At 32.3% G+C, this 121,896-nt stretch overlaps 1 protein-coding gene across 1 annotated transcript; it reads left to right on the top strand.

The window, feature by feature from the left end:
* Positions 1–13,789: 13,789 nt before the first annotated feature.
* Positions 13,790–110,401, top strand: ENPP1 (ectonucleotide pyrophosphatase/phosphodiesterase 1). Its single transcript, XM_074309818.1, has 25 exons — positions 13,790–14,045; positions 45,529–45,601; positions 49,550–49,666; positions 52,197–52,322; positions 53,592–53,652; positions 58,237–58,334; positions 62,870–62,949; positions 67,156–67,275; positions 68,157–68,266; positions 72,406–72,471; positions 72,808–72,880; positions 75,778–75,886; positions 77,268–77,399; positions 77,872–77,903; positions 78,600–78,727; positions 80,213–80,282; positions 81,703–81,790; positions 84,109–84,275; positions 85,135–85,186; positions 88,297–88,451; positions 88,860–88,989; positions 90,594–90,674; positions 91,483–91,615; positions 103,354–103,513; positions 108,281–110,401. The coding sequence occupies exons 1-25, from the start codon at positions 13,845–13,847 to the stop codon at positions 108,449–108,451; spliced, it is 2,733 nt and encodes a 910-aa protein (XP_074165919.1). The 5' UTR covers positions 13,790–13,844; the 3' UTR covers positions 108,452–110,401.
* The last annotated feature ends 11,495 nt before the right edge of the window (positions 110,402–121,896 follow it).

The following is a 121,896-nucleotide window of genomic DNA, read 5'->3' as shown; positions in this document are numbered from 1 at the left end:
ATCAGAGTTTTGTTCCTTTCCAGAGTGGTTCTGGCCCTTAAGGTCTTGGCCTGGGGTGTTAGTCTGATATGATTTTGCATTGAAAAGGGGGGAGGCTCTAGAGACCCCTTTGGTTTCTTTCTCCTGTACTTGTGGAGTTGGAGCTATTTGGTGAAACATTCATTTTCTCCCTTCTTTGTTTTTATGTACCTGCTCTACTGTCTTGGTGAGTATGGGAGGGACTAGACAATGATAAGGAGCCATCCAGGAGCTATGGACAGGACCTTTTTCAAGGAAGCTTCATATTATCTGGAACATCCCCATGGGGGACTGCCTTTCAGAGACATGAGACAGAAGTTCAAGATTATTTTCTGTGGTATAAAATGACTTATTAAACACACACACACACACACACCATTGATTACATTTGAAAAACTTTAAATACCCTAATAGGTATGAATATGTTGTTTAATTATGGTGTCTGAATTGGGCTATTGTGGACTGAAGACATCTAGTGAATTAAGTGCATGTCAGGTTCCTGAGAGTTGACCTGAATCTTGACGCTTGACTCAGTCTTTCATTCTTCACAGCTCCTCCCAGGGATCTGAAGTCACAGAAGTTTCAGAGTCTCTTAGCTTGAAAGATGGTATCTGTAGAAAAGAAAGCCACATGGCTGAGCTGTGAGAGTGTTCAAATACCAGTTTTCTTGACTGAGAATTCCTGAAACCTCAGGCTTATGAAGGAATGTTCTGAAGATGGAACATTTGGCCTCAGTTTACTAATCCATGAGTGGAAGAAAACCTAGAATTTGTACTCTCTTGCTATCATGTATGATTTAGGTGGACTGGTTGATGGAAGATAATTTACTTTGTACCAATTCCAAGCTTATTTTCCTTTCATTATGGAGGTATATGTGGCATGTAGGATGTTCAGGAAGAATAAGCACCTCTGTGAGGGGTTGTCAAGCCCTTTTCAGGATTGTTCATTCATCTTTGGTGTTCACTTTTCACCCAAATCTCACCTGCAGCATGCACAGTGGCCACATCTCAGTAAAACCAAATCAGCCAATAGGCTAAGTCAGGCTGAGGGTAACCAGCAAGCTTCAGACTCATGGACGAGTTAGGGGGATGTCAACTCTAAAAATATGAAGGCTGTGCCTGGTGAATAGGAACTTGTTCCAATGCCAAGAAAGCGGCAGAAGCAGGTGCTATGGAGATCTTAGAGCTTGGTCAGATATCAAAGACTCCTAAGTTACCCACTGCACCCTGGGATTGCATTGCTAGTCATACTGACTTTTGTCTTTGCTACAGTACTTTAATGACTTTGGAAGAGAGAGTGAAGCTGATGACTTTTTGTGTAACTTTGCTTCACTTAAATCCAATTCATTGACAAGCCAAGGCAAAACTCATGATGATCACTGCTCTTTGAAAAGGTAAGATAAAGCTGGAGACCTATATATGTCCCTGATCTTCAAAGGGAAATAGTTCTTATTAGCCCTTTTTTCTCTTTTTTTTTTTTTCATTACTTATAGGCTCCAGTTAGTTATTTGTATTGCTTTCATTTTTTATAGGATGAAATAAAGGCTGTCCTTTATCAAATATACATTATTATCTTCAATGCTTTTGTATAAATGACACTGTTTTTATTTACTTTTGTTGAGACTTAGGAGCGAAATTCCAAAGTTCCAGGGGAAACTAAATGAAGGCAAAATTACCCATGGAGTGATATTTAGAACCTTTCGCTTTTTTCCTCTTAATACCTGACAAGATTGAACCTAAGCAACATTAACCCAGAACTTGTGGTGTTGTAATAGATTACACAGACTCAAAATGAAAAATAGTTACTATTCTCAGGTGAAGCTTACATTCTATTAGGGAGATACAATATTTGCACAGATAAATGTAAGTTGAAGAAAGAGAGAGAGAGATCTAATAGCTAGTGGGATCATGAAAGGTTTCTCAAAGGAAGAATCAATTGATATGAGTCTAGGAACATGTGCTGGATTTGGAGTAAAGAAGACATAGTGATTGGAATTGAACTATCTATTTGTCATCTTGTTGTAGTAACTTATAAAAGGACCAATAGGGTAGAGTAGAGCAAGAAAAGAGCAGGGTTGAGCAAGCTTTGGATCTGATACATGCCTTACTATATCAATACCAGCTCGATGAAATAATATAAACATTTTATTTTCAAACTTTTAAGTTTATTTTAAAAATAAAGCCATTTTCCCATGGTTGATTTTGTAATTTAGGGATTAATTTTGGTACCCTAAATATTTCTATAAATTGCCATAGCTATCATCCTACAGGAGAATGCTCCTTTGGCAAAGAACTATTGAGAAATATTTATTTGTCTTCTTGTTTTTCTGGTGGGACAGGGAACTTAAAATGTATACATGGATGTGCAATTCATAAACATCAGTAGCAATAGTAATTGCTTACTAATAGCAATAATTTATAATGTTTGAAAGTTGAGCTAGTGAAGCTTAAAACAGTAGTAAGTATTTTGGGCCACCCTGTATTTAGGAAAAAAAAATATTGTTCTGCATCTTCCTCCCCTTGAATATAGTGTATGTGTGTGTGTGTGTGTGTGTGTGTGTGTGTGTGTGTGTGTGTGTGTATGTGTGTATAGTTGCTTTTTTAATGGATATAATATAAAGAAAGCATCTGGCAATACTGACAATGGAACATAGAGAGGGAACATGGTTAGTATGTTGTTACCATAAAAGAAGCTTTCTTGGTGGGGTGATCTTTCCTATGACAAATATTTTTATAAAAGCTAAAATGAGTGAGCAGAGTGGATTGCAAACATCACTTTTTATATAATCCCCACCTCTTTAATCAAGGTTATCAATCAATGGGATATAGTCATGTGTGCGTCTTATCTTTGAGAGTATTTTCACTGGGCTTTCTCCTGAAGTAATAGAATAGATTAAGATCCTTAAAAATAGAAATTGTGTTATTTTTTGGTATATTTATCCCCTAATTCTTAGCTCTATGTCTAGTTGTTAAGTTGAGGGATACAAAAAATGATAATGCTATTCCATGGTATTACAGCATCCCCAGCCCAGCCTAAGCTCTTTGAATGGCTGTAGTGGTGGAATAGATCCAGAGTGTAGACCCCCTGAAAGTAAGTGTGGAGTCATTAGTGAGAGAACAGGATGAGTGTATTTATAGGGTCATTTAGGAAGTGTGAAGAGAAAGACAGAGAATTTCTTAGAATAAAGTGTTATTTGCTTATAAAGCATTTGTCATAAGTGGGAAATGTAAATCAGTGCTTAGTTTGAATAGGAATTAATTAGGTCATGGCTTCCCAAAATTCATTTTAGCCCTTTGAGTACAAAGAAAAAAAATTCTGAAGGAATTTGAATATAGAAATTGAGTACTAAGCCACATCATATTTTACCAAGAGCCCAGAGGGTGTTTACATATTGGGTCCCAGTGCTATTCCACACTCTAATTTTAATGCTTTAAGGGATTGTCAGAATGTTTCTCAATGAAGTCCTACTTATACTTATTTCATGGTGGTGTGCAAATAACCTTGGGGTCAAGAGGTTAGAAAGGCAAAAAATACAGTATAGGAGTACTTTTGGATATTTGTAGCTGAGATATATTAGAGTCTCTTTAAGAAAAGGGGAGACCTAGATGCCCTGGGAAGAAAGTACCAGCTTCTCTTCCATGGATTGATAGACTAGTGCCTGTAATATAGCAGTCACTTGATAATATTTAATGAATTAATGAATGAATTGATGAAGCTAATCAATAGGTATTTTCAGGTGAGAGAATATCCAATGAGTATCAGAGCGAAAAGAGAAGAGTAGTTGGCAATCCTTGTGAGTAGTACTGAGAAAACTATTTGGTGACTTTTTTATAACAGTAAAGTAGATGTTGTTTTCCCATGGCACATATTCAAGAAATAATAGAAAACTTTCCAAGACGTTAAAGCAGATAACTTCTTCCTGTTTCTAGTCATTATTGTAAACAAAAGATATTTTTGAGTATCACTGTCAAACATTATGAAATCTTGAGCAAGAAACTGAAGAGCCTAGGGGCACAGGTGATATTTTCCTCATTGCTTTCCATCAAAGGCAAGGGATGCAAAAGGGGGAACAATATCTGGGGAGAGAACAGATAATTTTTTCTTTAAAATTATATTCTTTCTAAATGCTATTTGAGCATTGTGAACATTATTTTTTTTTATTAATTTTTATAATTATAACATTTTCTTTGACAGTACATATGCATAGGTAAATTTTTTTTTTTTAACAACATTATCCCTTATACTCCCTTCTGTTCCGAGTTTTTCCCCTCCTTCCCTCCACCTCCTCCCCTAGATGGCAGGCATTCCCATACATATTAAATATCTTATAGTATATCCTAGGTTCAATATATATGTGCAGAACTGCAATTTATTGTTGTTGTTGTTGCAAAGGAAGGATTGTATTCGCAAGGTAAAAATAATCTGAGAAGAGAAACAAAACAAAACAAAACAAAACAAACAAAAAAAAACCAATGGAGAGAACAGATAATTAAGGGAATGGCAAAGATGGTGGTTGGAAAAAGATAGTTAATGTAAAATGTATGGGATTGCCTGTCATCTAGGGGAGGGAGTAGAGGGAGGGGAAAATCTGGAAAAATGAATACAAGGGATGATGTTATAAAAAATTACTCATGCATATATACTATCAAAAAAATTGTAATTATAAAATTAATAAAAAAAGGAAAAAGATAGTTAAGATATTGCATAAGAATGGCAATTGGATTTCTATACAACAAATTGAAAAATTGAAGAGTTGATCAAGAAGATGAAATCCATAAATGGATTTGGAACAGTTTAATTCCTTAAATTTTAATAATAATGTGTTTTGGAAAGGGATGAAGTGGATCTAATAAGGGAAATTAGTGACTGTGCTTAAAGTTTCACAGATATATAATAGAACTAGGATTTGAACCCATGCCACTAACTTGAAATCTATTATTCTTTCATTATACAATGTTGGAGAGATATAATAGTTGTTTTAAAGTCCCTGAAGCATGGTCGTTTAAAAAAGGGATTAGATTTATTCTATGTTGCTCCAAAAGAAAGGAGTAATTTTGAAGGGATATTGCTCAAAAACAATCATTTGTCATGACTATTACTTGATATGGTTCTGTAAATGCTAGGTATAGCAAAAATGTAAGAAAAAGAAATTGAGGGAATAAGCACAGAGAGCAAACATAATTGTTATTGTTTTTAGATAATATGATAGTTTACTTATAGAATCTTAGTGATTCACCTAGAAGTTTATTTAAATAATTACTGACTTCTTTTGATAAAGCAAGATAGAAAATAAATTTACAAAATTGCCAATTGTTCTGAATCTTACTAACAAAAACCAATGGGAAATACAAAACCAAATTTCATCTGAAGTAAAAATATATAAAATATGTGGGATCAACTCACTAAGACACACTTAAAATTTACATGAATACAATGACAAAACTTGTTACAGAATTAAAAGAAAGAAGACTTAAGTAATTCATTGTACATTATTGAGCCATACCGCCAAAATCAAAATGATTAAATTAATTTATAGATGTAAATGAAAATTACTATAGCTACATGTTCTGGACTAGGCCTGACTCAATCAAGCCAATTTCTTGGTAGTTTAATAGTTTAGGTTTATACTAGCATAAAATGAGGCACTCAGAAGTCATTCAACAGTTAACAAAAAGAGATTTACTTAGCTATTTAAAGAGAACAATTTTCAACAATGATAGGCATTGCATTTACTTCTAGTTAACTCATCTGAATGAAGCTCTCTTGCCTGAGTTATTCGTGATTTACTAGTCAAGCATCAAAATACCTCTGGAATTCCTTGTGCTTGCTTTCTCAGGTGATTAGTAGATCAAGCCAAGTGAAGAAGCAGTTATTAAGTGCTTACTAGAAGTTAGGTGCAGTGAAAAGTGTTGTAAATACATAATACAAACAAAATAGTCCTTTAAGGAACTTACATTTTAATGTAAGAATGCACATAAAAGGAAACTGACAAGAAGTGAGGATTGGGGAGAGAAATTATCTAAACAAGGATAAGGTGAAGAAGTCTGAAGTTGTGAGATGAGTGAGGGTCTGACCCAGGAACTTCCTCAAAATGGAGTTATTGCAAGGAACTAATCAATAGTAGGATAAGCCTTTAGGGGTGGAGGGATCTTTCTGCATGAGAAGATAGCTAAAGCATAGTGAAGTTCAGAATGTCAGAAAAAAAGTCTGGAGAGGAGTGAAAGAGTTTATATGTTTGATTAGATACTTTCTCTAAATGATCTTTCTGGGATATCAGGGTTATTTTCTTGATTTTTTAATTAATGTTGTCTAGCCCCTCCCTCCCCCCCTTTTTTTTTAATCATGATTTTCAGGTAGTTCAATACATTCTTAAATTATCTGTCCTGGATCTATTTTCCAGGTCAGTGGTAAAAATCTTGCAGAAAATATTTTTGATAAAGATCCTATACATCTAAGTTGTGTAGGGAATTGATCTGACCCAGGGACCTAGGATCTATGGTACACTTGAACTCATGAGGTTACATTAGAGATGTCCATTTGCTCTTCAATCACCTTGGCTCAGATGAAGAAAAACAAAGGAGAATTAAAGAATTATAGGATTTGAGAGTTTGAAAGAACTTCAAGACATCTAGTCCAACCCATACATGAAAGAATTATCATTATAACTTACTATAATGATCAAATAGCATATTCTTGAAGTTCTTCCAGAAAAAACTGAAGCCTCAGGATACTAGGGGGTAGGCATGGCTCTATTGGAATGGATAAAATAATTGATAGGAATATTTTCCATTAATATTAAGAGATAGGCAATCTTTGAGGACATCTCAGCCTTTATACTACTTTTTCTCTTAACATATTCAATACATTTTCTAAGACTTTCAGGAGTAGGGTCTAAAATGAGAACCGATGTCTGAAATGGATGCAATTAAGTCAGCTCTGTGATGTATCCAGTTATATTTGTTTTATGCAATTATCACATTTTACCTCAGGATTCTATTATGGTATTCTATAGTTTTTTGTTTTTGTTTTTGTTTTTGGTAATACTCTACTGGTAAATTTATTTTCTTTTATATTATTCCTGAAAAACTTTATATATATATATATATATATACATATATATATACCTGTTGATGGGTGAGAATAATTGATCATTGACATATTCAAGTTGGCTTTCATTTATGAAGCTTTTAAAAAAGCTTATAAAATATATAAATTATTAGTTTGTCTATAAATGCAAATATTAATCATAAACTGCTGTGGTATTTGTTATTTTAATGAAAAGGAAATCATCAAGTATCTCTGAAATTTTATGATTCATATTAAAATTGTGCACTCAGAAATATATATCTAGTTAAAACAAAAACCTTTCATATAATGAATTATTAATGTAAAATCAGGATCTGTGATGCTAAGATAGTTTAGGTACACTTAAGGTTTCTTCTTCAGTAGCTGACTGTTTATTTCTAGTATCAAATGCAAACTTTAAAGACAATATTTTATTTTTCCCCATTACATGTTAAAATATTATTTTTTCATTTGAACAAAAAGTTTTGAGTTCCAAATTCTATCCCTCCCTTTTCCCCCTTCCCTTCCTCCTCCCGGAGATAGTAAGCTATCCAATATAAATTATACATGTGCAATCATGTAAAACATTTCCATATCAATTATTTTGTACAAGAAGACTTGAAAAAAAGAAAGACAAAGGGAGAAAGAAAAAAAGAATAAAAGAAAGAAAAGAAAAAGAAAGGAAAGGAGAAAGGAAGGAAGGGATGGAAGAGGAAGAAAAAGAAAGATGAAAAGGGGAATTGGGGGGAGGTAGAAAGTATGTTTCAGTTTGTCTTCAGACAGTATAAATTTTTTCTGTAAGGGCAGATAGCAAATTTCATCACGATTTCTTTGGGACTATCTTGTTTGATATTTGTAGCCCTTTATAACTTGACTACAAACTACCTTTCCAGTCTTCCTGTGTCTTAGTCTAGTGACTTAGTCTAAATTCCAATCACACTAGCCTTCCTGCTTTCCCTCACACATGACATTCTTTTTCCAAATCTGTGCTTTGGCACAGCCTGCCTGGAATAAGTTCCCTTCTCTCTCTAGTTTCCCTAGAAGAAGAGAGTTTCTAGGAGAGTTTCTTTTCCCTAGAATTCCTAGTTTCCTTCAAATCTCAAGTCTAGTGTAACTTTCTCTATGAGGCTTTTCTGATCTTTGTCTTATACCCACTTATGTTACATCTCCCAAATTACCTTGTATTTTTCCTACTTCTCATATATTTATACATATATGCATACTCTCTCTTTTCAACTTCCTTCTTCCAACAGAATATGAACTTTTGAAAGACAGGGATTGTTTCATTTTTGTTTGTACTCTTAGTGGCTAGCATAGAATATAGTTCCATATTAGTTGCTTAATAAATGATTTTGAGCTCCCTGAATTGTATTTGGAAAAAATTGATTTATTTTGTAGCTATATCTGGTGCTACACTCTTATATTTGTTGCAAAACCTTGTTTTAACCTAGAAGCTCCTAGATAGGGTTACAAACTTTGTAAAGTAGTAGGTGTTTTATAAATATTTGTTAAATTAAATTGAATGAAAATATTAGCTAGATGAATTTCTTTAGATGGAAACAAAATAATAATTGAGAAGCAAAATATTGTTCAAGATAGGCATAGCATAGCACAAAATGGCAAGATGATATGGCTTGTTTTATGTAGTTTTAGCCTGATCATATGTCCATTTAAGTAAGGTTGATGGGACTGAGACAATGAGAAGGAAATCTCAGACAACTTCTGTGAGGACAACACTTGAGAGAAAGAGCATGATGAGGTCTGGATTGATAGAAGAGGCTCTGCTTAGGGAGCAAAGCAAGTAGGGAGTAAAGGATGAGTTATTGAATACAAAGAAGACTTGGTTCCTCAGATCCTAAGGCCTTTAGGGAAGTTATGAAAGCAGGGCAAAAGAGTGGATTAAGAAAGGGAAATTCTATATTGCCTGGGAAGTTCTGAGGCTTTGGGCAGGGAGAAAGAAAGGTTCCCAGGGAGTTTTACTGGGACAGAGCGTTCCTCATGGCTAAATAGGCTCATGTAAATTTTTATTCATTTATAGTAGAAAGGACACCAGTTCTGAAGTTAGAGGATATAGAGTTAAATGTTTTTTTTGACATTTACCACTAACATGGACAAGCCTTTCTACCTCTTTCAATCCTAGTGTTTGGATTAGATGAAGTCTGAGTTCTCATCCAGCTCTTGATATATTACTAAGCAATTGAGTAGAGTGATAGATGGAGCACTAGCCCTGAAGTCACGGAGACCTGAATTCAAACCAGTCTCAAACATCTATAATCCGTGGGACTGTTGGTAAGACACCTAATTTGTCTGCTTCATTTTCCTCTTTTGTCAAAAGGGGATAATAATAGCACTTATCTTCTAGGGTTGTTATGAGGATAGGATCAAATAAGATAAAATTTGTAAAATGCTTAGCATAGTGCCTGACATAAATAGATGCTATATCATGCTAGTTATTGTTAACTATTAGCCATATAACTGTGAAATACATTATCAAGAAAATGGGCAGAACTAGACATGTAAAAGAGTTACAAATGAAATTTTTCTTCCTCTATTCCTAGTTCTGCCAACTGACCCTGCCAGTGAAATTTAGAATAATAGATCTAGTGTTTAAATACTGGGTCTGAAATCAGGAAGATCTGATTTTAACTTTATTCCCAGAGATTCTCTAGATGTGTGGTCCTGAGCAAGTCATTTATCCTTTATTTTCCTTACTTTCTTCAATTGAAAGGGGGGATAATAATAGCACCTACCTCACAGGGCTGTTTTGTATTGCCTCATAATATATTGAGGCAATTAATGCCCAGGAACTGGAACAACATGTAAGTCATCTTAAGTGAGTTTGGTAAATTGAACTGATTTGAGCCCTGATCTGAGCTAAATTATTTGTTTTCTCCATTTTCTATTTCCCTTTCACTGTCAGCTATCCCTTGAACAGTCTTTCCTTTTGATCACATAACAGGTTATATTTAGTAATTAATAAGCCCCATTCTCAATCTCATAGTAGAAGAATGGATTATCACAAATCCTGGGGAGCCTCTGAAGATCTACGTAGAAGTTAGGAGAATTTACTTTTACATCTACTTTAACAATTGCAAATGCAGCATTGCCTCTCTTCTTTTGTTCTAGGGATCATATTATTGGGCCCTTAAGAGCTGGAAGAGAAAAAAAGATGAATATCTTTAAGAATCTTAGCAAAAACCAACCAGAAACCACAAACCCCCAAATTGTTTTGAGTATAAAGGATTTTTGATAATTTCATATTTAATGTTAAAAAAGAAAAAATCTAATTAACATCATCATTGTTATTATTATTATTTTTTACAGACACCCAGTTCATATTTTGCAGAGTCTTTTCTGAGAAATCCTTTCATGATGAAACCATCTTATGGTTCATTAACCATCTCTTTGGAATTAACAACTCTAATGTCAAATTTAAGCCATTAAACCACATATGTGGATCCCTATGGATTACACAATGACTTAGAACACCACAAATTAACATTATCTATATTTCACTGTATTTTTATTTATTTTGTTAAATACTTCCCAAGTACTTGGGAATGTTGTAGACTTGATCAAATTATGAGCTCCATGTTTGATCTTTCTGTTTAATAACATAGTTAATGAATACTGTCATCTTCCATTTTAAAGTTCAGACTGGCCTGTTATTTGTTTCCAGTTTCTACTACACTTTCCCATAATTACCATAGTTAAGAGATTTTAGATCTGGATAAAAAAACCAAAAATTATTTAAAAAATGAATGTGTTTTCCTTTTAAAAGTAGTAATTGAGTAACACCTCTATCTAGGAGCAGTGTAGCTTTTTTAACTCCTTCATCCTCCTTTTTGGCAACAACTCTGAGCTTGCAGCACATTCTTTTGCTTATCCTTAAGGATGACAAATATTTATCCTTCCAGGATTCATATGATTCCTAAATAACTCATAATGGAAATATATATATACATATAAATATATATATATAAATTTTGCCCAACTTGATTTTATATATATATATATATATATATATATATATAAAATCAAGTTGGGCAAAATTTAAAATGAGTCAAGATGATTTTCTTTTAGGTCCACAAAGTATTTTTTATTCTAGCCCTTTGGGAAGCCATTTCAGTTCAGCAAACCCTTATTAAAAATGCACTAAGTGCAAGGTATTGAACTAAGCTCTAGAGCAAGGTTTTTTATTTTAGGGTTTTTGATGATTTTTAAATTAGGTATCCTGGAGCTAGCTTTACCCACCTTTCCTTAAATTTTTAGTGTGAATGTTTATCCTGCAGAAATAGGTAATTCCAGGAAATGAAGGCTTAATTTATTGTTTTGTTGATTGTTAGATGTAAGAAAGTGTTAATAATGTAGATTAAATTTTTTTTCCCCTGAGGTAATTGGGGTTAAGTGACTTGCCCAGGGTCACACAGCTAAGACAGTGTGAAGTGTCTGAGATCTGACTTGAGCTCAGGTCCTCCTGACTTCAGAACTGTGCTATATTCATGGAGCCACCTAGCTGCCTCAATGTAGATTAAATTTAAAGGAATTTTTAAATACTTTTTTTTTTTTTTTCCATTTTCTGGGAGATCAGGTTAGTTAAACATTTACTACCATGCTCCTTTATAAATATTTCTTAAGCCAAATAGGAGTTCAATAGAAGGCTCAGGGAAAAAGTCATCATCAGATTGGAGATCTGGTAAGTGTACTCCAATAATAATAGTCATAGTTAACTTGTTTTGTGTAATAGACCTTTTGGGCAGTTTGGGGAAGCTTATGGACTCTTTCTCATCATTTTAATCCCAATTTGGGTTTCCTTGACAAAAATATTGGAGCACCTGACATTTCCTTTTCCAATTCATTTTTACAAATGAGAAATCCAAGCAAACAAGATTAAGTGACTTGCCAGGGTCACCCAAATAGTAAGTGTCCGAGACTAGATTTGCTCAAAAAGACTCATCTTTTTAACTTCAAATTGGGCACACTGCCCACAACACCACTTAGTTAGAAGTAATGAAAAAAAAAAGATTTACTTTTTTTCCCTTTCCATCCCAGTTCATGATCTGTGAACCTCACTCAGGTTAAGAACTCCTGTTCTATAGCTAAAATGCAGACAGAAACAAGCCATTCCTCACTTCTCTTTGCTGGACTAAGTGTATTCAAACAGAATCAGGATCACAGTTGTAGAGTTGGAGGAACTATTTATGGTATATTTTACCCTACATTTTACAGATGAGGAAACTTCAGACCAGAATGATGGTGACTTGCCCAAGATCACATGAGTAGTAGTAACAGTAATTTTTTTAAAAAAGGAAAAGATAAAAAGCTAACATCTCTATAGTACTTACTGTGTCAAGCTTTAGTAAATGAGATTTAAACTCAGGTATGATTCCACATTGAGTTCTCTTTTAGTAGTGTCATACTGCTTCCTCCCTCTGAACCCAAATACTCTGAATACATTAATTTTGTTAAAATAACATTAATTTGGGGCAGCTAGGTGGCGCAGTGGATAGAGCACCAGCCTTGAATTCAGGAGGACCGGAGTTCAAATTTGATCTCAGACACTTAACACTTCCTGGCTATGTGACCCTGGGCAAGTCACTTAACACCAGCCTCAAAAAAAAACAAAACTAAAATAACATTAATTTGTAGTCATCCAGTATGCAAAAGTGCTTTGTAAGGAGTAAAATACTATATAGATGCATATAAATTTATTTACATTTTAATATTACATTAATTTTGTTTGAGAATTTACAATGAAATTAATAAAGTTGTTGAAAAATCTGGACTGTTGGCAGGCATTGTTTTAAGGATGTACAGGTAAGTCTGAGTAAACATCACACCTGGTCTTTGTTACTGATGGGTCACTACCTGTAAAAGGTGCAGAGGCCAGAAGAAACCCCAAAACCTAGATTCTTCCAACCTCTTGAATCTCTGTTGCAAATATTTAGGATTCTTTTTTACCCCTTTTGTTAAAATATCAAGTGAACCAACTTGAGTCCCTGCTGGTCCAATATCAAAACGTCAACCACAGGAAGAGACATGTCACTTTAATATTTCCAGCAAATTAAGTTTAAAAGGATCAACCCATGAATCCACTAAACAAAACAACAAAACGGAGTCTGAATTTCCCAGTAGAGTAGTTCTTTTCTGCTCTTAATCCTTTGAGCCCATGATTTTAATGATGAAATCCAATGTTTTCTTCATCACAGCCTATTTAGGAGAGAGAAAAGAGCAAGGGGACCTTCTCCCTCCCACCCGTTCCAGTTTGACTATAAAGTCATACAGTAGAGTCCTAAGCTTGTTCTGTTCCCTTATAAACAGCATCCATCCATCCTCCTCTTTCTCCTCCTCTCGCACTATTTTGGGGCCACATGATCTCATGCTCTCTGCAGACCACACTATGCAATTCAGGCAATACTAAGGTACTGAGCAGGGCGATTCCTGCAAGTCTTCAGATGGTGCCCAGGGGTGGGGTGAGGGGAAAGGCTTTGGGGGAAGTTAAAGAGACATACACGTAAAACACCCAAAATAACCCAACAGCCAGAATGCCCGAAATCAGACAGGAAGCCAAATAATCCGGGGCGTTGGGCCGTTCTCCCCCTCACATTTTACATTATTGGCTAGGGGAAAAGAGCCAAGGGTCTGGGAGGAGGCTGGCTGAAGGAGGGGGGCGGAGTCCACGGGGCCAGGCCGCCCTCAGTGCTCTATTAAAGTCAGGCAGCCGGCAGAGTAGTCCGAGAAGCAGAAAGCCTGAGCCAACCATGGAGAGGGACGGCTTCCACCGGGGCACCAAGGAGAGCCGCGCAGGGACAGGCAAGGAGCAGGTCTACGGGGACACTGCCGGGGACCCTCAGGCTGTGAACATGCTGACTCCTCTGGACTTGGGTGACGATCAGCAGCCCGAGAAAGGCGCGCGGGCTCACAAAGCCAAGAATCCCAACACCTACAAAGTGCTCTCCCTGGTGAGTGAGGTCCGTTGGACCGTCCGGGTCCGCTCCAGGGGCCCGACCCAGTCTCTGGAGCAGGTGCCGCCTTTTCTCCGCCCCCGCCCGGGGTCTGTGCCAGGACCGCAGTGCTTGCTGGAAAGGGCTCTACCTTAGCCCTGCACAGACCTTGTGATCTGACCACCTGGCTCCGGGGCAGACTGTGGGGAAGCGGGCAGGCAATCTGACAGACTGCTGAGACTGACCGACTGACAAGATAGGCAGACAAACAATCACTGACAGATTGACAAGACATACAAACTGACTGAAAGACTGATATACTGACAAGACAGGTAGACAGAAAAACTGAGGTCAAACTAATTGAGAGACAGACTAGACAGACTGGAGAGACACCAGCTACAAGAATAGCTGTACTGTTGTCTCACTACAATTGGAGTACTGGAAACATGGAGGTTTACTTGTAATTATTATCGTTACCATGTTAATAATTACACAGAATAATCACATCATGTATCACCACTATTTACACATGCTTCTAACAATTTTAACAATATTCTTAAAAAAAATACTGGACCTGTGATTTTTTTACTGTAGAGAGCTCCACGTGAGGAAACTCTTGTCCAGATAGAGCAACAACAGCTTTTCAATTTACAGTTCTAGAGTTTCCTGGATCATTGAGAAATTGAGAGTCACACTGTTAGGATGGCAGTTTGATAGAGGTGGGCTAGTGGGAGGGAGGTGAGACTTGAAACTAGATCTTGATTATACCAAAGCCAGTTCTCTATCATGTTGACTTTCAGATAAGTAGAATATATTATACTTTGATGTAAATATAATATATTGTATAATCTTTCATGAATATGTTGATGTAAATCTTTCAAAGAGTTTAACTCTTTGATAAATATAATGACTATCCAACATCATTCATTGAATTTGAAATAGTCTTTGGACTTGTATAAATTTTTTTTTTTTAATGGCTGAGTTGTGAAGACTAAACAAAATGATAAAAAAGAAAATCATCACCTTGAAGTTAAATCTTCTTCAATAAGCCTAGAAAGGCTCAAATTTTCTAGGAAGTAAACAAAACAGGGAAGGTATTTGATGTCTTTAGTACTGAGTATGGTTTTGGTCTTTCTCTTGTTTTTACATCCTTTGGGTGAACAAGGGAACAGGGAGACTAGGTCCCTAGAGTTAAGATACCTGTCAGAGTTTTAAGTCATTGGAGTCATGAAGGCTTAAGAAAAGATTTTAAGATAGATTTTTGTAAATGTAATCATGATTTCAGAAAGTCCTATTGCTATATCTTATTGGTCATAGCATAGGAATTTTCATTTAATAGAAAAGTCAATATTCATACGTTATAGGAATCAATAATGTTATATTGATAGTTTTATGACTTCAATTGTATAAGCATTTATTTGGGGTATAAGACTTGTGTCCAACTTCTTGTGACTTCATTTGGGGTTTCCTTGGCAAAAATACTGAAGTAGTTTGCCATTTCCTTCTTCAACTCATTTTATAAATGAGGAAACTGAGGCAAACAGGGTTAAGTGACTCTGAAGTGTCTCAGAGTTTACTGACTTCTGAACTGGAGCTCAATCTATTGCATCACTTAGCTTCTCCTGTATTCACTTAATTCTAGACTATATTATTCTTCATTTTTTTCCAATAAGCTACTTTCCTTCTGCTTGTGCTACATCATAAATATATTAGGGAGGAAGCTTAGCATAGAGAAAAGAACACTGTCTTAAGTCAGAGGATCTCAGTTTAAATCTTGCTCTTGATGCTTCCTATTATTTGGCTTTGGAAAAGTCATTCAACCTCAATGAACTTCAGTTACTTCATCTGTAAAATTTATACTAATCAACCCTTGAAGTTCCCTTGACCTCTACAGCTGTGATCTTATGGGAGTTAAATGACAAAGTGCTATGTTAGCATTTACAGGAGAAAAATCAGAAAAAAGTTTTAAAGAGTCAGTGACAATTTAGTTAGGCTTTAAAAGATGGATAATTATTGTATTTCCCTGGAGGAGAGAAGGGAGGACATTGCAGACACATCAAGCAACTTAAGGTAATTCTTTGAAACATGAGAATCTATGGGTGGGGAAAGAGTAATAGTGGTCAGTTTAATTAGAATACAGAGAATATGGAATAGTGTTATGAAGAGGGAGAGAGATGGTGAAATGATGGGAGATGATGTTACATAAAGATAAATTGAAGAAACTATTAACATTTATTCTGTAAACTACCAGAGGTCAGGGACTGAGTTTTTTATTTGCATTTCTTGTTTTTTTGTTTTTTTGCTTTTTTGATTTGTCTTTGTATTTCCACTGCCATATATAGAGTAGACATTTAATGAATGCTTGTTATATTGAGTTGGAGAAACATCAGGCAGAAAAGGAATTTGATTTAATTCACTTGGAAGGAAAGGGCAGAAATAGTGGCAGTGGGTGACAGAAGCGGATTTAAGATTAATGTAAGGGAGGAGGGAGAAAGTCCTACAAATACCTTCTTAACAAGAGCCAGCATTGTTGACAGGAATATTCATATTGATGAGATCACAAATCTACTGAAGTGTACACAGATAGTATAATATAATTTACAATAATACAATACAAAATTATAGGGCAAAGAAGAAATAAAGGCAAAATTTTCTTGGAATACTTGAAGAAAAAAAAAAAAACTTTCAGTTGGAGAAGATCAGGAAACCTATCCCTTGAAAAAAGATGAAGTTTTTGAAAGTCAGAGCTGTCCAGACTATTTCTGAGTAGAACCTCTGCCACAGTAGCAGGTTCCTCTTCACTATAGGCTCATCACTTCATTCTTGAAGGAACTCGAGTTGACAAGTACTTTCAAGGGCAATCTAGTGTGTGTTTCCTTCCATCACATCTCCAGCAAGTGTTCATCAAGCTTTTGCTTATAAGTCTATTGACATACTCATTGCCAGATCTAGCTCAGTGTTTGAAAGGCTCTAAAGAAAAGTGTGGGAGAGAAGGAGTACTAGATTACCTACCAAACTGAACTTCTATAGAGCCATTATTCTGATCTCATTGTTGTATGCCTATGAAATCTGAACAGAATTACCAGCAACATGTCAGGAAACTGAAATGGTTCCATTTGAATTGTCTTAAGATTCTGAATATCATCTGGCAAGGTAAGGTACCTAACATTGAAGTCTTTTCTCAAACGAAACTGTCATGTTTTCAAACTCTACTATAAAGAGCACAACACTGATGGGCTGGTCGTGTTGTTCAAATGCCAGATTTACATTTCCCTAAAAGACTTTTATGGAGAATGCACAAAGAAAAACACTCACATGGAGGTCAGAAGAAATGATGCAAAGATACTCTCAAGGTCTTTCAGAAGAATTTTGGAATTGATTGTGAGACATGGGCAAAGGACTACCCAGCATGGTGTACCCACAACAAAGAAGGTGCTGTGCTCTATGAACCAAGCAGAATTACAGTAGCTCAAAAGAAATGTGAGATACATGAATTCAGAAACATCTACACTCTAAATATTTGTGTGGACTATTTGTACCTGACATGAAGTAGAGCCTTCTGAGCTCACATTGATTTGATTAGTCACAGTTGAGTACACTGTACCTTGGCTCCAAAATAGTAATATCATTTTGGTCTTCTTTGAGAATGATGGACAATAGCGATAAGCTTGTAGTGAAGGGAAATCTGTTACCATAGCAGATGCTCCACTCAGGAATAATCTGGACAGCTCTAATTGTTAAAATGTTTTGGTTTCTATCAAGACTCAATTAGTCTTTCTGTAGCTTCTTTACACATTGTTTTTAGTTCTGTCTTGTGAGACTGAGCATAATTCCTTTTTCATATCATAGTTTTTCAAATACTTGAAGACAACTATCAATCCGCCTCTTCCCTGCCTTTACCTCAATAGAAAAAAAAATAACCGCCGCAAATAAGTATGCATAATCAAAGCATAAAAAAATCACCAAGTTGTTTACATCTGAAAATTAATGTCTTATTTTACTTACTTAGGATTATGACCTGGCAAGAGACGTGCTTTATTATCCTCCCCCCAAAAAAATATGGTTAGTCATCGCATTAATCAAACTTTTTACTTCTTTAAAGTTTTTTCTTTAGAATATATTATTGTATAAATTGTTCTTCAGATGTTTATCACTTGACTGCATCAATCAATAAAAAAATCATCCTCAGTTTCTCCAAAACTGTGCTTTTCTGTACTTCTTTAAGTGTGGTAATAATCCATTTTATTCATATATTATAATTTGTTTAGTCATTCCCTAAAATAACTTGATTTAGCAATCAAGTAGACATAAAGAGTTCATCTGTGAAACTGAAGAGGAAAATGGAGTGATACATTTTGAGTATATAGCAAGATCAAATGAAATTTTTTTTTTTATTAACAAAGACCTAAAAAGAAAGAGATCCAATGGATAGAGAGACAGAAGATGATGGGTGAATAATATGAAAGGTTCCCAAAAAACACAGGATAGGGGTTAATTCAAAGGCAAAAATAAAGAGGTTAGTCTTTTTTTTTTTTTTTTTTTTTTTTTTTTTAAAGAGCCACTATTTCTGAGTGGCACAAAAGAGAATGGGTAAATTATATGAAAAAGTTTGAGGTGTAGGATTGGATTGGGAAGATGGAACTCAGGCCATTGGCCACAGTAGTCTCTGAGGTCTCCTGGTTTTAAAATACTGCAATTCTAAAATATTATGATTTCAGATTTCAAAAAATCCTATTGAGTTTTCTTATGTAATGGGAAAAATTAGAATGGGAGATGGAAAATTCATATCCATCTCTATTGCTTAGTTGCAGTGTGATGACCTTGGTCTAGTTATTTTACCTTTCTAGACTTCAATTTCTTCATCTGAAAAATTCAGGGATTAAAACATATATATTATATATATATATATATATATATATATATATATATATATATATATATATATATATATATATATATATATATATATATATATCTTTGATTCCTTCTTTCTCTAACATTTTGTGATTTTAATTTGCCAAGTCCACTTATTTATCTATTTTACAAAGGTGAAAAAAAGCTATAAGGTACTAATTTTACGTATGCAAGAACTTTTTGAAGTCTTCCAGTCCATTCCTTTCATTTTAAAGATGAGGACATTGAAGCTCAACATTATATAGGGAGCAGCAGAATTGGGTTCAAACCCAGGTCCACTACTCAAAATCTGGTGCACATTGCCAGAACCAAGTTCTCTATATGTGTTCTTGATTCTATACCCATCTTCTCCAGTAGATTGCTTCTACTATTATCTCTGCTGGCTCCAGTCATCAAGCACTCAGTACCTATTGGTTCCTTCCTTGTTGCATACAAACATACCCAAGTCTTCCCCATATTTAAAAATCCACACTAGATCTTTCCACCAGCTATCATTCTATATCTCTCTTACTTGAAAAAGTCATCTTTACTAAATACCTAAATTTCTTCTCCTTTCATTCTTTTCTGAACCTTCTGTAAATCACCTTGTGTCTTCATAATTTATCTTGAAACTTTTCTTTTCAAAGTTACAAATGATCTTATCATTGACAAATCTAAGGACTTTTTCTCAATCCTCTTCTTGACCTTTGAAACATTTGACAATACTGACCACTTTTTCCTCCTAGGATAACCTCTCTCTGGGTTTTTCTGACTTTTTTTTCTTGATTTTATCTCCTATTTTTTCTAACAATTCTTTCTCAGTCTCCTTTCTTGGATCTTTATGTAATTCTCAGTAACTATAGAATGATATAATTCAGTTTTAGGCTGTTTCTCTTTATAATCTTTCACTTAGTAATCTTATCAGCTCCCATGAATTCAATTTTCATCTCTTCAGATACATCAGACCTATTTATTCAGCCTTCTGTCTTTTGAACTCCTGTTCCATATCATTATCTATCAACTACTGTGTACCAGACACACTCAAATTCAAAATGTCCAAAACAGAACTCATTATTATTCCTGTTCAAATCTGTCCCTCTTTTGAACTTGTTTATTACTATTAAACACACTGATCTTTCTCTTATTGTCACCTGGTAGAATCTCTAGCTTCCTTTAAAACTCAGCATAAGAATGTGTGACACAATAGCAACCACAAAAACAATCAGAAACTCTCAGAATAAGAAAAAGCAAAAAAGAAGTTTATTATGATCTTGTGAGAAAGGGTATCTTTCTCCCGTTTGACCAGCTGTTGTTTTTTTTTTTTTTTTTTTTTTTTTTAATAGCTTTTTATTTATAAGATATATGCATGGGCAATTTTTCAGCATTGATAGTTGCAAACCTTTTGTTCCAATTTTTCCCCTCCTTCACCCCCACCCCTTCCCCCAGATGGCAGGTAGATCAATACATGTTTAATATATTAAAGTATATGTTAAACACAATATATGTATACATGACCATACAGTTATTTTGCTGTACAAGAAGAATCAGCTGGGTGGAGCTGGTTCAATTCATTACTGCTATATTGGAACTGATTTGTTTCATCTCATTGTTGAAGAGAGCCATGTCCATCAGAATTGATCATCGTATAGTATTGTTGTTGAAGTATATAATGATTTCCTGCTCTTGCATTTCATTCAGCATCAGTTCATGTAAGTCTCTCCAGGCCTTTCTGAAATCATCCTGCTTGACCAGGTGTTTGTTAATGAAAGCAGCGAAAAGTAAAAACTACAAAACACAAGATTAAATAGCCTGAATACAGAAGTCCCCACCCTCCTGCCTGGCCTTTTCTCCCATTTGTTTGGGTAGAAATCTAACCCAGAAACAAAAGAATAAATTGCTTAAATGCTTAATTAATACTTACATGCTAATTAAGAAGTAGTGGGAAACAGAAGGGGATGAACATCTGCAACTTTTTCTTAGTTATAGCTCTACTTGTTATTATAAAGTTTCATCTCAAGTCACAGTTATATTATTACGAGAGTGTCTTCACTCAGTTCATCCCATACAAGAAGAACCTTTCTGAGACAATTCTCCTTCCCCAATTGCTAGGGACTTATCCTCTACAGCATCTTCTTTATACCCTATATTTTATCTTGTATCAATTAGTTTAATGTACATGTTGTTTCCCCTAAACTGAATGTAAATTTCTTATGGAGGAGACTATTTTTTGCCTTTTCTGTGTATTTCTAGTACTCATGCTTGTTGATCAATGGAGTGAATAAAAAAATAAATATGTAAAGCATTTGCTTCTTTAAGTTATTAAACCTGATATTATATTAAAATCATAACAGTTTGATTTAGTTAATTCAACTAATCAAATAATGGATTGTTCATGATTCATGATTTAGATAAACATCAGTATGGCCAATATATTCTAGGTAAATTTCAAGCATAAACAACATGCAAAATGTCATAAACATTTTTTAAAATTATTAAATTTTCTTTAATTCTCATAGTGATATATAGCTCCTAGGGAAAATGTAACAATAATCCTAAGGCTACCTGACTTTGGGAGTGTAGTAGTTTGGAACAATGCTGGCTGTCAGATTGTTGGTCAGTAATAGCAAAGTCTCTGAGACAATTTAAGCTACAGAATTCAATAACAGGGTGCAACTACACTTCTAAACTATAGAATTCAGTACTCTTCAACCCGACCTCAATTCTACTTTTAAGCCATAAAAGTAGCATATCAGAGATGTGAAGCACCTGATCTTTCTATCTTTTTCCTATAAAATTATCTGGCTTCTGGTTTTTTTGAAACAGCCCGCTTCAGTTGGCATTACAATTATAATAAATTTTTGTCGGAGCCTGCAAATTTTTTTCATCTTGTGACACCAGTCTGGAACCCCAACCTTTTCGTGGTCGCCTTTGAACCCCAACAATAGCATTCAGTAATTCATAATAGAGTCAAAACATTTTAGTTATTTAGTAGGAGTCCATAAAATAAACAACAGTATCAAGGAAAGGTGAAGGATAGTGCCAGGAAACAAAACTCTTATCTTAAAGGTTGGTTAAGGAAAGTCTACAAAATGAAGATGCTGAAAGTAGGCTAACAAATGGGGTCAAGTATGGTATATGTAAAAAACCTTTACTTGTTAGGCCTTCAGAAGTTACAATTGTCTTTTGTGTACATCTGCCCACACAGCTTTTTGTGGACTTCTGAATCTACCTCATATAAGCACATACTCCACAGCATACTCCAAGCATTTAAAGTGTTCTGGAGTTCAATTCCCAATTTCTTTTTTCCATCTTTTGTTTTTCACTATTCTAGCAGTCAGTCATATGAGACCCTTCTCACTAGCTTAAATATACTTCATTCATATTGTTTCTCTGGCTCAGAAGACTTTTTTTTTTTTTTTTTTAAACTATTCTCCTCTTTGTCTCTCTGAATTTAGAACCCAGATCTTAGTTTATACTCTCTGTTGTGGACTTATCTCTTCTCTGGTCAGGAAGAAGCCCAACCAGCTATTATTAAAAATAATTAATTCCCAGACTATCCTGTTTGTATTGAGTGATGTGAGAAAGAAATTCTTTTGTCTGTCCCTCAAATCTCCAGGCATCTTTAAGCAATCTTTGAGATATGAATTAGCATATCTTTAGACAGGTATGAGCTACTGAATTCTTCTCTGGTCTTGAGAAACCCTCAAGGCTGTATTTCCCCCCAAAAAAGATCTGCTAATGCTGAAGATTTTTGCTAAGTCTTTTTCAGAACCATACCCACTATGAGGTATTCTCTCTTTCTCTCTCATAGTGTTTTCCCTTTAAAATGATGTCTTTCTCCGTACTCTTAACTAACTCTGGTTAGTCTGCTAGACTCCTATATGAGTCTAATCGCCAGTAAATGGTACACCCAAGCTTAATGTCATATTTCTTTAGTGGATTCTTCCAATTCCTTTCCTTGGTAATCTTATTGTTTTCCAAATTCTTATTTCACATCTGTCAATTCTGGTGTCTATTTTATCTCTTATTTTGCCTATAATCTCTTCCTCTAAATAAACCTACTTTTTGACAAAGAGAATGACCATTGTGTATTTATCACTTGTTTATTTCAAACCAGGAATTGCTACCCTGACCTCATTACTCTTTACATTTCTTTCTTTAACTCCAGGGTGTGCTAAAGTCTGCTTCTACAGATTTATGAGAGCTTCTTGCTGACTTTTTACTGTAAGCTTTTATGCATCAGAACTATGCAAATACTTCAAATTATGGTTTAACATTTTTTATTAACTAGACAAGAAAGTGATGAAAAAAAGTTAATGATGGTGGCCAAATTTAAATGTATGTTATGTGTACATTACTTTGTAATGCTGGAGAAACTGAGCAAGATAGAGATTAGAGAGTATTTAATAATTTATTAAATGTAGAGATATATTGGGACCAGATGGATCCATGGGTTTGGTCCCAGGGCTGCATGAGACTATTGTCTCCAAGAATCCAGTGCACAATGTGAGTTCTCAAAATACACGTGGTTCAGACTCAGGGGGTAGACTGAGGCAAGGGCAGAGGTCAGGGTGCTGAGAGCAGAAATGAGACTCTTGACAGGGTGGGATGAGCTACCGGAGATGAGATGACATCATCATGGGGAGGCACCCCGGACATGGGGAGAGGCATCTTGATAAGACTATTTGACATTCCAATAGCTTGGGATGGGGAGAGGCATTCTGATATTCTAAAACATAAGTTCTTTTATTCTTATCAAATACTCTGATAAAGAAGGAGGGGAAGTTTTGCAGGACTGAGATGCAGGGAAACCCGGGCAGGAGTGTCAGGATAATTAGGGTAACTGAATCAGAACAATAGAAGAGAGCTGTGGCATAATCCCCAAGGAGTCAGCTATTAAATAATTAATTACTAGTTTCCTCCTGCTTTGACTCTTTTAACCCTCAATATTTGGAAGTTTAAATAGCCAGGCAACCCTTTGCTTTGCCACTTAATCAAAGGCTACTTCCCCCCCCCCCCCCCCCCGCCCCCTGAGGCTGGGGTTAAGTGACTTGCCCAGAGTCACACAGCTAGGAAGTGTTAAGTGTCTGAGACCAGATTTGAACTCAGTCCTCCTGAATTTAAGGCTGGTGCTCTATCCACTGCACCACTTAGCTGCCCCTCAAAGGCTACTTTTAAATGGTAACATAACTATTTCACACCTGTATGCCTCCTATTTCCTATTGGAACTAAAGCTTCCTGAGGGCAGGGACCATGCCTTAGACCATATGTATGCTCCCTTCTATAGCTAGCTAACATTCATATAACAAAGAAGATGCTCAGTTTAAAAAAAAAAAAAAAAAAAAAAAAAAAAGAAGGAAAAAAAATGTTAACTATCAATAAAATATTTTCTTAAATTCAATGGCAAAATTTCTAAAGGCTTTTCCTATATCAGATTTCTAGATTCTTTATCCAAATGTGTTTACAGATTTAATCAAATGGGTTTAGGACTACACATAGTCAAATATATTTATATTTCTTTCTTTTCTCCCTGAACTTACTATTTCACTAAGAGATTCCAGTCTACATTTTATGTACATATGTACATAGCTGTAAATAAATTTCCTTTGGGCCCTAAGCAGAGGTAGAAAATGTGTTTGTGAACACCTCATTTAAGTTTATTTAAATCCCATCATCACCTGTTGCATAAAGACTTCTTTCAGTTCTGTTTTTATTGGCTGTTTCCTCCGAGAATTCTTCTTGATTAAATTCAAGGTGGCATATTGACTGTGTTTTAAAAGATGAATTTAGAGAAAAGCAAGTTGGAATCAATCACTATATGAACACAATGTTCTTTCCACCTTTTGCTTTTCGGCTTTGATTTAGAGTTGGACAGGAATAAGAATTTTTTTTTTTCTTAATTAAAATGAGGAAACTGTTGAGACAAGAATAACCTTGTAGGAGGAAACTTTTGGAGACCTATAATTCTTTTTAATCCAGTTTCTCCTTTCCCTCCTTCTGAGAATGGAATGGGGATGGGTATCCCTGAGGCGAAAGTAATATATTACCTTTTCCTTTTCTATCACCTCTTTTGTGAGTCTAAATAAGCTTTTTAAGTATTGTTGGTATATCAGCAGAAGGATCAGGTATATCGATTGTCTCCAAAATTTGTTTAGTTCTTTGAAATATTCATAAATTCTGGTCCTTCTAAGACTCTTGAGTAATGGTAAAATCACACTCCATAAAATTCATCTGGAGTGTGACAATAATATAACTGTTTGAATTTGAGGATTTTGAGAGAGATGCTAATAAATCAGGAAGGACAATAAACAGTACAGTGGAAAGAATTAGCTTTGGAGTCCGAGAACCGAGGTTCAAGCCCTTTTATTGTCACTATTCATGTGACTTTGGACAAATCTCTGAATATCTCTGCATCTCTGCATCTCAGTTTCCTCATTTGGGATTAAGAGATCCTTCTCACTAAAAAAAAAAAAAAAAAAAAAAAATCCATGATTATCCTTCAAATATAGTGGAAAGTGACCTTATGATTATTATTTGTCCTGTTGATTCTTTGTTTTATACACTTTTAGCCCACCAAACGGGTGTTTAAATTTCCAGCTATTAACCTTAAATATAAGAGAACAGACATATTACTGATAATCTTTTAATATCATATGGTAATGATGATTGAAGACAATGAGAACAAAGGAATTTGCTACTAATTTGATGCTCCTTTTCTATTTGAACACTTTTTAAAAAATAAAAATGTTAATTAAGTTGGCTAATCAGCAAACATTAAGTGCCTCCCATGTACTAGGCTCTGGGATGAGAAAGACAAAAATGAAATAGCATTTGAAGTAAGAAGAAAGCTTACTTTTCTGTTTTGGTGGTTATTCTCTTAGAGCCAAATAAAACTTTTCTTGGCGACCTCTTATGAATTTGATTTGCCCAAACCTCTTTGATTTAGATAATTGATTCTCTTTTGTGTTTAAGGTTAAAAAATCATTGTGGTTAATAGGAAAGAGTCTTGGAAATTGGAACTACTATTCAAATTATTCTATTGTTTCTGACTATAAAGAAAAAAGTTACTAAGGATGACCATTGCCAGGATTCGAGATAACTAGTTAAGACATGAAGTGATTTGCTCACTCTGGCAGAGTTCTAAGTTATTACAATGTTTCCTGTTGAATTGCTTGATACTAGTTGACACATCAAAATACATTTGAGAATAAGCTGTTGGCTCCATCTTCTACCTTAGAGAAATCACTCCTTAATTCCTTATGGGGACACTTAAATAGAGGGGGATTGAAAGGATTGTAAGATATGGTATAATTTAGGCATGGGTTTGACTAGATGACCATTGAGATCCCTGTCAGTTATCAAATGAGTAAATTTTCCCTTGCTGCTATGTGAAATGTGAGGCTTTAGAATTCATAGATATGTTCATCAAATATATTAGATACTACAAATTTTATTTATTTCCTTTTATTTTTAGCAATTATGTGCATTTGATTTAGGGATGTTAGGTCTTAGAGGCGATAGTGATGATGGTGGGAAAGCAGAGGTAGATTGAGAATAATGGGATGTGTATAGGTTTGTTTTGTAAGTATCAGATGAAAGTTGAAGAATAATCCCACTGTGAATAAAGTTTACAGTTTAATTGTTCCTGGTTTTTTTGGAGGATTTATTGAACTAAAAATTTTAGAAGGAAAGAGCATAATACTGGAACCCAGGAGACCTGGTTTTTCCTGGCTATGTGGCCTTGGGCAAAGATTTAGCTTTCTTGACCCTTTTTTCATCTGAGTGTTTGCACCAGATCCTTTACAAGATTTCTTACAAAATTCATCCTCTCTCTAAGGCATCATAATTAAAAGTTAAATATAATCACATTCTAAACAAATTATTTTAATTAAAAACTGCTTTTCATCATCAAAACTTAGTCTTTTAACTTTATGTTTAATTTTAGTATTTTTTTCCTTAAATTCTTTCTTAATTTCCATTGTTAGCTCATTTGGGAGGGAAAAACAAACAACAAATACAGGAGTATGTTTTTTTTCTAAGCTAGTTCATCAAATGCTTAGCATATCTGGAACATTCATAGGAAAGCAGAGAAGCCATGATATTACCAGTCAGTTGGATGTCAAGCATATTGGGAAATCTTCCCTATCCTAATGATTGAGGTTTGGAAAAGAACCTAATAGCATCATCTGTACAACCGACTCTTCCAACTAAAACTACAAAGTGCTTTATTCAAAAGTTTTCAAAACTGCAATTTCAATTACCCAACCCACTATTACCACAACTCATCCTTAGCCAAGGGCATTGTGTTCCTTCTCCCCTGTACTCAAAACAAACAGTAATGTGAGTGATATTTTGCTCTGCTATTGAAAATGTAAATAACTATATTATTACAACATTTTTGAAAATGTGGGCCTTTGCGTCATTTTTATCTTTTGAAATGCATGCTCTAGAGCTAATCTCAAATTCCCACTCTCACTGGCTAATCAAGTCCCCTGAGGGCTGGTCCCCTGAGGGTCTGTACTACTCATTACTTTTTCCTCTATGAAATTCTAGGATTAAGCCTTGATTACTGCAATAATAATACTGCAGATGGGTCTTCTTGCTTCCAGTCTTTTCCTACTCCAATACATTCTCTATTCTGTTATTAAAATGATTTTCTTAAAACACTGAGTTCAATCTTGTCAACCTCCCCTTACTCCTTATCCACCCCATTTCATAACTCAATAAACTCTAGTGGTTTGCTGTTACTTCCAGGAGCAATTGAAAAATGCTGTTTGGTATTCAAAACCTTTCATAATCTAGTGTCCTTCTATCTTTCCAGTCTTCATATACCTTGCTCCTCAATATGTACTCTTCCATCTGATGACATTGGCCTCCTGGATCTTCCATAAATAAGACACTCCATTTCTTGACCCCCACAGTTCTTTCTAGTATCCCCTATATCTGTTTCCATTCTGACTACTCACCTCTTTGGTTTCTTTCAATTCCATCCTGCCTCCTAGAAGAAGCCTTCTTCACATCCTCTTAATTCCAGTCTTCTGTTAATCTTATTTATCCTATATATAATTCACTTTGTACTTATTTGCTTGCATGTTGTTTCCTCAATTAGATGGTAAGCTCCTTGAGGGAAAGGATTGTTTTTTGCCTTTTTTTGTATCCCCAGTACAGTTCTTGGCTCACATACTTAAATGTTTGTTGAATTACACAGAAAAATTGAACCCAAAGAGATTGGGGTGTGTTTTCTTTCTTTTCTTTTTTTTTTTTTTTTTTTTTTTTTTTTATGATGCTTTTATCCCAACTCCCTAGGATTATCAGTTTATATTACTCAGCTACATTTTATTAGCTTTTAGATAGAGATATTATAAGGTCATATATGATAAGAACATAGGGTATAAAACAATCTCTCTTCCAAAGTCTGTGATATATGCTATCTCTGGTATATACTGAGTTCAGGGAAGAATAGATTCAAGTTCAAAAAACACAAGGGGCAAATGATTACTTGCAATTCCTAGTTGCTCAAAGTTTTTTTTCTTGCCTTCTTGGTGTGTTTACAAAATTACTATTAGGCATGGTTGAGCTTTATGTTGGACTCTTGCAGAGTTTTGAAGCTTCTACTTCCCAGTGTATTTGGTTTGTTTTTGACTTCTAATGCCACCAGTCGTTGCTATCCTAAGAACATTGCTAAGATGATGGGAAAAGTCCAAATCCTTTAGCTCTCAAAAAAATTTTTTTTTCACAAAAATATTTTATTTTTCCAAATACATATAAAGATAGTTTGAATATTCATTTTTATAAGACTTTGAGTTCCAAATTCCCCTCTTTTTATCTTATCTTCCTCTACCCAGACAGCTAGCAATCTTATCTATGTTATACATAAACATTCCTTTTAAACATATTTCCATTTTTGTCATGTGCAAGAAAACCAGACCAAAAGGGGAAAAAAATGAGAAAGAAAATGGAAAAACAAAAGTAAAAAGCCAAAACAAACAAAAAAGGTGAAAATACTATACTTCCATCCATATTGTCTCCGTAGTTTTCTCTCTGGATGTGGATGGCTTTTTCTACTCCAAAACTGGTAGAATTGTCTTGGATCACCACATTGCTGAGGAGCTAAGGTTATTATAGTTGATCATTATATTATCTTGCTGCTACTGTGTACAATGTTCTCTTGGTTCTGCTCACTTCACTTAGCATCAATTAATGTAAGTCTTTTCTGAAATTAGACTAGTTATCATTTCTTATAGAACGATAATAATATTTCATTACATTCATATACCATGACTTATTTAGCCATTCCCAAAGAGATGGGAAATCCACTCAATTTTCAAATCACTACAAAAAGAATTACTACAAATGTTTTTACACATATGAGCCCTCTTCTCTTTTTTATAATCTCTTTGGGATATGGATTTAGTAGTGACACTGATGGTTCAAAGTATGTGCAGTTTTATAGCCCCATATAGTTTATACTTCCAAAATGGTCTCCATAACGGTTTGATTATTTCATAACTCCACCAGCAATGCATTAGTGTCCCAGTTTTCCCACATCCCCTCTAACATTTATCAATATCTTTTCCTGAAATCTTAGCCAATCTCATACATGTGAAATGGTACCCCAAAGTTGTTTTAATTGGAGTTTCTCTAACCCATAGTGATTTAGAGCATTTTTTTTCATATGACTATAAATTATCCCTTCAAAATTTATAAGATCCTTCTCTGGGTAAGAGTTTGGGAGAGGAGATCAAGGCTTTACTTGTCTCCTTCCTCTTTCCTTCCTAGTTATGCCTTAAGAGCTTGGCTGAAATTCTTTTCTTAAAATTGATCACTGAATTGATCCAGGGTTTTGAACTTATCTGAAATATAAAACAATCTAAGAGTATTTCATTTGTAATTGCAATACCATTTAATCCAATGATTTTCAAGGACCACTGACAGTTATTATTATGCTTTTGATTGTTTAAGTGATTTAATAGTGCTGTCTAAGCCTCATTTATACCTAGGTCATAGTTTCACTCACTTGATGTGTTCTTAACTGAAAAGGTAACTAATTATAAGTGGGGGTAGGATTGATCTATTCAATGGATCTCCATCCTTATACTTTAAAAAATTATTAATGCTTTTTCAACTGAATCTGTGATTTCAATGGTAAGAAAGCAGCTGGCCTGGATCTTTTCTTCCAAAGCAAATCAGCTCTCTGTAAGTTATATTATTAGAGAGTTAGTTGTCTAAGGCATCAAGAATTTAAATCACTTGCCCAAGATCACACACCAGTTTATTACATATGTGGCACTAGAATCTAAGTTTTTCTGATTCAGAGGACAGATCTCCATCCAGTGGGCAATACTACTCCTATCAATTTTATGTGAAAGATGACAAAGTAAAGGCATGGGGTTCTTATTGATATATTCAAATAAGTGGTAAACAAGAATAGCACTTTACCTTTATAAAGTGTTTAAACACTTTATATTCACTATAAACACTTTATTTTAATCTTGTGTCAACACTAGGGGGTTGGATATTATAGATAAAATCGTGCCCATTTTAAACATGAATTAACTGAGGTTCAGAAAAGTCATGATGCTCCTAGATTCATGCAGCAAGAGGTAATTTGACCTCAATTGTTCCTGGATTCAAACCCACAATTCCACATATTACAGTTGTATTTGAACTTAAAATCTCAGAATTTTCAATCTATATTTTGGTCACAGAATCAGTTCACTTTTTTCCCTCTAATTTTTTTTTTTTAATTGGAAAACTAATTAATGGAAAGAAGATAGCTAGAGTGTAGATTAGATTTTAATTCTATCCAGTATGTCCCCAAATTCTAAATTCCAATAATGCAACTGTGGCTTTTGGAAAATCACTCAACCTTTTTATGCCTGTTTTTCTCCTCATTTACAAAATAAGGAAACTATTTGCTAGCTGCTTAAACATAGAGTTCATGACAAAAATCTCTATAGTCATTTAGAGGAAATAAATGATGACTTTTTAGTGATGACTTACTCTTAGTGAATATATTTTCTCATCTTTGCAAAAATAAGAATTGAGATTTTTGGAGAGTCAAGGATAAATCTTAATCTTTTGTTCTGAAGTTTGAGTTTGATTTTATTTCTCTATAATCTCTTATAAACAATCACTTAAATTTTAATGTTTTTGGATTATAGTAAATCACTATTTATACACTTGCTATCTGAACTGCTATAGGGACATCAAGGGGGGAGTGGTGAGGATATTATTCATGGGAGCCAATAAAGCCTAAGTTCTAGTTCCTCCTCTGAAACATCTTGGCTGTGTGACCCTGAACAAATCACTTAACTCCTTCTGTGCTCTTTAAATGTATGTAAGTTTCAAAGAAAGTACTGACTTGTAAAGGCAGAAGGGAATTTCTTCTACCAAAAAAATTACAGGTTGAGTTCTAACTTTTCCTTACTAACATCTTTATCTTTGGGTCCTTGGTAATTGCAATTAAGTGGAAACAGAATTTCAGCTATCTCATTACTGCATCTTATTTTTGTCCATTCTGGCAGTTTGGGAAAAAATGATATCAGTCTGCCAAGGACAGGACCAAAATTATCAGACCTTTTCTAAGAATTTACTTGTATCTTTTACAATTCTGGCCCTAGCAAGATAGGAAAAAAAAGTTTGTTGTCACTAAATAAAATGCCTCAAAATGAAGTCATTGTACTTTGACACATCATTCACATATAATTAATGCTCAATAACAACAACAAAAAAATAATGAGTGTAATTTATTATATCCTCTGGTTTCTTTCTCCAGCTAATTCCTGTCAAGGGAATAATTTTAAAATCATCAAAAGGATAAAATCATATATAATGCCATAAATAAGATTTGTTAATTTTTACCCGTCAAAATTCATGTTACTAATAAAATATTTCTTTGCAAACACCCTATAACACATAATCTAAAATCCCAATTGGAGTAGTTTGAGCATTTGCAGAATCAAGAAAGTGTGGTCACCAAATGTTCTTACAAAGGGCCATACTGTTTTGTGTAGAGCCCCTAAATGCCAAGGGAAAGAGTTTGAATTTTGGTTCTTTAGCAACAAAAAGTCATTGTAGACTTATGAGGACAAGGGTCTATGAAAGGAAGATAAGCAATGTGAAGGCTGATTTGAAGAGAGAAAAAAATGAAGGTTGGAAGACCCATCAAGCAATTTCAATAGTTCAGAGAATAGTGATGTTCAGTACTGTGTCTGGCCCATAGTAGAGTAAATGTTTATTGATTGATTCAGCTGGTCTTTACCAGAATGGCCACAAAAGAATGTCTATTTAGAGAATTAAGACATTGTCCCAAAATGATCAGCTGACACTTTGGTCATTTCTCTCCTTTCTTTTTCCTCTACCTTGCAGCAGGTGGTATAGTGGGTGGAGTATTGTATTTAGAGCCACAATACTTGAATTCAAATCCTGTCTTAGATACTAATTAGATATGTGACCCTAGGCAGATCATTTATCTTCTCTTAGTCTCAAAGTCTTTCTCTACACAGTGGATTTAGTAATAAAATCTACTTTTGTTATTGTGAGGATTAAATAAGATAATATATGTAATAAGGAATTGTACATGTTGACTGCTATTGTCCCTTATTTCATAGTGCTTACAGTCTCTAATATTATATTAAATTTACCATTAATATTAGCTTTCCTTTAAATGTTAGTTTTTGTATGAGTTCTTTTTTTATAGGTGAGGTGAAAAAGTAGAAATGAAAAAAAGTGAATGAATTAGAATGCATAGTAGCAACAATATTGTACAATGATCAATTGTGAATGATTTAGTTTTTAGCAATATAAAAATCTAAGATAATTCCAAAGAACTGATAATGAAAAATATTGAGTACCTTAGAGAAAGAATTAATGGGGTCTGAATGCAAATTGAAGCATATCATCTTTTACTTTCTTAATTTTTTTTCATTTTTTTCTTTTTATTCTGTTTTCTTTTACAACATGACTCATTTGGAAATATGATCACTGCACAAGTATAATCTATATAAAATTGCTTGCTTTTTTGATGGAGGATGGGAAGGAGAGAGAAAATTTGGAACTTGAAATTAAAAAAAAATTAATGTTAAAATTATTTTTTGTATGTAATTAGAAAAATATTAATAAAATGTATTTGTAATTCCTATAGCATGTACTTTTTAGATAGCTGTATTTAGTGTTAAACTTTGTCCTTTCTGTGCTTGCAGATTCTTCAACATTAATTTACTTTTTCTGCCACTGACATGCAATCTTTTTGGTGTTTGATAATAATTGAAGGCTATAAGGATCTATAATTTTGTTAATATCAATATTTGTTCTGTCAATACTGGTTTCAATCTCCTCTGTAACTTGGGGATAGTTTTTTGAAGATGCCAGTGAAGAAATATTGATCATGCTGTGGTTGCTTTTGGTGAACTAAAATGGCTTATTTTTGGATTGTAGATAGATAATTCCTCCCTGGGCTTGTACTGAAGTCTTTCCAGATTGGTAGGGCACATCATCAGTCCTTTCATTCCCCTAACCTGACTCTCCATATACCAGGGTTAAGTGTTTTATATAGAAGGATTAGTATGATTCTGTCAACTTCCATGGATTTCTCTGCTCTTTAGGAAAAGAAGTCAGTGTGATATAGAATATAGAAATTTGCCCAAGTTAAATGATAGGTTAGCTCTTTCCATAGCTTCTCTCCCACTTCTATCATTTGGCACAAGGCCTTGGCACTAAACTCCATAGTTTAATTTCTTAATTGTTTGCAGATGCTAGAGATAATAGAATTATGAATGATATCTGAATTTTCAGGTTACAAATAGTAGAGATTTTCATCATACCAATTAGAAAATTGGACTGAGTTTGACTTTTCCCAGACCTTGTCACTTAGAATCCTGAGCTTCCTTTAAAGTTCAGCTCCTGATCTCTCTAGATACTAGTTCCCTTTCCCCAAATAATTACCTACCCATTTTCTATATATCTAAATATATTATGTTCATTTTAATGAATTTATTTCTAGAATCTAGCGTAGTATCTGACATATAATAGGTGCTTTATAAACACTTGTTACTGGATTGATTTATTATCTCTACTCAAACATGTCCTGGATTCGTAACCTTTCTCCAATGTACATACTTGTGTATACACATGTACACACACACACACACACACACACACACACACATACACACACACACACACATACAATCCTGTGGGTGTTCAGGAAACATTTCATAAAAGAGGAAGAATCTGATCTGTAATAATTTTATTTAACTGATACTTATAGGGTATGGAGGAGGGAATTCTAGGCTAAAGCAACAGCACATGCAAAAGGGTAGAGATTGGAAATTATGGGAAATATTTGGGAAATAGCTAGTTGCTTTCACTGTGTGAAGCTCAGGATAAATTCATTTAGTGAAGCAGTAGAGACTAAAACTGGAAAGTCTTATTTTTACTAGAGCATAGAAGGTCTAAAATGTCAGACTTAGAAATTTGTGACTTTCACAGTTTACAAACCCATTTTAGCATCAACAACAAGAAATAAGTGATAAGATAAGTTTTATTTGATCATATCTTCAGGATGAGGAACTTTAGCTTTTCTACAAAATAATTGTAAACAAATTCTTTCTGTCTTTTTTTTACTTTTGTTCTATAAATTCCTTGGGAATGAATAAAGAGACTATTTAGACAAATAGGAAGTTTCAATAAAATTTTTCTTAGTACTTGGCCTGATTTATAGAAGGTAATTAATGAATGCTTAATTTATTAAACTGCAGTGGATAGAGCATAAGCCCTGAAGTCAGAAAGACCTGAGTTCAAATGTGATCTCAGACATTTCACGCCTCCTAGCTATGTGACCCTGACCACTTAACCCCAATTGCCTCAGCAAAAAAGAAAAACAAAGGAAAAAAGTTTATTAAACTAGAGAAAAATTAATAATGTTGGTTTTGCTTATATGAGTTGAGTGTTATACATTTGAAAAAAGATATAATATCAGCACAATTTCAACTACAATATAATATTGTATATTAGCTATGAGATTTACTTTATCTTTTTAAAATAAATGAGTCTTGGACTTTTCTGGGTAGATTTTTCTGCAAGGAAACCAAAACAGAATCTAATTTACAGCTTTATTCAAATTGTTAGATTTAGATTTTCAAATAAAACAATGTCAGAGGACAACAGGAGAGTTTTAAATTCTCAAATTTTTCAATATGTATCTAAAAGTTCTTGCTTCTTCATTTTTTTGTGGGGGGAGTACAGGGAGAATAACTTGAGACCACACACCAAAACTTAACTAGGATAGTCCCAGGATGAAAAAAATAATATTTTTTTTTGGCCTCTTCTTAAAGACTTTCCATATTAACAGTTCTAAACAAGGTTTTAGCTCAATAATGCCCACAGTAACAGGTGCTTTTGTAGTTGTTCAGTTGTTTAATTGTGTTTGGCTCTCCTTAACTCCATTTGGGATTTTATTGGCAAAGATACTGAAGTGGTTTGCCATTTACTTCTCCAGTAACAAGGTAAGATTTGTATAGTGTTTTTAGATTTGGAAAGTATTTTTAAAAATAAATATCTCATTTTATCCTCATTACAATCTTAGGAGGTAAGGGATATTATAACCTCCATTTTACAAATGTGGAAACTGAGGTACAGAGTGTGGCTTGCTCAGGGTTAAAGAGCTAGTAAAAACCTAAAAGCTAAACTCAGGTCTTCCTTACTCTATATCTTAACATTATCTACTGCATCAGCTTGCTACCTTTGTTCACATTTAAAACCTTTTACAGCCTGTCCCCTCACATTCCAATCTTGTTATATGGCATGCCACTTCATTTGCTCAATGGTTAAGTCTACCAGACTGCTTACTCTTTCTCAAATATGAAACTCTATCTCCTATCTCTAGGCCTTTTCACTGAGTGTTTCCTATACTTGAAATATATCCCCTTGTGACTTTTATATTGAAAAAATCAGACTGATTCTGTTTCTTTCTTAACTGATACTATTTATAGTTAATTGATTTTGTCTTGTAGTGGTCTAAATCATGATTCATTGACTCTGAACTTAATTCAGAAATTTATTGACCCTTTAATGTTGTATTTTGAAATTCAGTTCTCTTGTTAATTACTGTTCTATTCTTGGGTCAATTATCGTTCTATTCTTTGGCCACCAGGGAGTCTGGTCTAGTATCTTTACACTATCGAGCTTTCCTTCAAGGATATCTAGTTTGTTATCCAAAGACTTTTGGTTCACTATCTTTATTCTTGAAGATGCAATTGTACTTAAACAATGAACATTCCTTAGTCATAGGAAAGAAAGAGCTGTTGCTAGCCCTCATTCTTAATTTCCATCCAATCATGTTTCCTTTCATTTATGGTGCTAATTTTCTGAACTCCTTAAAACAATCAAAGAAAGTTGTCCCCTTCATTTAGGGTCTTAGCTTTGCTGTGGAAACTGAGATCCTGTTTACTGGTAAATTTACACTACTAAATTGATCATACTTGGTACTTTGTACCTCAATTTACCTTAATTATAATTTAGCAGTCATGAAGGGATTGGATATGGGAAGCTAGTTCTTGGAGTAACTTCTTGGTGACATGTAGGTGACATTTTCATTGGCTGAGGTGGGGGATATTTCTTTGCAGAGACTTTCCCTAGAGATGTGAATCTCCTCCTATACCCCAGTCTCAGACTTTCAAAGCCAAGGTAAGCCCCCTTCCCCCATCAATGTTGGGGAAGCTGCAATTGTCTTTGTCTTAGTGTCTTGTCTGTACTTACGTGTGATAATAGAAAATCCAGGAAATTTTCTTAGGGTACAGTTCCCTTGAAGAAACTCTTAACTCAAGCTGAGATGTGCTCAAAAGATTTGTTTGTATCAATGGTAGCTCTTTAGGGAGGTGATAAAGTAAGTCACAGGTCACTTATTGCCATTGGCTGGAGAGGGAGATTAAATCTTGAATTTCTCACTATAATTGAAAGATCAGAAGACTGACATTTCCCATTCAAAATGGATTATAATGTCACAAATAACCATTATTGGACATGGTGGGAAGTCACAAATAGCCATAGTTGGCAAGTGACTGATAAACTGGCAGTAGATTCTTCTAAGACAAAAGGAGATAACTAAAAAGAGAGCTCCAAAAGATTTAAGTTGAATGACAAGGGAAGTCTCTCTAGTTATCTCCTAGGAACATTCTTATCCAAATTAGTCTAAGATATACTAGAATCTCTGAGTCCCATTTTTTCTGAGAAAATTATTTTCACCTGTGCACGTTATTTTTATTTTTATTTTTTAAATTTTAAGATTTTTTGTCATTGAGACTTTTTGTCTTTGTGCCTATCTTGTGGAAACAATCCTTCTTTTCACTGAAATTGGTTTTAGAAAATTGTGAGTGGGGAGTTCAAGAAAGGAAAACCTTGCCTCCGGGAATGCTTCTTTGTATCTCTTTGTGTCTTTTAAGCTATTTCCTTCCCCCACCCGACCAAAGAAAAATATGAACTTTTCTGAAGGGTTCTCTAAGTCTTCAGAAAAAAAAAAAAATAGTCTTTTTTGCTTCACATATATATATATATATTGCAAGTTTTGGAAGTGCAGGAAGAAAGATAAAAAAGGGAAATCTTTTAGTTCAGACCATATAATGTTATGACAATGTAAACTAATTAGAAAACATCATGTCTTCCTGACTCCAGGCCCTGAGTACTATTTATGAGATCTTGTGAAATTACTAATTTGGCTATTAGAGTTATTGTCAACTATTTAATGGGGTACATTTTAAAAGAGGAGGAGAAATAATTCCTTACTGTGGGGGAAAAGGAAGAAAAAAATGGAGTAATTTTTTTGAAAGTCTTGGTAATCATTTAATTGTTAACTAACGTAACAATATGAGAGTAATAATAACTATATCTATCCATAAACTGTGATTAGTAAAACTTCTATTTGAAGTAAAATCTTGTGCGATTACAATCTGATATTGTTTTGAATTTTGAATTAGGATATAATTGTCTGAATTATCATTGCCAATAATCCACCATTCAAAGGAAATGCTATTAACTGCTCAGAGGTTTACAGTTTGAGAATGACTAGTGCTAGGGAGAAAAAAAAAACAAAACAAAAAAACAAAACAAAAAAAACCCCTCTTGATTTGATTTCTCTATTATGCTATTTCTGAAGAGGAATATTTCCCCTGGAATTAATCCTAAAACTGGGTATCCAGTTTTATATATATCTATATCTATCTATCTATTTTTATCCCTATCTCTATAATATCCTGTAGATAAGGTGGAACTTTTTCTAAATGGTTATCTGTTCCAAATAGTAAACACAACTCTTAACTTGGAAATCAAATGGAGCTAATTTAGTTTTATTTTATTCTACTTATGTTGTATCATTCTGTGCTCTTAGGCTTAGATATGGAGGACCACTTTTGGTGCTGTTACACTCATGTCCCTGCTTCTTCCTTTTCATAGAAAATCTCTCAAATATTATATGACTTATGCTGTTGCAATACCCCAGTGTGGTAGCCAACACAACACAAATGGACTAGTGGTGGTTGAAAATAAGATGGTAGTGCTGATAATTCAACAGAACCATTTATTGAGAGAAATCATGTTGCTTATATTCTTAAAACCACATGTTATTATGAAAGGCTTATTTAGTAACCAACCCTGGTTTCTGTTTTCTATGATCTAATTCTTTGAAGCATGTTAGTTTATAGGGACTCAATCTTATTTAAAGTTCACAATATCCCAGTAATTGTGCCAGGATCTTATGTTTTTCCATTATTTCAAGCTTAAATACACCTTTTATTAATCTTGGGAGGAGGGAAACATCCCACTTACCAAAGTTTCTAGCTGTTTGGGAGTTCTTTACATTTCCCCCTTTTTTGTTTATTGAGGTACTCTCAATTCTTGAAGTCTGAGATCCTGCCTGTGGACATTCTCTGCAATCCTTTTAATTTTGGTCAGAAAACAGCCTACCAGAGTGGGTCCACAGACACAGACACATATAAGCAAAATTACAGCAAATGTTATGAGTATAATTTCATGCCCAGTGGCACTGAATGTTTCTTGTGCTCTCTTAATCCAATCAGCAATTGTTTGGGCAGTCTGGTCAGGTTCTAGATTTTCATGTAATTCTTTATCTAAAATATCAGCAATTTTTTTGAATTTCCAATGTAACATTTGAATTTCCCCATAATCAATTAAGGTGATTTCTAATTTTATCTCATTCCCACTCTACTCATTATATTCCTTATTAATCATACAGAAACTAGTGAATCTGTAATTACATTCCAATTTTTGTCTAATTCTCAAAATTTCCACTTCTTTTCCTATTTCAAGGATATCCTCCCTTAATTGATTTAAAGCTTTATAAAACTCCTTATTAATTTTATTCTGCATAGCAAACTCTTTAGAAATGTTCAGAGTAAGTTCATGCAAATAATTAGCTTGAACCACTTGATTTTGAACAGTAATTATAGACCTAGCAATTGAGGGACTAGAAACTAAAGTATAAATTAATGCAATTATTCTAAAAACAACATATGAAATACATCTTTTCTTTCTATTTTTGCTATTTTTGCTTGACCAATTTCTCCCCACATGAAAGCATGATCATTCCCCAAACATGTCTGCACAGTAGCATGATATGATTCATTCTTATTTCTATCCCGAAAATATTCTTCTATTGGAGCAGATGGTAATGTGATTTTCCAAACCTGATCATTCCCTTTTTGATTATTTTCCTACCAATTTGGGGTATCCCCCATGCATACAGTGATTATGAGAGTCATTATGCCAGGGCACATAAGTCTGACAGGGGACAAAGTCTCTGCTCTGTTCAGCAGTCCAAAAAAGGAGGATCAGCTTCTTCTGATTCCCATAAGTCCTGATTCAGACAAGGTGGTATATGGACTCCCAAAAGGGAGTTGTTGTTTCACGGTTCTGTCCCAATATACCCATGACAGTAGTTAGATTGAGGAAATATTGTATTCTTTGTAGTACTATAGACTTAAAGCTTTTTTCCACAATTGGAGGTTGCAACATTCCTACTAGCCAAAAGCCTATGAAAAATATCATATTTATTATGAAAATGAATAGGTTGTATCAGACTACAGCTATCAAAATTAGCATTTGCAGTAGCACATAGGGGAGAATCTTTAGTAAGTCCAGTAAAAATAAGCTTAATTATTGAACAATTTGACTCCTCTCCATGCTTATTAATATCAATTTCCTTAACTAAATATTGAAATCCATTATCATACAACAGAATTTCAGAAATATATTCTCCCCATGCAACCACTCATAATACTCCAAAAGGTTTTGGTTTTTCCTTCTCCCAGTTTAAGTTGTGCTACCTCTAGGGCCAGTCGCTCAGTTTCCCCTGTGGTGAAGTCAGCCTCTGTGAGTTTTCTTTTCTTATCTTTATGTTCTGGATCAATTTGGATGGGGCAGCTACATTTTTCTGGAATACAAAGAAAACCTTGACCCTGAATTATTACCTTATCAAAGCCCCTCCATGTCCCATTGACATCCTTTTACATCACATATTGTGATGGGAGTGGCAGAGCTGGCCCTTTGATCTTTTCTTTTTCTCTTTGAGGAAAAATGATGTAGTGAAGGAAAAAAAAAATAAGTCAGCTGGGGTGTGGGATGTATTATTCACTGTGAGATAATTAATAGTATATATTGCTTTAGCAAGTCTGTTTTTGGGAGACTTCTTTCCCCTTGATTTTCAAAGTTCTATTCTTTTGCTCTACTCTAGCCTGTCCTTTAGGATTGTAGGGGATTTTATAACATGTGAAATGCCCCAAGAAGCATAGAATTTCTTAAACTGCAAAGAAATATAATTAGGTCCGTTGTCAGTTTTGACATGTTGAGGGGTTCCTAAAAGAGCAAAGCAAGATAATAAGTGATCTATTATATGCTTTGTGGTTTCTCTGGGTTAATAATAATAGGACACAATTATGAAAGATCTTACTGTTTTTATTCTGCATTTGTAGTCAATTCCATATCCTATATAATTAAGTAAATGAATACTTAGACTTTTAAGTAGTTATATATTCATGTATAAGATTAGATCCGTAAAGGTAAAGTATCTCATTCTTTGGATGTTATGGGGGATGAAATCCTTTTCAGGAGAGAATTAAACCCTGAAGTAAATATTTTTCCTCCTTTAAAGCTGTTAAAATTAAATGGAATAATAAACTTTGAGAAAGTTCAGTATTAGAATATTGTCTCAAAGAACTAGTATTTATAAATGTATGTAATTGGCTGACAAATGTTTCTAATGGGATAACAACTTTAAAATTAGATTAATGATTTTATATATAAAATTGCCTTAATAATTGTGAAGAGGGTCAAATTGCTTTCTTATTAAAAGTATCTATCTGATAATTTAAAGAAGGATTTAATGTATAAGCCAGATACTCATGAATTTCTTTAAAAGATATTTTCTTCAGCAGTGTTTATATCAATACAGGGTTCAGGTAAAGAAAAAAACAGCAAGTGGCATGCAAAAACTTAAATTTTCTGTTTTCAAGTAATCCATTCTAATTTGATATTCTTATAACTCTATTATTCACTCACAAAGCTTGAAATGATTTTCACCTCATGAACTAGTTATTGGAAAACCAAATTTAGGAGGCTGTACTAAATTTATTGAGTTTTATAATTTGCAGATTATTTTTTTTTTTAGCAGAATTAGGAATTTCTGCAAATACCTTGGAATCAGAGAAATACACTTATTGAAAAGGAGGCCTTCCCTAAGAAGGAGGCCTATTCTAGAAAATCCAAGAGAAAATGTTTCCAGGGACCAGAGGACTATATAAGATATCTGAGATACAAGATGAAATATGCTGATTAAATATGTTATTAGGATACAAGGAGACTTGATGTTAATTAATACTGATTATCATTATTGTACTATTTTAGCCTTTTTGTTTTACAATATCCATGTTTGCAGAGGTTTTATTATTATTTTTTTGCTTTGTTATTTTGGTTATTTGTAAATTTCCCTTCTAAAATTAGTCCAAGGTTTTCTATTTTTACTATGCCTTGTGCTGTGATTAATCAGCTTTGTTGTTCTTACATTGACTGGTCACTAGAAAATGTGTATATACTGTTATGTACTTGCTTATATTAAAAATCTTATAGTTTAGTCTGTAGATAAGTGACCTACGAAAGATATATATAAAACAATTGAAATTATCAGATTGATTCTGTCTTCTTAATTGATTATATTTACAATTAGTTAAATTTTGTATTGTAACTTATTCTTTGTCTCTTAATTCAGATTATTTAGCTGACCTTTAATGAATTAAGTTTAAAAATCCAGTTCTCTTGTTAATTACTATTATAATTTTGCATCAAGGAGATTTGTTACTCTTGCAGATTGTAGATTGGCATCAGAGAGTCTGATGTAGTATCTTTACACCACACTTTTCCTTCAAAGTTGTCTGGTTTGTTATCTAATGAAGTTTGGTTTGCTGTTCTTGTCATTGTGATCGAATTCTATGAATATTTCTTAGTTACAGGACAGAAGGAGGGAGTTATTGCTAGTCTTCATTTTCAATTTCCATCCAATCATTTTCTTCCATCTATGATGCTATTCTTCCTATTTTCAGTACTCTCAAAACAATAAAAGAGAGTTGAATTCTTTATTTGAAGTCTTAGCTTTGCTGGGGAAGCAGAGATTATATAATAATAAATATATTATATAATAATAAATTGGTAAATTTGCACTTTTACTAAATTGATTGTGTTTGGTATTTTGAGCTTCAGTTTATCTTAACTTTAATTGTTAACCTATCTTAGATTCTTTATTTTCCTTTAAAGCTATATTCAAGTAGTCCTATGTGAAGCTTTTTCTGATCTTCTCAAGTTACAGTTATCTTATATCTAATTGGCATCTATCTATCTAAAATCTATATTGTACTCTTCTTTTCATAGAATATTGAAGTCAGGAACTTCAATTTTTCACTTTTGTCTTTATATTTCCATCATTTGACATTTAATAGGTTTTTAATAGATACTTGTTGATTATTTGATTGGCATAGTTTTCAAGATACTGTGCCATACTATGCCATGCTGTGATGTGGGTTATTGGGATAAGATTTTAGTGCAGAAGACTCTAGATAAGTTACCACATCTTTCTGATTGCTTTAAAAGGATAATGATTAAAATGAATTCATTAACATTAATAATAGCTGTTATGTATATAGTGCTTAAAATTTTTCAAATTACAAATACTATCTCATTTGATTTTCATAGTAACTCTGTGAGGTAGATCCTGTTATAATTTCCTTTTTACTCACAATCATCTATTTTAGAAGTCTTGTCATTTGGGATCTCTTTTAAAGTTTTATTATTATATTTGGTTTTTCATATTGTAAATAATTTGTTTCCTGATGATACACTATCTTAAAAACAAAAGCAAAATTGACCAGCAAAATGATTACATATGACAGCATATGTTTCATTATACCACCATGTTTTGTTTTGCCCTCTCAAATTCTCAAAGAGAAGTATATTTTATAATCTATTACTGGAAACTAAGACTGGTCATTGTAATTGAGCTGAATCAGGCTACTTTTTAAGTGTTATTTTCTTCATTTTATCTTAGCTATTGAGTATCTTTTCTTACAATGCTGCTTACTTTATAACATTTTGTAAAAGTCTTCCCATCTTTCTTTAAAATTCTCTCATTCCCTGATTTTTTTTCACAATGTAATGATATTCCATTTTATTAATATGCCATACTTAGCTTGGAATTCTCTAACTGATAAGTGCTCAATTTATTTTCAGTATTTGTTGCCATAAAAAGTGTGGTTAAGAATCTTTGGGCATATATTTGAGTCATCTTTTTTCTTTGATCTCCTAGGGGAATATGCTCAGTCTTGGAAACACTGGGTAAAAGTATACAAACAATTAAAAGATATTTCTTAAACCATTCTAGATTGTTTTAAGAAAGGGTTAGACCATTTGCAGATCTATCAACAGACCATTTACAGATCCATCAAAAGTATATTAATGACCTGCCTTCTTACAGACTCTCTAATAGAAATTATGAAATCCTAGTGTTTATCTGTAACCATCATTTCAATTCCCTTGTTCATTAAAGAGAAGGCATAGAATCACAGAAATCAAGTATACATCTACACATCTTCATTCACATTTTAAAATATTAGTTTTGAGTATAAATGGTTATTGAGTCATATTTGATATTTGATCTGGAAAAACCTTATTTAGATCTAGTCCAACCTTCTTATTTTATGGATAAGTTAAATGAAGTATAGAACTCTTGTTTATCTTTTTTCTTACTATACATATACTCTATAGCCATTTGACTTGCTACACTGAGACTCTAGTCTTTAGGTTGGTTATTATTGGCAAGATAAAGGCTAATCATTGCAAGTTGACATTCTGGGAGATAAAAATATAGTAGTCTTTTAGACAAAAAAAGATGTAAGTATGTATTTATTTTATTTTTTGACATTATCCCTTTTCCATTTCTCTCCTGCAGTGCTTCCAGTATATCTTTATTCTTGGAAGTTTTGTGAATTTGAGTAATATAATATAGAAAGGAGATATTTGATCAAGTGATATTGAGGTATAGTGGTAGAAAAGAAATCACATAATTTTAAAACTAGAAGAAATCTTGGTGAGTCTTTTGTTAAGTTAGGGCTGAAACAAAGGAGGAATAATTAGAATTTTCTCCATGACACCAAAATAAAAAGTTTGCAAAAATTTAATATGCCAGTATTTAAGAACAAGAAGCTATTCCACTGATGAGTTCTCCCTCTCCTCTCAAAGGAATTTGTCTTAATTATTGTTGGATTATTTTTACATTATGAAATATGAAATTGATTTGAGGCACATTTTATTTATCTGTCCTGACACCAAAATTTCTAGTTAAGTCTCCAAGTAAAGTTTGCTTTTTTTTTAAAGATGAGAAAATGGAACATTAGTAGCAGAGATTGAATTAGTATTCTGGTTTCCTGACTTTAATGTATTATTTTATCTATTACAATGTACTATTTTGTCTTACTTTCCCTATCAAGGTGCAAGAGATAAAATGGACACATAACATCAATTGATCAACACTTGTTTGTTATGTGCTTACTGTGGTATTAGGTGCAGGAAATAGGAAAAAAAATAGTCCCCTCTCTGAATTTCATAAATCTATAATGTCTTCAATAACAATTTAATTAGGGTGCTGGTCAGGCAATCTGCAATTTCCCCCCAATGAAGTAAATTGATTTGGGTTATTAGTTATTAAGGAATTGTGTTACCTACCTGATGTAGCAAGGAATATTTTGGCAACATAAGAGAGACAACATGACATTGTAGTTAATAGGATTGCCTTTGGGGATAGGAAGGCAAGAATCAAGTTCCCCCTCTGACAGCTATTTGCTATAGAATCCTGGGTAGGGTCAATTAATCTCTCAGTCACATGGGTCACTCTCTAGAACACAAATTACAGAACAGCTACTGATATGAGGAAATTTCCTCAACATTTCTCCAATGAATGAATGTAACCAAAGAAATCCCAGGATTGCTTGAATAAAATTTAAATAAATGAAAATATTGTTTTGGGAAAATAAAGTGGAGTTTTTGTTTTACACAGGTGCTGTCTGTTTGCATGTTAACAACAATCCTTGGGTGTATATTTGGATTGAAACCAAGCTGTTCCAGAGAAGGTAATCGTAATAGTATATAATAAAAGTATCATAATTCTATTGTTAAAGAATAGATATTGACTGACATTGTTCCAATACAAATATCTAATGAGTTTTTGAATTTAATTTATCCTTATTTTTGGAGCCCACCTTACCTTCCTCACCATATGATATTAGCCATGTATGTAATTTTCATGATTTTTTTATAAGAATATTTTTGTCAGCATTTGAATTTAAAATGAGAAGCAGAGAAATTATTTAAGTGAGAACTATGGCTGACAAAGTTACTAACAACATGTTCTTGGGGAATCCTAGACTTCTATTTAATTCAATTGTCCTCTAGAACTAATGTTTTAAAACAAATTGCTACAAGTACCATGATGGCTAGTCTATATATCCTCTGAATGAATGTATGTATTAGGTTTGGATGACTTCTGCTGCATGAAACCTTCTGTGAGCCAGAGTAATATGTTGAAAAGTTCAATGGGTTTGAAATGGAAAGATTTGTATTGTTTTTCTGGATCAACTACTTGCTAGCCATATGACTTTAGGTAGGTCACTTAATTGCTCGGTGCATCTGTTTTATGAATAATATTTGCATTACCAACTTCTACAGCATTGTGAGGATTCAGTTTGATGATGAATGTGCAGCATTATGTCAGACAAACATATAAAAATAATCTATGAATATTTCTCAAGGTTTCTGGAATTCTGGCATTGCAAACAGTTCAAATCTTAAAATATAATTTTTTATTGTTCTTGCTAAAGCTTTTTTCTTGTAAAACCTTTCTGAAGATACTCTCCATAGCTTCCACTGACAATCTCAGGTTGGATTCTATTACCTATTAGGTTCTAGAAATAATCCTATGGAGCTGCACTTTTAATGTATGCCCCAACTGGTATGCTTTCCATGAACTTTTAGCAGCAGACTCAATAAACTCTTGTCAAAGGTCTTTAATCAAATGGCTTAGCAAGCACAGTTAGTACAAAATCATTTCCCTTCAAAAGCCTGGGGTGCAATATCTCACAAATATATGTAGCATTCTTAGGAAGAGAGGACTTAAAATGCAATAGTAATAAGGGTATTATTATTCAATAATAATAAAGTTGTTACTGTTATAGTAGGAATATTGTGTCTAAGGAGTAATTCACAACTCTTTGTATTAGAAATTCTTTTCCTCTTCATAAAGTCCTTAAATAGCTCACTATGGATATATCCTTTCTGCTGATGGGCTAACAACTAGACTTGTTTATAGTATCCACTCCCTTCTTGAGCTCCATATCCAGCACTTCTATTTACCCGGAGAGAGCACATTCTTTGAAGTAACCTTTTAGGCAACTGACTATCTCTTCTTAATCATATCTTTTTTGATGTATATCTTTGCCCCTGGCTAAATGCATTGTCTCCTACTGTTGTAGTTTATCCAATGACGTGATCAGTGTAGGGAGAGAATAACATCCTTTCTTTAGCATTCTCTCTCCCACTCTCTGCTTCCCTCTTTGTCTCCACAAAGAGCTCCTAAGTCTGGAATTTTCCACCACTGAACTGGCCAACTCCTGAACTGACTTGCTGTTTTTATCCCTAGTCTGAGACATAGAATGAATTCTCTAAAATGGTCACAAGATCTTTCTTATGTCTATAATGGATAAAGATCCATAGTCAAAGCCCTATAATCATTTCTCATTAAGGACTTTTTCATACATTGCTGTGAGATTGTTGGGATATTCCTTAATACCTACTTTGCAGTTTGTAATTACATCCTGAATTTTCTCTGATTACATTAGTTAAGGTGGGGACAGTAGGCCCCTACCCCTTATCCCATGTTTCCCTAAAGTCAGAAGGTTCAGAATTCACAATGAGAAAATGTTGTGAGTAATTATATATGTAGAATTACAATATTTGAGCAAATTACAATGCACCTTTCAGTTTAGAGAAACAATTTAGATCACTTTCCTCAGGAATAAAAGATGGTTTTATTATGAGCCTTTTGAAGCCTAGGAGCCTTTAGAAGTTTTAACAGTTGGACAAATTATTAGGCAACTTTTTTTCCTCTTGCTAAATTTTTCCATTAATATAGGATTAAGAGTAGTGTCTAGTTGTTTTGAGAATCTATTAATCTCAAGTAGGTTCACTTTTAAAGTTTCCTTAAGAATCTCTCCAGAATAAATATATAGAATTTATTAAGTTAATATTTTAAAACTCATCACAACATTATAATGATCTGAATCAGAAATTTCCTTTGGAATAAATTAAAATAATACATGCCAACAAATTTAAATGTTGAATCTTTCTGTAAAAAGTCTGTATCTGTCTATGATATGAAAAAAAGAATAATATTTGTAATTATAATTATGATCTCTAAAAAAAAAATAACCACTTCTTGGTTAAAAGAGGAGAATAAAATAACCATGCCCTGATAATATAAGAAAAAAATCACATCATTTATATGCATTCTGTGTATGGTAACATTCTTGTTATGTGCTTGATGTGTGTATGTGTGTATCCCTCTTCACCTAATGTCCTGCACCACTAAGTTTTTCATGATATTAATATATTTCTTCCTGACTTTTTTATCCTTTTTTTTTTTTTTTAATCCATATTCATTTCCTGGGTCCTAGTCTTTCAAACCCCCTCCCCCACAATACTTGCATTACTAATTACTCTAATGCCTCTTGTGCCAAATTGTTATTGTATTACTAATCTCAAGTGGGATTGCTTTTCATGTTTCCTTTAGGAATTTCTTCATATTACATATTTCATTAGCATTTACAATTTTACTTTTTAGCAGTGAAGATTAGGCATTCAGTTTTTGAATGGGAAATTCATATTGATTTCAGTATCAATTATATAAAACAACACTATAATATTGAACACTATCTATAATATAAATCTCTTATAGAGATATTTGATTAATAATAGACTCTCAGAAATTTTACCAAATTTGTAACTGTAATTATTAGGTCAAGAAACTTTCTGGTCTTTTTTTGTGTATATGGCTCCATTGTAGTTCTTGTTCAGTCATAACTGACTTTTTGTGAACCTATTTGTGATTTTCTTGGGTAATGGTACTGGAATGGTTTGTCATTATCTTCTACAGATTAGGCAAATACAGTTAAATGATTTGGATAGGATCACACAGCTGGTAAGTATCTAAGGTTGGATTTGAATTCTTGTATTTCTGACTCCAGACTGCATCCTATGCATTGCACTACCTATTGATTATAAGTTGCCCTATACTCCAAAGTTAGTTGAGTGAAAATTTCCTTGCCAATGACTTGGGAATTTAAGAGAGAATTGTGAGTACAAGCTACTTTATTACTCATTTATGTGGTGCTGACATTTTCTTTCTCACTTGAACTGGTATTAGCACTTAGCAAAGTGCTTGGCACATCCAAAGAGCTTAATAAATGTTACTTGACTGACTTAAAATTTTTTCAAAATTCTTCTCTATCTTTACTTTGTTTTAACCTTATGTTAATTTGTATGTTAAAGTCCGGTCTGCTTAAATCAAGGCAACAGATGGCCCTAGGACAAATTCTTCCCTTTTTGGCCCTTGTCCAAATGTTGTAGTTTACATAATCTCATGCAAGCTAGGACAGACCAGGAAACTATCAGACACTCACCCAGGACAGAAATTTTATTTAGAGCTCTTGTTCTGTTTTTTTCCTCATTTTGTAAGTTTGAATCTTAATAGGATTTTATAAAGATTTTGTTACTGTGAATTTTCTTTCCTTTTAGTTAGCTAGGTGTCATAAATAATCCTATAAAATGATTGTATTATACCATCAAATATGATATTGTATATTGTATTGGGTATTAAGATAACATGGTTATTAATACCATAGATGTCATTTAAACCAACATTTTAGCCTTCCCTTTTTAGTGACTTTATGATTTGGGTTGAAATGTTGATGTCCTGTTCTATATACATCTTTAGCAGCAGCTAACTCTTTTTTTTAATATTTCAGTAAAAAGTTGCAAAGGTCGCTGTTTTGAGAGGACATTTGGGAACTGTCGCTGTGATGTTGCCTGTGTTGAACTTGGAAACTGCTGTCTAGATTACCGGGAAACATGTATAGAACCAGGTATAAAATATATGGGAAAATGGAAAGGGAGTAGAAATTAGAAGAGGAAAGGCCAAAAATTGAGCATAAAAGATGTATCACAATAGACCTTTATTGGAGAATTTGTTCTTCTCACAGATTGACAGAGGCTCAGTGGACTTGAGATACAGGATTCTTAGATATGGATCCTTAAACATAGCCAATGTGTTGATTTAATAGTTTTCCTGGAACATGCATACAGCTAACTCCCAATTAGTGTGAAGAATGAATCCTCTGAAGTTATCATATTATTTGAATTCATGCCACATAGTTCTTCTACTGGTCTAGAATCAATTACCATAATTTACATATTTATAATTTTTAAACATATAACAAGTTGTAACATAATTATAACTTTTGAATAGTACAAATTCAAATATATTTAACCCCTTTACAGGATTTGTTATTCAAACTAATAAGGATCTAACTATATTTGTTGTAAGGGAAGTCTTCATTTAGTGTAGAAAGCAATAGGTTGTGGGGTAGACACGTGCAAAAAAAATCAGACTCAACAGAAATCTGATTAAATCAGATTTTTTTTTTTAATTAAAAATTTTTTTTTAAAAATCAGATTTGAATAAAAATTAAGAAATGTACAGAAGAAGCAAATATAAAAGAAAATGCAAATAAATAAAGGAGCTTTGCAACTAGAATTAAAATTATACACACATATATCTTCATAAACATATGTGTATGCACATAGCATACTTCTTTAAAAATAAGTTATGTGGAAATTATATTCTTTTTTTTTTCTTCTTTTTGTATTTTGTCATGTTTTTTGCTGATTATGTTTACAATAAAAAATTAAGCAACAAGACCCAAGACACAATCACATTCTGCATATTACTAAGGCAGTAGCTTAACCTTTTTTTTTTTTTTTTTAAATCTAAGAAGCATATATAGAAATAGCTTTAGGCTATACAGGTCACTTTTTCATAGCAAACATATTTTATTTTTTAATTCCAAATTATTTAGATCTAAAAAAATTCAAAGCATTTATGCTCCAATACTTTTTAAAATTAGTGACATGATAGAAGTAGGAGCATATATATATATATATATATATGTCCAAATGTTGTAGTTTAAATATATACATATACATACATATTTAGCTCATGTCAAATACATTTCTTTTTCTGAACTTTGCATTTGGGCTTGGTGTTTAGAGTCTGTATGATGTATTGATCCTTTAATTATCATTTTTCTAGTCATTACAGAGCTAAAACATGAATTCTTGGACACTTACCTAATATCAACCTTTTAAAATGTCATTAGAGAAAGAGAATTTTCTTAATCATGAATGGTTTTCACTACATACTTCACAGATGTTATACTTTAATCAGTCAGTGGCTCCATAATCACACTGAAGTGGGTATTCCCTCCACTTGAGGATACCAGAAGCTATGCATACTCTCACTGTGTGCAATCTTTATCTATAGCCTTGTGTAAAAGTTCTATAAGGACCCACAAAATATTCTGGAGACTTTGTTTCCTTATGGATAGCAGTAAAATAGATTGTCTTTCTGCTAGCTCTCACAACACTGTATGAACCCTTCACCTTCTTTTATAGTCATGCATAGCCTTGTTGATGTCTTTTATTTCAATTATTATATGCATGCTATTAATAATGGGCTTGCAGATCCAGCATGCAGCTAGATAATGCAGTGGATAGAATATTGGACTTGAAGTCAGACAGATATGACTTCAAAGATAGCACTGATATTTACTAGCTGTGTGATAATGGGCAAATAACTTAATCTTTGTTTCCTTCAGCTTCCTAATCTATAAAATGAGGAAAGCACCTATCTTTTAGGATTGTTTTGAGGAATAATGAGATATTTGCAAAAGGCTTGCAAGACTCAAAAACTGCATAAATGTGATGATATGATGATGATGATGATGGTGATGATGATATCTCTCTACTCATAACTGGGTCACTGAGAATTATGCTTTTTTTTTTTTGAGATTGTGATTTGCCATGATTTATATCTAGATAGTATCACTGAGAGAATGTAGTTTGGATGAGCTGTGAAATTTCACAGAGTAATGTTTTAAAAAACACAAAGTAAATAGTCTTTTATGAGTACATTATCTCACAGTACTAAATGAGGTGTGAGTGAAAATTCAGACACTCTGGAACTGGGCAAATACCTGCATCTTTGTGGTGGGAAGACAGAGCAGAACTGATGTTGTAATTCTTTTCCACCAATGTTTTAATTTTTAAAATGTGAAACTGGGGAGCCATTGGTTTGAACTAGCTGTAGTTGCATGTTTTCAGTTAATTATCTTTGATACTCATTCCCTAGAGTCAAACTTCAAAATTTTATGTGGTTGTATGGAGGTTAAAACAAAGTTTATAGTAAATCTCTACCTTAAACTGCATATAGTCAATGGAAGTCAAATCTGAAAAATCAGAGTTTGGCCTCTAGAGGGATATTTATGTTGGTGACAGCATTGTATCTAAATAAAAAGCAATTTTTATTTGGGTTTTCCCCCTTTTTTTTTGTTTCAGAACATATATGGACTTGCAGCAAATTCAGGTGTGGTGAAAAGAGATTACCCAAAAGTCATTGCTCCTGTACAGATGACTGCAAGGAGAAGGGTGATTGCTGTATTAACTATGACTCTGTTTGCCAAGGTAAAAAATTTTGACTTGATTTTATTTCTGCAATATACTAACATCTTTGTGGATGTTTCCTGGACTTTTGGTTCATGTTTCATCTTTAGATCTTGAGAAGAAGGAATCATGTTCAGGTTGAGGAGGAGAGAATAGTGCCTATATCACAAGCTTAGCTAGAAGCAAAGAGTAAAGAACCTTAGAAAAGGATTTAAGAGATTTTGATTCTAGGTGTTTCTGTGACTTATGATTGGCTCTGTGGTATTGAACAAGATCTATAACTGCTCTTTGCTTTGTTTGTACAAATTGTAAATGAGTGAGAAAGTAGTAGCATATGGTTTGATAAAAAGAATGCCAGTTTTGGATATAGAGGACCTAGGGTACAATCTAACTCCTTTCATTTTCTCTGAGTGACATTAGACAAGTCAAGTAAATTTCCAGACCTTAGTTTCCTGATCTGTAAAAGAAGCTTAGTTTCTCCTCTCTCTAAAATGAATTCTGTATGTCAATACCAAGACTGTTCCATCATGGAGATGCTATGAGATGCTATGTTTCAAATGAAACCGTGAACATGAAAGAATTTTGAAAAACAAATAATAATTGCTTTTACTAATATGTTGTAACTATAGTAGGTGTAGAAGGACATAAAAATTTTTATGTCATAAACCAGAGTGCCTTAAAATTCTATGGAGCCCAACTTTTTGGGAGTTAATTGATTTTTTTTTTTTTTTTTAAGATCTTTTCCCTGATGACATGGGAATTTAGATGTTCTATAAAGTCTAGATGGAAAGTCCAAAAATGGGAAAGCAAAATAAATCTAATAGATAAGTCTTCTAAAAATGAAACCAAACAAGAAAGCATTTATTAAGTGCCTACTATGTGCCAGGCCTTTTACTAAGTACTATACACATATAATCTTATTTGATTCTCACAATAATCTTGTTAGGTAGGGGCTATTATTATTATTATTATTATTATTATTGTCATTTTACAGTTAAGGAAAGTGAGGCAGATATATGCAGGAAGCATATATCATCAGTAGATAAGGGAATCCTACATTAGACTATTCACTTAAACTTTCTCCCATTTTTTCCAGAGTTCAATTAAATGCTACTAGAGCAGTAACAATTCCTTATATATTTTGATATTTCATCATGCTAGCATAAGCATTTATATGGGCTTGCAGGTTTAAAAAAAAGCTGCCTTTTGATGATGTGCCAAGATCACAGTTCTTGATAATATTTTATTTGTCCAAATAAATTTTTATTTCTCTAAAAATCTTCTTTTTAGGTGAGAAAAGTTGGGTAGAAGAAAAATGTGAAAACATTATTGAGCCTCAGTGTCCAACAGGGTAAGATTATGGGTGACAATCTCAGTTTTTACCCCTCTGCTTTTAAAAAATCTCTTCACCCTATTTAAGAGAGATCTTTCTTTTCTTTCCTTCCCCATCTTCAATTGTGTGTAGTGGATGGTAAATAACTATCCCCAAATATTGTGTAACATTTTTTATACCTTAATATACTTGTCTATTTAATATAATATGGTTATATTGAATCAGCTAATTTTTTGGTCTTTACTTTTTCACATATTGGCTTTAAACTGTTTTTCCCCTCCGTGTCTCACATTGTGCCCTCTTTTTATTCTCTATTCTCGCCAAATGGCATTTCTTCTAGAACGCATATTTTCCCATTATTTCCATGCTTCTATCATATAAATCGTTCTTCTTCTTCTTCTTTTTTTTTTTTTTTGAGGCTGGGGTTGCCCAGTGACTTGCCCAGGGTCACACATCTAGGAAGTGTTAAGTGTCTGAGATTAGATTTGAACTCCGGTCCTCTTGAATTCAAGGCTGGTGCTCTATCCACTGCGCCACCTTGCTGCCTCTATGATTCATTCTATGATTCAGCTAAACTAACCTTCCTGATTTTCTCATGACATTCCACCTCCCATCTCCATGATACTCAGTATTTTCCTTCCATTTTGGGAATATTATCTCTTCTTACCTGCACCTTTTATAATGTGTTATTTCTAAAAACCTCAAACTAACTATGATTATTGCCTCTATGATTCATTCTATGATTCAGCTAAATTAACCTTCCTGATTTTCTCATGACATTCCACTTCCCATCTCCATGATACTCAGTATTTTCCTTCTATTTTGGGAATATTATCTCTTCTTACCTGCACCTTTTATAATATGTTATTTCTAAAAACCTCAAACTAACTAAAAACTCAGCTAACTTTTGGATAAAACCTATTCTGATTTTCCCCAGATGTTAGTGCCTTATCCTATCCCCCAACTTAGCTTTTATTTATTTTGTACATATGTGTACTTATGTCTGTACAAATTCTTTTCTTCAATAAAATATAAGTACCATGATATCAAAGATTTAGTTTTTTTACTTTGTATTCCTAGTGGCTAGCACAGGTCTTGGAACATAATGAAAACTTAATAAATAATTGTTGATTGTATGATCTCCCGCCATCTATCTGTAAGACATTTCAAGACTCTTGCATGAAGTTCCTTCACATTAGCTGGAAGCAATATCTCCCTTTTCTGAATTCTTATTATGTTTTGATATAAATTAAGAAGTAAGAATGGATATTGTACATTGTCCAAAAAAAAGACTTTTCTTTAAAAGTCCTGTATTATTTATGGTTATTCTTATGATATATATTCTATGATATATAGTTGAATGCAGTTGGATATAACACATTGAACTGATCAGTTAGTACATATAGTCTGATGGACATTGTACATGGATAATTAACTAGTTCCAGAATTGATTTGAAGATTAACAATGCAGTGGATAGCTTCTAATATTCCATAACTTCCTTTCAAAACAAAGGCTAATCCTTTTAAATAACAACGTTTTTCTAGTAATGGTATAAAGCTGCAAGTTACAGTATATACCATTTGGAGAATTAAAATTGAAGCTTATCCAAGGGGCAATGGAGAAGTACATAGTGGGTATGAGTAGGATGCAATGTGAATATATTACTAACCAAGGAAGGACTAATCACTAAAGAGATATCTGGTTAGGAAAGAAAATGTGCTCATAATTTGGGAAGGAGGGATTGATGGATTGTTTGCATGTTCCATTGGTATCTGTGCAATGTTAAAAATTCACTGAGAAAGTTCCCACAATGGGTTGGATGAGTCCCCAGTGGATAATGTTTGGGAGTATTGAGACAAGAGCCACCCAGAGTGATAAAGTTGAATAAGTTATGATGTGAGTGGGTATCAGGGAATTCCTACAATGATAAGCTGATCTGTTACAGTGATAGAAATATGAGGATGTTAGTGAAATACGATTATCTTCTGAAATGGATTTAATAATAGCTTATTGTTTAAATTAATAATCAATTTGTTTTCTCTCTTTTGACTTTTTATTTTGTATAGGGTCAAAGGAAATTGGATTTATATTTTAAAGAATGTACCCTTTTTGTTCTGGCTAACTTTCTACTAGAGTAAAAAAAATCTATCAGATTTTCCAGCTAGATTTTCAGACAAGGGAAATTTTGCATAAATAATAAGGGAAATTTCAGGCAAGTCTTTTCTCACTGCTTCTCTTTTTTCTGAATACTGATGACATTCAATTAACTACTGCTACAGTTTTTAATTGCAAATAAATTATTTTTAATTACTCTATAATTCTTTCCATGATGATCCTATTCTAGAATATAGCTGATCATTCTTGAACCAGTTTAACTGAACTTGTTTATTGATAGTAATCCAATTACTCAGACAGAAAAGAACAGAATGGAATATTCTAGCTGGAAATATTATACAGATCACCTAATCATACCATTTCATTCTGCAGAAAACCAAGTAAGTTGTGAAATGATATGTCAGAGACCTCATAGGTAAGGTTGTGAATCCAGTTTTTTCTTGTGTTTTTCTAATGAACTGGTTTTGCTGCATCACAAACTATGTCTTCTATTGAACTATTATATATACTTACATAAGTATGTATACATGTATATACATATGTATTATAAACAAATTTTATATACTTACAGGTACATACACCCCTCCCCCTCATACACACACACACACACACACACACACACACACACACACACACACACAGAACTGACTTAGGCAAGATAGGGAGATATAGATGAAAGTTCCAACTGTTGTATGTACTTAACCTCTAATGTCTCTAGACATTTTTGTAAGTTTCAGTAGAGTTACCACTCAATACTGGTAGATAAAGTTTCCTCCCCTGGACCTCTCCACACTAAGAAACTTCAGATACCTTGCAATCTGTCCCCTTTTCATTATTCAGATGACCATGACTCTAGTTCATTACCTTTTACCTGGATGATTACAATAGTCTCCTAATTGGCTTCCCTAATTCAAGTCTCTCCTTACTCTAGTCCATACCCCATCAAACTGCCAGAGTCATTTTCCTGAAGCACAGACTTTATCAAGAGATTTCCCTATTAAGTAGTGTCTAGGGCTTCCTGTAACTTGTAGTATCAAAATGCAGATTCAAATCTTTAACATTAAAAGTCTTTCAAAGTTTGTTTCTAATCTCCCTTTCCAGACTTAGTATATATAACTCCTCTCCCCATGATTTCTGGTAAAGCTAAAATGGTCTTCTTGGTGATCAGTAGTGGCTATCCCTCTCTCCCATTGGAATATATTTATTTTCACCTTCTCTGAAAGTACTGGGAAAACTTTATGGGTGTTATGGTAGTATATAATTATTTTATAATGAAAGTAATAAGAAATTTTCTGAAATGTGATTCATAATGTTGATAATCTTTTTTTTTTTTTTTTAATCTATAAATGCCTATATATATTTTTTTACCTCTAAGAGTTTCTGGTTTCTTTTAAAGCTTTGCTTAAGTGCTGCATTTACAGGAAGCCTTTTTTGATCTCTTTGAGAAGATATATTTAATGTATGCTTGTATGTGTATATGTTGGACATGACTAAACACATATTAAATAATATTTTATTTTATTTTTATATTTTATTTATACTTGTATATGTTTTCCTTTCTTCTCCCTAGCTCATACTTTGATAGACTATAAACTCCTTGAAGACATGGACTACATTATTTTTGTCTCTGTATTCCATGTATTTTATGTCCTCTGTATTCTCTGTATTTGTCTCTGTATTGTCTCACTCACAGTAGGCATTTGATAAATGCTTGTTGATTGATAAAAAAGTGATTACTTAATAAAATATTATATAATACCTGTATATTATGAAAACTAGTCTATATAACATAATAATGAAATACATAACACCCCTATATGTAATTTTATTTCTGAACTGAAAATTTCTTCTATTGAAATCGATGAGAATTTGTCCTATAACTTATAGTCTTAAGAAGTTGTCTGGGGCCACTGAGAGTTTTAGTGTTTTGTCCTAAGTTACACAGCAAATGTGTGTCAGAATTGGGACTTGAACCCAGATCTCCCTTAGTCTCAGGTGAACTATTTTCAGTCTACTATGCATAGTATTTAGATTTTTAGATGCAACACACATATATAAATTAGATATTTGCATATAATATATATATATATACATATATATATATACACATATACTTATATATGTATATATATACATATACTTATATATGTGTATATATGTATACACACACACATATAGAAAATCAATAGTTCCTAATCCTCTAGAATTCTTGTTCAGATCTTTCCCATATCTTATGGGGTTACTCCATAAGTAAGGCTTAATATATTGGAGATCTTCTCTTGTCCTTCTGTTTTCTCAAAATTCACATTGTTTATATACATGTGCATATAAACTTTTTTTTTTTGGACAGGGTTTATGTCCAGCTTTTTTTTTTTTTTCCAGTCCCATCATAGTGGAAAATTCATCATTATGAAAAAAATATCAAAAGGAAGGATAAAGTTCATCAAAATGATTTTTCCTAAAAACAGCTTTTTCTTATGACCTAGGTTTGAAATCCCACCTACCATTTTGTTTTCTTTGGACGGCTTCAGGGCAGAGTATTTGCACACTTGGGGTGGACTTCTTCCTGTTATTAAGAAACTACGTGAGTAACTTTACTGTTCAACATGGTAATGTGATCTTTCAATGAAAGATCACATTGGAAAACATGCTTGGAAAAGTACCAGTAGAATTCTGGATTTTTTTTTTTCTTTTTCTTTACTGTCCATGAAGCTAGAGCAGCTGGATGATAGATAATGAAACTAAAATTTGGGATAACAGTAATGCCTTGCTTTTATAAAACTGTAATAGTGACAGTTATCTTAGCATCATTGGTATTAATCATTTTATTTGTGTTTGTTCTTTTCTAGAAGTTGGGATTTCTATAAGCAGAAAAATCTTTTAATGTATTTTTTTGTATTTAAAGGTAGAATTTTCAGTTTTAATGAATTCCTATTAGAATACAGAACCATAGTTCTTACACAGAATAGAAAAGCATAGAAACTAAATTGCTTCCAACAGATCCTCCCAATTTATTCATTTCCATCAACAGCTTCTATTTAATGATCATTGTATACAAAACATTACATGTATTACTTAGGCAGTAATTCATGCCAAAGATTTAAATCATATTAACAAACAGTGAGTATTCATTTTTCTCTTAAAGCCCTATTGTCCTTACTAGTGAGGGAGGAAGGAGTGTGGTTGGGTATTTTAAAAACTCATTGTCAATAAATTAGTCCATCCTACTAGGGTAAAATAGATGAAAATAAACATTTATTTTTCTAAATTGACATATAAGGATAATATTCTTATGGAGGTAGTTGGCACATAGGTATGATGCTAATGATGCAGCAAAGTAGTATGGTGAGCACAGTACCATCTTCCTGAATTCAAATCTGACCTCAGATGCTTATTAGCTGTTAGATCCTAGGCAAGTCACTTAACCAAGTTTGCCCCAGTTCCCTCATCTATGAAATGAGTTGGAGAAGGAAATAGCAAACCACTCTAGTGCATCTCTACCAAGAAAATCCTAAATGAGGTTATGAAGTTAGACATGAATGAAAATGAATGCACAATAACAGCATGATGCTAATGACAAATATGATTTTGATTAATACTCTATTTCCTTCAAACTTTGAAAGAATTGGCTTTATAACCATTTGTAAAACTCAAATTCTGGAATTTTGTTTGGCATATAAATTCTTTTAGGTTGTTCTTTTTTATATCCAAAATAATAATTATTTGGTGGTATATATGGATGTGTGTGATTTTTATTTTGTTTAAAATATCAAACTTCCTCTTAAATGCACAGTTATAGAAGCATTAAATTTTCTTAGATTCTTCTTTTGAAACTTTTAAATGATAACGTTTTCCACAGTAGGATAAGAATTTAATTCAATTCTTTGATTACCTTAATTTCAACTAATTGATAGACGGCTCTTTTGTGTCCCTCTCAAATCAGTTTTACCTTGAGGAAAAAATCCCCATATAAAAGTAAGCATTACCCAATAATACATATCTATTCAACAATTAATTTATAAGGGTCCATGCTTATTCTCTTAGCACACACATGTTTGAGATTGGATGTCAGGAGTTTATTAGTACTAAAGGAAAGGAATTTTATCTGAGTTAAGATGAGGCCATGATCCTGAATTCATTATTGGGCTGCCAATATCAGATGACATAGAATAATTAATAGACTTAAGGTTGTTGTTGTGTTAAAAATTAAAAAAAATTAACCCACAGGTTATCTAGGCACAAATAAAATAAAGTTGTTTGCACTTTCCAGCTGCCTTTACCAATAACCAGATGTGGGACTCCCAACTACTTTTATGCTCAGACAAGTCATAAGTAACTGCTATACTATTGATATCTTATAGAAGATAACATCTTTATTGTCACACAATTGACTGATAGTTACAGAAAACATAATTTTCAGGACTTAATTGTTTGTTGACTATAAAAACAATATTTGATTTAGTGGGAAAATACTGTTTTCAGTGAATTTTACCAATAAGGTATTTTTCAGGTATGAATTCAGATAATAAAATTCTTCCTAGGTAACACAACAAAGATAATTTTGCTTGACCTTTGGATTGTTGATTTCATTAAAGAAATACAATAGAAAGTTTCTTGTTAAAGGTTTTTGCTACTGGTAATGAATGTATTCGGATAAGCATCAATATGGAGAGATTCCTGATGGATGGCAACATCTTTCCGTTCACAAGTGCCATTCTGTTGATTACATTGAACTCCATAAGGATACTGAGCCTCTAAAATTAGATTTACAATTAGTGAAAAGGATTTAATATAAGTAGATCCAGAGGAAGATTAAGGAAATTTAAAATACCCATTTTTGAGTCTATTATAGACAAGTTTGATTTAATTACAAGCATATCTTATATAGATTATATTGGTGAATCTAAAGTTACATATGTGAAAGAGAGTAGTCTGAATCATTTTATTTGATTTTACTCTAAACTTAGGAAGTAAAACAAGCATTTCCATATTAAAAGGATAGAAAAAAGATGATTGCACATGAAACTGCAAATATATTATGTATAATTTGCTATTCCTTTTAAATATATAATTGTTATGTAACTATCATATAACCTATAAATATATGATAATTTAGCTATTTTCTGATTTTTTTCTCCCCCCTCCTACCTTAGAGATGAGACAAATATATATATGTATATATACGTATGTAAATGTAAAACTATTCCATACATACTTCTATTTATTCTTTATCTGGAAATTGCTTAGTGTTTCTAGTTCCCCCCTTTTTTTCCCCTAGACAAAAATATCATCTTCTTACTATCAAAAATTTTCCAGTAATGCAATTGTATAATCTTTGAAGAATCAAAATTGTAGGTTATCCAAAAAAGCAACGATAAGTTGCATTTGGGCATAAAAAAGTTGTACTATAATATCGATGATGAATTTGATCCTCCAAAATGATAGCTTATATATTGTAAAATGATAGCTTATGTATTGTCTACGGGCTTGGTTTCAAGAGACATAAAGGAAAACTCTTGAAATATTGAATAGATTTCCTTTGAAGGATTTACTGGAAAATCTGGAGAAAAATTACAAATGATAAAGATATGAATGGTTTGAAATTTGTATTTGAGGAAATACTCAATTTTGATGAGATTATAGATTCATTGAAACATTGTCTGATTAAAAAGTAATAGTTCTATTCTACTCTTCCTGATCCCATTTGAAACTTTTTTGGCAAAGACACTCAAGCGGCTTGCCTTTTCCTTCTCTAGTTCATTTTACAGAGAGGAAACTGAGGCAAACTGAGTTAAATGACTTGCCCAGTGTCATACAGATACTATCTCTTTGTATTTGAGCTCAGGTGTTCTAGATTCCAGGCTTGGTACTCTAATTAGTTTGAGCAATATAGTTAACTAACTTTGAGAAAATGCCAAATACTAAAATCTAAGTTTAGAACAATTAGCTTGAGCAATATAGTTAACTAACTTTGAGAAAATGCCAAATACTAAATCTAAGTTTAGAAAATATATTAATGAGTGGGTTGCATTGAAGAAAGATTAACATGTCTTTTGAAGAAAGTTTTCTTTGTCCGTATAATTATTGGTTTATAGAAAATTATTTCTTGGTGAGCTAGGTTACAGATGAAAATGTGATAATTTTAGGTTTAAGAACTTAAAGTTTAATTGTTGGGATTTACTTCAATGACAGGTCTATAGAAAGGAAAAACATCTGTGAAATTACAGTGTTAGTGGAAAGATATTTGATTTTTGTGTAAATTTGCATAGGTGCAAAGAGTTAGATTTGAGAGATAAAGTTAATCTTATCTAGCCTTTTCATAAGTTGAACAAGTTCACAAATATTGAAGAATGATAGGGCTATGATTAAAAAACAGATTCTCAAATTTCACATTGAGCTTTATCCTATCTCATCACACTGTCTCTCTACTATACATTTTATTAAAAATACAAAACCACCATTATCTAGTTATTTTAAAAGATGCTTGGAGTATCTTTTCATCTGAAGATTTTTGTTACTTATAAATTGGTAGAACATTTAAATTTAAAAATGAATTTTTTTTCAAATGCAAATATGACTTTTTTGGCACCGTGTTTAGTGTTTACTAAATAATGTGGAATTGATTGCTTAGTCTTTTTTCATTACTTTTACTTCAAGAATCAAGGAGTTTGTATGGGCACTGCTTCAATTAATGGAATTTACAAGCTTTCTACACATTGATTGACTTTCATCATAAGTTGCTGAGGGAAAAAAAAATTCATCACTTGTTCAGTGTACTAGTATTGTCTGCAAATTTTGGTTGATCCTTTTACAGCAGGGTGCTTTTTGTCTGGAAGTTTTTCTTGTTAGGAATTGCCAGAACTCATGTTCCACTGTAGCATGTGGAAAAGCTCTACTAACTCCCAAGATATGATGATATATTATAGAATTTTAGAGTTGGATCACTACATATTAATATTAATTATTATATTAGAATGATTTATACAATTTTATTTGCATCTTTTTGAAACCCAAGTCCAATTTCATTATTTCTTTGTTGCTGATCTCAATGTGCCATCTATTTCTAAAATAAGCTAAACTGGTTATAAAATATTTTTAATAATCACTTTTTGCCTTTAGAAAATTGTGGAACATACACTACAAATTTGAGACCAGTATATCCAACAAAAACCTTTCCCAATCACTACAGCCTAGTCACGGTAAGCTATATATTTTCTGTTTTCACTGAGCAACAACGAACATAGTGTCACTAGGTATTTTTCTTTCAGGTTTATTTATTTTTTCACAAGTTTACCAATGAATTCTTATTATATTTACTTTGTCCTCTGTTTCTAAAGAGATCTAAGCAGATTTCTTTTATGGTTTCTTGAAATAGTTTAGGATCATTTTGTTTTTCATCATGGCTTTTAGATAGTACTCATTTCTTTCCCATGTCAGTTGTTTTGGATATGAATTATTTTCTGTGTTTTTCTATTTTCTCAATCTTATGACATTGTTTTACTGTTTCTAATTGTCTCACAGAGTCATTAGCCTCTATTTGATGCGTTTTAACTTTAAAGGAATCAGTTACCTAGTTGAAGTTTTGTAGCTCTTGTATCAGATTTTTAATTTACTTTCCATTTTTTCTATAGTTTTGATTGTTTTCCTAAAACAAAATCATGTCTTTTTCCAATTGTTTCCTCTAGTGCCTGCATTTCATTTATAATATTATTTTAACTCTTTTAAAAAATTCTTATTTCAATTCTTCTGAAAAGTCTGATTGAAATTGTGTTCAAGATATGTTTGAATTTTTGTATCTTTGGTTGTAAATATTTTGGAATTATTCTCTTTTTCTGGATTTATGTATTAAACATCTCATACTAAATATATCTGTGATGGTTGTTTTTTCTTAATTTTTTTCAGCTTTAATTCCTGACTTTGGACTTTGTGTTAGGGTCAGGCCCTCTGTATTTCTTGAAGGAAATTATGGGATACACTTGATCTTATTTTGTGTCTTGTTGGTATGTGCTGCTGCTTTCTTGAAGATATTAACAGGGGCTTCATTTCAGAATTTTAGGGACAGTTTAGGCTGGGGATCTTTAAGCTTAAGTGTGCCCAAAGCAGTGTAATCTAAATTGAAGTCTAAGGATTGCCCTCCTTATTTCAGCTTTGCAAGTTTCTGACTTGGCTTTGAGTCTAAATAAAAGAACTATGGGCTTGCCCTTAGAACTCCAGGCTGCTGCTGCTGAATTCAGCCACTATGAGTCAGCTGGAAAGCTCTGCAGGTTTCCCTTTTTTCCAGGGATTCTTGCCATGGTTCTTCTATGTTAGGCTTCAGATTGGGCTGGGGATTGGATCTGAGACCATCCTCTGTTTCTGGAGTTATAATCATATAACTTCTGCATGCTTGAGTACTTTCAAGCTCCTTTTTCAATACATAGTCCAGGGCTGAGGACAACAGCTCATTATGGGAAACTACAGACTAAGCACAGGTCCCTTCCTCAGTTTGCACTAGATCTATGATCAATACAATGATGATAGAGCTGATATTTGTCATCTGTTACTGATCTGTGTATAATATCATACTTTCTCTGCTGGATCTTGGATCTTACATAACCAGTACAGGTTCTAGTTAATTTCCAGCACAGTACTTTCCTTGATATTTTTCTTCCTCAGTGTCCATAGACTTTTATATTTGTCTTCCTATTCTGACTTAGGCTGCAAAAGTGATTCATTGTAATTTCTCTAGGTTTTCCTGATTAAGACTTGGACTGGTGCATTTTCTAGATCTTTGTGGAATAGTTATTGGGGGAAAGCTTGGGTGTAACATTTGTTTCTTCTACACCACCTTGGCTGACCTCTGTATAATGTAAGACTTAATTCAGGGTTTTTAGATTTAAAAAATTAAATTTTTCAATATGTAGTAAATTAATCTTTAAAAAAGTTTTATTGATGCCTTTTGTTTTCACATCAAAATATTTCTGAATACCAGAATATCCAGAATATTTCTCTCTAGCTAATGGGAATAAAATTAAGTAAAATAATGAACTCTGAAAGTATATGTAATATTCCATACCTATAGTACCTCATGTCCTCAAGAAAAGGAGGTGATCATTTTTTCTCTCATTTTTTCTACTGGGATAAGAAAGGTCACTATAACTAAATTATTTTCTTATTGTGCAGGTTATTTTGGTCTTCACATTTACACTGATAAAATCACTGTGCACTTTGTTCTCCTGGTTTTATTTACTTTACATCATTTCCTAGCAATTTTCCTTTTTTTATCAGAATACTTCATAATTGTTTTATATGCTGCAATTAATATTATATGGTCATCACATACCATATTTTGCATAAATATACAATAGTCAAACAGTCAATGAGTATTTTATTTCCAGTACTTTGCTGGCCTCCCTCCTCCCCCATGCTTCTGGGAATTTTTAGAACCTTTCATTTTTTTCCTTATTCTACTTAGGGCATATTGCTTAGCAATGGCATCTCTATTTTCTAGAAGTGGTCTGAACATTGTAGTAATTTTTTGTACATGCAAACAAAATTATTTTCTGGAATATTTAAATCAATTCAGTTTCACCAAATTGCATTAATATGAGTCTTCCCAAAGTCTCTTCACAATCAACTATTTCTGTCTTTTATCATTTATTAATAGTAATATTGGTCATATTTTTTTTTTGTTAATTGGCAATATATATTGGATAGCCAGAATTTATCAGAAATATTTCATGTGAAGATTTTTAAAATCTAATTGACACTTTCCCTTCTTATCTTTGCTATGTTGATTTTGTTTGCGCAAAATCTTTTTGATTTTATTTAATTGAAACTCAAGAACCAGAAGGAAATGAAAGATGTTCCTCTTATAATTTCAAAATTCATAAAATATGTAGGAAATGACCTACTAAGATTAACTCAAGGTTTATAGAAATTCAACTAAAAACATTCTATATATAAAGGATGATTTAAAATTATTGATTGCATAGTAATTGCTAATGGTTTGGTCATACCAATATAAAAATAATTGTTATATTGCCCACATAAAATTATAGATTTAGTGTTACACCAATAAAATTATGAAAGGGTAGTTTTATAGAGTTAAATTGAATAATAACAATATTCGTTTGAAGGAAAGTCTATAATCTCAAGGGGAAAACAAGCAAGAGTGAACAAAATAGTTCTTTTGGACAGATTTTTTATAACTGGTAATCATTTGGTAAAAAAGTAGCAAACAAATAAAATTGCAAGACTTAGAAAAAATACAATATTTTCTCAGTGTTTGATAATCTCAAGAACATAAATTATATAAACATAAATTTCTTTTTTATTAAGAAATTATGGGAAAATTTAGAAAGTAGTTTAAGAAAAAATTAGATTTAAACCTGCATCTTTCACAGCATATAAGAAAATTTCCACATTATTATTTAAATATAAAATGTCACATCATAAAAAAAATTGGAAGAAAATGAAGGGAGGTATCTTTTATAACTATTGCAAAGTAGGGTGATTCTTAACCAAAAAGTAGATAGAAACCACAAAGATTAGTTTCATTCTTTAGCCTACTTACTTTGACCAACTTTATACTCCCAAACTTATATTTTCCTCTGGTCTTTGTAATTGATTTGCTTTATGAATTAGCAAATGATCTTTTCCCTGACATGAATTGTTGCAAAATTTTCTTTCTTAAAATGATTCAAGGAGAAACTGAATTTCAGCACAACTTCAGTCCAAAGCTTGAGAATTTCTTTTGCCCCACTTTTGTGCAAGGTCTTTTTGCACATCAGTCAAATTGTTTATTCTGCTAACTATGCAAATTAGATTTTATTGGGAATGAATACCATTATAATGTGAAATAACTTCTCTAAATTTCATACTTTTCAATCTGATTTCTGCCCTTCATTTCTAAGTTCATTTTATAGCCTATTTACAGTCACAAATATCTAATAATATGTTGAAGGAAATTTTGTTTTGTCAAAACTTGTCCTTTTCTTATTATGGTTCATAGAAATAAAATCTGATTGCTGCCCTTCATTTCTGAGTTTGTTTTATAGCTTATTTACAGTCACAAATATCTAATAATATGTTGAAGGAAGTTTTGTTTTGTCAAAACTTGTCCTTTTGTTATTATGGTTCATAGAAATAAATATCTAGATGTAAAAAACTCACTTGTTTTACAGATGAGAAAACTGAAGTTCAGATCAGTGTTACAGACAGGTTTGTATCCAGGTCCTCTGACTGCAGAACTACTGTAACAAAAATATATTCTTTACTGAATAGTACAATTAGTGGCTGGCTACTCAGATCATGTTGATAATTTTACTTTAATTAAGTTTTAATTTTTGATTTTTACTGTAGTGATGGAAATATATGAAATATTTATTATATTTGAATTGTATTGATTTAAATCTTCTTTTTAGGGTTTATATCCTGAATCCCATGGAATCATTGACAACAAAATGTATGACCCAAAATTGAATGCTTCTTTTGCACTTAAAAATAAAGAGAAATTCAACCCAGAGTGGTATAAAGGAGAACCTGTGAGTCCTTTGTTTAATCTTCTGAAAACATTTCTTTACTTCCCTTACTTGTTTCACTTAGAGTCGAATGTCAGATCCCCTGGAGTTTAAACAACCTATTTCCTGGTGAAAATGAAGATGATGTTTCAGAAGGGTTTTCTGGAATGGTTGGGTTACTCTTGATGGGGTTTGGTTATGCTGGCCCAATTCCTCCTCATACCAGCAACAGTATCTTTGAGACTGGGCTGGGGAATATTTTTGTCTATGCAAAGTTAATTGACCTATCACAGGATGCTCTAAAAATTTAGGGGCATATTTTAAAAGCAATTCAAATGTGCTATTCTTTCTATGTATAAAAGTTTTTTTTTTTTTAATCTTGTCTTATAAAGGTTTTATTCAGGTAGCTTTGCATTCCCAAAGAAATCTGTACTATGATATCGCAAAAACCAAGGAGTAAGCTAACCAGGAAGATCAAGGAATATGTAACCTTCTGAAAGTAATATATTTCTTACTAGGAAAAATATTGAGTATATAACTCTGGATTTATCAGATTCATTTATAAGATTTTTGAATTTTTTTTTATTGTTGTTATTATAGAGGCAATTGAGGCTAAGTGACTTTTCCAGGTTCACACAGCTAGTTAAGTGTCTGAGATCAGATTTGAACTCAGGTCATCCTGACTTCAGGGCTGGTGTTCTGTCCACTGTGCCACCTAGCTGCCCCTGAAGTTTTTTCAATTCCCAACTATTTTAATTGCTCTTATTCAAAGAAATACACAATCCCTTCAATAGGTAACATTTTCCAGTAGATGGAATTTGTTACATTTAAAAAATATGATGATAACATCTTCTAACTGTTTCATGCTTAAAAACTTTCCTGATTCTTCTTAATTATCTCCTTAGATTTGGCTTACAACTAAGTATCAAGGTCTTAAGTCTGGCACATTTTTTTGGCCTGGATCAGATGTGAAGATTAATGGAATTTTTCCAGATATCTATCAACTGTATAATGGGTATGTTGCATGGATTTATTTATTTTTTTTTTGATAAGGTCAAAGGATTATATAAGTAGAATTAGAAGACAACTGATAGCCCATCTAGTCAAGCTCCCATATTGCACAGCTGAAGAAAATGAATCATTGGTTAATTGACCTACCCAGAGTCACCTAGCCATAAAATGTCTAGAACAGGATTTGAACCCAGTTGTTCCTAACTTCAGATCTAGTCCCCTATCTACTACTATCAATGTTAACTTCTCAGCACAGTGTAATAAAAAGAGTACTGGACTTATAGTCAGGAGATCTGAGTTCAAATTCTGAACTTACTATTTGTGTGATCAGGGGCACAATCTCCTAAATTTCTCTGAGGCTCAATTTTCCCATAAATGAAATGATATAATAATGCTAACATTACTTACTGTATGAAATTATTTCAAGGAAAAACTTTATAAACTTAAAAAAAGTTATATAATTGTGAGTTGTTATTAGGAGTATGTGGAAGATCACATTATGCAATGACATTTTATACCCTTGTATATAGAACCTTAAATTCTAACATTTCAGTTTGAGAGGGTGGCAGAGAGTTAAGAAAATAGGAAATCTATCTTAAGGAAAATATAAATGGTGACAGGACATGAATGCAGATTTTTTTATCTTCTAATTATAAACTGAGAAGCTTTGATAGGTATGATATCCTATTGAAATCATACCATGCTGAGATCTTTGGGGATGGATAAAAGAATATAGAATACCAAAAAAAATAAGAATGGGGATATGAAGATCATTTCTTAGGAAAAGGAAGGTGAAGTTTCTGGAGAAGTATGCTAGTGTTTACCCTGGCCTCACAGTAAATACCTCACCCTCAACTCCCTTGATCTCTATTTTCATTTTTTTTAGTAACTAAAGGGGAGTAGTCATAGTTAGACCTCAAAATCCCTCAGAATCAACCTCCAGCTTCCTGAATTTTGAAGTTTCTTTTTCTGATCAAACTCTCTTTTTTTTTTTTTTCAGTTCTTTGCCCTAATGCCCTTGATCCTTTCTGATTTTTCTGAATCTGTCATGCATTCTGTTCTTAGTTTTGTACCCTTAAAATCAAGCATTTTAATAACTCACTCTTTTCCCTTCTTAAATCCCCAAGGCCTTCCTCTTCCATCCCCAAAATCTCCAACCCTGGGTCATCTCCAACATATGTTTTGACTATGACCTACTTCTGGATGCTCCTGGAGGAAGTCATCATTTCAAGCTAATTGGGTCTCTTATAAATTAATGTGAAAAGGATTCCTTGCCACTGCATTGCAGATTTTAAAAAAAATTCTGATTGTTTATGATGTTCTTTATAGCAAGTGTTATTGACCTTCTCCTTTGTGCTTAAGTCCTTATTCCAGCCATAACTTTCTTTTCATTCATAGTACTACTACTCATTATTTCTCACCTGGGATATTATATCAATATGTTAACTGTTTTCCTGCTTCAGGTTTCTCCTTTTTTAATAAATTATTGTTTATCTGACTGTCCAAATAATCTTTTTCATGAAAAAGTTTAACAATGAATCTTCTCTGATTCCTCATTATATATGGAACAAAATATAAATGTTTTGGACAGGTTTTTAAAGTGACCTCTAATCTTTTTTCAGCCTACCTTTCCAGTTGCGTTCCTCATTCTTCTACTTTTTGTACTTTATGTTTCAGCCAACTGATCTGATGCCATCTTTCTCTTTTTTGATTTCTATATTTATTAAAGTGGTCCACTGTGGAGCCAGAAGACCTAGATTTAATCTTAATCCTAATCCCAGACTCCTGACACTATCTCTGTGATTTTGAGCAAGTGTTTTAATCTCTCTGGGCCTCAGTCATTTGATTGTAAAATGAGGGAATTGTACTAAACAGCCTCTGAGATTTCTTCTAGCTTTGAGCCTATCATCATCTAATGAATGCATTCCTTCTACATCTTTATTTATTAAAATCTTCGACTTCATAGGCCAGTTTAAGATTTTCATCTTATTGTTCAGTCATTTTTTCAGTCATGTCCAATTCTTCATAACCCCACTTGCCTTTCTTGACAAAGATAATGAAGTGGTTTGTCTTTTCCTTCTCCATTTCATTTTATAGGTGAAGAACTGAAGCAACCAGGGTTAAGTGACTTGTCTAAGGCCACACAGCCAGTACATATCTGAGTCCAGATTTGAACCTAGGAATATGAATCTCCCTTATTCCAAGCCTAGCATTCTATCTACTGTATAACCTACCTGCTCTAGCTTAAGTTCTGCCTCTGCTTTTTCATAATTTTTTCCTTATCTATTGATCTGAAAGTCATCTCTTATCCCTAAAATTACTGCAGAATTTTACATAGTTTTTCCCTTTGTTTTTATAATATACCATTTTAAAAGATCATATTTACTTATGTGCCTTTTTTCCCTTTTCTCTTCCTTACAACCCTGTTGCCTTTGACTATTGCTGTTGTAACATAAGTAGGTTCACTAGTAGGTTAAAGTTGTCAGTTGCTGGAGGGTAGGACACTTTTTTGTTTGCTCCAAGCCTAAGTTAAAGGAGGCAATTAATAAATAAATGTTTTATTAATTAAAATAGAAAAAATATTTGAAAATTAGCTAAATTTGCTGTCAGGAAGTTTGGTAAGAATCTCACTTTGGAAGTTGTTACTATTGTTTGAACAAAAAGGTTAAATAATAAAGACAACTGCCTGAAAATCATTTTTAAACCACTGCTATTAAGTGTGAGAACCTTATTATAGAAGTTTGCTTCTGACATTTAGATTTTTGATCTGGCAAGAGTTCTAAAACTAGTTTTAAAGATATTTTGATAATTTTATTTTAAAATATAGTTTCCTTTATAATTATAAATTTTTATTATATGCATTTATTCTTCTGAAAAAGGATCTATAGGTTTTGGCAGACTGCAAAAGCATCAATGAAACAAAAAAAAAAGGAAAGGTGAGAGAGACAAATAGACAGACAGACAGAAAAAGAGAAAGAGAGATTATGAATATAAGTGGAACATTATCTTATCATTTAGCAAATAAGAGTTTTAGAAGTGAGGCCCATTTCTAAATAACTCGTGGTTAAACACACTTGTCATTACTCCCACAGTTAGCAGGTAAAGTAATTAGGACAAGGGTCCAGGTATCTAGACATTAGTTGATTAAGTCTTTTTAAAAAAAACTTTCAGAAAATTTATTCAAGTTTGAGAACTTTAAAATAAAACGATTTATTGTCTAGTGACTAAATAAATTGCTTGGGAAAAGAAAGACATTCAATGAAGTCCTAGTTTAGAAATAAATAGTTAAAATGTTTCTCTATTGCTCTACTAGTATTCTTTCTAGTGCATGCAAGAGTCTTTTTTTTTTTTTTTTTTTTTTTTTTTTTTTTGGCTTTACTGTTCATGAATTATCTCTTCCCTTATTCTAATGAATATCGTCAAGAGAATATCTCTGTGGCAAAACAATAGTGATGTGTGTTTTCTTGGACTTTTTCAATTCATAAAGCTGTTTCTAGAGTATGACTGGAGGCAGTTTGGGCCAATGGCTAAGTATTCAGCCTTGGAGAAAGGTTTCAAATCTTGTCCTTTACACATATAATCTGGGGGACAGTGGACAAGTCATCTAATTTCTCAATGTCATTTGATCTCTTACCTTTCTTACAAATGAATTACCAATCTACATAAGATAAAAATCACAGATCCAGACCCCCAAAAGCTATTTATAAATAAGTAGTCATATGAATATTTAGGTTCAGATGAAGTATATGGCATAGGGAAAAACTACCTGTCTTCTACAATATCAAAATAGTTGACTTCTTTGTAGTATAACATTTACTTCTCAGGGTTATTGTGAGGCTCAAATGTTTATAATGTGATTAGTAAAGTTCCTGGCATATATTAGGTGTTAAATGAATGTTAGCTTTACAAATTATTATTACTTATCAAAGAAACCTTGGTTTTTAAGCTAAGCATTTGGTGCCTTTTCTCTGCTTCCTTTCAGAAAGAACATCCAGCATTTAACCCAGTGCTTGGCACATAGTAGCTGTGTAATAAATATTTCTTTGTTGATTGATTGACTTATAGTAGTCCTTGTCATAGATATTTTTCTTTTGATTTATCTTCAAAAACACTCATTCTCCCCCCCCCCCTTTTTTTTTTAAGTTCTATCCCATTTGAAGAAAGAGTTTTGGCTATTCTTCAGTGGCTAAAGCTTCCTAAAGATAAAAGGTATGTAGCTTCAGAATTGATATTCTATGTTCTCTCTTGTCTTCTTGTCTTAGAGAAGTTAGCTATGTAGATATATATGTATTTTTAATTTAAAAATAACTTTTAAATAATCTTAATTGATTTATTTTATTTGTTAATATAGCCTTGACTAATCTATTGGGCTAATTATTTCAAATATTTTCAAGGCATCAAACATATACTTTCTTTCTCAACAGTCTAAATATTATTTCTGTGATGTGAAATGGATTTTTATTTAATATCTATTGTTGAATTAATCTTTTGTATTATGTTTCAATGTGTTCATAAAATATTACATTTTGATACTGTTTGATTTAGACCACACTTTTACACTCTGTATTTAGAAGAACCAGATTCTTCAGGTCATTCATATGGACCCGTCAGCAGTGAGGTAAGTATGTTTTCATTGGTGACTTTGTAGAATAAGTTAAGTGCTATCTGAACCAAGAATTTAGGCAGGTTCCTGATGGTCTGTAAGATTTCAGGGAGAGAGCAAATGAAGGATGAGAGAACTTGTATTGAACCAAGACTTTGAACTTCTTAGAGAAACAATATTCAGGTACCTGCATATATAGTTTTCTTATTTCCTAGGTTGCTTCTTAAAATTGATATCAATCCAAAAACTTAATCAACAAGGCCCAGGATCACTATCATTCTTCTTCTTCTTCTTTTTCTTTGCAAGGTAATTGAGATTAGATGACTTGACTAGGGTCACATAGCTAGGAAGCATTAAGTTTCTGAAACCAGATTTGAACTCAGTTCTCCTGACTTGAGGGCTGGTACTATATCTACTACACTATCTAGCTGCCCCAGTATCAGTTTTTAAACTAAATTTTTACCAGGCAAGGATTTGTAACAATGGTGATGATGGTGATAATAATGATGATGATGATGATTGCAACATTAGTATGGCATTTTCATATTTCCCAAAGCACTATACATATATACATCATTACATCATCACAGTAACCCTGGGTTTTGGATATTATTCTCTTTGTACAGATAAAGAAATAGACATTGAGACCTTTCACTTGCTCAGGATTACAGAATTAGTAAATGTCAAGGTAAGGTTTGAACTTAAACTTTCCTTGACTCCAGGTCCAACAGACTGACAAAGGGCCAGATCTGTGTGATTTCATTGAAGGAGCAGGGTAATGAGAAAGGAAGCTCTTTATTACTTTCTTTAGATAGTTTCCTGTTTCTTTAAGACTTCCTTAATCATCAGAATTTTATGAAGATTTGGCAGATTGGGAATTGGTGCAAAAGTTGCTCCTAAATCTTAGCAGCATTTATTTTGACAACTTAACACTTGGAAGATGAATATAGCCTATGAAACAGTAATTAAGGAAAATGTTGCTTCTATACCATATATTAGCAAAAATCTGTGTGTAACCTGTCATTCTTTTTATAAATGCCAAAGGTTCTTAAACACTCTTGAATCGGTTATCACTCTTCACTTGGAAAGCCAGCAAGGAACTATAACAAAAAGAGAGTTAAGTGCTCCTTCTTTTAAATATATTTAATTATTTCTTAGTTTGCTTGCTTCTGACTTTTATATGTCTCTTCTTTTCCCAGGTAGGCAGGTAAGATCTGAGTTAGACAGCAAGTTTTATATAAATTTATGTGCATATGATAGCACAACACTAATAATTTTTAGGGAAAACTATGGTCAGATGATGGTTTCATTGAACAATCAATTTACTTATGTAATGAGAGCCAAATAAATTTTGTCTCATAAAAAAAGTCATTGGTTGCAATGAAGCATAGTAGAAAGATATATTGGATTTTGAGTCAGAAGACTTGGGTTCAAATTTTAACCTGCTGCTTATTAGCTATTTAATGTTGAGACGTCATGTTTCTCCATCTCATATGGAAAGTGAAGATTAGCTGACTTCTAAGGCCTCTACCAGGTCTAAATCTTGTTATCCTGTTTTGTTCAGTCAAATATTTAGATTGAGCTTGAGAGTGATATTTTTAATTTTCCAGAAGGTGCTGTGAGACTCTATGTGGGGAGGTATGCCTTTATTATCTTTGATGTTCTCACTACTTGCAGTACTTTGGATAAACCCATCATTTAAATAATTAAAATCTAAAAATATTTCACATTCCAATATAAATAATCCATAGATTGTTTTTTCAAAGTTATTTCTTTCTCTTAGTGATTGAAAGCCTATGATCAAAACTGGAAGTCTAGAGCTGATAGATAATCTAGTCCACTGATTCCTACTTTCAATTTTCAAAACTGGGATATTGAGGCTCAGATAAGTTAGTGATTTAACTTGCCTAGTTTACCTAGGTTAGGTAGTAAGTGACTGAATCATGATGTGAAATCATGTGTGCTGATTCTCAAGCTCTATGACCTTGCCACTTGGCAAGACGCCATCATCTCTCATTGCTTATAACTACTGTAGAAATCGGTTTCTTTCTTTCAGAGAATCTATTTTCCTGATTCATTTTACCAACTTTAGGGATCTTGGTTCATCCATTTTTGAATTTAACTCTCAAGTTTAATTTATTTGTAAGCAATAAGATAATTTAAATTCTCAAACAAATTTAAACTTGATTTGTGTTGCTTTAACAAAATGTTAGTTTATGTTGCTAGTGTATCTTTGAATAAATGAGAGGTTAATTGATAGAAACTGGCATAGCTTGCTTCTATAATGGTATAATGAATGGAGATAAAGATTAAGATGATTGGATATATTACCTAGTATAAAACTGAATATTAATACGGATGATTTTTTTTCTGTGTGGAGTTGAAAAAGAGAAATGTCAATTAATGTTCTTATATTAATGTTCTTTTATTTTCTAGGATTTAATGGTTTCTATGTTTTAAGAAAATTATTGGTATTGAACAGATAAATTGACTAGACACATAATCTAAAATCAGTTGCAATGCATCATTTAACTATTAGATTATTACCATGGTCAGTTTTGTTAAACTCATTAATCTGAATTGAAATATAGTGTGAATCAGAGATATTCTATTAGTATTTGCCAAGTAGAGGTCTTGAGAAGGACTTATCAAATTGGTTATGATGATCTTAAAGTCTTGACTAGGTCATTTCAGTGCTAGTAAGCTATGATTTCCTGCCAGGCACTCAATTATTGTTTTCTGCTTTCTATGACTTCCCCCCTGACTCTTGAATCTCAAATGAATATTCTATATCATATTGATATGTACTTCAATGTGTTCTTCCTTAAAAATATACATTTGTAGAAAAGGAAATATTTGGAGAAAATTTTCAACCACAAGTTTGTTGCATTACAATTTTTTCTCTTTTGTAGGTTATCAAGGCATTACAGAAAGTTGACAACATTGTTGGCATGTTGATGGATGGTCTTAAAGCAATGAATTTACATAGATGCACAAATCTTATTCTTGTGTCAGATCATGGTAATTTAAATTCATATCTGTTAAACTTGATATTAGAAATGTCAAGAGATTAGTTGCATTAACTCTGACTTCCCTTACATTTCACAATTCATTTCATGTAATTTCCTTCTTATTCTGGGATCTCATAATAATACCGAGGGAAAATATAATGTGACATGTGCAAATCAGAAGAAAATTTAAAACTGAACTGCCAAAGTGAAGTAAAGGGTAGAGTAGTTGTTGGTTCATTTAGGATGGAGGCAACCATCCATCTAAGTAATTATAAGAAGATTTAAAAGCTCTCCCCCAAAATTATGTAGTTTGGTGTTTTAGGTCATACTATTTTCATGAAACTTTTCTATTTCTCTTTTGTTGAAGCAGCTATGAGGTAGACTATTATTAGAGCTGACTTTAGCACATTTCCACTCCTAAAATATTGTTCCTTTTTTGATGTGAACTGCTGTTTACTATGTTAATGATATAATGTTGGGAAAGTGAGAGAAGTGTGCAGATAGGGTATTGAAAATAACTTCTGTGAAATAGCAATTATTTTGTTGGACAATAAAATAATAATGGCAAAAACCATAAAACAATAAGAAGTCCAAGGAGAGCTCAGTTTTATTGTTAATTCTCTAAATGAACTTACCTAAGCTACTTGGTTTTGTTTTCTATCTATAAAACTTAAATGATGTTATTCTCAACACACAAAACTAAGTTGATAGTGCTTGAATAAGAATAAGTATTTAAAAAATCAGCAATCCAAATGTTTCAAAAAAATAAATTTTAATGAGTTTTAGAGGAAGACAGATAGTATAACAAGGTCAGATAATAATGATTGATGGAAACTAACGTTCTCAAAGGTGTAGGGAGAACATGCTTCATGCTTCTTTTCTATTCTCTATAGAATGAAAACACAAACTATATTACATGGTTGGAATGCTAAACTTGCCAAATGAAATTCTTTTCAATTTTTTATTTTTTATTTTTATCTTCAGTTCCAAATTCTCTCCCTTTCTGCATTCATTCCTTCTCACACCCATTGGGAAAGCAAGAAAAATATTTATTACATTAGACATATTGTGGGGGGGAGGGAAGCAAGACAAATTTTTTTTAAAGAGAGAAAATATGCTTAAATATGCACACAGAGGCTATCAGTTATCTATCTAGAGGTTGATTGCATTTTTTTTTTTTTTTTTATCATGAGTCCTTTGGAACTGTCAGTGACTTATGAAATTCTTAAGAGAGAGTTCATTCTGCTTAATAAAGGCTTTTCTCTCTTCTTCCCTCTCTTCTTCACTCCTATCCCTTCTTCTCTCCTTCTCTCCCTTCTTCCCTCCCTCCCTCTTTCCCTTCTTCTCTTCCTCCCTCCCAGCTGTTTAAAAAAATTTTTTTTTCTCCTTAGGAATGGAACAAGGTAGCTGTAAAAAATATGTCTATCTGAACAAGTATCTGGGGGATGTTAAAAATGTCAAAGTATTTTATGGTCCTGCAGCTCGATTTAGAATTTTTGATGTTCCAGATAATTATCAGACTTGTAAGTATTTCAACTTATCAGAAAATGAATGATTATATTCGGAATTGCAATTACAAGTCAAATTTAGTCAATAGAAGAAAGGGGATCAGATAGATAAGAATGTTACTTTCTTTTAGATCTTTGGATTAGCACTCTGAATCTTCTGCAACTCAAGCATTTTATGAAATTGTACTGGCAGAGAAAAGTATAGCCATGCTTTCTTAAGCCCTCTAGCCAGACTTGCTAAATTTTAGTCTTGTGGTGTGACCTTTTATATTCAGGTCACATTTATTTTGAACTTATTGTGAAAACATTTCAGGGAATATATGTGTAATGCATGATAACTTCACAAATAAATATTTGAAACTTTAAATATTTAACACAATGCTTTGCTTGAATTCCTTTGCCATCATCATTATTATTCTTATAGTCTTGTTTTAATTTTTAGTTATGTAATAAACTCTCACTTACTAATTATCTGGTATTCTTTCAGTTAGTTATGAAGACATTGCCAGAAATCTTTCTGTAAGTATTATTTGCTTTGCAAAATCTATATGTTTTCAATTTCATTGAATATGTATATGCAAATTTTTACTCTGTTGAAAAGAATATTTGTATACTATTTAGATAGTTAATAGCCAGAGCAAACAATATTTAGTGACAACAATGTGTCCTATCTAGAACATTTTGACCAGCTTTGGTATTGGGCTTAGAAAAATCCTGAGAAATAGTTTCTGTTTTATTTTGATGGTTCTATTTATTGCCAAGTTGGCAAAAATAAAATAAAACAAAACAATATTTGTTAGCAGGAAACAGTTTCATTGTGATCTTCAAAGTTATTTTATTGTAAGTTTGCTCATTTGAAGGCTTATACTTCAATGTCTCAAGGGCTTGTGATTTCATTGGTATGAATAATATTTTCACTGATGTGATTCTCTTTATGCTTTAGTGGATAGTCTTCTTGAATTTGCATGCCAAATTTTTGATTCTGAGCTTCTCCAAATATATCCTCAGACAAAACATCTGTATTATATTTTCAAGCTCATATTCATATGTTTTCTAACATTTTATGATGAATTTTATTCTGCTGGCATAATCTTCAAGAACCTAAGATAGCTACTGTGCCATAATGCAAATATAAAATTAGAATTTAATGGAGGACTTCTTGGAAAGCATGAAGATAATGATTTTGCTTATTTTAAATTATAATTATGATTTTAGTGCATGGAACCAGATCAGCACTTCAAACCTTATTTGAAACAATTTTTACCTAAACGTTTACACTTTGCGAAGAATGATAGAATTGAGCCCTTAACATTCTACTTGGATCCTCAGTGGCAACTTGCAATGTAAGTCATGCCTTTGTCTTCTCTTTCATGCCTTCTATGAAGTAATAAAAAGTGTTTGTGGCAGATTATGTGAGGATAATTTGTATTAGAATTATAAGGAAAGTACATTCAATTATATAAAAAGCTTTATGTGTATTATATTGTTTAATTAGAGGATAGTAGTCCTGAGAAGTAGGTGCTATTATTAACTTCATTTTATAAGTTAAGAAACTGAGTCTGGGAGAAGCTAAATGATTTTCTCAGGGTCACAACTAGTAATAGAGAGTAGTAATAACAATAATGTAATAACATTAAAATTACTATTGCTTATATACTTCTTTAAGGTTTGCAAAATTCTTTCCATTTTATCTCATTTTATATTCACAATACCCTTATGAGATGCATACTATCCCTGATTTTGCAGAAGAGAAAGTTGTGACTTGCTCAGTATCACACAATTAGGAAGTATTTTGAGGAAGAATTTGAACCCCAGGATAGAGAAAAATAAAGTTGGGAATTTAGAAGTAAGCTGGTCAGGTAACAAGATCTAGATTAGTATTGTGGCTATAGAAATAAAAATGAAGAGGTAGAAGAGAGGTATACTACAATCAGCAAGACTGATGGAAGTAGATATACTCAAGATAGTTATGGAGGCTCTTGTTATTAAAAGAAAATTGTTAAAAGATATGTGTAGAAGAGACAGGGAGAGGTAGGGAAACCAGTTAATCACATGTTAGCAGAATATTCAAGATACAGATATTTGTAATGATGTTCTGTCATTTTAAAATGCAGTGAAACCTTGGAAATATGAAAGTGAATTGTTATTTGCTTAACTTCAATAATCTTATCCTTTATTTGATTTTTTCTTAACATTTAAATGACCTTTTGTATTTTGTTAATTCTTATTCCTTAAAATATTGGTTTGCAAATGGTTTCAAGCACATGCTACTGAGTTGTAAACTTCATAAGGGTAAGGAGTGTACCAATTATTTTTTATCTTACTTCAGAGTATTTTAATAAGACTCTATGTATCTGGTCACTCAATGACAATTATGGACTAATTAAGTAATACTATTGATAAACCAAGACTTAAAGCATCAAATTGTGTAATGACCATCAAGTAGAGAGTGGTTGAATTTAATTAATGAGCTAGAAGTCAAGTAATGAGATTTTGCTGAGTATCTTGTTTTTTAATATCACATAAAATTTTTGGGAAAGAGAGCAAAGAGGAGGGAGACAGGAAGACAAATGAAAACAATATCTCTTATTCAATTTATAAGATGATATCAAAAAGGTAAATGAAACTTGAACAATATTTTTTTTTTTTTAAGGTAGCTAATCAGCCTTGTGTCTTCACTTATTTTTAGCTGGGCTTATTTTTAGCTCATCAGCCAATCAACCATATATTAAGCAGCCACTGTACTCCAGGCATAATAAATGTAAAAAAATTTCATTCTAGTAATATATGTCAATATATAATGTTAATTATGTGTCTGTCAAAATTAGGAATCCAACAGAGAGAAAATATTGTGGATTTGGATTCCATGGTTCAGATAATATATTCTCAAATATGCAAGTAAGTGAAAATAGTATATACTTTGTTATCTTTTTGAAAACTATTTGATGAATATCTATGAACTTATACCTCAGTTTAAGAAAGTCTGATATGTGAAAATCCAAACTTGCAAAACACAATATAGAGTAATTATCTGTTTGTAAAAAGGATTTTTTAAAAATCCTTTAAAAGTTCCTCACACACTTGAAATGATTTGATTTACTACAAATTGATTTAATGTGATTTTTCAGGAGATGCCTACAGTGAGGCTTACCTCTACATTTATTAGTTTTAGAACCATGGGATTTCACTTAATCTTTATAAGCTTCTATATTTTTTGGAAAAATAGGGATAATAATAGTACTATTCTTATAAGATTGTTGTGAAGATCAGATGAATGGTGTTTATAAAATGCTTCATAAAGTGCTTGTAAAGTACTTATTCTGGCTGTCCCACTTGCATTTAACTTTTCTGTTTCTGGAAAGGCATCTCCATTCTTCCAGTCACCCAAGTTTGTATCTAAGGAATTGCCCTCAACTCCTTATCTAACTTTCACTGAACACCTAACTATTCCCTCAACTCTATTTTGCTAAATATTGTCATTTCTATGGCCACATTTCTTTTATTTGTCTCTTTCTACTCATATGATCACCACCAAAGACATGCTGGTAAATGTTTAACAACCAGCTCTCTAGGATGAACAAAGTATGCTTGACATTCTTTTGAGTTTAATCTGCTTTCTATAAATAAATAACAATAACATAATTATGTAGATGTCATATTACATGATAAAATATTAACACATTAGTTAAATATACAATAAAATTATAGTCTAAATTATTTAATAAATTATTTTGTTATACAAGTCATTGACAATGTGTTTGCATAGCATATTACTAATGCAAATTTTTTATTTAGTAATTTAAAAAGTAACAATATTTTATTAATATAAAATAGTAATATAATGTTAATGTTACAAATATTAGTTAATTAATATTCCTTAATTATTAGTATGTATTCTCCATATACAAATGTAAGTATACATATTATCCCCTTTTAAAAAATATATGCTCCTTGAGGGCAGAAATTATTTTGATCTTTGTATCTTTATGATCTTGACAGTACCTGGTACATGCTCAATTAATTAACATTTAACTTTCAAGTCATTTAAGCTTTATGAATCTTAGTTTCTCCATGTATTAAATGGCAATAATAATAGTTACTCCCCGCCTACATCATAGGGTAATTTATGCTAAATATAATCATTATAAGATATCATTACTAATAAAAATATTTACTTTATCAATTAGTATTTTCATTCTAATTTTTCCTTAAGAATATACAAATAAATCATTAAATTAAAATGCTAAAGATGAAATCTCTTTTGGCACATCTCAATATATTTTGACACTAAATACTTATCTTTTTGATCAAAACACAGGCTCTCTTCATTGGCTATGGACCTGCATTCAAGCATAATACTAAAGTTGAACCCTTTGAAAACATTGAAATTTATAACTTAATGTGTGGTAAGTGAAAACTGTTTTGTGATTTCTGAGAATTTATATGGAATGAAAATCTAGCTATTAGTTTATTCTGTGTACAGTAATAGGATGGTATATTATATGTATATCTGGAATGATCCTTAATATTTTCACTGTTGTTCTCTCTTAACTCTACTGACATATATTTGTTTAATCCCAGATATGGGGATCCATTTGTGCAAAATTAGATTTGAGACAAAGAATGTTATATTTTGGGAGAAAACAAATCTGTGAAAATCAGAATAATATGAAATATTATTAGACAGGTTGGCAGGAACTATGTTGAGAGTTTTAAGTAAAAGGCTAGACAAAAGAGACCCAGTAAATTTTTTTGAGAAGGGAGAATTAACATGTTCAGACCTGAACTTCAGATATATTGATTTAGTAGCTAGTTGGAAGATGAATTAGACAGGAAAGGGATTTGAGATTGGGGAAATCAGTTAGCATACTGTCATAATCTAGGTGAGAAATAATGAGGCATTTTAAATTTCAGACCCTAAAGAGGCCTTCAAGATTGAGGCCTTCAAGATTATCTAGTTCAAATGCCTCAGTTTACAGTTTAGAAAAACTGAGACACAAAGAGATCATAGAAACCTAGAGTCATAGATTTATAGCTAGAAAGACCTTAACATGTCTTAAGATAGATGAGGAACCTGAGGTCTAGAGAAAATAAGAGGATTGCCCAACTTCACGCAGCTAGTAAGTATCTGAACTGGGATCTGGACCCCTGTCTTCCTTACCCCAAGTTTAGTACTTGATCCATTATGTTATGCTTCTGTCTTTTGCCTGATATTCAAATTCACAGATGTAGTGAGTGGCAGAAGTGGGATATAAACTTAAGTCCTCTGATTTTCCATCAAGAAACACTCCCTGAAATGTGGCTTGATTTAATGTAGAATTTATATAAGGAAAGAAGAATCTGAATATAAGAGATATAGGGATAAGATTAACAAGATTTGGAAATCTAATTACATGTGCATTGAGAGGAAGGGAAGCCTGATTTAAAATTTTTAAACATGGATTAGAGGAAAAATGCTGATATCAATAGAAATGGGGAATTTTGGAGAAGGAATAAGGTCTGAGTAAAGTATGGGTTTTAGTTGTTTATTGGATGGTCAGGTGGAAATGTTCAGCAGGTAGTTGGTTGATGCAGTACAAGAGCTTAGGGGACAGATGAAGGCTGGATATATAGAGCTGGAAATCATCTGCAAAGATATAATAATCAAGATTGGGAATTGTATTGATGAGAACACCAAGGGAGAAAATGTAGAGAGAGAAGAAAAATGAATTAAAAATGAATCTTGTGCAATAGGTTCTCATAATGTGATAGATAAATATGATAATCCAGGAAAAGAATCTTAGAAGGAGAAATTCTACAAGTAGGAGGAGAACCAATAGAAAGAAGCATCAGTGATGTCAGTGAAAGAGAAATTGTAAGAAAGAGAAGAAGGAATAGTTATAGAGACCTGAAAAAAGAGACAGTTATCCCTGATAGGAGGAAGAAATGGATAAGAAGAGAAAGTACCAATCACTGTTCCATGGGAATGAGTTTGCAGTGATGGCAGGAATACATGAATAAAAGAGTTCCCATTTAGAATATCTGTTACTTTACATGAACTGGATTTTTTTTAATGATTTGTTTAATTATATTTTTAAATGTTTCTTAATCCTATATTCTGACATTTGAAAAATCTGAAATATTTCCAATGTATAATCACTTTAATGGTAAAGATTGTTTTCCACTGAAAATTTCATAAATAAGTAAAATATATCAAGTCTCTTAAAGTTTCCAATAAAAGTCTAAAATAAATAAAATAAGTCTAAAATAAATAAAAGCAATATAAATCCCTTAATTTTCCCCCTATATAGATTTTATAAAAACTTATGTACATTAACTTTTATGAATATAATCACAAGGCACAGTACAATGAGCCAACAATCTCTGCTATTAGGGATCCTGAGGTTAGTGGCTTGTTGGAGCTCAGAAGTTCTAAGGTATAGTAAACTAAGCAAATTAAGTGTGCATCAAAATCATGAGTGCCAGGAGTGGGGAACTTTAATATTGCCTACAAAGAAACAAACCAGGTTGGATCAGAAATGGAACCGGTCACAACTTTTGTGCCATTCAATATTAGGATAAGACCTGTGAGTGGTCACCACATTTCCAGGCTGGGTGACATAGAGAAATCCAATCTTAAAAAATATAATAATGCCATTTAATAAAGATCTGTCATATTCTATCTTTTTTATATTGAATTTAAGTTCTTTCAAATAATTATCCACAACTCCTTGAATCATTATAGATTTACTGAATTTGAAACCAGCTTCAAATAATGGAACTCATGGAAGTCTTAACCATCTTTTAAAGAAACCTGTTCACATACCAGAGCATCCCAAAGAAGCAAGCCACATAGCAAAATGTCCTTTTATGAAGAAAACAAAAGAAAACCTTGGTTGCTCATGTGACTCGGTAAGGAGGAGAAAGATACTCATTGAATGTTGTCATTTTCAGTACCTAATACAATATAGAAGACATTTGATGAATATTTGATGATGAAATAAAAATATGCTGCTATAGAAAATAGCTTTCAAAAAATTCTTGGACTGGTTAGGTATTTTTATTTTAGTTTTTCAGATTGACTTCCTAGTTTTTACTTTGACCTTTGTGCTTGGTCAGTGGTTTGTTCTAAATTGATTAAGATGAGGAAGAGTCATTGATGAACAGTGGAGTATCTTGTATCATTTACTTTTATTGAGAGAAAGACAGAGACAGAAAAAGAGAACATGGTATACTAAATTTAAGTTGGGCATAATCTTTATTTTCTGTCATATCATTTATGCCATTTAAATATAGAGAGAATAAGGTGTAATAATTCTTTGGTGACAAATTTAGCTTGATTATATTTAGCTCTCACTACATATTTATGGTTAAGAACTTGTACAGGTGATAAATTTGTGGTGAGATATTTCCAAACATATGGAATAATCATCTGTGAAGATATTTTAGAAGCTAGTTTCTCTTTTTTCCCCCTGTTAATCTCTGGTCTCAGTAAGATTTGTAAGAAGATGGTGGGAATAGAGATGGAAAAAAAATGACTAGTTTTCAATATTTGTATTTCCAATGTTTTACTTATTCTAAAACATAATGCTGAAATTTTATGGAATTAGGATAATTAATAATAAAATTTTCCCATACAAGACCTTCAAATTTCAAATTTTACACAGGATCAATATTAGTTCATTATGATGTCCAGTCTTTATATTAAAGATATAAGCAATAATAATCCAAATTCATATGAATTCCTTTTTAAATTTTTCAAACATTTTAGGTTTCATCCATGATAGATTTTCAGTCGGAGTTAAATATGACCACAGAAGAAGGTAAGACAGACTTATTTTTATATAAAGCCTGAAAAAATGCAAAAGTGCATTTTTATTCAGAAGCATAAGAAACATATGAGTTTCTTGTAGAAACTCCAAGAAAAGAGCTTTTACTATTAATGTACCTACCTGGTGAAATACAGTGGTCTCTTTGTTTTGGACAGTCTAGACTGTTAGTCATAAGGGGGGCAGGAGTATTTACACTGGAAATAGTGAGCGATATCATATTTTGTGGGAGTTGAATCACTCTTTATGACCACAAGGAAGATGTTTTGAAGGTTTGAGCGCCTCAAATGATGGTTAACATTGCCCTCAATAACTTCTACTAAGACTCCTATATACATGGGATGCTGTGCTAAGCACCAGGGACCATATTAAAGTGATTCAGTGTACCAAAAGTTGAGCTGGTTAAAATTTTGAACAAAAATTATAAATATTAAAATTATTTTTTCCAATTTTAATCCGTACATATGATATCATTTAGACAAAGCCTAAAATCACTAAAACAGCAGCTCTTGCATAATTATGCAGAATATTGGGGACTACTGAGTTCTCAACCCTGAATCTAAAATTGTCTTGTTTTCTTGTACAGAGATGCTTCAATTTCCCTTTTTACATAGCTATATTTTTCATAAGAAAATATTTTGATTAGAATAGTTATGTGGCCTATCAGGTTTGTCTTGTATTCCTAATGTGTTAGATGGCACAATCAAGATTTTAAAAAATCTTTAAAATTTGAAGAGAAATCTGGACTGAATAGGTTAGGCAAAAATTAATAAAAATGAATAAACGTAAAGTACTGTATTGCTTCAGAGTCAATTGCATGAGTACAGGACCAGTTAGACATAGCTAGACAATGGTTCATTTGAGAAAGATAAAATGTTGTAATGATAACAATAACTTGTATTTATATAGATCTTTCAAATTAGCAAAAAAAAATTACAAATATTTTCTTGTTTAATCCTTGCAACAATCTTGGAAGGTTTATTATATCTTATAGGTAAGGATAGTGAGACAGACAAAGGAGAAAGAGGAGGAAAGGGATAAGCCTTTATACAGTGCCTATTATGTGCCAGGCAATGTGCTAAGCTCTGTTTACAAATATTTCATTTATCCTCACAACAATACTGAAAGGTGGATGCTTTTATTATCATCCCTATTTTATAATTGAGAAAACTGAGTTCAATACAGGTTGAACTCAGTGATTTGTCCATAATCACATAGCTAGAGCCCACGTTTAAACTCAGTTCTTCCTGACTTTAGATACAACACTGTAGCTACTTACTTGCCTTATACCATTTTTAGTGAATAACAATTGCAATGAGTCAACAATGTAGCCTTGCACAACAAAAGTCAATAGTCTGAATTAGAAGTTAAGAAAGTAGAGGTAGGTTTAGCTTATATAAGTCTGCATTAGAGAACTGCAAGATAAAAATACTTCAATACCAAAGCAGGTTGGTATGTTTTCTGTATTGCTTAAGATATTAAAAATTAAATTACTTTTTCAGTCACTATGTATGAGAATAGCCTGCATTAATAGAAGAAAAATCTTTTTCTAATACCTCATTGTATGGAGGAGATGAAGTCATCTCAAAACCTATGTCATTGGAGTATGAAGACTAATATGGCTTCCCAACCTAAAAAAAACAAAAGTTATAGATAGTCCCAATGATACAAACTTTGGTCAGTTGTCCAAAGACCAGTTTACCTAAATTCAGAGAGGCTAACCATAGAGTGATATATATTTTTGTTTGTTTTGCTCACAGACATCGTCAAAGATCATCTACTGACTAGAAAGAGATTATAAGATGTATTGTTAAATAGCATCCTCATGCAGCAAAAATCAGGGATTCTTGGTGTTGAAGAAATACAGTATACAAAATGGGGGAAATTATTATTCCCATGCACTTTGCCTTGATTAAGCTATGGACAGAGTATTATGTTTGAGTCTGAGGGCTGTGTTTTATAAAGCATATTAATAAACTAGAGTGTGTCTGAAAGAAAAAAAACAAGGATGGTAAGAATTGGAAATCATTACATATAAGGATAAGTTGAAGGAAGTAGGAATGTTTAATTAAGAAGAAAGGTGTTAGGATGATAGTATAACTGTTTTCCTTTTTGAAGGATTATTATATATTTGAAAGACTAGACATGTTTTGCTTGGCTTCAGATGATAGAATTCTGAGATGAGTAGAAGACAGTTTTTGTTTCCATCTAAGTAAAAAACTCTTAAGACAGATGTCAAAATAAAATTGATGTTCTAAGTGTGTAGAGTTACTTACTACTAAGGAAATACTATAGTAATTGAGGATGTCACAAAATTGCTTCTCATTTGTAGGTTGGGCTAAGTGACCTTTAAGATCTCTGCCAAATCTAAGATCCTACAATTCTTTAATTTTAGATTCACATTTGCTAATCTTTATGCTATACAATTTGATTGTCCTGAAAATACACAAAACTGGTTCACTTGCAGAGATTAAGAAATTTTAATTTTAGAATAAATCAGAAACCTAGGAAGAATCATTAATGAAGACAACAGATACTTAACAATGTTAAAAACCAAAGGGATTTAGAAAATTTCATAAACCTAATTTGAAGTAGCCTTATAATGAAATGTTGGTGATCTTCTGATTTCCCAAACCTATACTATTTTTTTCTTACTGGTTTCCCTTTGTCTGCTTATAGGCAAAAGCTACAATGATCTTTCCTTCTCCTATTTTTTTTTTTTTTTTTTTTTTTTTTTTTTGGTGAGGCAATTGGGGTTAAATGATTTGGCCAGGGTCACACAGCTAGGAAGTTTTAAGTGCTTGAAGCTGGATTTGAACTCAGGTTCTCTTGACTTCAAAGCCAATTCTCTGTCCACTGCCCCATCTAGTTGCCCTATCTCTTTTTCTCTTTTTGAGTTTTTTTTTTTTTGATTTTACTATTTTAAAAGAGATTTAGAGTATTAAATTGACTTCCAAATGGGGATAAAAATAGGAAAATATTAGGTGAATGCATGTGAGGAAAATAATTTTTTTCACTTTTGCTGATATGCCAAATGGATCAACTTTGTAATTTTGTAATTTGTCTCTAGATCATGTTTTATTTATTTTCTCTTGCAATTTTAGAAAGGATAATCAAGCGTAACATCCTGCCCTATGGAAGGCCTAGGGTTCTTCAAAAGAACAGTACTTTTTGTCTTCTTTACCAGCACCAGTTTGTAAATGCATACAGCTATGACATCACAATGCCACTCTGGAGTTCCTACAATGTTGGTAAAAATGTAAGTATATATGACAGTGATATACTCTTCCTCATAAGTATTTTAAGTGGTCATTATTAAGCAAAATTGTAAGGAAGCATTTATTTGTTCATGGTCAATCTTGGTTTACAACCAAAGATTTGTAATGGGAATACTGGATTACAACACAAGAGATATGGATTAAAGTCAGTCTCAGCACTTTACAGCCCGTGTGATTTTTGGGTCACTTGAATAACTTTTCAGGTTCTTGGCTTTGATGTCTAGAAAATGAAGTTAAGTTAGATCTCTAAATGTCTTTCCTAATTCTAGCATTCTTTGAGACTACACTTGACTTTGCCTTTTAACTGTATGTATGACCTTGTAAAAACAATTTAACCTAATTTTTTTCATCTCTATGAAGCTCAATGGATGATTTGTTTTGTTCCTTAGGACAGTTTCTCTGCAGAAGACTTTTCAAACTGTTTCTATCAGGATCATCGAATATCTCCAAGTCCTATACAGAAGTGTTCATTTTACAAAAATAGCCCAAAGCTAAATTATGGATTCCTTTCCCCTCCACGTAAGTATAATTTTCTTTTAGACCCACACTATATTATGATGAATCTGTTTTCTCAATAGTTGTTTTATTATGATTTTTGAAAATTTAATAAAGATTTTAATTCTATAAAAATATTTTGAATATGTAACAACTAGGACAATGCTAATATCACAGATATAATTGTTTCATTTTCTTGTGCAAAAATTAGGAGAAAGCTCATGGTGGATCTTGTATCTAGAGTAAAAAGAACTTGAATCCATTTAATTCAACCCCCACATTCTACAGATAAGGAATTAGTGACATAGGAATCTTAAGTGACTTGGCCAAGATCCATAACATTCATTTAAACCCAAATTGTCTGACTGAAGAGCCATTGCTTTTTTATTGTACCATGATGACTCCATAAATGATGGGGAAAAAAAGAGTGTTTAAATGGGGGGAAAAGTATTTTTGTGCTTAAAAGGTGGCTAAAAATGTCAGTAGTAGAAAGATAAACTAGTCTTCTTAAAATGAGTCAGCATACTTTTTTTTTTTTTTTTTTTTTTTGCTTAATTTCATGTTTTTTTTGGTCTCTGTTTCTTTCCACAGCATAATTAACATGGAAATAGTTTTTCCCACTACTATCCATGTATGACATATCAAATTGCTTGCATTTTCTTTTTTCTTTCTTTTTTTTTTTTTTCTTTTTTCCCTGAGACTGGGGTTAAGTGACTTGCCCAGGGTCACACAGCTAGGAAGTATTAAGTGTCTGAGACCATATTTGAACTCCGGTCCTCCTGAATTCAGGGCTGGTGCTCTATCCACTGTGCTACCTAGCTGCCCCCAAATTTCTTGCATTTTCAATGAAGGGAGAGAGGAGAAAGAGAATCTGGAGCTCAAAAATTTTTTAAAGTGAATGTTAAAAATTATTTTTTATATATAATTGGGTATTAAAATAAAATATTAAATTTATGAAATATTAAATTATAAAAAGGAGTCTTCAGTATATTAGTTTTCCATTAATGATAGTATATTCTTTTGACAGAGAATTTTTTTATTAAGTGCTAAATGTAAAAATTGGTAGTCCTCTTGGTTCTCATGGCCTGAGGCAACTCTCTACTATAATTACTTGAGCAATTGTCTTAGGATCATCATTGGGCAATTGCATTATAAAATTGACTTAAAGTTTACTATTAGAATTATATGGGACAGCTTTATGATATGTCTCTTATTTCTCAATGAAGAATAAAGCTAAGTTCAAGGAGGGATGATTGTCAATATGATGTATTTATTAGGATGATGTAATAAATGAATCATTTCTACTGATAAATATTGATAGAACTTTATAATTGGCCTTTAGTTTTAAAAGTTTCTGCTTTTTTCTACCAAGGCAGCAATGAATTAATAGAGAGACCTTAAAAAAATCTCAAGCATATTTCATTTTATCTTTTTTGAAGGAATGTGACTAAAAGAATCCATAACCATTGTATTTTCCCAAGATTTCATACTATTCTGATGGGACATAGTAGGTCTAGGGTGATAGTCAACTTAATTTCCCCCTCTCCTAATCTATAAGAATTTAACCTTCTAATATTATTTTTAAAACCCCTTTTAATAAAATGTATGTATTTGTTTCTTATTTGCAGAACTTACTAAAGGCACAAATAGTAGACATCATGAAGCCCTGATAAGCAGTAACATAATACCAATGTATCAGAGTTTTCAAGGTAAAAATGACCTAGTATAAACTTTATTATTTCAATGCTTTTGCCATAGTGACATGTTAATTTCTTTTTTTATGCTAGATATATTCCTGAAAAAACTTTATTTTACACACTTGGATAACCTGAGGATTTATAGAACAAATTAAAGGGAATTATTTACTTTATAGAGGTTTCACCATGGAGATAACAATGTTTTATGATTTCAAATAACTTTACACGTCACAGCTCTGAGCAGCAGGTAGCATAGATATTTATCATCTTTATTTTAGAGATAATGAAATAGTCTCATTGAGGTTTTGACCAAGATGCCTTGTTATTTTAATTTCTTTGTTCCATAAAGCACACACACACACAAGCAAATTACACAGTCAAATACATGCATGTATAGACACATATGTAATTTACTTATATTTAATATGTATGTATATGTTTAATGAATATGTAATATACACAGAGAAAGCCATACATATGATGTTTTTTAGTGTCATATTCTAATCTTTGTGACCTCTTCTTTTTTGGGGGCGGCATTGACAGAGATATTGGAGTGGTTTGCCATTTACTTCTCTAGCTCATTTTAAAGATGAGGAAACTGGATTAAGTGACTTGCTTGGGTTCACTCAGTTAATATATAAGGCCAGAGGTAAACTTAGGTGTTTTGATTCCAGACTTAGCTCTTTATCCATCAAGATGTCTATATATGATTTATATACTATTTTTATACATGCCAGATTTGCTATTTGCAAAATTTCTGTCACATAACATTATTATAACTTGTTCTTCCCAAATGACATTTTTTCCCTCCTTGGTTTAGTCATATGGAATTACTTCCATAATACCCTACTGCCAAGGTATGCTGGAGAAAGGAACGGAATTAATGTAGTCAGTGGTCCTGTCTTTGACTTGGATTATGATGGACGGTATGATACTCCAGACGTACGGAAACAGTAAGAATATACTACTTCTGGCATTTCTACTTTCTACTTTTTTAAATCAATAGTAACAATAAATAACAAGTGATATTGTCAGTCTTTTTAATTGCTTTCCAAAATGGTTATATATGTTGACAGGTTTACCAAATTTTTAGGTAGGTGTTTTCCTATAGCCCTTGTGACATTTTTCCTTTCTCTTTCTTTCTTTCTTTCTTTCTTTCTTTCTTTCTTTCTTTCTTTCTTTCTTTCTTTCTTTCTTTCTTTCTTTCTTTCTTTCTTTCTTTCTTTCTTTCTTTCTTTCTTTCTTTCTTTCTTTTTTTTTTTTTTTGCCATCTTTGTCACTCTGGTAATTGTGTGATGAAATCTTAGTACTTTAATTTACATTTCTCTAATTAGTTTATAGCCTTGTTTTTTTTTTTTTCATATAGCTACAGATATTTTTTTCTCTTTGAGAATTCTCTATTCATATCCTTGTATCTTTTATCAATTGGGAAATGGATATTTTTTTAATAAATAATTTTCTTCCAATTAATTGTGAACTATGTTTTATGGTATAAACAAGTGGCTATTAGATTCTGTCTTTTTTTTTTTTTTTAATTTCACAATTCCATAGATTTAAGAAGGTGTGATTTCAACTTTTGAGCTCTCTTAACACTGACTGAACCTTATTGTGATTCTAATTAAAAAATAGAAAAGTTAGCCTGGACAAGTGCTTGAAAAAAGGGAGTACTCTAGAGGTTGAAGACTTCATAGCTTTGCCCTATAAGATTTTAGACTAATACTTTACAGAAATTCCTGAAAGATTTTGTTTTTACACTATAAACATTGAGATTATTCCCATTTTGAGGTGTAGTCTCAAATAAAACAATTGAATAAAATTAAAAATGCAGTAACTTCATCTGAAAGGGGGTATGCAATATATTATATATGTAGCATTCTTTTGCCATCTCTTTAAAAAAATTAATGCAAACCTATTTTCTCTTCTTTCCACTCTCCATATAATATGAAAAAAGAAAATAAAAATGAATTACTCATAACAAATATGTGTCATTAATCAAAACATATTCCCTCAGTAACTTTATACAACAATAGCTATGCCTCATTTTGTATCCTGAATCCATTGAGTTTCTGTAGGGAGCCCACACTTCATCATCAGTCCACTGTAATCATGAATGTTCATATTGTTCTATTGTTCATAATTTTTATAGGTTTTAAAATAATTTCCCAATGTTCCAGTTTTTCCCAGTGTTGTTATTGTATACATTATTATAGTGGTTCTTCTCTAAAAATCCTCAAAATATTTCATTTTTATAATATTGATATAATAGTATAAATTGTTCTTCTAGTTTTGCTGGCTTTATTCTACAGCATATCAATTAAAATCTTTTCCATTTCTTTGAAATCATCTATTTCATTATTTCTTATAGTACAATAGTATTCCATTATATTCATATACCAAAATTTATTCAGCTATTTTAAATTATTATATATCCTCTTAGCTATTCCTCACATTTTTTGTTCAGCTCAAACAGAGCTGCTAGAATATGTTTGTAGATATAGTACTTTTTCTGTTTTTAAAAATCTGTTTTGGATATAGACATAGTGGTATAGGTATTATTTAGTAATTTTTGTGAACATTTCCAGATTGCTTTCCAGAATGGTTGCATCTTTTCACAAGTTCAGCAATCTTCTATGTACCTGTTTTCCCACAATCCCTCCAGTGTTTTTCATTTTATTTATTTTTGTCATCTTTGCCTCTCTTATGGTTAGAAGTAGAATCCTACAATTGGTTAATTTGCATTTTTCAAATTAGTAATGATTTGTGGTCTTGCTTTTTTGTACTGCTATAGAGTATCTATCCTTCCCCTTACCTCTGTCCCACACCTTGAAACCTGTCTATAAATGTCCTTCTATATTTATCAAATGGGGAATAGATATTTTCCTTACAAATTTGAATCAATTATTTCTGATAAAGGTCATTATCAGAGAAATTTGTTGCAGAGATTTCTTTTCTAGTTAATTATTTCCCCTTTAATCTTACTTTTATTAGATTTATTTATGCAAAATATTTTAACTAAAAAAGGCTTTAAATTTTTTATTTATTTAATATTTTTCCCCAGTTACATTCAAAACAAAAAAAAATTTGTTTTACATTCATTTTTAAGATTTTAAGATTTAGGTCCTCTTCCTTATCCCCACCCTCAATTAAGAAATAAATTACGAAGTTATGCAAAACATTTCTGTAAAAGTCAAGATGTGAAAAAAAATAGATCTTAATGAAAATAAAAACCATCAAGAAAAAATAAATTAAAAAGACACAGAGAGACAGAGAGACACACACACAGAGACACACACATAGAGAAAGAGAAAGACAAAGAGACAGAGAGAGGCAGAGAGACAAAGAGACAGAGACAGAGAGGGAAAGAGAGAGAGAGAGAGAGAGAGAGAGAGAGAGAGAGAGAGAGAGAGAGAGAGAGAAAATGCTTCAGTCTATATTTAGACACAACCAGTTCCTTCTTTGGACATGGATCGGATTTTTCATCATAAGTCCTTCCGAGTAGTTGTGGATGATTTTATTATTGAGAATAACAAAGTCATTTATAGTTGGTCATCCCAAAACATTCATATTACTTTGCATATAGTACATTTCACTTTGCTTGAATTCATGGAGGATTTTCCAGGTTTTTTTTAAAGGAGGATTTGGTTGCATTTTTCTGTGGTATATGAGAAAAGAAAATGAAATGAATGAAAATCTATTAACATATTTTTAAAGGAAAATAGGATTGTCGATGTTGCTAAATACAGATAATAATATTGGATATTGTTTTTTGTTATAGGGATCTCATTGCAAAGTCTGGCTAAAATAACAGAGTTTTACTACGTGTACAAAGTACTGAGTTTTGCCTTTAAGAGGCAAGAAATAGTTGATTATATGAATGTAAATCACAGCACATATCAAAGGAAGGAGATGAGATATTTCTTTAGATGTAATCAAGAAAAAGAAGGCACAAAACAAAAATTTTTAAAGACCATTTAAAGGTATCAAGGGCTTTAGAAGCACTAGAGTGGTGACAGTGTGGATAGAAAGAAAATGATAGATGTAAGAGATGTTGCAGAGGTAGAAGTCATTTTGACTATTATAAATACCCAAATTAACTACAAAAAACATGTGAAAGAAGACACTATCTTCATCTAGAGAAAGAATTAATAAGTAGCTCTTATTACTTATTAAGGGAGGGAAGAGAAGGAAAATGATATTATATTTATAGTTTATACTTTATTATTTAAAAAGAATAGCATGTTTTATATAATCAATTTTCAGTTTTACATACAATCATCTTCCCCCCCCCCATTCTACTATATCATAGAAATGTTTGTTTTATTTTTTAAGTTCAGAATTAAAAAACATTAATAAGACATAGCAACTGAGTAGATATAGAAAATGATGCAGATGTGAGGATCAACAATGCATCTGCAATTTTGAGCATGGATGACTAATAAGATGATGCCATTGATTGAAAATTTTAGACTGCGTGTGATCTGAAAATATTTGTTGACAGAAATGAAGGAATCATAGAAAAGGAGAAATTTAATTAGAGAGGGGTAACAGAGACAGGTCCTTGAGGAGACTAGATGAGGCACAATTGAAAGGAAGGAGAGTCTTCAGCTTTGGAGATAAGAAGAAAGGAGGGACAAATGAAGCCAAAGCAAGGTTTTGATGTATAGATCTAGGATTGAAGATTAAGGTTGAAAGAATGATAATGGGATAAAGGGCAAAAGGATAGGGGATAGTACATTGTTGGAATAACAGGCCATAAGGTCAAGACTTTAAGAGAAAATGTAAAATCAAAACAATAATAATAGACAAAAAGTCTTATCCTATAGAATTACTAGCACAGAAGAGAAAATGGGGAGCAGGGGAATATTTTTGGGTAATCATTCTATTTCATCAAAGCAAGGAGATATCAGAGGACAAGACACATACTACTGGTATCTCAAGTGCAAGGTTTTGCTGACATCCCTGATTTTGCAAGTCTCCTTATTCCATACAAAATTCTTGGTTTGAATCCTCCCCTTTTTCTCTGATTCCTTCCTGACTCACTTCTTGGATATTGGGATTGATGAAGAAGCTCTGATTTTAGTCACATTCTATTCTCTGGTTTGTATTTTCTGTTGGGTCATGGTTTGGACCAGATCCCTCTTTTGTGCTGCCTGACTAGTGACTATTCTTTTCACTTGCATGTAAAAACTCCTTTGGGTATTCAACAGTATGACATCTATTAAAAAGTAATGACATTCTCTTCCTGCCTTTAGATGAGAAGATTGCCAAGATTTTTTCCTTTTATGATTCCCCAAGTGAACATGGAAGACTTTAGGTCAATAGAAATAAAAATTAGTAACTGAACTTAACAGATATAAAATTCCTAATTTATGCTAAGGAACAATAAAAAACTGAAGGCTTTGAACTTGAATCTAGAGGGCATATTGAACCAATGGATGAAAACAATTCCTACAAATGTCTTGGGCCTTTCCCAGGAAAAACACATATTAAGGCATTAGTTGTGCCTATATATGTTAAGAAACTTAACTGGCCATTCAGAAATCAAAGCTAAATGGAAAGAACACATTTAAAACCATTAACAGCATGACATACCAGTGTTAATATATACTATCCTAACAAATCTCATACATATCAACCAAATATATGGTTCATTATCCTAAAGACACTATGGGAAGCTGAATAACTTCATTCCAGAAAGGAAAATTTTCTTAAATCACACAACAAAACAGATCAGAAATATAGAGAAATACTTTACTGAACAATAGTGAAAAATGCTTACAAGTATGCATCAGTGGATTTGGTCAGTGCCACAGAAAGTGACTTTACTTTCTATGAGCTTATTAAATGACTGAGATCCAAGATTGTCATCAAAAGACCTTTGACATTAATACAGTCAACAACAATGTGTCACCAGAGGAGTATTGAACAAATACTGAGTCATGTGGATTTGTTTGTAGAGACAATGTGTCAATGTTATAGTGGCAATTCAAAATTGGTTTATTGCCAACCAGAACTCCATAAAGAACTACCTTAAGGAATCCAGGTTTAGTGATTAATATACTCTATTCAAGGAAAAAGTGGAAACATCCCAAAACATCACTATAGCCTAACATTCAATAGACATTTAGTAACTATTCAGTACTTAGCAAAGTATAATCTGATCATATTCACCAGAAGCTCACTATCTTTCATGGACTGACAAGTAACAAATCCATACCAAAAATATAGACTTTAAAATGTCCTTGAAGTACTCAACTAATAAACTTTTGGAACTGGACCAATTAATCCATATGGAACTATTGTCCACAATAGCCTAAGGAATCCATTGATTCATTTAAATTTAAAAACACTAGTCAATACTAGTCATCATCAAAGATCATAATCTCTAAGCTACATGGACTAAAAAGTCTACAAAATATTGACACCTGATTAAAGATATCAAAATCATGTGGGACCTGGAAGAAGTGTACTATTGGACTTCTATCAAGGATGCTTTCAGTGAGCCATAGAGGATTATTGTATATACCAATGTTAATCAACTACAAAGAGAAATTATTTTATCTTTGTAATAGTCTATAGAACAAGGAATATAAAGGAATAATAGCACTGTACTTTTTTGGGATATTTTGTCATAGCACTGTTTCTATCTGTACTCCTTCAAAAAAAGAGAAGGATAAGATAATTATAGCTAGTATACATACACATGTATGTATGCAAATATATTTATGGTTTCTACATGACTTTATGTTTGTTAACTCCAATTTCCTAATAATGAGAGCTATCTAAAAATAGAATGGGCAGTCTTAGAAAATAGTATATATTTTTTTCTCATGTGTATTCAGTCTATTTGTTGCTATGTCCAGAGAAGACAAATATATGGGTGTATATTGGGGAAAAATTGAAAGAGGCATTCTTTTTTGGCCCATTGTTTTTCCTCTTGAAGGCTTAGTCCTACTTTCTTTTTTTTTAAAGCAGAGAATTACAATTCTATCATAATAATAGAATTCTGAATGCACTTCAATCTGATACTGGTACCTGAGTTAAAGGATCATTTGGCAGGGACAGAGGTGTTCACCAATTGAACCTCTAGGGGATAGGGAATGTACATTGTATGACCTAGCCTTGATATAGAAAGGCAATAAGTAGGAAAACAGTCTTCTAAACCTTCCCACGTTTCTTTATTTTTTACACCACAACAGTGTTAATTACATTTATATTGTTCAGTCATTACCTAACCAGTTCCTAGTTCTTTGTTACCACAAAAAAACCCGATATATGTTTATCTATCTTTTTTTTTTTCTCTTTCCTGTATCTTAGAATATCAGTTTGTTGTTAGTGGTACTATTGTTGGGTTAGAGTTTATACATAATTTAATGACTTTTTAGGCATTGTTTGAAATTTTTTTTTTACAGAATTACTGGGCTAATTCATAGTTCCACCAGTGCATCAATGATCTTTTTTTTCCCATAGCTTCTCTGGTATTTGTCATTTTATGATTTGGTCATATTTTCCAGTCTGATATATGTGAGATGATACCTCAGAGTTGCTTTAATTTGTATTTCTCTAATTAATAATTTGGAGCATTCTTTTATATTGCAATAGATAGGTTGGATTTCTACTGAAAACTACTTGTTTATATATTTTAACTACTTATCCATTGAGTAATGACTCATACATTTGTAACTATATTTTGAAAACAAGACCTTTAGCAAAGAAACTCACAAAGATTTTTGTTCCCCAATTAACTGTTTCATTTCTAATTTTATTTACTAAGATTTATTTGTGCAAAAACTTTTAAATAACATGTATTTTGTCCATTCTATTTTCTATAGGTTCCTTCTTCTTTGTTCCCTCTTCTCTTTTTATATAGAAGGATTGGGACAGAGAATAAAAATGTGTTTAACACCAGTGGTCTATATTGTTTGTAACATTGTCGGATTGCATGCATGTGTGTGTGTCTGTGCCCCCTTGGGTACTCATGCATGTGTGTGTGTGTTTATGTATATTTGATCATTATCTGACAATACAGATTAAAACAAGGTTCAAATGATGCTTATTTCCTTAACCTCTTCATTTATATAGTGAAAGAAATGATTATTTTTCTATTATGTTAATAACCAAATTACAATTGAATTATTAATTACCAAGAAACTCTGTGTCTTGGACTTTTCATTCATCTTAATAGACCTATTACTTGTTCTTCTCCCCTCCCCTTACCATGTGAGAGAAATAATTCTATTCCTTTGCTTTTATAGATTATTGTATTATTTCCTTCCCCTCATCTTTTTTTTTTCTTTTTAAAGTAACCAAAATATGACAAAAAATTTACTTCTAGGTTCTCCTCCTTATTTAATTCCTTCTATGAATCCTTATAACATTTCATATTTAGAGAATACTTATGTAATATATTATATAATAATATAAATATATAATAAATTATATATTTAAATGTAAACATTCATCCTTACAAAGGTCCTTCCACCCCCTAATTATTTATATTTACCTCTTTTTTGTTTTTGAAATATGATAACCAGGCTCCCTTTTATTTTTGAATTCTTTTCTCTATTGCTCTCATTTCATTCATACTATCATTACAGATATTCTTTCATCATTTCTTTGAAATATTCTAATTAGTCTTCTACACAAACTGTATTTTGCATTGAAGCTTTGAATATAAGTTTTTAAAAATTATTATCCTATTCTGGGTTGTTCCAGCAATTTGCTCTAGATAACCTGACATTGCTGGTCTATAATGGAGACAGGAGTTTGCAATCTTGCCTTTTCTGGAATGCACAGCCTATGCTTGTGATATGAGCAAAAACTGAGTACATAATCTGTTTACATTGTCTTGTGACTGGGAAGTCACTTTGTCTCTGGAGTCTGGACATCCTGCCTACCACTGTTCCATAGTTCTTACCCTAGTCACTCACCTTAACCCTAGAGTATATCTACACATTTTTTGCTTATTTTTTTCATTAAAGCTTTTTATTTTCAAAACATATACATGGATAATTTTTCAACATTAACCCTTGCAAAACCTTGTGTTCCAAATTTCCCTCCCTCCCCTCCTTCCCCTAGATGGAATTTCTTGGTTATTCCTACAAATTGCAGGTGGATAAGAAAAATATATAATCTATGAAATTTTTTACTCAAAGAAGCAACTTCAATATTTTATAAGCAGGCAAGGATATGGATCTGTGCAAAGAACATGAGAGTCTGTTTTATTCATGTATAACTTCCAATTTATTGAGGCCTGTCAATGCTGGCCTACCAATTAAAATCTTTGTAAACTAGGGAGATATTTTGGGAAGTAGGGATCCCAATTGGTGTATCAGAGCTAGGAGGAAGTAAGGAAGAAGACTTCTAGCAAAAAACAGTATTGTCAATAGGAAGGTTGTATAAAATAACCTGCCATTTTACTTACACTTTTAATGGTTCATGTGTCTTAGTTCACGTTGCCTTCCTTCTGTTTTGTTCCTAGCTAGTTACCACTTTTTTTCTTAGGTTTTGGCCTTCTGGCCCTGACTTGACCATTATTCTGATTTATCTTTGGTGCTTTTCCTTTTCTTTTTGTCAGAGAACTTCACCCTCAAACCATTGATTATTCTTATCACTAGTACTAGTAGTGCTTCCCTGTAATCCAACAGGATCAGAGGTCATGATGATATTAAATGAAGTTTAAGAAGGGAAGGTGTTGAAAGGCAAAAAATTATAGAGAGGGAGATTTTAGAGTCCAGGAAACTTTCATTATACTAGAATAATTTTTCAAAATAAGGAGGCGATTTATTTTCCACATACCTTTTATTGTTTTCTTTTAAGACTATATCTATCTATCTATCTATATATATCTATATCTATATCTATCTATATAAAATTTTTCTTTAATTTCAGATCATAATTAATGAAGTATACTAGGAAGTATTACATGAATTTGGATGTGCTGAATTTTTAGATTAGGAAAGTCATAAGAATTATTTCTGACTGAAAAACAATTTGTAATCCTGAGACTAAGTAAAAATTAATTAAAAAAACTCATAATAAATATATGTAGCTGACAAATGGAAGCCTGTGTTTGATTTAATAATGAATTATGATGAAAATCTGAAAAAAAAAAGCTTTCTCTTAATTGCAAAAAAGGGTGAAAACAGTGAGAATTTTTAGTATACATTTTTGTTAGGAAAAGAAAAAAAGGAAAAAATAAATCTATAAATAAAAAATAAAAGAAATTGGTTAACATAGGAATTTACTTTGCATGGCCAAACATATTGGTAATCGGTTTTGTTCTTGTTGACTTCCCAATAGCTGGGAGAAGGGGAAGGGAAAAAAAAATTGAATTGAATAAAAGAACCATGATCTTGGGCATAAAAATTTTTATGAGTTATATTCATAGTAGAGATAAGCAAAGGAGATAAATATTTGAGTCTTTTGTTTTTTTATATCTGGTAGTAGAGAAATAAATGGATAAATTTATGTAGGATATAGAAACTTTTTATAACAATTTATGAATATCAAATAAAATTATAGATATGAAAGTGTTATTTATTTTGATTGGGTAGAGAATAAAAGGAAATTAACTGTTTTAATTTGAAAATAAAAGGAATGAGAACTAGGAAAATTTGGATTAACGCCTCATCTTTGACATATACTGATTGATTTGGAGCAAGCCATCCAATCTCTCAACTCTAAAACTAAGTAGTAGAGAAAGTGTTACTTGTGTTAATACAATTTCTTGTAGTATACTTATTGTTTCTCCTTCCTGCTAATAAGGAAAACTTTGTTATTTTCCATTTTTTATTTTCTATTAAGCTGGCTTTATGACTTTGCTTTGAATTCCAATGTTTCTACTCTACAAGATAATGTATTTCCTATGACGCTTCTTCTGGCCTTAAATTTTCTTTTAAATAATTCATTCCTTATTGAAAACTCAAAAACCATGAACAAGCATAAAATTTAGGTATAGAAAGAAGAAAACAAAAAGTATTGCTTATAAAACCATATCTTTTCTATAGACCCCAGATTGCATTTTGTATGAGTTTTCTGTACACACTTAAAGCTAGATTTTAGTACTCTTGGAATTTTTTGATTAGAAAATGAAGTCCACTTGCTTTTCTCAAACCACCTTTTGCTGGAGTATATAGGATATGTGGAATTTTCTCATGGAGTTTTCTTTCCTAGTCTACAAATGTCTTCTATAATATCCTATCTTGTATTAACTGACCTGAACTTGAATATTTGCAGCAAACATAGAAAGGAGCTCCATACTTATACAACTCTCACATATGAGGTTCTTCCCTCCTAAATTTAGGTTTACTTTTGGTGACTTAGGATGTTTTTCTTTCTTTCTTTCTTTCTTTCTTTCTTTCTTTCTTTCTTTCTTTCTTTCTTTCTTTCTTTCTTTCTTTCTTTCTTTCTTTCTTTCTTTCTTTCTTTCTTTCTTTCTTTCTTTCTTTCTTTCTTTCTTTCTTTCTTTCTTATCTATCTATCTATCTATGTGTATTATATAGATAGATATAGATATATATAAAATTTTGCTGAGGCAATTGGGGTTAAGTGGCAAGTCACCCAGAGTCATACAGCTAGGAAGTATTAAGTGTCTAAGATCAGATTTAAACTGAAGTCCTCCTGACTTCAGGGATGGTGTTCCTGCGCCCCAGGATATTTTTATTAGATAATTTTAGCTCGAGTTTTATCTTGGTGAACAGTAGCTCTATAATATCTATTTGGGTAAAATGGAAGGTTTTTTAAAAATAGGTTCCAGAGATGTATTCTATGTCTATAATTTGATATATTTATGGCCTAATCTATGTGGATACTCCTTAAACAGATTACAGATCAGCCCTTCTCACCCATCTGATATGACTTGTCTGTTATTTCCAGCAATTATGTTCCAAAGGATCAGCACAATATGTTGAGAGCTTTCTTTTATATCTCTTGATGTCACACCACTGCCAATATAATCAAAAGATTTTTTTATTGTTTACAAACATAAACTAGTTAATATAGCTTACCTACATAGAGGATAAAATCCTTCATATTATGTTGATTTAGACCATCTGCTAATCGTAATTTTCATATTATGATATAACATTGTCAGTCAGTCATAAGGCATATATTAAGCAACTATTATATGTCAGCCTCTGTGCTAATCACTAGGGATATAAATTTAACTAGAAACCCCGATCCTCAAGGAGCTTATATTTTAATGGGAGAAAATACCATGTAAGAGGAGGCTGAGAAGGCATAATACAAAAAATTCTGAGTGTAGCCTAAAGAGGAATGCTTTGCCTGTATACTGTACTTGCATGAAAGTTTTAGAGTGAGTCATACAATCAGAAGGAGAGCATAGTAGTGCATACATTTTTATGTGTATATATTTATTTTCTATTTACATGTATACATATAAAAATTCTAGCGTGTGAATTCTTGGGCTGAAGAGCTGGAGCCTATTAGAGGAAGTCCAGAATACAGTTTGGAGAAGAATGACAGGACATATCATATTGGAAAATTGTTACCTTTTTTTTTTTTTTTTTTGGCACAAAGGTTGTCAAAGTGGCTTATATGCCTTAGGATAAGACTGTAGGTAAACTTTACAAGTATATTCCACTAAATTTAAACACAATAATTAAGAAGAATGTATTATTACTCTCCTAAAGAAATGCACATTTATTTATTTATTTTTATACATAAACAGCAAACGCATCAATAATCAAGAAGTTCTGATACCCACTCACTACTTTGTTGTGCTAACAAGTTGCAAAAACAGAACCCAGACTCCCTGGAGGTGTGAGAATTCTTTAGAGACCCTTGCGTTTATTGTTCCTCACAGGACAGACAACAGTGAAAGTTGTGTAGTAAGTATACTTTTTTTTCCCATAATTTCATAATTTTATTTTTTTATTAATTTTATAATTATAATTTTTTGACAGTACATATGCATGAGTAATTTTTTTTTACAACATTATCTCTTGTATTCATTTTTCCAAATTTTCCCCTCTCTCCCTCTACTCCCTCTACTCCCTCCCCTAGATGACAGGCAATCCCATACATATTAAATGTGTTACAGTATATCCTAGATACAATATATGTGTGTAAAACCAATTTTCTTGTTGCACGGTAAGAATTGGTTTCTGAAGGTATAAGTAACCTGGGTAGATAGACAGTAGTGCAAACAGTTTACATTCAATTCCCAGTGTTCCTTCTCTGGGTGTAGCTGTTTCTGTCCATTACTGATCAACTGGAAGTGAATTAGATCTTCTTTATGTTGAAGATATCCACTTCAATCAGAATATATCTTCATACAGTATCATTGTTGAAGTGTATAGTGATCTCCTGGTTCTGCTCATTTCACTCAGCATCAGTTCATGTAAGTCTCTCCAAACCTCTCTGTATTCATCCTAATGGTCATTTCTTTTTCTTTTTCTTTTTTTTTTAAATTTATTTTTTTAATTTTATAATTATAAAATTTTTTTGACAGTATATATGCATGAGTAATTTTTTTAAAATAACATTATCCCTTGTATTGGTCATTTCTTATAGAGCAATAATATTCCATAACAATCATATACCACAATTTACCCAACCATTCTCCAATTGATGGACATCCATTCATTTTCCAGTTTCTAGCCACTACAAAAAGGGCTGACACAAACATTTTGGCACAGTCCCTTTCCCTTCTTTAATATTTCTTTGGGATATAATCCCAGTAGTAGCACTGCTGGATCAAAGCATATGCACAGTTTGATAACTTTTTGGGCATAATTCCAGATTGCTCTCCAGAATGGCCAGATTCTTTCACAACTCCACCAACAATATATTAGTGTCCCAGTTTTCCCACATCCCCTCCAACATTCATCATTATTTGTTCTTGTCATCTTAGCCAATCTGACAGGTGTGTAGTGGTATCTCAGAGTTGTCTTAATTTGCATTTCTCTGATCAGTAGTGATTTGGAACACTCATATGAGTGGATATAGTTTCAGTTTCATCATCTGAAAATTGTCTGTTCATATCCTTTGACCATTTATCAATTGGAGAATGGTTTGATTTCTTATAAATTAGAGTCAGTTCTCTATATATTTTGGAAATGAGGCCTTTATCAGGGTAAGTATACTTGATCACTTAAATATTGCATATGAAAATGTTTATCACTGTAGAAAGAAACAATAGTTTTTACTGTTATTTAAAGAACGGATCCTTACAGACAGCTAGGAAATTGTTCACATATCCCAAGTTCAAAGTACAAAAATAAGATGCTAATGTGCAAAATTTGGTAAAGAGGATGGCTTAAATATTGAATCGCAGTAGTACTTGCAGTATTTGTTTATCCTTTAAAATTTTTCTTTCATTTCAAAATTGTTGTTGAATGTCAACTAATCATACTTTTAAAATTATATTGTAAATGATTGGATTTTTGACTGATTTTTATAAAATGTAGATAGTTATTTTTCTACCTCCTTGCTCTCTTAGTTGAATATTTGAAACTTTGTTTGTGTAATATTATTTTTTAAATGCTAAATCTAAATAATTTGAATTTAATCTATTCTTAGACTTGAAAAGTTACTTTAGAATCTGTCTATTCCAACCTTCTTCCCTGTGTAGGAATGTCTATACAACAATCTGCCTTATATTCAATCTGTCTTATGCTTAATATTTGCATCAGAGAGTGAGAGGGGGGACATCTCTGTTTAGATAGTTCTAATTTATGATGAGATGATTAGATACTATCATGAAAGCAATAAACATGGCATGGACATGCTATATACATAAATAAAATGTATATGTGCATATAGTTATATGTATGTAAATACATTTTTATGTGTATATACTTATTTTCTATTTACATATACAATATATTATATATGTATGTATTTACTGAGTCCTCTAGTAGAATGTAAACTCATTAAGAGTACCATTATTTCATAATTTGTACTTAATTCAAGTTTCATTATTTGTACCTAATATAATTCCTGATACATTATGTTAATAAGTGCTTTTTGATTAATTGAACTATTAGAAAACTAATGCAACATACAGTAAAATATACAACAGGTAAATACTAATAAAGGCTTGGTCTGGGTTGATATCAATTGGCATATTTTAGAAGTTGTGGGATTTTACTAATTGGATATGAGAAATAAGAAAAGGAGAGACAGAGATAAAATCAAGATTTCATGCATGGGAGATTAAATGCTACTATGGAAAATAAGGGTCAGATCAGAAATTATAAGGTTTAAGAATAAATTTAGGGAAAAGAAATGAAATTTAGTTTTATATGTGTACAGTTAGATATCCCAAAGAAAGAGGGAAAAGATCCATAAGTACAAAATGTTTTTAATAGTGTATGTATATAAGCACCATCAATTGGAGAATAGTTGACAAATTATGGCATAGGAAAATAAAGGAATGGTAGTGCAACTTAATTAAAAACACATCAGATTATATGTATACATGTATATATTATATATGTACAAATATTTTATACATGTATGAGGGATGAGATAGAAAACCAGATTATAAAGCATTGAGGAGAGGAAGTATAAATGGAAAGTGTGGACAACATTTTCAAGGTATTTGCCTTTGCCTGAGAAATGAAGAAGAAATATAGAATGAAAGTATGAAGGAATGATAGGGTTGTGACATTTTGTTTTATTTTGTTTTGTTTTTAGTACAGAGGAGAGTTTCCTGTTCCCTTCTTTTCTATTCCAGTCAAGACCCATATTGCTTTAAATTTTTATCTTATGCAAAATCTGTTAATAGTTCTTCTTTCCTATAGCTCCTGTTCCTTAGTGAGTAGTTGGTCTTGAAATCTAGGTCTTTTACAGTCCTACATTTTCTAGCCTTTATCACATAAATTTTTCTTTTGTGTACACTCCACTTTTAACCAGATTTGCTACTAACTATTCTTCCAGAATGTGCCAATATTCACAGTGATTTGTATCCCTGGAAAACTCCATGTCCCAATTTCCACTTTTGGAATTCTTAGTTATCTTTAAAATGTAGAGGATTACTAATTTAGGAACTACTGGGAATTTCCTTCAACAATGAAAGGAAGCCATCTGTGACTTAGTAGTTGAGTTTTAGAGATTTGTCTGATAAAGAGAACTGAAATGACTTGTCACATAGATTAGTATCAGATGGTATTTAAAACCAGATTTTTTTAAACTCCAATCTCAGAATTCTGTTCACTACCTATACTGCAATGTCATCCTTTCTTTTTCTTTTCTTTTTTAAATTAACTTTATAATTATAACTTTTTTTTGATAGTACATATGCATAAGTAATTTTTTTATTAATGTCATCCTTTAAAACACAAATTAAATGCTATCTCCTACTTCAAATTTTCTTTGATTCTCCCCTTTTATTTTCCAAATCAACAATGATTTTCTTCCCTTAGATGTCACATAGATGAGGTTTTTTTAACTGCTATAGTTATTTGTGTATGTTTGAATGTAACTCATGCCACAAATTCTCTGAATTCAGGAAGCATGTCATATATAAACCTTATATTTCTCCTTGATAAGTAGAGAGTTAATGCCACAACAGGCATTTTAGAGGTTAGAATCATAGGATCCTAAAGTTAGCAGGGAATTTAGAAATTATAGGATTTAGAAATAAAAGACCTTAGGATTCTTCTACTCTTAGTTCTCATGTTACAGATGAAGAAATTGAGGTTCACCAACGTTAAGTGGCTTGTACAAAATAACATAAACCATGGAGTCTAATCCTTGAATTAGGACAGATTGTCATTTATTGGCAATAATTTATTTGTTGTATTTGAATTGAATTGCATTGTTCCAGTCCTGGGAATAAAGCCAAAGGAGATGTAGAATTTCTTTTCTACTTCTCTTTGTCCTGAGAGGAGAAGGGCAAGTAAACCAAAAAACCTTTGGAAGTCAGATTTTTATTTTTATTTTTTGATAATTAATGAGCTCACATAAAGTCTATGGAAATGAGACTAAAGAGTGGTTCTTTGACATTCCACATTGAATATATGTTATCCATTTTATATCAGTCACTCAACATTTATCAACTATTTCCTATAGAAAATATGTGGGAGCAGCTAGGTGGTGCAGTGGATAGAGCACCGGCCCTGAGGTCAGGAGAACCTGAGTACAAATCTGGTCTCAGACACTTAACACTTTCTAGCTGTATGACCCTGGGCAAGACACTTACCCCCAATTACCTCAGCTAAAAAAAAAGAAAGAAAGAAACCATACATGCTATATATTATTAGATTGTTACTCTATTGAGGGGAAAGGACAATGCTAAACTGATTTTAAGACAACAGGAAGGTAGATTTAGAGCTAGAAGTAACTTGTAAGTCAACTAGTAGAAACCCCTGATTTTATAGTTGGAAAAACTGAGATGCATAGAGGTGTGTCAAAGTTACACAAGTAGTAAGTGACAGAATCAGGATTAATACCTAGTTCTTCTAACTCCAAAGCTAAGATTTTTTTCCATTGCCCCATATTGCCTCTCATATATTTCCCTTTTAATGACCTTAAAATGCATAGGATCTTGCTAGTAGCTCACACCAAATAATAAGATAAAGTGCTCTATAAATGTGTTTTATTTGCATCATTCTTCTGATTCTCCTTTGATTCTTTATTTGCTTTAATAGCGTGGAAAGCCTGAATCCTTGTGGGTGGAAGAACTTCTGTGGTTTCATAGAGCTCGCGTTACTGATGTCGAACTTATTACAGGACTAAGCTTCTATCAAGACAGAAAGGAGGCAGTCTCAGACATTTTGAAGCTGAAAACATATTTGCCAACTTTTAATCAAGAAGATTGATTTCATTTTTTTCCTGCCATGATTCATTGTGAGAGAACTTTACATTTCATGGAAAAAAGACATTCTATTCCCAGTGCCGTATATTAGCATATTGATAAGAATATTCAGCCAAAAGTTGAATTGGGAATTGTCTATGTGACACTTGTTTCTCAGGGAAACTTGCTGGACTAAGCACAGCATTAGGAAGGAACTCCTAATGTCTTACACATATATGAATATGTAAAAATGGCATGCATTGTTCCAGTCCTGGGAATAAAGACAAAGGAGATGTAGAACTGCTTTTCTACTTCTCTTTGAAGTGAGAGGAGAAGGGCAAGTAAACCAAAAAATTTTTGGAAGTCAGATTTTTATTTTTATTTTTTGATAATTAATGAGCTCACATAAAGTCTGTGGAAATGAGACTAAAGAGTGGTTCTTTGACATTCCACATCACATTAGCATTTTAATAAAAGTTACAAAGGTGACATATCACTTCTAATTTGGGGACTTCTTAATTTTCTAGTTGAATAAAGTAAATAGGAGCAAAAAAAAGTTACTCATATATTTTCTACAAAACAGAAAATAAATCTTGGGAATCAACTTTAGTTGGAGTGGAGAGAGGACTGATCTTGAAGTCAGAAATCAATCTTGCAGAAGGACTAAGTGAGCTTCAGGCTCTTTCTCTGATATATTTTAGTTGTGTGACTATAGCTAAATCATGTGACTTTGTAGTGCTCTGGGCAACTCTCTAAGATTGAACTACAGGAAATTTCCTCACCAAGATTTCTCCACACTTCTGAATTTACCAGTATACCCCTCCAAACTCATTAAATAAATCCCAGATGGTCCTTTTTCAGTTTGAATAATCTTAATAAGTTAATTTTTAGAGGAAGATGTACAAGTGAATCATGCCTATTTATTGTAAAAATTTATTGTGGGGGTATTTACCTTCATATCTTTGATTTGTCCAAAGAAGAACCCAGTTATAGTCTAGGTTAGTACTCCTGAGCTGAGATATTGGAAAGAAAAATTCCTCCTATATTCTAACTGATCATTTTAAACTTTAATGTTAGCTAGTATCATTAGGGTACATCAAATTTCACTGATTCATACATAGAACTCCCCAGGAAAGGGCAATACCTTTTGTATAGTATTATAGTCATATCAAGTAGGGGAAAGAGGGCAGAAACCTTAGTGGTTGGGAATGTACTTGTGTAGCTTCTAAGAGTTTAGTTTACTTATTACAGCTACTGAATACAATTTTGTTGTTGTTGTTGTTTTTTTGGGGTTTTTTTGGGTAAACAACATTGGCACTATTATCTCCATTATTTGTAGCTAAGAGTGATTGTGCCAGTCATGGTAATGGATCAGGAAATACTATCCCTATTCCTCTCAATCTCCCTATGGAATAAGAGAACATACAATGAGTATTATTTTCTGAGGACTTAAGATATATTCCCTGGTCCCAAATCAGGAATCTTTGGAAACTGTACTATCTTTTGGGACATAATAGTTAGTTGCTGCTTAAGTCCACCATGCATTTTATTTTCACATTCTGTGATGTGGCCTATTAACAGGTGGCTACAAAGAATCCACATGGCTCTCAAAGGTACTCAGTCTGTGACTTGACAATAACTTAGTTCCTTGGAAAATCTGGCTCATTTACTTTTACTTATTCTTTAAAAGAATATATAAACACATACGCACATACATGACTTCACTCAACTATTGTGGAGTCTGTTAGCAAAGTTTAGCTAAATATATAGGTCACCTTATCATTGTGCTATCATGTCATTGGAAAGTAAGGATAGCTCATCCCTCATATGTGTAGCTTCTCACACTACCATTTTTTGCCACTGGTATTATTCAATAGCGTCAAATATCCAATTTGTTATAGTGTGTCACAACTTTGTTTTTCCTGCTTTGTAATATCAAATTCATTTTTAAAAATAAATTTACATGTGATACAAACATTTTGTTGACTCTTCTCCCTCCCCCAACATTTATATTATGTTTATTTTTTAAATGACTGATTCTCTCCAACTTAACCTTGCTGGAGATACAGGGGCTACTCATTAGACCAGACCCAGTATTTATTGGCAAAAGGGCTTTGACTTGCTCTGCTTCCAATCTATACTGATTCATCTACCCTTAAGCAGTCTGGTGACTTCATGTTTCTAGACGCTTACCTTATCCAGGCCAGTCTTAGTGCTGGCACTCTAAAAGCATAGTTCTCTAAAGTTCAAAACTGTTTAGCTCAAGACTACCAACATCAATCTCCATGGTAGTTGTGATTATAGGCATGGGCTACTATGCTGGGATTTATTTTCTTTTTTTAAAAATAGTTTTAATTTACTTTTTAGTTTTTACAACAACTGTTTTACCCATGCCAATGAAATCATCCCTTATGACACAAGAGTTTTCTTGAAAAAAAAAAAAGACAAAAGATCAAGAAGAAGAAAATTTCAGCAAAATTCATCAACATTATTATATTCAATACTTCACCCTATAGACTCCTCTTCCCACCTCTACAAAGGAGTAGGGATAGATTTTTTTTAATAGAGTTTCTTTAGAATAAAGTTTGTTCTTTGTACTTTATAATTTTGTAGCATCATTCCTTTTTTGATTTTTTAAAAATGATTTGTTCTTTCCAATTAATTATAGTCAATGTATATATTCTATTCCTAGCTATCTTACTTTATTTTGCATCAACCCATGTAATCTATTGACTCTTTAAAAAGAAGATGGAATGTATTTTTAGTAATGTTAACATTTCATTTGGATTTAATCCTGGAGAAAATTCATTATTGCTGATGTTATTTTTAAGGGTTGCTTTTTAAAAAGTGAATCATGCATCTCATTTATTGAAATCATATAAACAATCATTTTTCTCATTAGAATTGTGAATATCAATGATTTTGCTGTGCAGCATCAACTTAGATCGTGTTAAATTGGGTTTGGAATGTATTTTGCAGATAAATATGCCTATTGTGCTTTCTCCAGTAAAATTGGTAATCTACTTATTAAACCAGTCATATTTTGGTTAAACCCTATCCTTACTTTGGTGACCCAACAATAATTTTAAGTCATTTTATGTATTTGCTTTCCACAAATAATTTAATCAGCAACTTAAAGCCTTATGAAATACAAAAGTTAGAAAACACTTTATTGTTCATCTACTCTCAAGTCAAATGGACAAACATTTATTAATTATCTACTACATGATAGGCATTGTGCTGTATATTGAGATATAAAGAAAGTAAAAAAAAACCCAAAACAATAAAATTTCTTTTCCCAACAATTTAATGGGTGAGAAAACATGCAAACAACAATGCAAAAACAAGATATGTATAGAATGATCAGGAGAGGAAAGAGGATAACATTAAAGGGGCCTGGGAAAGGTCTTTCTTAGAAAGTAAAATTTTAAATGAGACAAAGGGAGTCAGGGAAGCCAGGAGGCAAAAATGAAGAGAGAATTCCAAGCACTGGAGAAAGCAAGTGAAAATACACAGTCAGGAGACTGTACATTAGTATGTGAAGAATAGTAATGAAGACAGTGTCATTGTATCATAGAGTAAATAAGGAGGAGTAAAGCATAAGAACATAGCAAGGTAGGAAAGGGCAAGGTTATGAATGAGTTTAAAAATCAAATGGAAGATTTTACATTTGATTCTGAAGTATTAGGTAGGAGTCAGGGGTTGGGAAGTGATATGATCAGATCTTCCATTTAGGAAGATTATTTTTGTTTTTAAGTGGAGGCTAAAATGAAGGTTGGGGAGATTTCAGGCAGAAAGACCAACTAGAAAGCTATTGCAGTTGTCTAAGTGAGAGGTCATCAGTTCTCCAAAGATATTGGTCCTGGTCATCAAAATAAACTTCTGAAACTCAATTAGTTAATTAAATTACATGCAGAAGCTTTGTTGCAGTAATTTACTATGTGGGGAAATATTTTATTAAAAAATATAAAATAGTAAATATCTTTATAGTTATGTATGGGATTTTCCTCCTGGTGTGAAATCCTACTATGTATTAGGTTCGGAGAAGGAAGGGACAGGAAAAAGAGGAGTGACAGGATGAATTTCAAAGGAGTTTATATATTTCTAAGTTAAGAAAAAAAATATATAAATATTTGGAAAAACTTATAAATACCTCAGCTTGGAGATTTTCATTCTGTCCCCTCCCTAGTCCTGTTCTTCTCTTTCTCCCCTCTTCCCCAATGGATTTGTTACTCTTGAGCCTGAGTTTTATTGTTAGTGAATTGTGAAGACTGCTGCCAAAACAAGTCTTCAGTAAGAAGCAAAGTTCATTCTTGGTTCACTGAGCAAATAGCTCTTTCTGATCTGTGACCTTTAGCACATATTTTATGTGTGCATTTTATTATACATTTAACCAGCCCACACCATTCCAGTTGGCTTCACTTTACAGAATAATTTGTATATATTCTCTCAGCCTCATGAATGTTTTGCTTGCTGGACCTTTTGAACAAGTAATGTAACAAGTAGAGAACATTAATCACAAGAAAAGAGGAAAAAAAATCAATATCTTCCAGGAAAGCAAACTTCAAAATGAAATATTGATAAACAAGTCTCTGAATTTATTTGATAAATTAATTTTAGAAAAGTTATCAGAAATCTTAAAATCTCTATTGTACACCTGTAGTATACCCTCAAAGATAACTATATGAGCTCTTATAGATGACTTTTAAATTTAACTTTTTCCCTCTGAAAGAGACAGTCCTTAATTCTGGAGACATATTATTTTTAGTTCAAAATTAAAATTGAATGCTTTTTGTCAGAGACCTAAGTTTTTATTATCTAAGTTAAGATTTAATAATCTATTATTATTTAGATAATAGATTGACAGAACAAAAAAGAAACTTTAATAATATATCTAGTCCATTTTGCTCTCGGAGAACATCACCCAAGCCTCTCCCCAAAAGATTTAAAAGAGGAAATGGTTCTGTGTATGTAAAAATATTACAGCCTTTTTTTAATGTTGGCAAAGAAACATGAAACTAAAGGGAGGCCTATTAATTGAGGAATTCAATAGGCTGTGGTTTATGAAAATAATGGGAATATTATCACATAGAAGTCAATGAGGAACTAAATGATTTCAATGATACATGGATAGACTTGCATGCACTGATACACTGATACACTGAAATCAGCAGAGCCAGAACAATTTATACTATATCATCAACATAAAAATGAAACATTTGGAAGATATTTATAAACTAATGAGAATCAGGGAAACAATTTGTAAAATGAGACAACACTTTAAAGACAACTTTGAAAACTCTAAGAACAATAATCAATACAGTGGCCATATGGGGCAGCTAGATGACGTAGTAGCTAGAGTATTGATCCTTGAGTCAGAAAAATGTAAGGTCAGTTGTGAGGTCAGATATTTCACACTTACTAACTGTGTGACCCTAAGCAAGTCACAGTCCCAATAGCCTTGTGCAAAAAATGGAAAAAAACCTAACTCCTCCCAAAACAACGACTATCTATGATTTCAAAGAATCAGTGAAATATACTATCCATGAAACAAAGGTGATAAATTTGTGGCATATGGTGAGATATTAAATTTTTTTCTATACAATGAAAGGATATGTTTAGCTTGACTGTGTAAATTTATTACAAGGAATTGTTTTGCTTTTTGCTTTTTTCCTCAATAAGGTAGGAGATGGGAAAAATAGATTTTTCTTAATTAATTTTTTTTTAAAATAGAGAGGTGGAGATATACTACAAAAGGGGAATGTTGCGTGTATTTCCAAATAAGATCACTCTATTGTTAGTTTTGCTTAACTTTTGTTACATAACTCTCAAGAAGTAGGTTAGTAAATGCTTATAATGTAAGAATAAAATATCAATAAAACTTTTTAAAAATGGTTTAAAAACTAAAGCAATAGAAGAAAGTATGACCAATTTCAACAAAAAACAGTGATAGCAGCTCTTTTTTTTTGTGGTGGCAAAAAACTGAAAACAGAGAAGGTCCCCATCAATTGGGGAATGATAGAACAAATTGTTTGTTTGAAAATAATGGTATACTATTGTTCTATAAGAAATGATGATAGGGATCCTTTCAGAGAAAGATGGTAAGACTTATATGAGCTAGTAAGCAGAATTAGCAGAAAAAAATTATATAACAGCATTGTTCAGACAAATAACTGAAAAGTGTATGAACTCTGACTAATCCACTGACCAATTATTAATGCAGAGAAACCTCAATAAAACAAATTATCCATTTCCTGATAGAGAGGTGATACCCTCAGACTACAGAATCAGGCATCTATATTTTAGACATGGACAATGGGGAAATTTATTTTAATTATGCAAATTTGTTACAAATTTTTTTCTTTTCTTCTTGTGGGAGGGGAAAATGAAGGAAGAGAAAATAGATTTTTGTTCAATAAAAAAAATAAAATTCAATAAAAAATAGTAAGTCAATTCTTTTGAGCCTCTTCTCTCATCTGTAAAATAGGGATTAATTCTTGTCTTATGGACCAAATGAGATAATGTATGTATGTAAAGAACTTGATGAACCTTATAGGGCTGTATAATTGCTACTTATTCATAAGGAAAATATTCTATTTTTTAAAGATCTACAGAAAAGATTTCATAGCATCCTTTAATAACACATTCTCATAGTAAAGATAAGACAGGGTAATGATGTTCCTTGGAAATAAAAGTATCCCACAGGGCCTCTCCAAATAGATGAAATCACAGAATTTTTGAGAAAATGTGTCATTTAAATAGTGCTGGAATTTTTGTAAAGCATTTCATTTAATTCTTAAGAAAACCAGGAAAACACAGCAGGCACAATTTGAAACTCTTTTAGAGTGTAAAAATGATTGTTTTATCTCCTTGTTATTCCATAATTTAGCCCTTCCTCTTCTTCCTCTAGGATAAAAATCTCTCTATCCCTCCACTCTTAAATATTATTTTTATATTGTTATTATATTGTTTTAATATACAATATAATTGTTATATTGTATTAATACTAATAATATAAAAATAGTTTAAATAATAATATTATCAGTAATAATACCCTTAATCTTCTTGACCAATTGTCTAAATCTTGAAGCAAAGTGGTTTTGATGATTAAAGCACCTGACTTATAGTAAGAAAGACCTGAGTTTAAATCTTATCTCAGACACTTGTTAGCTGATTTGACCCTAAGCAAATAATTGAACATATGTCCATCTTAGTTTCTTCATTTATAAAATAGGGCTAATAATGGCATCCACCTTCCAAGGCTATGAGGATAAAATGTGATAATTTTTGCAAACTATAATATACTACACAGATGCTAACTAGCTATTTTTTGTTTTCAAACTTTGAAAACACTTATTATATGACAAGACTTTTGGGTCATTCATGTAAAATTGGAAGGTGATCTTAGAGTTATTTAGTGTAATGGTCTCATTTGGCAGGAGGAAACAGAAGCTCAGGACTTCCCAACAAGAAAGAGGCTCAGGGACTTTCCATCAAAATTTAAAATACAATTTGAAAACAGTTTCACTCTTAGGATACATTCAGCATTAGTTTGCTGGTCTCTGGTCAAAGAAATCCAGCTGCAGGATAGGGATACTAGGATCCATTATTCATTATACCCTCCCTATTTTTGAATAATGGTTGATATTTTGGATCTCTTAATATCTCCAAATAAATGCATGAGGAAGGGGTTCATTCATAAATGTCTTGTTGCTACCATAGTCAAAGCTGGATTAAAACAAGAGAATTATCTTTTCAGGGTTGACACAATCGTTTCATTGACTTCATCCCATGGAGAGCTCAAAGCCTGCTGAGCAAACTAGGAAAGAATGAACTTTTCACAATGTGGACATGTTAAATAGAGAACCTGATACAAAGCACCTACTGTTTCTCTTGTAGAAAGCTGACCCCTCTTACAAATTTGTTAAGGTGAAAGTGGTCTGAGAATAACCTTGCATTCTCAAAACCATTAGGTCAAATGGAATCTTCCACCAGCTGGAGGATAAATAGGGCAGCCTTGGGGATGGGGGATGGAAATGGAGTGTCTGAAAGGGATATGAGTGATGAGATTGAAAGTAAACAGCTGTCAGATACTTTAACTGAAGATGAGTATAATTGTCCCTTAACCCCTTTCTCTCTAAGCCTTACAAAGCCTTACAGCGAGAGAGACTGCAGCATATAGAGAAAAGAGGGATGGATTTGATAGTGGGTGATGTTAGTTTGAATATCATTCTGCCACTTTGCGCTTGTGTGATCTTGGGAAAATCACTTGATCTTAATGTGTCTTGAATTCCTGTTCTGTAAAATGAAAGGGCTAGATTAAGCCATTCAACAAGTGCCTGCTTTATTCTAAACTTTGTGCTGGGCACTGGATACACAAAAATGAAATAAAAGTAATCCAGGAAATATACATTATAGATCCACTAAGGTTCCTTTTATCTTAATTTTATGATCCTATGAGAATCTCATTAATAATTATGTGCCATGCCAAATTTAGGACTACATTATGAAAGCATCATGAAGGACTCTGAAATAACAATACACATCAACACATCTATAAAGGCATATATTTTAAATAATAGGAAGTAGCCCAAATGTAACTGTTCATTTTACCTTTCTCTTTGTTGAGAAGTAGGTAACACAGAGCGAATCTCAATGATATTTATGCTTTTCTTCTTTTTTTCTCCTCCATGTCTTTATTTTGTCTGTGTACCCTTCTTTTCTAACTGCCTATCTCAGAGAAAAAGATATTCCTATACCTTTCTAAGGTGGATCCCTTCAGGATCTCAGTTATTTTCTCTCTGAATCCACCCATCCCCTCCTGGTTTTTTGGTTTCCTGTATCTTGAAAAAATGATCAGTTGATCTTCATTAGTTCCTCTTCAAATATTCCTTTTTCTTTCACTGTCAGACATCTCTCAGTATTTTAACAGCACTTCTCTTTACTAATCATCTATTTTCTTCTTTCTCTTTAGCCTTTTGAAATCCACTCTTCTGTCACCACTTCATAGAAATTTTTCTCTTAAATATAATCAATAGCCTGTTAACTAGGATAAGTAAAAAGACCATTTTTCATTCCACATCCTCTCCAAGTTCTCCAAAGCATTTTCAAATATTGTTTAATTATGTTCCTACTCTTTATGATTACATTCTGGTTTTTGTTTTGTTTTGTTTTGTTTTGTTTTGGTAACGATATTGGAATGGTTTGCCATTTTTTCCTCCAGCTCATTTTACAGATGAAAAAACTGGGGTAAGTGATTTGCCTAGAACACATCTAGTAAATGTCTGAGTTCAGATTTAGTCTTCTTGAACCTTCCTGACTCTAGGCCTAATACTCTATCCTAGCTGAATTCAATTTACTAATTTTACTGAGCATCTATTTCTTAAACTCCCCTTTCCCTTGATTTCAGTATCTCCACTTTATATTCTTAACTCACTGACAATACCTTCTCTTTTCTTTTTTCTGGCTCTCTTAATTCTTCCAGCCTCCCCCCCCCCAATGAGATTTGGTCTCCAGTGTTCTTTTCTTCTATTTATCTTCTCTATTTCTTGAAAATTCCATCTACTCCTTTACTTTTAATTATTACTTTTACATAATACATCATAGAAAACCAAATTAAATTTATTTAATGAAAAGAATAATAAGTACTGTAATAAAAGAGTGATGAAAATGAGTTAAATAGAGCAGCAAGACACATTTGCCACACATTTCCCAGAGCTAGTGCTTCTGTTCAAGTCTCCCAAGGAAAGTATTAGTATTGGCTCCTATTTAAGCATTTTGATATTAATCTGCCACTTATGCCACAAAGAAGAGCAGCATAAATACAGTCACATGACAGGATTTTGGGTGAGTATTAGTTTCAGATACTGCAGGTTCTTGAGTTTCTCATCTTTAAAATAAAAAAGTTGTGTAAGATTACCTCTTCCCTTTTAGCTTTAAATCTAAGATCCTATTATCTTATGGCAGAGTAATTTCAAAAACTTAAATATAGGATTTTACATTTATGTCTATTAAGTTTCATTAATTCAACAAATGTTTATTATGTGCTTTGATTCATACATCTGTTTGCCTCTGGGAAAATCAATTATTGTGCTTGCAACTCATTTCTTCACTTGCTAAATTAGAAAATCAAATTTAATAGCCTCTAAGGTCCCTTTCAGTTTTAAAGTTAGGATTTTATTATCTTATGATTTATTAGGAACCTCCCACATATTCAGAGAACCAACAAAATAGGTCTCTTTGCTGTTTCTCCCACAGGATAACCTCATTTCCTTACTCTGTGCCATTTTATTAGATATTCCTCCTTTCTGGAATGCTTTTGCCTTTCCCTCATATCTTACTTTGTGATTCAATACCAATCTCATCCCTCCCCCCCCATTAGGCCTTTCCTCTGTTCTTTTCTCTTACCTATTGCTAGTGCCTTCCCTCTGAGATTTCTTCCCATTTAGCTGTATAAAATTTGTACATAGTTTTTCACAAGTTGTTTACCAAATTAGACTGTCAGCTGCTTGAGGGCAGGGATTGTTATTTCCTTACTTTTTATCTCTCGTATTTAACACACACACACACACACACACACACACATATACACACACAAACATTATCTAAAGCAGGGCTTCTTATACTTTTTCCCCTCATGATTCTTTTTTACTAAAAAAATTTTTACATGACCCCAGGTTTAGAGAGATATATAAAATAAGTATTAAAATCAAACATTTATTGATAATAAATCATAAAGAAATTTATTTTAAAATAATTCTTCACTATGCATATCATTTTTACCATTTATTAATAATGGAAGCAAATTTGCATATTAATGCAATGGACAGCTTCTATATTTTTACTTTAAAAATTAAATTTTGGTGGACTATTTGATACCTTTTACCATTGACAAATTTTTCACAACCCCCATATTTAGTTACATGATCCTATATGGGGTGGTGATGCAATTTAAGAAGGTTTTGTTTAAAGAGCAGCTGGATCATATAGTGCTAAATCATTAGATTCAGAATCAAGAAATTAAGTTCAAATTCTGACTCAGTCACTTATTAGGTGTTAGCCTAGGCAAGTCATTTGACTTCTCTTAGTTACTATTTCCTCATCTGTAAAATGAGGGAAATACTAACTGTGGTATGTATCTTACAAGGTTACTAAAAAGTGCCAATTATATAAAATATGTTAAGTGCTTTGTCAGCTTTGAGGTGCAACATCCATATAAGTAGTTATATTCCAATATATTCCAATATGGTATGAAGGAGATAGACTTTCAAGCTATTTTTTACAACTCATAGTGGAAATATAGATCAAGTCAGTATTTTAGCAAATGCAGGTGATGCTGTCTATGTTGGGAGTTTTACATTAGCACTACAATCTATCATCTGATAATGGGAAGTGAAAAATAAGCATTTATTAAGGAACTTATTAAACACTTTACAAATATTATCATACTTGATCCTCACAACAACCCTGGGATGTTGGTGTTATTATTATTCACATTTTACAGTTGGAGAAACTGAACAGAAAGTTTAAGTAACTCACAGGACAGCACAAGTGAAGAGTGTTTAAGATTGAATTTCAACTCAAATCTTTCTGACTCCAGGTATTCTACATTGTGCCATCTAGCTGTTAATAAGACAAAGAGGTAAGAAATAAACATTTATTAAGTGCCTGCTATGTGCCAGAGTATATCAAAGAAAACTAGCAGTTCTGCTGTGAAGGCTTCTTTCAAAGTTGTCCATATACCTTTGTGTCTGCGTGTCATTCAATTCTCATCTGTAGTTCAAAAAAACCTATACCATACATAGCAGTCATACTCCAGTAAACTATTTCAGCAGATGGGCTAACCTAAATTCAGAGAAACCTATAGGTCTCAAATCTGTTGGTGAATTAAGGTGTCTACCCCAATTATCTAAAGACTTTTCCCAGTAGAGAATTTTAAAATTTGTTCCAATGACCATAAAGAAGGCTGAAAATAACTCTGACATGTTAGGGCTTAGTCAGACATCAAAGCTGGCAAGGTCATCTCAAACAATCATCAGTTGTCATGGCTTTTGTTTTACCACTGGACTTCAATGACTCTGAAAGAGAGAATGAAGCAAATGACAGTGTAATTTTGCATCACTTAAATCCAATTCACTTATAAGTTAGAACATCATCCCATTATGTCATTGGGTCCTCTTTGAAAATGAAGGGCAAACAATAACAAATATGTGCCAGGCATTCTGCTAAGAACTTTACAAGTACTGTTTAATTTGATTGAATAAAAGGAAGTCATGAAAAAAGGGAGTTGAGTATGACAATTACTTTTATTTCTCACTTCTAACTTTTGAATTAACTGATAATGGGAATATACAATAGCATAATAGCTCATATATATATATGTATATATATATATACATATATATATGTATATATATATACATATATGTATATATAAGATCTCCAATTTGTCTATATGTGTGAAGAAAGGAGAGAGACTTAGGAAGCAGGAGTTATTCTAAAATATGTAGTCTATATCTGGAATAATTAACAAAATGATATATATTTGTTGCTTTATTACCTTCAAAAATTTCATTTATAACATCCTTATTATAATAATGTAAGATAGGAATAATAGCATTTTATTCCTATTTCATAGAAGAGGAAACTGGAGCTTAGAGTGATTAAATGGGTTTATTCAAGGTTAGAAAGGAATTTTGAACTTCAAGTCCAGGACATATGATTATAAATATAGAGTTGTTTCTATTATGTTCTGAAGTTTGTTCTGAAGAGGAGTTCTGGTTTTTATTGCCATTAAATTAATTAATTACAAGATGAAAAGTCTGGCAACCATGTCACATGAGGATTGCTTGAAACAGGTTGAGATGTTTTTAAATTTAGGGGAGGCCATGATAATTGCTGGAAGAGGGGTTTTATGTGTTTTGCTTGATCCTAGGAAGGAACACCAGAAACAGACTTCAGCTTGAAGAAAAATTTCCTGACAACAAGACCTATTCAAAACAAGGATAAGATGCCTGAATTTTCTGTTATTGAATATGTTGAATTATAGTTACATATAATTTAATTAAATAAGCATTTAGTAAGCAAAGACAAAAATGAAATAAGCCCTACCCTCAAGAAGCTTGTCTCCAATATGATAAATACCAATTAGTATTTTGGTAGCTTCATAAATAACCCCTTGCTTAGGTTGAACTGAACTTAGCTAATACTCTTCATTTCTGAGGTTCTATGATTTCTCTTATTCAGAGAGCATGAACATTGTTGATTCTCTTAGATCTTCATAATTTCTCTTTCCTCTCTCCAATAGTGAGAACCTTGAATATCGAAGAACTTGCTTGGAGTCAGAGAAACCTAGATTCAGATATGATCTTATACATTTACTAACTGTGTGACCCTAAGCTCTTAACCATTGACTTCTTCAGTTTCCTCTTCTGCAAAATGAGGATAATAATAGCATCTATCTCCCAGGGT

The sequence above is a fragment of the Sminthopsis crassicaudata genome, chromosome 4 (genome assembly GCF_048593235.1).
Source record: "Sminthopsis crassicaudata isolate SCR6 chromosome 4, ASM4859323v1, whole genome shotgun sequence".
Taxonomy (NCBI): Eukaryota; Metazoa; Chordata; class Mammalia; order Dasyuromorphia; family Dasyuridae; genus Sminthopsis; species Sminthopsis crassicaudata.
The sequence above is the reverse complement of the archived record's forward strand: the minus strand, read 5'-3'. Positions and strand labels throughout refer to the sequence as shown.

What these genes read in the sequence shown, in the direction of transcription:
- ENPP1 (XM_074309818.1), top strand. Translation starts at nt 13,845, where the DNA reads ATGGAGAGGGACGGCTTCCACCGGGGCACCAAGGAGAGCCGCGCAGGG. An exon ending in GGAAACATGTATAGAACCAG is followed by an intron (nt 49,667 to 52,196) that starts GTATAAAATATA and finishes TTTTTGTTTCAG; the next exon opens with AACATATATGGACTTGCAGC. An exon ending in AAATATGACCACAGAAGAAG is followed by an intron (nt 85,187 to 88,296) that starts GTAAGACAGACT and finishes TTGCAATTTTAG; the next exon opens with AAAGGATAATCAAGCGTAAC.